This window comes from Lytechinus pictus, chromosome 18, assembly GCF_037042905.1.
Source record: "Lytechinus pictus isolate F3 Inbred chromosome 18, Lp3.0, whole genome shotgun sequence".
Classification (NCBI taxonomy): Eukaryota; Metazoa; Echinodermata; class Echinoidea; order Temnopleuroida; family Toxopneustidae; genus Lytechinus; species Lytechinus pictus.
Window position 1 is genome coordinate 5,841,084 of NC_087262.1, and position 144,179 is coordinate 5,985,262.

Genomic DNA, 144,179 nt, shown 5'->3' on the forward strand with positions numbered 1-144,179 from the left:
GTACCAACTACATATAGGTGGTTTGAATTAAAATTGATAAAACGGCTATTTTCGACTCGCCGTAGAGCAAATGTGACCAAGGTATAAGTGATCAAGACTCATTCAACAGTAAAAAATGGTTTGTCGACAAAGCAAAATTAAACGAACCGGGCAATTGACTAAGTATAAAAATTAGACTTAATGGTTATTGGACCAAGTGCAGAGTAGACCAATGGCAGTTGGACCAAGTTGATAGTAGACCAAATCGCCCATGTGGTATAAGACCATCTGGGGAGAAGACCAAACTGCTTGTTAACCAAGCATAGACCACCCAATATGGCCACTGATCCGGTTACACTTTGTAATTCCGAAGGTTCTTTATTCCGAAGGTTCGTTATTCCGAACACGTAAATTGCCTATACCTCGATAATCGTTAATCCGAAAACATAAAAGGGTTTCTTAATCCGAACATTTGTGGCGTTATTCCGAAGGTTCGATAATCCGAAAACGAAATAAGGTTCGATGTTCCGAAGGTTCGTTAAATCCAAAAACGAAATAAAGTTAGTTAATCATTTAGTTTTCGGACTAACGAACCTTTGGAATTACGAACCTCATTTCTTTTTTCGAACTAACGAACCTTCGGAATTACGAACCTTCGGAATAACAAAGCTTCGGAATTACGAATGTATGCGCACTGATCCTACCCCTCCAACCAGCAACCTCTGATGATGACCCGCCATTCTGAACATCACAAATTTTTTCAAACCACTTCTTGCACAGGTATTGACCTTCATTAAGTGTTACAACTCTGGTAATTTTGCTATTTATGACAATTGCCATGGTAACAGGGCTCAGCAGCCAATCACCATCAAGGTCACCATGGTAGTTACCAAAAAATGGCAAATTAAAGTTTTGAAATTGGCCTTTGTTCTATTTTGCAATGATATAAAAAGATGGATGAAATGTGGTGGGTGTTTGATAAAGCAGTTACGAGCAACTTAACGAGCGACTGGTTATCCTTTCTTAGGAGCTAAATAACAAACTAATGAAAATTTGGTGTGCATAATTTACCATGAAAAAGGATCACCAGTCATTCATAAAGTCGCCCACAACTTGTGAACAACTGTATGAAATGCTTACCACCTTGGTACATACAGTAGGTTGCATGAAGTATAAAAGCGGGTTTAAAAGATGGTGGTTTCCTGGCGTGGTTTATCAAAAAGCTCTTATGCATGCTCTGTTCTCATGTGTATAATTAGATAATTCTCAAACTGGATAATCATAAAATCTTGCAAAATAAAAGTTTTAAACACATATAATATCCATTTACAAAGATTGGATTTAACTTTAATTGATTTGAAATTGAAGGATGAGAATCTGATTTAGCACCAAAGAATAAGTCCCTCTCAAGCGTATAAAGTCGTGCATAACTTATGAACAGCTTTACCAAACACCTGGGGGTGTTTCACAAAGATTTAAGTATGACTGAAAGTCACACTTAAATGCCTAGTTACGTGCGTTACCGTAAAAGGCATGACCGCGTTGGTCAGATCATGCCAAGAGGATGCACACTACTGCATATTGATCAATAAGATTGCGCGTTGCATATCATGTACGCGTCAGCATTTAAGTGCGACTTAAGTCATACTTAAATCTTTGTGAAACACCCCCCCTCGGCCAACTTGACTAATATATTTTTACTTTCTTGCATTGCTTGTTCAAACTTGGTATTTAGATTCAAACTCACGTACAGTCCCTTCAAATTTCATCATGCAGAAGCTGTGGAATGTATTTGAAAGGGGGGTCTCACTTTCAAATTTATATAGTTACTGAAAAAAAAAATGTTGGGGGCTGATCTTTCCCAGCCCCCCCCCCCCCGGTTCTGAAGCCCCTGTTATTATAATGATGTTTATATTAGATATTCAAATGAGACCGTGGGGGGGGGGGCTGGAATGCCCCCATATAAAAGGGGGGGGGGGGAATCATGAATGAATAGGAAGAAAGGCATTGGTAGTGTACCTTATAGGAAGAGGAGCCGTGGGTTGCTTGATCCCCCACCCCCCCAAAGAAAAAGAGATAAATACAAATATCCTAACAGCACGCCTAAGGAAAATTGAATAATGAAAGACCTTTTTGGAGATTTGAATTATTTTAATAAATGAGCCGGGAATTTCTGATCATATCTTGGCAGAAAATCTCTGAAGTTTCATTCAAAGAATTATGTGTCAATTTTCCATCATATTTTATTAGTAATTAATTAAATCAAATCAATGATATATCATTGAAAAAGGGTGAATTTTTCATTTATTTTACAAATTTGTGAGATAAGACACCCGCTAGTTGTGTGAACAGACCCGTGCGTTCCTGGTTAGGAAAAGGATCTAGGACGAAAAAAAAGAAACACGCTTAGGTTGTAATATGGTCTGAATTTCAAGACTAAGTACTAAGTACAAGCTGTGATTCAGAATCGACTGCTCCACATGCCTGAGATCGGCGAGAGGAATCAGCATGAAAACATCGTGAATAGTGGTTTTTCGCCGAATTCATAAGATCTGAAGACCTATGAGAAGGAAGTAAAGATGGTGAAAGAGCAATTTCGGGAAACAGATGTGGCTCGAAAGATGTAAGTAAACGTAAAAATACGAAAATATTTTCTTGGGAAATTTGATAAAACACGGTTTTGAACGTATGGGACCGAAGCTAAACTGGCTGATGAAATATGTATGAAATTGAAACATTTTTCAGCCTAAGTTCAGGAGATGAATGGGGAGGAAGGGGGGGGGGGGGGCTTTCGATCTGCATTTGAGTTTCATTTGATATTTGAATTGATTCTGCAGCTGTCATGACGGGCAAATCCAGGATTTTCAAAATGAGGAGGGGGGGGGGGGGCACAGGGCACATTTTCCTGCGGAAAATTTAACAAGCAAAAAAAAAAGGTCCTCACTTCTGTAGACTGTATTTGGACGGCATATTCACATTAAAAATATTTGGTATGACTTTCAAAATGGGGGCACACGCACATCGAAATGTTGCCCATTCATTACTGACACAAACAGCCAAGCTCCGCACAGCTCGCGGCGGCGATTCAGAGACTGCTGATTGGTTCATCGCGCTGATCACATAATCACGTAGTCACAGAAATAATTCAGCTGAAAAGTATGCAAAAGTATCGATAGCGATAACGATATCCAGCCACGTTTTCCACATTTGAAAAAGTCTTGGCTCATGATTGGATCACTCAAGTTTCAATAAAAATTATCAAGATTCAGCAATTTCGTGCGTATTCATGCAGCGCCCCGAAACCCTGCACTCCACTGACTTTGTACACATTGCGATAGATTCTTTAAACTCTGATGAACACAATGTGACACTGGCGCTATTCTGTATGATTTTGACGGAAAATTGAGAAGTACTCAAAATATGCTTACCTGTGCGATAGTTGTAAGAAAATAGATCGTCCGAAAATGTCTGTCATTATTCAAATAAAATACAAAAGTGAAATTCTATGTCGATTTTGGTACAAGGTGATAGCGACTTACACACTTGTTTGGATGCCATGTTTCGCCAGGCACTGGGAGGCTTGCAATGCGCTAGCCTCTTGTCGAGGCCCTGGTGGCTGCTTCCCGAGCGAAGCAGAGCGCGAGCCAGGGCCTCTTGACATCAGAGCTGACTTTCTTTTGTTTTTTTATTGTTTTTACCAATATTCCGACCAAAAACTGGACGGTGAAAATCATCCAATGAGAGCGCGGGCTGCTATGACGTCATATTGAATATTCATGAGCTCATCTTGAATGGCGACCCGTGGATTCTTGGCGAAGAGTGATTACGAAATATCAAAGAGCATTGAATATGCCTCTAAAATGCTGAATATTGACCGATTTAATGATTTGCAAAACGATGAAATTAAATCTGCACTGAAAGGACGAGATGTTTATGTAATCTACCCACAGGATATGGAAAAAATGTAATGTTTCCCCAATCTTTCATGCGATTCCACTTGCGTCGATTATTGATCTCCGCGGTGCAGTGAGGTAATGCTGGAGTCGAGTTGTTCAGTTGGTGCTTCCACTTGACTCGAGTCTGACCAGGCCGATCTCCCGGGAAGTTTTGGGGCGTTGATGGGTCTGTTACGGCTAGTACTCAAATGCTAGTACTATAGTAGTAGTACCACTACTTGTAGCATTTTGCTGGTTATATCCCCTGTAGTGTCCCGCAATTAAATGAATCCCCTGCAGAATAGCTAGTGGACTCGAGTGGACTACTAGTATTTCGAACCCTGGACGAAACAGCTCCGACATTTCATTAGTTTACTAGATGACCGGTAATATTCATGACTCATGTATATTCATTAGGAAGACGTTCCTCATGAATATATAATTCAGCTCAGATGTCAAGAGGCCCTGGCTCGCTGCGCTTGCCAGGCCTAATTCGCTTTGCGAATTAGGAAACCCCTCGCTTCGCTCGGGAAGCAGCCACCAGGGCCTCGACAAGAGGCTAGCAATGCGCATGTCATGTAATAAGCAATGTGAATGCCGACCGCTGCGTTATGTTATTCGTGTATACTATATTTTGTTGTGAGGCTCATGACACCAGACACCAGTGCATTTCATTTCACTGCTCTATGTCGGTGCAGTGCTGGGTAAGACTGAGTTCCACAAGTCATGCTCCTTCCACTAAAATTGAAAATGAAAATATGGAGATTTAAAATGATATAATCTAGCCCTAATCTATAAACATGTATGATATACCTTACCTGACCGCAAATACTATTCTACTATTCTATCTACTTAAAGCTTCCTTCATGCGTCAGTTTGTTTAAGGAGGCAGTGGGGCAAGAAGGTGATAATTGACTTCTTAATGGGAATCATATTTGAAGGCTTCTACTGTGGGAGCTTCAACTACCTCAGCTGGGAGAGAGTTCCAGTCATTGACTACTCGGTGACTAAAAGCTTGGTCTATCATATTCGTTCAACATCTTCTTGGCTTTACAAGCTTGAACTTATGACTTGCCCAGCACTGCACCGACAAACAGCAGTGAAATGAGTTGCACTGGTGTCATGTAGATACTGAGTGGCAAATAAGTTTTGTATAACTATATGCTTACAACATGTACTTCCAAGGTATGATTTCCAAGGTATATATGAAGATAGTGATGTAGTGGTGAGATCACAGGAAATTTTAAGTGGTTAATAATAAGAAGCATGCAATACTTTGGCCCGTATTCTGAACTCGGGTTTAAATTAAACCCTGGTTTAAAGTTGTGGTTTATCTATGGAGAGCCGATTGGGGCTCAATTCCCTAACAGTACACATTCAGTTTATTACCTCATATGACACCCGAATTGTTCATCATTGTCTGGGAATGATAACAGAAGTATTTTTCTTCATGAAAGCAAACGGAAACAAAAAAGTAAACATAAGAAATATACAATATAAACATAATTTTTGAATTTTTGGCTCCCCATAATTTTAGCACAGAGTTAGACCGTGGTCTAAGTTAAACCTTACTTCAGAATACGGGCCTTTGAGTTCAAAATGAACACCTACTCTTCTTTTTATCCTGTTGAACATTTGCAGAAGCCATGTTTGCTTTGGCCTGATGTCGCCAGAGCAGATGCGGCAGCAAGCAACCATCCACGTTGTAAGCAACAAGCTGTATCAACCCGATACCCGCAACCCCATCCCGTATGGCGTCTTGGACCATCATATGGTGAGTCAGGAATTTATAGTGGAACATGATGATTCAAAATACATTTATTTATAGAAGGGAGTATGAAATTATGTATCTGATGATATATTAAACGTACAAATAAATCACTTTCAATTTATTTCAGAAAATGGCATTTTAGGGAATTTATATCACATGTTATAAGGAGGAGCTGCTCGTTTGCAAAGTCATAAGATCAAAATAAAAAAATAAATTATAACTCTGTTGTTTTGGGGCTGATTTTTATTAAACCTTCACAAATATATTTCTCTGATTTTTTGCTTTTGTTAAAGCAGAGAAGCATTTTATCGTCAGGGTGAGTTTCCCCCTTAAAGCTGAAGAGTGATAATGATGAGTGAATTTGTTTTCTCCACAGGGCACAAGCGAGAAGGAAAACCCGTGTCAAACCTGTAAGAAGACCTTAGCTGACTGCGTGGGGCACTATGGCTTTGTGGATCTCGAGCTGCCTGTGTTTCACATTGGTTTCTTCAAGCTAGTCATGAACATCTTGCAAGCAATATGCAAGGTAAGATCATCTACATACCATGGCCCCATATCTTGAAGTTTAACTTAATCATGGACTTACAATGTATGCTTTGCTGAAATTAGGTGAAGCTGAAAATGTCAAAAAATTATTTTATTGTAGATTCTTATGTTTACTGTGTTCTTTCCATATGATTTTGTGGTAGAGAAAACGATTTTAGTTATTATTCCCAGACAATTACGGTATTAACACAGGATTCCCACAGTCATGGAAAATCCTGGAAAAATTTGTGGTCATGGAAAGTCAGGGAAAAGTCAGGGAATTTGGAAAATTTGTGAAAAGTCATGGAATTATGTTCAAGATAATTTTTAATTTTGGATGTTGGTGAAATGAAAATGATACCCTGGTCAGAAACAGCCCATATACTAATGATAATAGATGTACATGTCATGAGTAAGATAGTGGGTGGAACGGATGGCTGTGAGGGGAGGTGGAGGCCATCATAACAAGTCTGATTTTGGAAACCATGCCAGAAAGGAAGTCATGGAAAGCAGCAATTTAATCATGGAATTCTGTTTTCAAATTTCTGTGCGAACCCTGTAACAGAGCTGCCAAGAAGTACAGATTTTCCGTATTTAGTACTGAAAAATGAGAAGAATACTGATGGTTTCATGCAAAATATTGATTTCTGAAGTTCCAGTTTTATGTGTTGTCCTATGGTATTTCTCTGAAAATACTGATTTCCTCGCCAAAATACTGATTTTCAGATTTAAGAATACTGAAATGTTCTTGTTCAGGTTGTCAGTTCTATTTCAAATATGTTGTAATGAGCTAATAGTTTGAACCTGTGCTGTAATAGATTTGTGTTAAAGTCAGCTATCCATAGTTAAACAACAACTTTAGACCAGGGGCCCGTTTCATAAAGGACTTGCAACTGTTGTAACTTTGCCATTATGGCAACTACATGTACCGTGGAAACCTTGATTCTGATTGGCTGCTGAGCCCTGTTACCATGGTACATGTAGTTGCCATTATTTTGGGAAAGTTACAACAGTTACAAGTCCTTTATGAGACGGGCCCCAGAGCTTGAATTAAACCCGAGTGCAGAATACGGGCCATGATGTTTACGATTGCCAATAGGGTGGATTTGGTCTTCAAAGCAACGCAACTACTTTCTTTGAACAGATCTTGACTAGCCTTTAACTCATCTTTAACTTGCAGACCTGCGGACATATTCTCCTAAACGACGAAACCCATCAGAACTTTGTGGATGCCTTGCGACGTCCCAATCTCACCTACCTTCAGAAGAGGGGACTACGAAAGAAGATTCACGAAAAGGCGCGCAAGAACCAGATCTGCTTCCAGTGCAATTCTTATAATGGTATCTGATGCAATATTTTTTTTTTTGGGGGGGGGGGCCGGTGTGGGGGTCTGACTACGAAAAATGGTTTAGACAATCCGAAGGGGCTTTGTAGTGAAAGTGCATACATTGTATTTTGCTTTCAGAATTCATTAATTCTTTTTGTTTTTTATTTATGTTTGCTTTGATTTTGGATGACTGTACTTGAAATTGCAAGTCATCGATTATGACTGTTACAAAGTGTGATTCTCTTCTAGGGGTGGATAATGAATCACAAGAGCGCAGTGAAGGGGCCCGTTTTCAGAAGTGTTACAACTGTTGTAACCTTGACATTTATGGCAACTACCATGGTAACACAGATGAATAGCCAATCACAATCAAGGTTTCCATGGTAGTTACAATAATATCAAAGCTACAATAGTTGTAAGTCATTATGATGCATGCCCACGCTCTCTGGACAATTACACAGTCTCTGTGCAATGAAAAGACTGGACACTTTGCCAACTTCGCGTAAGTTCAACTTTCAGGACCTGTCAAGAAGTGTGGCCCTCTTAAGATCGTCCACAAAAGATGGAAGGTGAATTGTAACAACCCAGAGAAGGTCCTGAAGCAGTTGCAGAGTTCCCTAGATATAGCCTTATTACACAATGATGCCTTCTTAATTAGTTTTCATTTCACTTGATCTCTTCTTTCAGGACCTGTTAAGAAGTGTGGTCCTCTTTAGATCATCCATGAAAGATGGAAGGTGAATTGTAAGAACCCAGAGAAGGTCCAGAAACAGTTCCAGAGTTTCCTAGATATAGCCTTAGTACACAACGATGCCTTCTTAATTAGTTTTCATTTCAATTGATCTCTTCTTTCAGGGCCTGTCAAGAAGTGTGGTCCTCTTAAGATCATCCACGAAAGATGGAAGGTGAATTGTAAGAACCCAGAGAAGGTCCAGAAACAGTTCCAGAGTTTCCTAGATATAGCCTTAGTACACAACGATGCCTTCTTAATTAGTTTTCATTTCAATTGATCTCTTCTCTCAGGACCTGTCAAGAAGTGTGGTCCTCTTAAGATCATCCATGAAAGATGGAAGGTGAATCGGAAGAACCCAGAGAAGGTCCTGAAGCAGTTTCAGAGTTCCCTCGATACAGCCATGGAACATAACAAGGACATTGAGCCATTACTTCCAAAGGCACAGGTTAGTTCTAAAAAGCAGCACCATGATAAGATTTTCTAGATATGATAGGTCAAGCCAGGGGCAGACCCAGGATTTTACAAAGGGGTGGAGGGGGGGGGGGGCGCACAAGAAAAAAAAAGGGAAAAAAAAGTTGTCACTAAAAAAGGCCATTTTGTCCACGTATAATCTGACAAGCAATAAAAAAAGGTCCTCACTTGTGTATAAACGACATATTCCCTTTAAAAATATGGACTATGACTCTCAAAGGGGGGGGGGGGCACTGGCCGGAAATCCCCCCCCCCTTGGATCCGCCAAACGATATATCTGTATAGAGAGATCCTTTGAAGAATTTGCAGGATGTTCTTAATAAATTTCCTTATTGTATGCTCTTCCTTTCCAGGAGAATATGAACCCATTGATGGTATTGGAATTGATGAAAAGGATACCAAACGAGGTGAGTAAAGTCCACCGTACACCTTAAGATTGGTCTGCAAACTGATTTTGGAAATAAAAATGATAAAATTTGATACGAACATTGAGAAATGGAACATCTTACCATGTAAAGTTCTTAATCATCCTACAAATATTTATGATCAAATATGTGACTATGATACTATCCTTATTAGCATAAAGGCAGTTGAATATCTAGTCGTAATGACGTCATAGCAATCGTACGATTGGCTACGATTTGAAACCAATTTGGCCTTTATTCCAAAATAAGGCTTGTTATCATCCAAAATTGTTATATTAGTACTCTTTCAGTTAATTTGAACCTAAAATAAAACGGTACTTTTCATTAACGTTTTCAGAAAAAAAGGCAAAATGCGATTTGTTCCAAAATGAGATCATGAGCAAGTCGTAAGGTGTGTTGTGGCCTCGGACGGTGGTAGAGTACAGAATAAGTCCATTTAGAACACACCTGCAGATGGAGATAGCATTGGAGTGAAAAAAAGTTTTGGTTATAACATAGAGATCTATTATATTGACGTTTAAGCAATCGCTATATATTGATTCGCCTGCATTGTGGTTGCGGGAATAGAAACGAAAATCCCTTGTGCCCGGATTACAACAGTATGCTCTGTTGGATTAAGACGGTACAATGTATATTAATTTCCTAATCCTTTTCCTCCATTTGAACCAAGTTTGGATAAAATTCAACCATCTATTACTAGAATAAGGGCAGGTAAAATACGACAACTTTGCTGACATTTTTATCTCTCAAATTTTTGATAGGTTGAGTACCAAAATTTTCTTTATTTGTTTGTTTGTTATATTGTAAATATTTCTTTACAGGGCCCCCTGGAAACAGAACAAGACTACTGATGGGGCTACCCTGTATAAATCAAATGAATTAAATAAATAAAATTAGAGATTTATGTTGAAAATTGCTTTTCGTAGTTTTGAACGTCCATATGACTGTTCAGTGTAATTGTTTCCAATTTCAAATTTCTCATCAGGCAAGAAATACATTCTCTATTTTTCTTTGTGATGTAGGATATTCCACTGTTGTGTATGGACACAGAGAACAGCCGTCCTCAAGACCTCCTCTTAACACGGCTCCTAGTCCCTCCTCTGTGTATTCGACCATCCGTCGTATCGGACCTCAAAGCGGGAACGTAAGAACACGTTTCTTCATTTGCATTCTGGCCTACGGATCATTTGAAGCTTTTTTAAATCAGCTTTCATTCTTCGAATAGGCAATGTCATTATTATCATTATTGCTGCATTTTGAATTTGAAAGTTTACTTATCATGTTACATCGAGATTAATGACAGATGTCTTAAGTAGTTGATAAATTGCCAATTTGCATAAAAATAGTGAATTGCTTTGCTATCACATTGCCAATTTCAGGATTTTAGTGCTTATTTCCTTGAAACAGTTTCAGCATTGATGCAGTTATAAGAATGATCAATTAGGTGCAAATTTATTTCTTTACTCTTTAGACCCTGTGCACCAAATGATCTTGGGTTATTGGTTTCTTCTATCGCATACTTTTCAATGTATATGTATTTCTTATTTTGTTAATAAACCTGTAGGAACGAAGATGACTTGACGGTGAAGCTCACGGAGATCATCCTGATCAACGATGTCATCCAAAAGAGAAGAAGAGCAGGAGCAAAGATGTCGATGATCATGGTTGGTAGTCTTAGAGATATCCACTTTTCATTTTATTATGATGATGATAGACAACATTTATATGTTCTTCTTATTAATACCAAGTTTCTAAGTGCTGCATACTTTTACCCTGGATTTAGCTTGGCTACCCTGATCAGGCTTACTTGAATTCTTTTCAATCTCCTGCCCCACATCTTTGGAACAAACTCCCTCCATTCTTAAAAACATTAGCTTACTTGAGCTATTGAAATAGCATCTGAATAATTACGTGTATAATGAATCTTGACTTGCTTTACGCCTAAACAGTGCTTTGCATATCCTAAAAAAGATGCTACATGTATATAAATCCAGTTATTATTATCAATCATAATATGATAGACTACCATGTCGTGCTGTGCAAATCTTTAATGTAAAAAACCAAGAGAAGAAGTAAAAAAAGTACTTTGAGTAGAATGCATATTGAAAGAAACTAGATTATTGGGATTAACCATTTCTGATTAGATCAAAAGAAACATTGAACTGAATGCGTATTGACCAAGTGATAATATTCCCTTTCAAATATGTTTCTCTCTCAACTTGACTGTAACAGGAAGACTGGGATTTCTTGCAGCTGGCCTGTGCTCTGTATATCAACAGCGAAACATCTGGACTACCCCTCAACATGCAGGTATGTGTAGAACAAACGGTCACTTTCATCAGGATTAATGATTGCGTGTAATTCCACCCCCTTCCCCCCCCCCCCCTCAGAAAAAGAAAAAGAAAATAGTAATAGAGTACCAAAGTGTGACGTCCTCAATTTTCACTTTTTGCATTTCAGCGTTTTTGATACCATATTTTGGAAGAGCATGATGAAAAACCCCCACTTCCAAAATTTTGTGAGAATCGGTCCATGGGGGCCTGAGATATGACCTCATGAATACATAATTAGCCCCATTGAAGTCAATGTATTATTACCCTGGTTCCTAACTTTTAGAAATAACAAAGTTCTGTTTATTTGAAGTATGGCTTGAATTTCAATAATTCTATAAAATGAAGAGGTTTTACAGGCTTGCTTTCAGACATTTCGACACTATGTTTTGTCGACGATCAGCCATGCATAAAGTCTTATGTTAACCATGCGATAGCATTGGTGGGAAAGTGGTGAAAACACATTTGTTTAATGAAATGATGGCAATACAAGCATAGTTTCGAAGGAACAGAAGTTTTTTGTTTTTTTTACCATTTTCGGTGATTGAGGCATCAAAAGAAAGAGCAGATATTGAACTTTTTAAGCATGTGGTTTTCTTTTTGAAATTCAGATATCCCCCGTCAAACGATTTTTTGGTATCCTTTCTTGAAATTGTTTCTACTCAATCATGCGTGAATGAAAAATATTTTATGTTATCCCAGATCAAAGAGGAGACTAAGCTTCACATTGGTAGGTCATTTGTCTATTTTATTTGTGATTAAGTTATGATAAGTCATTGCTAAATCCCGGTTTCGGTTTTTGTGGGACACACTATACAAAACCACTTATTCTACCTGTTCAATCCGCTTTCAGCCCAAGAAGCCAACCAGAGGATTCTGCCAGCGTCTGAAGGGCAAACAAGGTCGTTTCCGTGGTAACTTGTCCGGCAAGCGAGTAGACTATTCCAGCAGGACCGTCATCTCTCCTGATCCAAACTTGAGAATTGATGAGGTAGGATTTTTTTTCTTTTTTAGGTGGTCTGTCTATGACAGATCACCTATTGATTTCGCCAGAATTTTCTTTCTTTATTTATTTATTTCTTTATTTATTTTTATTTCTTCCGTACACTTTTTTGTACACACGTTCACTCGAAATCGACATGGTCAATTTCCTTCAAATTTCTCTCAGTCATCAAGCCCTATGATTTCAAGTTAAATCAACTTTTTCAAGGTCATCAGGTCATCGTGACGTCATCCAGGCGCCATTTTGTAAAAATCAGGTCATTATCATACATGTATCTCGATAACGAGTCATAAAAAATCAACTATATTTGGTATACATCAACTTCAGGTCAACGGTCAACTAAAAATTTCATCAAATTCCGCGCGCGCACCTCGACGCGCACGTACGCGCGCATTAAAATTTTAAAATGCTCAAATTCGTTTAAAATTAATTTTCCATACGTTTCAGGCCATTTTAAGCATTTTGCAAAAAAACGCGCGCACGCACATGCGCGCGCGTTTTCGCGCGTAATTGCATCTTCAAACATAGAATCGCCAAATTTTTTTATATCAATGCACCAATAATATAATTCTGAACAATTTGATACCTTGATCAACCTTCTATGACAAGTAATAACGAAATTATCACCCGTTAAACTTTGCAGCACGTGTGCGCGCGAGCTCTCACTACAGGCCATATATGGGCGAAAACATGTCTATTGAAAATTCACTGTAGCTCTTTAAATAGTCCGTTGACCCCAATTTTTTTTTTCATATATCGATAGAGTATGAGTTGTAGATTTGATTTCATGTCACCATTGTCCCTCAATTTGATCATGACGTCATCAAAATTGCGCCTAAACTGAAAATTTCATTTTTTCAAAAATGACGTCATCAAATTTATGCAAATTTGATCATAACTCCGTGAATATTGATCATTTTTCGCCCAGATTTCGATATGTTGTAGTTTAGAATGTACTCTTTCTCGTCAGTAACCATGAATTTTCATTTTGAAAAACGCATCATGGTGTAAAATTGCGATGAAAAGAGGCATGTCATTTTTCCTCATTTTACGCGTAATCTCTATGGGACTTTTTCTCAAAACTAGATTCTACATTCCTCTATTTCGTGAGCTATATCTCCATTTTTGTCTCACCTGCATAGCAGAGTGAGACTATAGGCGCCGCTTTTCCGACGGCGACGGCGGCGGCGACGGCGACGGCGGCGGCGACGGCGGCGGCGGCGTCAACACCAAATCTTAACCTGAGGTTAAGTTTTTGAAATGACAGCATAACTTAGAAAGTATATGGACCTAGTTCATGAAACTTGGCCATAAGGTTAATCAAGTATTACTGAACATCCTGCCTGAGTTTCATGTCACATGACCAAGGTCAAAGGTCATTTAGGGTCAATGAACTTAGACCATGTTGGGGGAATCAACATCAAAATCTTAACCTAAGGTTAAGTTTTTGAAATGTCATCATAACTTAGAAAATATATGGACCTAGTTCATGAAACTTATACATAAGGTTAATCAAGTATCACTGAACATCCTGCATGAGTTTCACATCACATGACCAAGGTCAAAGGTCATTTAGGGTCAATGAACTTTGGCCGAATTGGGGGTATCTGTTGAATTACCATCATAACTTTGAAAGTTTATGTATCTGATTCATGAAACTTGGACATAATAGTAATCAAGTATTACTGAACATCCTGTGCAAGTTTCAGGTCACATGATCAAGGTCAAAGGTCATTTAGGGTCAATGAACTTTGGCCAAATTGGGGTATTTGTTGAATTACAGCCATAAATTTGAAAGTGTGTTGGTCTAGTTCATAAAACTTGGACATAATAGTAATCAAGTATCACTGAACATCCTGTGCGAGTTTCAGGTCACATGATCAAGGTCAAAGGTCATGTAAGGTCAAAGAACTTTGGCCACGTTGGGGGTATTTGTTGAATTGCCATCATATCTCTATAAGTGTATTGGTCTAGTTCATAAAACGTGGAAATAAGAGTAACCAAGTATCACTGAACATCTTGTGCGAGTTATAGTAGTTTTCAAAATCAGCACTGCTGCTATATTGAATCGCGTGATGCAGGTGAGACGGCCAGAGGCATTCCACTTGTTTCTTGTTAGTTATCCCTGAGCTTTTGGTATGATGTAGCTGAGATTCTAAGCTTTCGGAAGTGTGCCCTCCATTTTTCGATCAGATGCCAGGATCATGCCCGTTTTTCGCTTGCAAAAGTGGATTTGTAATTCTCAAATTTGCTTACGTGTAATCTCTATGGGAACGTGTAATCTCTATGGGGAATATCGTGGCTCAATGGATAACGCATTGACTTGAGTTCTCGGGGGCGCAGGTTCGAGTCCTGGGGGTGAACAAGATGATTTTTTTTTTTCATTTTTTTTTTCTTTTTACCACCTCGTACATGATCCTTTATGATAATTAAAAGGTATGAAAGTTAAAATTTAGCAAGATTAAACAGATTATAATTACTTTTTTCATATCACATGTATTTTCATATATCAAAGAGACCCTTTTCACAGTGCTTTATCATCTCCCGTCTTTCACAAGTATTCCATCCATAATGAACATTCCGTTGTCATCATGAAGATCATATTGATCTGCTTGAACATGGTTATAGAGATCATGATGGCGAGAATAAGGACAGACCACCTAATTCGTCCGCATGACGAATTAAAATCTAGTTTAAATTTAAATTTGTGAATTCACCCAGTTCACATATGTCAATTTGCAGTTTTCAGTAATGTAGTAATGTAATCGGGATACTCCAGTAAGCGTTTTCCAAATTCTATTCAAATAATGATTAAAAATACTGCAATATTGCAGTATTTTGATACAGGTATTCATGTACAGATGTGAACTTGGGTGGGTGGGTGGTTCAGGTTATTAGTTATAGAGTATCGTATAAATATGTAATATATCATTATCGTTGATAGAAGTTTTATCCATTTAGTATTCCAAATAACTGTATTATGTTTTCTATCATTTACTGATTCATATATTTTCTGGGTGACCCAACCCTACAAGCATACTGCTTCCATGGGCATCCAATTTTCCTAATATGTATGTATGTATATAATGTCTCATATTTTTACTTTGTAATGTTTGTATATTCTTGATTTTGCATGTTTTTTTAATGGAAAATAAATTAATTCAAATTCAATTCAATTAAACTTGAATGCTGCAATAATACGGCCAATGCAGGTTTCTACAAAAAAGCCGAGCATATTCCTCCCTCTCTATATTTATCAAAACTTATTTATGTATTTTTCATATATTGTGCAATTAAATATACAAATATTCAAAAGAACAGTAGAAAGTCCATTACAATATACACTGTACGTGATTATTATTATTACTATTTTGTTTGGCGTCACCTGTGCCTGGGAGGCGAAAAGTGAACTGAATCACTAAGACCCGCAGGTCTCTCCTCCCGATAACTGATTGGGGGGAGTGCAGGGTTTCCCCCTACTCTTATACGAATAGTGCAGTGGGTTCTTAACGTGCAAAGGTGGTGACTCTCCTCTACACGGGGCCTCCATTTAACGTCCTATCCGAGGGACGGAGTGTTTTCCACTGTAACATAGCCTGCATCTATGAAACATGGGAGAGACGTTTACACACAACGCACTGGCTTCAGTCATCCGCCTGGGGTGGACTCGAACCCACGATCTTTGGTTCGATGGGCTGACGCGTTACCGACTGAGCCAACAACGCTCTCTCAGGATGAAAATAAGGAAAGGATCCTTACTTCGCAATCTGGTAAAAATCTGGTAAAAAGAAGAAATTCTGGTAAAAAAACCATCACCATGATGCCTTGATTATCTCTCATTTTATCAGGTGGCTGTCCCGGAGCATGTTGCCAAGCTGTTAACCTACCCCGAGAAGGTCACCAAGTCCAACATGTCCCTGATGAGGAAACTCGTCATGAACGGGTGTGACGTTCATCCGGGAGCCAACTTCATCCATCAGAGGCACACGCAGAATAAAATGTAAGCTCGAGGAATACAGGCTTATGACCAGGAAATAGGTCCTTTTGAATATGACACCCAAATGAATTCAATGTATCAAGGATACTATTCAAGATTAAATGTAAACTTGAGGGATGCTGACATATAACCAGAAAACAGGTCCTCTTGACACTTTTTGAATTGATTCAAGTTTAATCAGATGCATACAGAATATAATGAAAACTTGAGGAATACTGACATATCACCAGAAAATCCATTTGGTAATGTCAACAGAATTAATTCAAATTAAATCAGAGTCACAACTTAAAATGTAAGCTTGAGGAATACTGTCCTATCACCAGAAAATATGTCCTTTAGGTAATGTCGTCAGAACTTTAAATGCACATTGCACTTCTATGCTCTTCCCAAGGAACGTTTGAATTTGAAGCGGTCTTACACCCAACTAGCTTCTTTTTTTTAAAACTTTATCTGCATAACCTTTTTTTCTAACCTATATTTATCATATTTTGTTGTAGCTCCTGTTATTATATAATTTCATGTTTACTTTTGGTAAACAAAGTTATTATTCAAATCTGAATAACCTGAATAATTTTTCTCATGTCTGATACCATAGACTTATCTGCTCATATTTTGATAATTTGTCTCCTTTTCAGGTTTTTGAAGTACGGCAATAGACAGAAAATGGCTCAAGAACTCAAGGTTCGACATCTTAACCACTGTCTACAATAACCGCCCCCCCCACGAAAAAAGTGTCATTATGAGGTTCTTAAAGACAAAACAGTAATACAACCCTTGACACGATATTTCAATCAGCTTTGAGTATTTTTGGCATGATATTTTAAAATGATTCACAAAAAAAAAAAACTTCATGAATTGCTCTTTCCTAAAATATGTCATGTCAGTTGACCTATAGTTAACTTAAAATATGCAGTGATATTGGCCATTGTATAATTTTACAGAGATTTCACCAACCTCGCATCCCAATTCTGGAAATCTCTACCTCCCCAACTACGTGTAGCAACCTCAATTGCCAATTTCAAGAAATCTATCAAGACCTGTATCTATTCTCACTGTTGTAGTTGTCATTGTTGTAATTGATGTAGTTTAATTTAATATGAAACCTTTTAATGATATGTCATGTAATGTATATCTAATGTTAGCATAATAATGTAGACTATAAAATCATTGTAATTTAATCATTCTTCTAATTAGTAATGTCAAGCGCTTAGAGATCTTGATATTAAGCGCTGTATAAATCCAATATCATTATTTTTATTATTATTATTATGATTATTAGTATTGTTATTATTATTATAATTAGTATTATTATAATCATCATCATTATTATTGTTATTATTATTATTATTATCATTATTATTATTTATAGACTGAAAAGAGGTAGACCAACCACATCTTTTATGAGAATTTTGATAGCTCCTTTCAAACGTGATGTGACTGCATTTGATATATATAATTCTTATCTAATTAATTAGAATCATAATGATAAAATTATCATAAATGAATAATGAAAATTTACATTTCCTTTGACTCACAGTATGGTGACACCGTTGAGAGGCATCTGATAGATGGGGACATTGTTCTCTTCAATCGTCAACCATCTCTCCATAAACTCAGCATCATGGCACACAGGGTAAAAATCTTTGTCTTTTATTGTTTATCTACATTTGCCTCTCTTTACCCAGGTGTAGTAAATGGGCATCGGGTAGAAAGGAATTTCCTGGAATGCTTGGGTACCTGATCAGGATAGCTGTGCTAAAGATACAATCAGAAACCTTTCAATTAAGGCTATTAATTCACAGCAGCTCAGTTTGCAACTGATGTATTTTGTTTTCCAAAAGTTCTATAAAATTTTGTACTGTTGCATCAATTATTCAATAATTCATTCTTACTAGTATGTCATGACTAGATTATAATGAAATATAACATTATTATTATTATTACTAATATGATTGTTGACAAAGACAAGGGTGGAGCTGTATCGTACCTTTCGTTTCAATGCCTGTGTCTGTACCCGTACAATGCTATTATTATGATCCATGTTGCAGGCGAGGGTGAAGCCGTTCCGTACCTTTCGTTTCAATGCCTGTGTGTGCACCCCCTACAATGCAGATTTTGACGGTGATGAGATGAATCTGCATTTACCTCAGACGGAAGAAGCAAAAGCAGAAGCACTTACACTCATGGGGGTCAGTATTCCTGATTTTTTTTTCTTATGGAAAACTTAAATCTGATGTTGCATTTAATTTGTTACAAAATCTCACTGTCAAATACATTGACATGAAACAGTACATCACATATGAACAAAAAACATGTAGTAATTGGTGCTAAGATAATAGCAAAACGCTAATCGAGGTTAGCCCCAATATATTTACTAGACTTATTGTTGGCTTTAATTGGCTGACCACAGAAATTCTCAATAAATCTGGTATTTAATAGAATGACAGGTCTGTATATTTGAACAAAATATGAAACAGGTACTTTACAGAAATGTAAGGGGAGCATTAACTTCATCTACATTTTTTTCTGACAAGCAATCAGATCTGACAACTTTCCGTGAAAACTATTTTCATCATATCATCATCTTCATCATCGTCGTCGTCATCATCACCATCATCATAATAATAATCATCATAATCGTCATCACCTCTTTTCATCATCATCATCGTCATCATCATCATCACCATCATCACCACCATCATCACCATCTTTATCATCATCATTCTCAGATTTAATGGTACAAATAAATCTTGAAGATTGTATTTGGAAAAAAAAATTAAGATAATCTTTGAACTTTCTTTCTCAATTTTTGGTAGGTGAAATCCAATCTTGTTACACCAAGGAACGGGGAACCACTGATTGCTGCGATTCAAGACTTCATTACAGGTAAATACACTGAAACCTGTCTCTAGTTCCCAACCTGTGCCTTGTGGCCAACAGGGATGAATATTTTAAAATTGCAGTGTATGTTACAAATTCAAGCCATTATCGAACCCATTATGCTCTCACGTTACCTGTATTTTTAATTTGTGATGCAATATTAATATATGTACTTATTTTAATTCTAGCTGACTAAGCCGTATCTGACATGGATAAACATTTACACAATTGTAGTGTATTTTATTTTCTTATTCTAGCCATTCTGAACAAATTTTGTTCAAATATTACCTGTGTTTGTAATATACAATCTAACACTGATAAAGAGAGTAACTGTCATAATAGTTAAACTGTTTATCAAAATTAGATTAAGTAATATTTATCAAGATAAACTTGATTTCCAAATGAACATAAAACATTCAATAAAAAACAATCACAAATCAATATTAATAGGTTAAGAAACAAAAATGCAATTGAAGTCAAAAGAAATGGAAAATGGTGTATGCGAAAAGACAAAGTGTTGATAGTAAAAAATACACCAAAGAGATGAAAATTTTGAAGAATGGAAGTATAGTTACAGGAAAAAACTTAAGTTAAATATACAAAGCATCACCTCTGCCTCTATTGAATTATTCATTTAACCAAGTATACATGTGAGCACAGGTCCCTGTACCACGAAGATTAATGATTGATCATAAGGCCGACTTTCACACTTGATGACATTGACCATTGTATGCAATCAAGCATGCAAATCAAGAATAAGAACAATGGCCAAGTTTTGTGTAACTGCACCCCTGTCTTGTCATTGATCAGGTGCCTATCTGCTGACCTCCAAGGAAGTGTTCTTTGATCGATCCAGAGCCTGTCAGCTAATCTCGGCGATGCTGTCCAGCCGAGAAACCAACATGAGGATCACGCTTCCTCCTCCTGCTATTCAGAAGGTACGGGAAATATTCATGTATTTCTAATGGCTGTTGACCCAAAGATTTCATAAGGTCAGGTTTAATTTGTTTTGCCCCTCAAATTGGCAACACTTTTTTTTATTTTAGTAATAATAATAATAAGAGGCATTTATATTGGGCCATTTATCTAGAAATAATCTATTCCGAGGCGCATTATTATTACTTTTACCCCAGCTTTAGCTCAAGCAGCCTTTCAGTGCCTGGTGCATTCAAGGAATTAATCCTGCTGGGTACCCATTCACCTCACCTGGGTTGAGTGCAGCACAATGTGGGTATTTTTCTTGTTGAAGGAAAACACGCCATGGCTGGGATTCAAACCCATGTCCCTCTGATTGAGAGATGAGAGTTTTAACCACTAGACCACAGCGCCCCCATTCAATTATTTTTCAATTTTTTCATACTCTAATTGATGACAGCAAAATCTCACTGAAACATTGCTAATATTTCATATTTTCATATTTTGATTATGATAGCAAAATCTGAATTAAAAATTGCCAATATTTTATTTTTAAGCAGTGCTTTTATATTTTTTCATGGTATTGTCAATTAAGGGTTTGAAATGATTAGCTTGAGTTGAATGGCGCAACATACTGTAGTGGAAATGGCTACAATTTTTAAAATTGATTGCATTACATGTGTTGTTAAAGATGATAAATTTAAGTTTTAGGAAAGATAGATATAGTGATGTAAGCTATGAAATTCTTCACTGTTAAGAATTGCTCTTCAAATGGTTTTACATTGAAAATATTACAAATAATGGCTTAAACAGTTGGGCTGACAATTGGAGTGAAGTCCCATACATGCTGATATGTGTACAGTGAGTGTGTACTCCATTATTCACATTTACAATCAGAATTAATGTTGTCTTTTAGCAATATGCATGTAGGTACATGTATTTTAATGTTTAGTGATGTTGGGTATTTGTGTTACACTTTGATTTTACATTATAAAAGTATAGTATAGGCATTTGCAATGTCTGAAATCAAATTTATATAAAATTACTTTTCTGGGCAGTAACGAGCTGAAACTAAATATAAAACCCAAATAGAATTAAATCTCTGCCCTTCCATTTCAGCCTGTTAGATTGTGGACTGGCAAGCAGGTGTTTAGTCTTATTCTCAGACCCAACTCAAACAGTGATGTAAAGGCTAACCTCCGAAGCAAGGGAAAGAACTATTCCTCTGGAGAGGATCTGTGTGTCAACGATTCCTGTAAGTCTCTCCTTTATTTTCGAAATGTTTGGACCCAATTTATTCAAAAAAGATTTCCATGAACTATGTCATGGATTTGTTTGCACAACTTTGGAAAAGTTGATGCAAGTGCATTTATTAAAGGTAAAAGACAATTCTTTCATGAGAAAATCTTTTAAACAAGGTTAATTGTCAAAATACTATCATACATCTAAATCTGGTACATTAATGTGTACTTATCTTTGTAAAATCATGAAATCTTAGCTCAAAATCAATAATTCTGATGACCACTAATACAGAAAAGCATATGTGGGACAGTGTATTAATATTGGTTTTCGAAAAAATATCCAGCATTTGATGGGATTCAGTACTTATTTTGCTCATTTCTCAGCAATTACGCAGTTTGTTCCAGAGCTATTTGGCACATATTTTTAATTTATACATACAAACACTTTGGTGGTAATTTAATTGGATTCTAGTCGAACTCATTTCGATATCGTTACCACAACTGGTATTTATCTTTAACACAAGTCACAAGTGGGGTGGGTAGTCTCCCCATGTCTAAAACTGAAATTGTTTCAGATTCAAGAAAATTGATGCTCACCTCTGTATTCCATTTATGAAGAAGGCTAAAAATAAAAAGAAGAATGAAGAATAAATTGTCAATTTCTGTTTTTTTACAGTTTCTTAACCAGGTGTTTCTACCACTAGAATGAAACTGTTTAACTTTTAAAAGAAAAGCTCTGGAAAATTTTACATTTGATCAACCGTGAAACTTTGCTGAATATTCTCCCTTCCAGACATAGTTGTCCATAACAGCCAGTTGATGTGCGGAGCCATGGATAAGAGCACACTGGGGTCTGGATCCAAGAATAATATTTTCTACATCTTGCTAAGGGACTACGGTGAAGAATACGCAGCCGATGCCATGAGTCGAATGGCTAAACTCTGTCCTGCCTACCTCAGTAAGTCTTTCTTGGGGATCGATGAGGATGATGGTGATGAGGATGATGGTGACGATGGTGATGGTGATGATGATGATGGTGATGATGATGATGGTGATGATGATGATGATGGTGATGATGATGATGATGGTGATGATGGTGATGATGATGATGATTATGATGATGATGATGATGGTGATGATGATGATGGTGATAATGATGATGATGATGGTGATGATGGTGATGATGATGATGATTATGATGATGATGATGATGATGGTGATGATGATGATGGTGATAATGAGCTGATGACAGAGATGATGATAATGATGATGGTGATGGTGATGATGGTGATGATGATAGTGATGGTGATAATGATGATGTTGATGATGATGATGATGATAATGATGATAATGCTGATGATGATAATGGTGAAGATGATGACAATGATGAAGATGATAATGGTAAGATGATAATGATGGTGATGATGGTGATGACAATGATGATGGTGAGGATGGTGGAGGTGGTGGTGATGATGATTATGATATTTTTTTGAATTGTGATGGTGGTGGCGATGATTATGCTGTTGGTGGTATCCGTAATGATATTGATGGTGATAACGATGATGAGGATGGTGAAGAAGAAGAAGATGATGATGATGATGGTGTATATGATGAGAATGATGAAGATAATAATGGTGAAGATGATGATGATAGTGATGGTGATAATGATGATGATGATAATGCTGATGACAGAGATTACGACGATGATGATGATGATAATGCTGATGACAGAGATTATGGTGAATTTGATGATGATAATGATGATGATGAATGACGATGATGTTGACGATAATGGTAATAATGATGTTGATTAAGGATAATGATGATAATGATGACTGAGGATATTTATGATCATCTCAGTAATGGTAATAGTTTTTGAAAGTGTGTAAAACCATTCTTCCTTATGGAAGGTCATTCATAAACACTTGCTCTTTCTGTTAAAGCACCCTCTTGAAATAAATATTTTAAACCCAGTTAAAGTGATTGGTTGACATTGGTTTGACTTTTAAAAAATCTGAGCTAGAAGGTCACACTTGTCACCTGTGTCTGTGATATGTTACAAAAATGAAGCCCAGAAAAAAATTGCGTTCGAAAATAATTATTTAATGTTTCAAAAATTGAAATATAAAGTGACCGAAAACACCATCTTAATTTCATCCCATACACTAATGTGTACTATTTAAGTGTCTATAAGACGCCTATTTACAAAATCGGGGTTTGCCTTGTAGTTTTAGCTTTTCATTCTCAATAATGGTTGTTTTCAGGGTTTATTAGTTCTAATACATGCACTTGTACACATGTTTCATCTTGGTTTGAGAATTTTTTTAATCGGCTGCTCACAAAGTTAAACAATACCTTTAAATAAAAGTCCTATGTATGTAGATGAGCTTTAGATCAACATTCTAGTTGTATTTCTTTAAATCAACTATTTGTTGTTGTGTTGCTAGGTAACCGGGGTTTCTCCATTGGTATTGGTGACGTCACTCCCGGCACAGGTCTACTCCAGGCTCAGAAGCAGCTTCTGCATGCAGGGTGAGAATACAAACCACTAAAACATAAATACTGAATGTAATTGTGGTAGCAATCTCAAAATGAGTTCAAACAGAATCCCATGAAATGACCAAACAATCGTTGGTACGTTTCGAATAAAAATCATGTGTCCAGTGACTGGTATAAAATATGTAAATGCTGAGAAATTAGGAAAATAGGCATGATATTCCAGCAAGATGTCAGAAAATTTATACAGAAAAGTATACTTGCCTAGAATTATGATTTAAAATGCTGGTTTTCCTTATGCAGTATCCGGATTAAATAAAGCAAGACTTTAACCCTTAACATGCCATGTGGACACATTTTCATACAATTGCACACAGTTATTAATCAATACAATTGTAATACTTTATTTTCTCTTCACTTTCGTCAGTGCAAGTTTTGTTAAACTACAATACTCCTGTGGATTGATTTCAGGTCATTCACAACAAGAAAGTTTTTTTGTATTATCTTAAGGATTAAAAGAGGAAATTTGCCATTTTTACGTGCAAATAAATGTGGCATCTTAGTAGTTAACCTGCATTTATCCACTCTCTGGGTCATTCCATCTGGATTCACCCAGTGGTTGCACCCGACCCTCTCAGTTTTTGTTGTAAATTGGTACACATAAAATTCCCCTTGGCGCAGGCACAAAACAATAAAAATTAGTCCAGTCGACACATTACGGCGCAATGGCCATTGAAAGTTGAAGGTCACGCCCATTTTTGTCAAAACAAGGAGAAAAGGGCAGGCCGTAGCGCGAGAACCGATGGACCGATTGGACTAATTTTTTTTGTTTTGTGCTTGGGCCATGGGAAGTTTTATGTGTACCAAATTACAACAATTTCTGAGAGGGTTGGGTGCAAAATTGCACATTCATTGTGTGAATAGGAATGGAATGACCCCTCTATAAATTTCATGAAAATCATCTTTTTAATTGTACTTGTACATGTAGGTACTCTAAGTGTGATGAATACATCAAGCAGCTGGAAGTTGGCAAGCTCCAAACTCAAGCAGGATGTACGGCTGAGGAGACATTGGAGGTAAGAAATGGTTGAAATGATCATCGAGCATGGCATTGAATTTGAAAAGAACCCCGCATGAGACCTTTCACAAGTATCTATTTTTTGTTTTGATTCATAGTCAATGATCCTTCATTTGAAGGTCAAGTCCACCCCAGAAAAATGTTGATTTTAATAAATAGAGAAAAATCAAACAAGCATTATGCTGAAAATTTCATCAAAATCGGATGTAAAATAAGATAGTTATGACGTTTTAAAGTTTCGCTTATTTTTTACAAAACAGTGATATGCACAACTCAGTGACATGCAAATGAGACAGTTGATGATGTCACTCACTATTTCCTCTTTTTTTTAATTGTTTGAATTATATAATATTTAATTTTTTACAGATTTGACAAAAAGGACCAACTTGATCGAACCATATAGTATTAAACAATGCTAATTGCACATGTTCAGGGAGGAATTAATCGTTGTTTCACACAACAACAGGGAGAAAATTGGAATATTTCACATTTCACATAATAAAATACAAAATAAATAGTAAGTGATGTCAACAGTCTCCTCATTTGCATCCTGACAAGGATGTGAATATAACTGTTTTGTGAAATTAAGCGAAACTTTAAAATGTCATAACTTTCTTATTTTACATCCGATTTTGATGAAATTTTTCAGTGTTATGCTTGTTGGACTCTTCTCTTTTTATTTGAATCATCTTTTTGTTGGGGTGGACTTGTCCTTTGAAGAATTGTTCTTAATCACAGACCACGCTGGTAAGGCTTGTCTGAGAGAGCTTCACAAGAGTCCTTTCATCATGATCATCAATCCAAAGATTTAAGTCTGATTTTGTCCTTGTGAATGGGGGTGGCCAGATTCACCTCACACTTGCACTCGCAGCAACCATCCTTACCCCCCTCCCTCCAGCACCTCTGTTTGATTCCGTGCATCCTCCACCCAACCCTCCTGCTCTCCTCCTCCAATTGCTTCCATTGTCTTCCCTCCATGGTCACCAACAGTTTATCAAGCACTGATCATGAAGGTCTTGAATAAAATTAAGAAGTTGTTAACTCCACTGTCTGACCAAAAGTTTCAATATCCACTTCCAACATAATCATCATTATCATCGATCCAAAGTTTGAAAACCAGTTTTGTCCTCGTGAACTGGGGTGACCGGCTTCACCTCACACTCGCAGCAACCACCCTTACCCCCTCCCTCCAGCACCACTTTGCTTGATTCCGTACATCCTCCATCCTCAACCTTACCCTCCAACTCTCCTCCTCCACTTGCTTCTTCCACGTCTTCTCTGGCCGTCCCCTCCTCATCGAAACACCCACCTCGAACTCAAAAGCCCTTCTTAAAACATGCCCATCATCCCTCCTCAGCCTTCGCCAACCAGTCCACTGCTTCACATTATTTGCGTTTCTTATTTCATTTATAGTCGATGATCCTTAAAGAGTTGTCAGTAATCCGAGACCACGCTGGTAAGGCTTGTCTGAGAGAATTACACAAGAGCAACAGCCCTCTCACTATGGCTGTTTGTGGGTCCAAAGGTGAGTGATGTAAGGGTGCATTTGTAATTCCTAGGCTAGAATCACAAAACCAAGAGTCACAAATCAAAACACAAACATAAAAATTTGTCATTTCAGAAGAATGCTCACTCTCGCTGATTTTCCCCCTTTAATAATAATAACGTCATATTTTACCCAGGGAAACCACTTCAGTTCTGAAAATGGTTCTACCAGCGGGCCCTGCTTAACATGATAATTATATTACTACCCCGGCTTTATTAAGACCACCCGCCACATATCACTGATCAGTGTGAGCTTGACCCAGGAAAAGAGTGTCAACCTTTGTATGTATGCAGTGCATTTCCAAAATGAAAGGATGCCTCTTGTAGCATCTTGACTAACAGTTCAGCGTTTCATGTTTGTAAATTGTTTTACAGCTGTTGAAAATCATGAAATGCAACTCTCTGCTAACATCACCTAAAACCTCTTTGACAACGTTATTTCTGTAGAAAAGAGTGTTGATGAAATGTACCCTTGAATGTTCTTTCTTCGTGTAGGATCATTCATCAACATCTCACAGATGATAGCATGTGTCGGACAGCAGGCCATTAGTGGCAAGAGAATCCCCAACGGCTTTGAAGACCGGGCGCTTTTCCACTTTAACAGACATTGTAAGTTTAGTGGTAACCCATTTTCTTTCGTTTATAGATTTTTTTAATTGTAAACTTTCCCTCCATTTATCAATTTTCAGATCACATTTTATAGAAATTATGGTATATTTTTACTTCACATGGAAATGAATTCAAACTTTGAAAATAAATAACCTGAATCTACCAAATTCTAACTCAGACTTGCTCTCTCATAGGGCAATGCAATCAAGCCTAAGTCCCAAAATAAAGTGCAAAAACTTGTTTATATGTAAATTCTTAGTTGATTTGTGCTCGTTTGCATCTCGTCTTTCAAGCAACTCTCCATTATGTTTGAATTTGGGACTTATGATTGATTTGCAATTGAGTGTAATTTTCCTGTTAGATAATATAATCTTTTGATCCTGGAGCCCTTCCTTATTTCATGAAATGAAGATTAATTTACACCTTGAGAAGGAATGATATGTATATTTAACAAAACTTAGGATAGGCCCGGGACCTGTTTTACAAATACTTATTATAACAAATGCACAAAATTCTACAAGGTTGCTATCAGCCAAATAAATTCAAGAATTTCAGTAGCTTACGATCGTAAAGATTACGATTGTATTGTACGTATCTTGACAATCGTAATAATCATTTTTCTCTTTAATGATGGTAGCACAGGCTTTGAAAAGCAACAATGCTTCTTGTAATGTGTCTGCCGATTAATTTCCAGTCATCAATATCAAGCATGAATTTCCTATATTTTTCCTAAAGATTAAAAAGAAATTCTCTGATTTTTAATACAAAATATAATGTGGCATGTTAAGAGTTGACTTTTATTTGAAGTATGTTATTACAAGTTTTGTGAAATGGGCCCCTGGTTATTATTATTATTATTATTATTATTATTTTTATTCGGCATAATCAAATACATAAACAACATATACAAACAATAGGAATAGGAGAGTCACATGGATGCGGGGAAAGGAAAAAGATTAACTTAATAACTATAACCCGAAGGTCTTCCTTTCCAATCCATGTGACTTTACAAAGATAACATACATGTAATACAAAATAGTAAAATACAACTATATAGTTGTTGAAGATGACAACAAATTAAATTAGAATCAAATAAAGAATCAAAAAGAAGAAGTGTCAACCTGGGTAGAAGTAGAGCTCACAAGAAAAAAATGTATTATTTCGAATAATAATTAAATGTGAGCACGTGCCCAGATTGACACAATCTGAATGAAGAGGGCGCTGTTTAACTTAATTTAGTTGGAGGCATCATTGTGTTGTATTGATTCAGTGTTTGTATTGTTTTGTGTACAGCTCGTATCCCGGCGGCCAAGGGGTTCGTGAAGAATAGTTTCTACTCGGGATTGACCCCATCAGAGTTCTTTTTCCATACCATGGCAGGGAGAGAAGGTATAGGCCTGTGATGATAATGGTGAAAATGTTGGTGATCGATGGTGATGGTGGTGGTGATGGTTGTGGTGATGTTGGTGGTAGTGATGATGATATGGATAATGATGATGATGATGAAGAAGATGATGTTGATGATGATGATAATGGTGGTGGTGGTGACGATGGTAGTGATGGTACATGTAGTGATGATGTTTGTGATGATGGTTGTGGTGATGATGATGATGATGATGACAGTGGTTATGATTATGATGATGATGATAATGATGATGATGTTGATGATGATGATGACGATGATGATGACGGTGATTATGATTATGATGATGATAATGTTGATGATGATGTTGATAATGATGGTGGTGATGATGGCAGTGATTGTAGTGGTGATGATCGGGGTGATGGTTGTGATGATGATGATGATGATGATGACGGTGATTATGATTATGATGATGATAATGATGATGTTGATTGTGATGATGATAGTGATGGTGATGATGATGGTGATGATGATTGCATGTATGATGATGCTGAGGGTTCGTGAAGAACAGTTTCTACTCGGGATTGACCCCATCGGAGTTCTTCTTCCATACCATGGCAGGGAGAGAAGGTATAGGCATCCATCTTCTATCAATCATGACAGATAGTGAAAATGATTGATGATGGTAATGGTGATTGTAATTGTGACAACAACTGTTATTACTGATGATGATGATGATGACAACGATGATGAGGGTGATTGTGATGAGGATAGTGATGATGACGATGATGAGGGTGATTTGTTGATGATGATGATGGTGATGGTGGGGGTGATGATGATTATGATGATGATACTGATGATGATGATGATTATAAAGAAGATGATGACTAATGTTGATGATGTTGATGACGATGATGATGATGACGATCAGAGTTCTTTTTCCATACCATGGCAGGGAGAGAAGGTATAGGCATCCATCTTCTATCAATCATGACAGATAGTGAAAATGGTTGATGATGGAAATGGTGATTGTAATTGTAACCACAACTGTTATTACTGATGATGAGGATAGTGATGATGATGAGTGTGATTTGATGATGATGATGATGGTGGTGGTGGTAATGATGATGGTGATGATGATGATGATGATGGTGATTGTCAGGATCAAACCTGGGTTTTTGTTTACCTAAAGATTTGGTCACCAATCACCCCCCAAATCACATAAACAACCTCACATACCCCAAGCATCCTTTTTTAAAGTGAAGAGAGCTATGATGTAGTCAAAGTACACATATGTAATTGCACTGCACAATAATTATTCCGGTTTAAAGTTGTTTATTACAACTATAACATTTCGCTCCAAATGCGATTCATTTCCATGGAAATTTCAACAATGAATATAACATAGGTTCACATATAAATGATATTGACTTTCAAAAGATAACAAAATAAATTAAGTTTGATTCTATCAATTTAGAATTTCAAATTTGGAATAAAATAAAATATATCAGTATTGGATGGGAGAAATAAAAATTTGTCCGGACAATATTAAAGGTTTATTAAACTAAAGGACTTCCCTGATTAATCATGGATGCAGTCCATATGATGTCGATAACAAAAATGACACGTTGACCGAAGTAGCGGTTATCCGATGACCTTGAAAACCGATGACGTAGAATGACGTATGTCGAAGGTTATCAGAGATCCACGAAGTCTGTCGAAGAATGGCGTCACCGAAGTCTAGGCGCTTTCGACCTGTCGCATGACGTCGAGAAGAAACTAAGCTGAACTCAGGGTTGAATACTCAGATGACATCTTAGTTCAGGGCTGACGAAATCTGAAGGCTTCTAAGGATGTAGCCCCAGAATAAAATGGCTGTCCATGGGTAACAGCTCCCTGACCAAAGGACCCACCATTGTGGGTAGGAAAACTCCAAAATAAATTAAAAACTGAGGGTCATTTCTTCCTTGCTCCTCAGAACACAACCTCTCTCAAAGAGTAACAAAATGAAAGTGATCCTACTCTCTGTGCACAGCAATTAGGTGCACTGTACAATCAATGGACCTTGGGCGGGTCTTGGAATGTGTTTATTCCACCTGTTACTAGAACCTGGAACCTACAACAAAAGAACCTGCAAGAGCTGAATACATTATAGCCCTTCCTATTTAAAGTAATTAAATACATAGGTTTTTTTTATACAACTCAATCAATAATACTGCCATCACAAGGCCAAAATGAGTAATTTATCAATACCTTTTAAATCTAGATTATTTTCTTCATTTTAATGCAACTTTCAAAATTACACCATTAATCAATTTTTCCTATTAACATTTTCTCTGTTAAATAAACAAATTTTAGAATTTGGCTTGAGTGCAAAAATAGAAAAGAATTGCTTGTGACAGTGATGATGATGACGAAGAAGAAGATGACTGATGTTGATGGTATTGATGTTGATGATGATGATGATGAAGATGAAGATGAAGACTGATGATGATTGATTGTAATGATGATGGCAGCTGTGATGGTGGTCATGATAATACTATCTTTCTATCACTTCAGAGAGAAAAATATATTCCCCCGTCCAATGCTGTTTGTCTTCTTATAGGTTTGGTTGATACTGCTGTAAAGACTGCCGAGACAGGTTACATGCAGAGGAGACTTGTTAAGGTAAGGGGATGGCATAATGACGGGTGAATTCGGACCAGGGTTCGTAACACAAAGGTTAGCGATTGATTATACATGTAGTCAATGGAATCAATCATAGAAAAATGTTCTACGATCATTGCTAAGCTTTGTGTTACGGGCCCCTGGTCTTTTCCAACTTCCTCTTATTCTTACAGTTGTGTTCAAAAGTTAGTGAACCCCACTCACCGCAAGATGCACTTTCATGCCGAGTGTTGAATGTAGACAACAACTGTAATATGTTTCGCGAGCCCAGAGAAACAAACTTTATTGAAAGTAATATTCTATCACCTGACTTCACAATCAATTATCTCAAACATGGCTGAACTTTATCTCTTTACATTTTGTTCATTTTCTGGTGGGGTCCACTAAGTTTTGAGCACCATTGTATATGATCTTCTCCCATGTGGATCCAGGCGATGTTTCTCAAGGCTGTTATGCAAAACTGTACACACAAGTGATGACCTTTTCCTCCCTGTTTTGAAATAATGGGAGTGCATATCTTCAAGGGTTTACAATAATAAAAGTTTTGACAAATATGGTATCGTATATTCAGGTGCTCGTTGACAATTAAAATCTTCATCGGCATGGATACATGGCGTCATGGTATTTAAGTGCTGTCTTACAAGGACCTGTGTTCACAATATGATTTTAAAAAACCCACATAAACATTATGGGAGATATTCAATATGCACTCATTTGCCTTGATTGTATGAACGTGCCCTATCTTTCTCAACCAACAGTCATTGGAGCACCTATGTTCACTTTAAAGATAAAAACACATAAACCTTTATAAGAGATAATATTTCATATGAACTCTTTGTTTGAACACACCTTATCTTTCCCATTCAACCCGCAGTCATTGGAGGACCTGTGTTCACACTACGACCAGACAGTACGTAATTCGATGGGAGACATCATACAGTTCAAGTACGGAGATGACGGTTTGGACCCGGCAGCCATGGAAGGGAAGGACAAGCAGGTCGACTTACCCAGAGTCTTGCAACATGTTCAGGTGTGCTAAGAAAACGTGTGAGATAAAAGAACGTGAACATGTGCGTGTTTCACAGTACGTGTGCCACCACTGTCATGGGAGGCCTCGTCTTTCTCTTGGGTCGAGAACTATTTACTAGATGGCACACGCCGCAAGGGAGAAGTGACATGTTAGAGAGATATTTAACTGAAAGATGAATCCCATGCACAGGGAAGCATAGGGATTAATCATTAGACCTTCCTGAAAGTATATATAGTCTCTGTGAGTTCTTATGGAATCGTGTGATGCTCTTAAACGAACATGACATGGGCTGTTCACCAAGTGAAGTAAGAGTGAGAAAAATTAGGGCTGGACATCCAAAAAGTTGATTATTTTATAGAATTGCTCGTTTTATAATGTTGAAGTTGAAACTTTATTGCAAAAAAATATATATACAAAGACAATAATAATAATAATATAAGCAATTTGTTAGGCGCCATATCCATCTCGTAAGAGATGCTCAAGGCGCACACGTGATGGGGGGAGGGGCAAACAAAATTACAAGTAACAGAAAATCATTGATAAAATGAGTTAAAGAGTTTTTAGCTTAATCTTAAATATTTTGACACTCTTGCTATCTCGGATCTCTCGTGGTAGGGAATTCCATAGTGAGGGCCCTGCATGGATGAATGCCCTTCCCCCCACTTTGTTATTGATGTACAAACAAGAAAATAATATCTTTGGTAATAGGGGACCACAAAATAGCAAGAGCTGCTAATCGGGTGTGGCACCCTTTACACATTACTGTAACTCATCAAAATAAATGGATACAAATGTATTATCTAAGGACTACATTCTGACATCATTTATCCTATTTTGTTTTCTTAGAACAAGTACCCATGCAAGAAGGAGTATTCCATGGGAAGCATTGACATCCGGAGAACGGCCAGTCAGATCATAGAGAGTAAAGAGTTTGCCGAGTGTAGTCAGGAATTCAGGACCGCGCTAAGGTGAGGAGATGACTGTTTCGGGGACTTGTTGACTCATGGCTAAGAAGAAGAACAACTTTGATGATGATGATGATGATGGTGATGATGATGATGATGGTGATGATGATGATGGTGATGGTGATGATGATGATGATGGTGATGATGGTGATGAGGATGATGATGATTTTGATGGTGATGATTTTGATGATGATGATGATGATGATTGTGATGGTGGTGGTGATGATGATGATGATGATAATGATGGTGATGGTGATGATGATGATGGTGATGATAGTGATGATGATGATGATGGTGGTGATTATGATTATGTTGATGAAGATTCATGGTTTTTCAGTCCGCAATTATTTCTTCCATTAAATTTATACACAGGGTGTCCACAAGATTCAATATTTCATTTTCAGTTTCAATAAAAATGAACACAATCAATTGATAGCACAGTCAAGCCTGCTTGAGGAACACCTGTTCTCAATGTGATGTATTTTCAGTCTAGCAAAGTGTATATGCTTTTGAGTTTTGTCTTATTCCCTCTGTAGGGACTTCGTAGATGAATGCTGTACTGCTCTTCAGAAGAGTCGACGTGCCTACAAGATTGATGAAGCCCAGACGGAACCTGATGGTAAGTACTGCTCTATGATTTATCTCCGGGAAGCGCCGTGGTGTAGCGGTTCTGACTCTCGCCTTGTAATCAGAGGGTCGTGTGTTCGAATCCCACCATGGCCTAGCGTCCTTTGGCAAGGCGTCAATCCACAATTTACCACTCTCCACCCAGGTGTTAAATGGGTACCCGGTAGGATGCGAAAGCCTATGTAGTATGCCTAGCAATTGAGTCTTGGAACTCTTGTTAGAATGTAGGGACAGTGATTTTCCGCGATCGCGGAAAACGGACGGAATTCACGGAAAGGGCCTTTTGAAACGGAAAATGGCATTTCATACGGAAAATCACGGAAAACGCATTTTCCCTCAAAAAACACAGAATAGCAACAGAAATTACTCCAAAATCACAACAAAATGAGAATATTAAATGGCCCAAAAAACCCAGAAAACGTGATCTCACTTCGCTACTATCATGACAATTCACACATCGTGACTGCACTCGACATCAGCACACTCGATTGTACCCCGCACCGTACCCGTACCCGGCCGGCCGGGAAGGGCTTCACATGCACACATGTATCGTTCAACTACATGTACACAGTTGTGTGTTGCTGCCCTCTACGTTTGAAGATGTAACAGCACGATATCGTGGTCTTAAAATCCAAGATGGCGGATTGGGAAAAGACGTTGACTGATGATACCGACGTCCAAAAACCCCCAAAATTATCGATGAAATATCATTTCACCGTGAAATAATGCTAATAATATGAAAGGTGAGGATGTATGCATGCAAAATGGGTGTGTTAAAATATTTTATTCACCCGCATAGATCCGATTAGAACGGATTTTATTGTGTTGTTGGTACAGTAGCAGATACAAATTTTGACCAGTGCGAGTGTGCATGTAAATGTGTAAACGGAATTGTCACTTTTCCGTGTGTACAAAGTCTATGGGGAAACGGAATTTCCGTTTTCTGACATGCTGAAACGGAATTTGAGATTTTCTGAAACGGAAAAGGCAATTTTTTGAAACGGAAAATCACTGTCCCTAAGAATGCTCCCCAGGGAGTGGAGAAGGTGCATACATTGCATGCGGGCATGCAAGGATCCGATGACCGGGTAATAATATATCTGTAAAGCGCTTAGAGACGTCGTTCCGATGTGTTAAGCGCTATATAAATGCGGAATATTATTATTATTTCAAGTTCAGTGTTGATGGCAGTCGTTCACGTTTATAATTTCGTGGAGCTCAGTAAATCGCTCTCCTTATTTTTTCGAGGACCTCAATTGGGCTCCTCAGAATCGCTCTCCTGAGACTCCGGAGGAGCTCAATTAAATACAACAAGCTAAATTGTAGATTTTTATTCAAATCGTAAATGCAGTACTGTTGTCTGTGCACCTATTAATTAATCTGTGAAACACAAATAAATGAACACCATTGACAATTCAAAATGTTTTTCAATCTTGTATTTGTTTTATTTCAGTGTGATTTTTCTTTGTCTTCATCATGACCCACAGTCAATTGCAACTTTAAGGCTCTGAAATTTAATAGGGCCCTTCATTGGTACCCATAGTAGTGCTTCTACATTTGAATCTACGAATGAATTAACGTGGACAAGTTTTCAGACATTTCCGAGTTTGTGGAATGGCATGCTGCAGTGATATGCACCAAAACAGAAACCTCATATGCAAGTCAAGCATTGTAGGCCTAAAACAGTCTGCTTACAAATTAGTTTTGAGCGAGTCCAGCTGTCTTTCATTTAAAGGTTAGATAACAGAGATCACGTTACTCTCAGTTCTTCACGTTCGATGGTAACAAAGAATTTCAATTCAGGACATTCATTTTGGCAATTGGCATCCATGGCACATGAACCTCAATCATGAAAAGTTTTAATATTCAGTAAAAACACGTTTTGGGCATTTGCAAAAATCAATAATTTATTCGAGGCTGATTAACAGTTCAGATGAATCAGATCACATTGTGAATGTGAGTCAATACAATATTTTAGTACTTAGTCAACAGAAGCAATTGCATCTTGTTCTCCGGGATCATTAGCTTTGAGTTTCCTTCTTTTCTCCATATACACTGCCAATGCTGCAGACTGTATATCCTTCTTCTGGGCCTTTGACCACAAGGAATCATTGGCCTTGGTCACTAGTAGGTCTTCCATTGTGTCGTGATGGAGGGAAAGTCGGCGATCAGATAGCATAGCTGTGAGAATGGAAAATCCTCACACAACGGTGCTATTGCTCACACCTATTGCCATGATCAGTTTCACAAGGCAACAGAGATTGGGATACTCTTTCTTCCTATACTCTAGAACTTTTTCCCACATCTTCATTGCTGACAACCCTTGGTAGAAGGCTTTGTGGACGATTTGGAAATTCTTCCACTCTTCCTTCACTTTCCTAGCATCATATTGGCCACAAGCAGGCAATGTCTGAGCAAAGTGATCTTGTATGTGTTGTATTGCCGCAAGCTCATTCCCCACTTCTTGCCAATTGGCTGGATCCATCCAAAACATCTTCTGGAAGAGGTCACCGTCATCATCTGTGAAAGCTTGGCATCGATCTGTAAGGCAATCAATGAGCTTGGGAACGACAGTTTGGGTGCTGCTCCTGCATCTTGACCATCAGCCACGTTTCCTGCATCCCTAAGTCTAGGTTGAGCTGGAGCACCAAAACTCATCGTGGTCATCTTGTACTCCCTATTTGCCAAGTTACGTCTCAAGTGACCTGGTTTTGGAAGGTTGCAGCTGATCTCAGTTGTAGATCTTTTTGCTCTGATGTTTTTCTTGCCTGAGATCCGTCTGAGAGGATTGAGAAAGCTGGGCTGGAACAGAGTATGTCTGAGATCTTTGGTCTGATCACATTGGCTATTATGTGAACAAACTCTTTGGCCTTATTGCTGCTATCACATCCTGTAAATTGCAATAGGGAAAAACAATATAAGGTTAAAGTGAAAAAAAATTGAATTATTATTGCATTTCATTTATATGACAGATCTTCATTCTATATTAAAGAAAAAAATAACCCTGCATTTAAACAAAGACGTTTTGGGATACCATTGTCATTAAAATTGAGTTAAATATGAGTGACGTGAGTTAGTAGGCCGTACCTTAAAATCATTCTACTGTACCTTCAATCAATCGCACTCCATTCAGCTTCTGCACATTTACCAGCGCCGTCAAAAAATTTCGACAGTGGCATGCCATCTACCGCCATGGCATAAGCTGTCACGATGAGCTTCGAGTAAGCTTCCGAGGCCTGGTCTTTTATAGCATCCGCTATGCATGGTTGGGTGCCACTGCCGCTTCCCGTGCGTGGTCGTTTGGGTGCTGATTCACCATCGAGGAGACTAACATAGTCCAGGCCAATAGCATGACCCAAGAAAAGATAATAAATAAAGATAATTATTGCCAACAAATTCACTAGTTTAATTAGTATTTTCAGAAGTTAAGTGTTTTGTTATAAATAAAGATTTTTTTTTGTTTTTTATAGGGTCACGACCCAGCTTGCCCCCCCCCCCTTGAGGAATAAAAAGTAACGTGGAAATGTCGTGCATATGCACAAGTCCATTTTTTTTTCTCGTCAAATTAAAAAAAAACAAATGTGCCCCCCCCCCCTTGGAACCCTTGGATCCGCCCCTGTGATAAAGTTTAATACGTCATGACTCATGCCTAGTAGAAGATCTCCATCTTTCTTTTTTTTTTTTTAGCAAAGACATTGACAGTTTAATTAATTTGCTTAATGATTCGGTGTGCCGTGCGTGCGTCGAGCTGATGCCCTTGTTAGGTAAGATGTAACGCTCGTAAATATTCTGGAAAATCTCCTTAATTTTTTTAAAGGTCAAGTCCACCCCAGAAAAATGATGATTTGAATAAAAAGAGAAAAATCTAACAAGCACAACACTGAAAACTTCATCAAAATCGGATGTAAAATAAGAAAGTTCTGACATTTTAAAGTTTCGCATATTTTTCTCAAAACAGTTATATGCACAATTCAGTGATATGCAAATGCGAGAGTCTATGATGTCCATCACTCACTATTTCTTTTGTTTTTTATTGTTTGAATTATACAATATTTCAATTTATACAGAATTGACAATAATGTAAAACTTGACTGAACTACATAATGTTAAACAATGTCAATTCCACAAGTTCAGGGAGGAATAAAGCTCGATTTCAAATGACATGGGTGAGAAAATCAGAATATTTCATATTTCAGATAATAAAATACAAAAGAAATAGTGAGTGCGTGATGTCATCAGTCCCCTCATTTGCATACTGGCCAGGATGTGCACATAACTGTTGTGTGAAATTAAGCGAAACTTTAAAATGTCATAACTTTCTTATTTTACATCCGATTTTGATAAAATTTTCAGTGTTATGATTGTTGGATTTTTCTCTTTTTATTCAAATCAACTTTTTGTCGGGGTGGACTTGTCCTTTAAGGAGCGCGGTAGGAGCGCCAGCGCGATCGTGCTCCTCAATGGTGTTGGTGTTGTGTTATTAGCCTCGGCACCATATTTGAAATGAGGCTGGTGCTTCAACCGGTGAGTGTTTTGTGAAAGGACTTCAATGGTGGTGGTGATTTTTTACCTGATTGCTAAGAAAGCATGAACGCTTGTAAGCAAGCAACCAAAGGACCGATGGCCTAAGGTCCTCTCCGAAGGACCTGATAATGAGGACGAATGGCTTCCCAATGTCACTGAATGATTTCAGGTTTGGTGTTGACATGTGGTGTTGGTGTTACATCAGCCACAGCACCAAACTTGAAAATGGGCTAGTGCAGTGACTGATGTCACTGGGGGATTTCATGTGGGGTGTTGACATCTGGTGTTGGTGTTAGTGTTACTACACCAGCCCCAGCACCCAACTTGAAATGAGGCTTGTGCTATGTTTCCTTGTTGGTTGATGTCAAGTTTGGTGTCGACAACTGGTGTTGGTGTTGGTGTAACACTGGCTGATGTCTCTCTATGTTGAGCTAGCTATGATGTCTTTATTATCATTTTGGTAAACCAACATTAATGAATTAATGATAGTACCGGTAGTTACATTTAGATAGCGCTTTTCTGTATCTGCTTTACATTCAGGGTTTGAGCTAGATAGATAAGGGCAGCCTGATTCACACTCTATACTAACGTTAACACAGACATAAAATCTGAAATCACCTGGTGTAATTTCATCATGAAGTGCATTATCTGGTTACGGTGTACTGTATGGGGAGAATTCTGATTAAGAAAGTTCTTTGAAGTTTTTCTGGAGATAAAATGAAAAAGACATTTAATTTTTTAAACGGTTGGACTTGTAAATTTAATGGGTAAAAATTGGGGTCATATTACATTGCAGGCTATCGAGCACGTAGCAACCAATTGAAATCAAACAGGATGTTACAAATGATTTATTATCAAACCAACACAAACAACGAACTGCTCTCTTTCCTCTGTAGTCTTGTATCAGCTTCATCGAATCACGTCAACGCAGCTTCGTCGCTTCTTGACCATGTGCAGGTCCAAGCATCAGAGGGCCTGTATTGAACCTGGGACGACGGTCGGTGCCCTGGGAGCTCAGAGCATCGGGGAACCGGGAACTCAGATGACCCTCAAGACTTTCCATTTTGCTGGAGTCGCTTCCATGAATATCCTTGATAAAACGTGAGGAGATAAAAATGGTGTTGGTGCTGGTGACATGAGGGCTTTTGATGGTGGTGGTGGTAGTAGTGGCAAGATGACATGATTTATGTATTTATTTATGTGTTTTTGGGGGGAGGGGGCAACATTTTAAATAAATGGGTATATGGATAATATACAGGACAATTTCATGGACATGACCTTGATAGATCTATCTGGTATGGTGGCTCAGTGGTAGAGCACCCGCCTCATGAACCTCATCATCATCGGGGGTTAGATCCCTGGCTGAGTCATACCAAAGACTTTAGAAAAGGGGAGCTTCTGCCTTCTTGCTAGTCCATCAGCATTTAGATTGGAGAAGGGTAATAATAACATATTGTGTTATGCAGGGCCCACTGGTAGAGCAGTTTCCAAACTGAAGTGGCTACGCAGGTAAATAAAATATTATTATTATTATTATTCCTTTTTTCTTTCTGTAATTTTAGATCTCCCCCCTTTTTTTTTACTAAATGAAGAACCATGGGGGGGGGGAACAGACCTGCCAACCAGTACGTTTTAGCCATATTTAGTACGTTTTTGCAACCAAAATACGGCAGTACGTTTTTTCTTTGAAAAAAACGATTTTTGTAAAAAAAAAAAAAAAAAATTACTAAATCGTAATTTATTGAGAAAAATAATCTCTATATGTCTCTATTTCATAAAACGTCACAAATATGCTTATTAGATCAATGTTATATCAGGTAACTTGTTTTTTTTTCAATCATTTTGTTAAAACCAGGGTGAAGATATGCACATGTTTTAATATTTTTTTTTTCCATCTGCAAGAGCAGTGCGCATTTTAGCTTGCATGCAGCTTGAGCACCGCGATGAGCGAGTGCGCCAAGTATTTTATTATGAAATACACTTTTTTTTTGAAAATACAGTTTTTTTTATCACAGAATACAGTTTTTCATTCCCAGAGGTTGGCAGGTCTGGGGGAGTCAACTGTCGAAGAGTTTGCCTATCATTTGCTGCGGTATTTAAAGAATGGCCTTGCTTGCTCATCAGCTGGAGGCAGTGAGCAAGCAAGCCCAGTGTAGAGAGCCACATATAACAGAACATGTGACTAGTCATGTTATGATGATGTCATTACATGATGATGTCACCACATCAAACATAACAATAAACATGCACAACCTAAGACTCAACAACATACCATAACCTTTATGCTGGCCTTGTTTCTAATCTATTTATGTCGGCCTTTTTTTTGACTGGCATGAATAGGTGATAGTATGCTAGTGGGCTGCGTTTTCAGGTCATGGACCTATTTCATTATACTTGTTCATAAGGGTTATCAAGTGTCACTGATTATCAGGAGTCACAGGTTACATGATCAAGGTCAAGGGTCAGTTAAGATTTCATGTTTTTTTCCGCTCTTTTATAAAATTATTCATCGTAGTTGTTTTCAAAGTCAGCACTGCTCCTATATTGAATTGTGTAGTGCAGGCGAGACTGCCAGAGCCGTTCCTCTTGTGATGATGATGATGATGGTCGTAATGACAATTATGTTGGTGGTAATGACAGAGCTGCCAAGTTGTATTTTGCATTTTCAGTATTCTTATCCCCCAAAATCAGTATTTTGACAAAAAAATCAGAATTTTTACTGTGTGAGATAAATATTTTGTATTTTTCCCCAAAAAAGTGTATTTCATAATAAAATGCTTGGCGCACTCGCCCATCACGGAGCTCAAGCTGCATTCAAGCTTAAATGTGCACTGCTCTTGCAGATGAAAAAAAAAAACATTGACACTTGTGTATATCTCACCCTGGTTTTTACAAAATGATTGATAAAAAAAACAAGTTACCTGAAATTACATTGATCTAATAACCATATTTGTGTACGTTTTATGAAATTAAAAAAAAAAAAAAATACAAAAAATTTATTTTTTAAAGAAGAAACGTACTGCCGTATCTTGGTTGCAAAAACGTACTAAATACGGAAAAATCGTACTACTTGGCAGCTCTGTAATGATGATGGTGATAATGATGGCAATATGCAGTGCGTATGAAAAAAAGGTTTCACTTTGAAAAAACCGTGTAAAATGAAATATCTGCAATATCCTGACAATTTTTTCCACATTTGTATATCGGTACCAGTCTCATTAAGCTAATGACAATGGGTGATTTCAAGTCCGGTTTTGGCCTTGGTGTTGGTGTTGAAATTTTGTTTGCTTCCCCTAGCTCCAAAACTAATTCAGATTTTGGAAAACTTATCCAGATCACATGATTGACATCTCAACAACTAGTGAGTGACTTTTCGGGACCATCTTCATGTTATTTTTGGTGTTATAATCGTGTAAAAATTGACCTAACACCAACACCAAAAGGTCAACACTGAACTTGAAATCACCCAGTATGAGTGTTGCTTGAGTGAACAGTACTTACTTTAAACAGTTGATAAGGAAGGGTTAACAGTAGAAATAAATGATAAAGAGCTCATGCACTTTGTTTGGGTGAGGAGATTATAGATTCAAAGGTATGTGATTTTTATTTGTTTCCCTCTGTTTTCCTTCAAGCCCCAGACAATTTAAATATAAGAAATATCATGCTTGTAATCGTAGAGTTAGTTGATCTTTGACCTTGACCTTTGAACTGCACATATCACCTTGGGTGTGCCTCGGATCAAGGAGATCATCAACGCCAGCAAGAACATCAGCACCCCCATCATCACCGCCCAGCTCGACGTCGTGGACGACGCCGACTTCGCCCGCCTGGTCAAAGGTCGCATCGAGAAGACGTTGCTGGGCGAGGTCAGCGAGTACATCGAGGAGGTCTTCCTCCCCGATAACTGCTTCGTGCTCATCAAGTTGGACCTAGACAGGATCAGGCTGCTCAAGGTTAGTTGGAGATGTCATGATCTTGTTGATGTGGTCTCCTAGTGCACATTAAGAGTGTGTTGCAATATACTTGTAATAGATTGCTCATCAGTTTTATGGTTCGTTAATTAATCACAAGTGTTGTATTGAATTTTGCAAAAGATTTTGCTGCAAAATGACATTAACAAACCTGAAACTAGACAAAAAAACTAATAAAGAAAAAGGAAAGAAAAATGGTATTTGTTGATTAATGAATATAGATCTCTTTAACTATAAAAAACAATACTTGATCATTCATATTGAATGTTTTTATTTCTTTGTGAAAACCATTGTAATTATTGTTTTCTCCTGTTCTTTTGGATAGCTTGAAGTGTCCGCAGAAAGCATCTGTATGTCAATCTGTGCTTCAAAACTCAAGGTTAAACCCGGTGTAAGTATGCATGATTTACTGGTGTGGGTTATTCCAGTTTTGAACCTTGAATGCTTCTCATTTTCTCACATATTTTGCATTAATTTAATTTTATTTTACCACCTGGTTGGTGCCTAATTCTTCACTATTTATCTTGCTTCTCCTCCCTCCTTGCTTGAATTTGTCAAAGATATTTTCAGGCACTATCAATTAAGTTAAGATCCACTACAGACTGGATGGTGAGATTTGCGGTTACACCATGTAAGTTTGTCCTGAAAAGGACTGTTGGTTTATCTTTCTGCTAATAGCTCTTAAAGGAACTGTTATTCTCGATGTTTCGAGCACCATATGCTTTGCTTTTCGTCAGGAGTAAAAGGACTAACTTACAGGGTGTAACCGCAAATCTCACCATCCAGTCTTACCACCGTGCAAACCTTCAAAGCTCCTACCACAGACTGTTGTATTGGTATTAAGTGTTAATGTTATAGCATTAGATGCTTTTAAATTCTTGAAATTCTGTCTTAACCTGCATGTACAGTGGTGCTCAAAAGTTAGTGACCCCCCCAGAAAATGAACAGATTTAAAGTTCTCAAGTTCTGCCATGTTTTAGATATTTAATTGTGAAGTCTGGTGATAAAATATTATGTTCAATAAAGTTTGTTTCTCTTGGCTCACCGAACATTGTATTATCGTTGTCTACATTTAACACTCGGCATGAAGGAGTGCATTTTGTGGTGGGGTTCACTAACTTTTGAGCACAACTTTATATAGACCCCACTATCAGCAGATTAGTGATTGTTCATGTTTCCACTTGAAACACTACCATGCCAACAGAATAATAAATGTTTGCTTACAGTATTTATGATTTCTTATTTCGCTGCTCCCTGTTCTTCATCACAGCAACTGCAAGCTGTAGCCGAAGACCTGATAACCGTGGAACCAGCAGAGAGTAGTAAGAGCTCCATGTACTACAATCTTCAGTTCCTGAAGCAGAGCCTGACTGATATAGTCATACAGGTAGGATTGTATTAATCAGGGTGGGATATTTCACGCTACTTGAAATTCCCATTTGTGTGTGGTATGAAATGCATCAGAGACACTGGCCCGAATTCACAGAGGTGGTTTTTAAAACCATCGGTTGAACCCATGGTTTATGCAGATTTTCTGTATAAATTACGCTTATTTAGCGCATATACTAAAAATGTCCATTGCTGATGCACGCTTTTGTCACAGTGCGCCAAATTGATGCCTGTTGCCGTGGTTATGTACGCTGCTTTATTCCTGAGTCCACTGTTTGAAGAGTGGACTCATTAATTCAAAACAGTGGACTTATGAATAAAATAGCGTGGATAACCACGGCAACAGGTGCCATTTGGCACACTGTGACAAAGGCGCCCTTCTGCATTGGACATTTTTGTCTCGCCCACCAGAGGTGAAGGCGAGACTTCGGGATCCAAATGTCGTCCGTCCGTCCGTCACAAACCTTATGACACATAACTCCACAACCGTAAGTCACTTTTCAACCAAACTTGGATGGTAGATGGACTTGGGGGACCTGCATGTCAGGCTGCAGTCGGAGGTCACATGGTAAGGTCAAAGGTCGTTTTCAGGTCAACGTTAAAGTTTACATGCAAGACTCTCTTATGACACCTAACTCCGCAACCGTAAGTCACTTTTCAACCAAACTTCGATGGTAGATGTACTTAGGCGACCTGCATGTTAGGCTGCAGTCGAAGGTCACATGGTAAGGTCAGAGGTCATTTTCAGGTCAACGTTAAAGTTTACATGCAAGACTCTCTTATGACACCTAACTCCGCAACCGTAAGTCACTTTTCAACCAAACTTCGATGGTAGATGTACTTAGGCGACCTGCATGTTAGGCTGCAGTCGAAGGTCACATGGTAACGTCAAAGGTCATTTTCAGGTCAACAATAAAGTTTATGTGCAAGGCTCAATCATTTCACAATGAAGTTTCGATACAATTATGTTGCGTGCCCTCGAAAATCACGATATTTCTGGTTATTTTCCTAAGTGGGTGAGACCCAAAATTGCTTTTACCTTGTTTAATATACACAATGAATTAAGCGTAATTTATGCAGGAGATCTGTATAAACCATGGGCTCAACCGGTGGTTTTGAAAACCACTTTAGTGAATTCGGGCCTTTGCGTTGCCGTTCAGCCTCAATCAATCAGAGCATTGGTTAGAACAAATACGTGGGACGTGCTCCACCTTGTATTAATTAATGAGATTATGCGTTAAAAAATATTGTTTGGATTAATAATGTTTCATAAATAAACCAGTCGGTGTGCCCACTTATGTTCACAAACGGTCAATGTCTTACTACGTTTTCTTAATGAAGGGTTACGGAGTCATAGTGGAATTTTTTTTTTAATCAATCACAGTTATATTCTTACTTAAAGGTAAAAGAAAGTAATTGCAGCAAACAATTCTTTCATGGGAAAGCCTTTAAATCAAGGTTAATTTTTACCATTCCTAATTTTTTTTCATCAGGGATCTCCTAACGTGAACCGTGCTGTCATCCACATTGATGAGAAAGGAGGCAAACAGAAACTCAAGTTATTGGTAGAAGGAGATAACCTACAAGGAGTTATTGCAACAAGGGGTATGATACTCTGTTTCATTAACCCCCCCCCTCTTATATTCTATTTGCCTTAATACTGATAATTATTAATGATAATAAAACTAATGATAGGCATTATATAGTGCTATCTACCTCGAAATAATCGAATCCAAGGTGCACTATTATTATAACCCCAACTTTAGCTCAAGCTGCCTTGATATTGTAATTCTATTCTTACTATCCGATTTCTTTTCTCTCTCCTTGTATTTCTCTTTCTTTTTCCCTTTCTCTTTCTTCATCTCTATAGTTTTATTGTTTTTCTCTCGCTTTCCCCTACTCTGTCCTTTTCTTTGTATGTCTGATTATTGTTTGTTTATTTCTTTCTTTCTCTCTTGCTGTTTTTTCTATTTTCTTTCTCTTTCTCTTCCTGTTTCTCTCTCTCTCTCTATCGCTGTTTATTTTTGTCTCACCTGCATAGCAGAGCGAGACTATAGGCACCGCTTTTCCGACGGCGGTGTCTTCAACATTGAAATCTTAACCAAGGTTAAGTTTTTGAAATGTCATCATAACTTGAAAGTATATGGACCTTGTTCATGAATTTTGGACATAAGGGTGGTCAAGTATTACTAAACATCCTGCCTGAGTTTCCGGTCACATGACCAAGGTCAAAGGTCATTTAGGGTCAATGAACTTAGACCATGTTGGGGGAATCAATATCGAAATCTTAACCAAGGTTAAGTTTTTGCAATGTTGTCATAAATTTGAAAGTATATGGACCTAGTTCATAAAACTGCGACATAAGGGCAATAGTGTATCACTGAAGATCCTGCCTGAGTTTTAGGTCACATGATTAAGGTCAAAGGTCACCTAGGGTCAACAAACTTTGGCCATGTTGGGTTTTTTTGAGGAATTGTCATCATAACTTAAAAAATTTATGGATCTAGTTCATGAAACTTGGACATACAAAGAGCAACCATGTATCCCTCAATATCATGTGCGAGTTTCAGGTCACATGACCGAGATCAAAAGTCACTTAGGGTCAACAAACTCTTGTAATGTTGGGGGTATTTGTGGAATTGTCATCATAACTTTAAAAGTTTATGGATCTAGTTCATGAAACTTGGACATAAGAGCAGCAATGTATCCCTGAATACCCTGTGCGCATTTCAGGAACATGGCCAAGATCAAAGGGCATTGAAAGGTTAATGACCTCTGGCAGTGTTAAGAGTATGTGTTGAATTGGCATCATAACTTAAACAATTTATGGATTTAGCTCATGAAACATTGACATAAGGGCAATCAAGTATGAATGATTGTTTTGCACATGTTTTAGGTCACATGATCACGGTCAAAGGTCATTTTGGGTGAATGGACATAATATTTTATTGTCATATTAGTGTTTTCTTCTGTGAATAATTATTCATTAGCTGTTTTTAAAGGCAGCACAGCTGCTATATCGAATTGTGTAATGCAGGCGAGACTGCCAGAGGCGTTCCACTTGTTATCTTTTTAGTCTATCTTTTTCTTTGTATTTCTTTTTTTTTCTCTCTCTTTCTGTATTTTCTTCTTTCTTTCTCTTCCTTTTTCTCTTCTCCATCTCTTTGTATTTCTTTTTTTTTTCGTTGTTTCTTTCTCTCTTTCTGTTTGTTTTTCTCTTTTCTTTCTCTTTCTCTTTCTCTCCCTCTTTCTCCTTCTCTTTGTCTTTTTTGTTTATCTTGTCCAGATATCTCTTTATATTACTCTAGTGGTTTTGATAGAGAGTTGGCCTTTCTATACAAGTGCTTGCTTCAGTAGGTTTTGCTCTTATCTGTAAAGTGCTTAAGAGAAAAATCGCTGTATTCAAGCAGAATAATACAATTATATTTTGTGCGTTGATAATATTAATCATGATTATATTTTCACAGGAGTGAAGGGAACACATGCCACATCAAATAACACTTATGAGATGGAGAAGACATTGGGCATTGAAGCAGCGAGGTAACTATCGTTTCAGATTTCTTTAAGTTCCTCTAAGAGCAATTGTCCACCATAAAGGGTTTTATTCAAATGCATCATAAAGTCTATTTTGAAAATCTGTTCCATAGTGTTCTTTGATTGTATACTGTGTAATTCAATTAAATATATTTCACACAATTTTGAAGTATGATTTTTTTTCTCCTATAAATGCACTTATCTGTATGATATTCATGCACAAGTGGAATTGTTTTGATATAAAAATGGACCCAACTCTAGTGTTTTGATAGGTTTATTCGTTGAATTTACTATAAAAATGGGCTCAACTTAACTGTTTTTCATAGGTTTATTAAATTCTTATATGAACATGGGCTCATTTTAAGTATTTTTGATAAGTTGATTTCATTAACCCAACTGTTTGATCAACTCTTTATATTTCTGCCGTCAGACGCTGTATCATGAGTGAGATTGAATACACGATGGTGAGCCACGGAATGAGCATCGACCATCGTCATGTCATGCTACTGGGTGATCTTATGACGTACAAGGTTAGTCTTTGCGAAGTTCCACAATATAATCAACCTTTTTGTATGTTTGATCCTTGAGAATAGATCAAATGTTTGAAAACAGGTGTTACAAGGGAGTAACATTATCAAGTTTTTCAACAAAGGTGTTATTGTATGTGAATTTTGCAAAGAAGGATCTGCTGCACATATATTATTTGCATTTTTGTCAAAATTTGTGATAAAAACGGAAGTTTCTCTCCCCCAACTGCATGTAGTCCTGACTACCCCACCTTGCTAAGTATGAATCAGCTGATTTCCTATGTAATGTTGTACATGTTTTTTAAAAGATTAAATGTTTGGTACGGCAAGATCGAAAAATAGCATTAAAAACGACATACTGAAGCTTTTCGAATGCACTCAGTGGAGTAAAATCGCATGAATGAACAAAACGCTAGAACCAAACAATACATCATAGAACTGAAAATTGATGCAATTTCACTTCTATGAGTGCATGCCAATAAGCTACAGAATGTCCGTTTTTACTGCCATTTTCTGATTTAAAAAATGTGAATAGCTTATTAATTTCTTTTTGTTCCCATGTTATTTTTTTCCTTTCAAGGGTGAAGTTCTTGGTATCACTCGCTTCGGTCTTGCCAAGATGAAGGAGAGCGTGCTCATGTTAGCATCTGTAAGTTTACATATTACATATTTATTTACATATAGATCTCTCCATTCATAACAACAGCCCCCCCCCCTCCATAAAAAAAGAAAATGACATTCATAGAGATATTGGTAAATATGTTTTTTTTAATCTATACACCTATACACATCCACAATATAAATGTAACTAAATCAAAACCGTTATAATTAACAAAAAAAAGTATAATATGAAGTGGTGAAATAAGTTTGACAACGTAAACCATCGAGTCATAAATCGTAGTATTGCAAATTTCATTTTTAAACATAAATGTATCCGAAAAACCATACCGTAAAGCAAGTACGCCCAAAATTGTTATACGACTAGATCAAATTTAAAGAAAATTGAACCGTACAACTTGAAGGGATTTCAATATGCAGTTGTTCTTCTAGTAGAAATTTTGATATGATATGTATTTTTGTTCCCGATGGAAGTGCCTATAGATATGTCAACAGATTTAGGAAAAAAAGTGGGAGGGATTATTTCGTAAATTCATATATCACAAATTTTCTGTCAGCCAGATTGTAACTTGTTTGTAACTTACATAGTTTATAAAATAGCCTAAATGTAGGTGGCATATGTGAAGAAAAAAAAATTATTTCAGATTAATTTATGCAGGATATAATCTAAAATATGTTTGGACATTTTTTTTTTACTCTCCAGTTTGAACGGACCTCTGATCATCTCTTTGATGCTGCCTATTTTGGACAAAAAGACGCCATCTGTGGTAAGAAATGTAGCAGTTAATCATTTCGGTGATATCCTTGTTTTTATGTTTTTGTATTCTACTTTTTGTCTTGCGTGCATAACATAGAGCGGGACTATAGGCTATTTGGGCTCAATGGGTTAATGGCTAATCTATAAACTCCTTCACTAAGCCTGGTATCAACATCAGCCTGACCTAGCAACAGCCATGCCTCCATCTTTGTCTCAACGGCATGCATGTCATGATGAATTATCTAGCTAACAGGTCATTGTCTGACCTAGCAACAGTCATGAAACATGCATTCATTGAGGTTTAGTGTCCCACCGTTATAAGACAAAATTTTTGAAGGTGATGCACATATTATACCTAAGTCACATTTGCTCTACGGCGGCAGTACGGTGAGTAAAAAACAGCCGATTTATTCATTTTTTTTTTTCAAACCACCTATATGTAGCTGGTACAAAAAATGTTAAAATGGCCGTTTTTGACTCGCTGTATGGCCACCCCACAGTAAATGTGACCGAGGTATAACTAGCAGACATGTATGGAGGATTTACTAACCATTGAAATTCAAAGAACCAGAGGGGGGGGGGTGCTTACATTTTATCCACTGACAGCTTGAATACCTTTTGTGGACTGTTCATTATGAAAAGTCTATTGTCAAACATTATGTTTATGCATGATATTTGGGGAATTTGCCTATAATTTGCTGGGGTTATTAAGAAATATCGAATCATGTGAAACGTGTATGAGATGGTTATTTTTTCCCTCTTTTTCTCTCTTGATTATTCATCACCAGAAAAGGTTTTCCACTTGTTTTATACATACTCTTTGCCCTCATGTTGATTTTTTTGTAATTGTAAAATGTTTTTCTTCAACATTTTTTTCCGTCCAAAAGCTTAACAATTTTACCAGGGCTGAGTCAGACTGATAAAATAAAGAAAGAAAACTCAGAGTCAAATTATCTCTTGGCAATAAACCAGTTCAATAACTAAATTTTCCTATAAGTCTCATATGATATTATCAACCGGGTGGGACTATGGAAATGAAAATACCATGAAGGACTTCTCAAATTACATTGGCCCAAAATGTTACAATTTGTTGCATTTGCACTGCCATGTACTTTGATTCTACACTTCTCATCCTGAGATGGTGCTATAATTCCAGCGCTCAGGCCATCCATGTTATTATCAAACTAACAATAGATATGGCCGCACCCATACACAATACTATACTGCCATACGTTGGCAAAAGGAAGCAAGTTACAAAAGTATCATTTGTTGTAAATGAGCAGTGTGTTTGTCATTTACAGAGGTTCGAGGTTCGAGCCCTGGTCACGTCTTTCGGATGGTGACGTTAAAGGTCGGTCCCAGACGTAAATAATCATATCTGATTGATACACGTCTGACAAAACTCAGATACACACACATATTTACATAGGCATCAATGTAATTTAGCAGCATATTTTCTTCAATATCTTTCCATAGAATGATCATTTCTTCCCCAAATTTTGCGTGAACATGCAACATACATTGTACAAAGAACAAAGGGTATTTCAGAAACAACAATAACTCAAATTTGACTAATTTGTCACTTGCTTCCTTTTTCCAAAGTTGGGCAGTATAATATTATCACGCTGCGGGTTGATTAATTCAATCGAGCAAATTGAGAAATCCTGCTCCAAAATCTAATTTACATGGTTTTGCGTAGTTTTACATTGTTGATAAAATGTTTCAAGGTCTGACACTCAATATCATGGGAAAAGTAGTTATCAAACTGGTGATTTTCTCTCTCTTTCGTGAAATTGAACATATTTCTTTATTTCACCCTCCTTCCGGTGTGTTGGCTCAGTTGGTAGAGCATCCGTCTCACAACCGGGAGGTCGGGGGTTCGAACCCCGGCCGCGTCAGACCAAAAGACGTTAAAAGATGGGAGTTGCTGCTACCCTGTTTGGCGTTCAACGATTAAAGGGATAGAGCCTCATCGATCTGGCGCTGCACAGCGGCTGCCGGGCCCACGATCAATTGGGAGAGCAACATTTCGGATTAGTTCATTTCATGTCTATTTCGAACAATAAAATATTGGTTTTCGTTGTCCCTGCCGAAAAATCACCAGTAGACATGGGTAAAATAAACTCATGCCTAATTTTTAATAAAATGTTTTTTTTTTTCTAATAGGTGTGAGTGAATGCATCATAATGGGCATTCCTATGAACGTTGGAACGGGAATCTTCAAGCTTCTTCACAAATATCCTTTTCATTACAGACGAACACTGGTTGTAGTAATGATCAGAAATATAATCACCAAGTGTTTGTAGAAATGAAATTATATAGCAAATGAGCTACAAAGAAAATATATGTAATCAATCACGCATTTAATTAACATCGTCTTATAAAAACAGAAAAGAACCAAATAGTATACAAATAATGATGATGTCCTCCAGGTCAGTAAAATTTACATCTACAAACGTTATTGGAACAATTCTAATGTGTCCAAGTCGTAGCCAAGTGCACTTGGACTGCTTCAAAGGTAACAATACAAGTATGAGAAATTATTCTTACGTCTGAGCAAAAAGAGGTGTATTATATGTTTTGTAAGACAGTGAGGTGGATCTTTGTTATTTGGTAAACCATCATCATCTCAAAACCTGTGCATTATTTGTTTTTATAAGACAGTGAGGTGGATCTTTGTTTTTTGGTAAACCATCATCATCTCAAACCTGTGCATTATTTGTTTTTAAAAGACAGTGAGGTGGATCTTTGTTATTTGGTAAACCATCATCATCTCAAAAGCTGTGCATTATTTGTTTTATAAGATAATGATGTGGAAATTTGTTATTTGATAAACCATCCTCATCTCACAACCATGACCGGTCACGATATATTTCAGTCAATTTTTCAATTATGATCCGTATAACCATTTTATAGGATGTAACAACAGAATAACAAAGTTGCTTATATGAAATAGAATCGAGTCAAGACGAAATTAATTTTCCTTAACTGTATGTCTCCCATCACGTCAGATAAACCAGTCAGACCCCCTCAGAGGCATCTTCTCTTTGATAATCCAGAGTTACACCTTCCAGGCACCGACTTATGACACCAAACGCTGAATGCAAGGAGACATCTACACAACACCTTACAATAGACACTGAAGTGTAAAGAACACTAAATGCCAACTTATGGAAGGAGGTGGGCATAAAAGGATCCACACCTTGGCAGAGTTATTTAATTGATGCAGACGTTGAGCCCCTGATCACTTCCGTTAAAGCCCCAGAAGCATGCACAAGTTTTGTTTTAGGTGTTAACATTGCACCAAAGCTCTCGACACAAGAAGATAAGTGGACAAGTGGAATAATGGATCATTTATTTTTGGCGTTCACTTCTGACATCTAACACCAACTCAAGAGAGAGTAATAGATTTTAACTTGGTTTAACAGGTGGCGTCACACCAGGTTCTTGTTCAACAATCAAAGTAAATATAGTTGCATGTACTCTTAACGAAAGGGCCCAGTCCATGGGCTGGTTTCATAAAGGACTTATGTAACTTTGCCATAATGGCAACTACCATGGTAACAGGGCTCAGCAGCCAATCAGAATCAATGTTTCCATGGTAGTTGCCATAATGGCAAAGTTACAACAGTTGCAAGTCCTTTATGAAACGGACCCCATGTCTTTTGGAAATTATTGTTTATACATGACCCCATCGTGAAATGTATGAAAATCATTTATACACTATCCATCAAAATTGAGTACCCACTTCATTGATGTTATTATGATGGATTGATGAGCATTAATTAGTATGCAGCTTCTTTACTTTGAGTTAAAAAAGAATTTAGGATAAAGGTTGAAGTCATATATAACGGTGCATCCCACAATAATTATCGTTTATCATAACTTAATCACAAATACAAATATCATGGTAAACCTTTGTACCTCTTTCATCTGCTGTAAGTCCTCATTAAGGCATGAGAGAGTTACTTTGTGGATGGTATTTGAATTTCAAAAAGAAAATCAAACATGTTGAATTTGATACTGCATTCACAGGAAATGGTCTAGATTTAACATGATGCTTGAATTCCAATAATTTCATATTAGGAGTTTAATGAAGATGATTAACCTTGCAATTACTATGGCAGGACATCCTTGGAACATGAATTGAGCATTATGAAACAGATCATCATTATCATTTTCAGTGACTGAGGTATCAAATAAGCCAGTTCGTAGTTCCATTCTGCGCATGATCAGAAGATTCTGCGCATGATCAGAGAAAGGTCATTTGTACTAAAGTGGCATGGTGGTTTAAAATTTAATGAGATAAGCACCAACTTTGGTGTCTTGATTATTCATATATTCTTTTCAATTGTGTTATTCATTTGCATCCACAAAGAACAAAAATGCGTCCACGACTGGTATTTCACCTCAATTTGCCAAGTACATTGTACAACACGCTATAATATTCATTCAAAGTAGAAATGCAACAAATACCTTCATGGAGTCTTCAATGGTGTGCTATTCTAGACACCTGGTATAATTCAATTTCTTCATCCTGCTATGTAAGGCATGCATATGTTATATCCTGCTTTGAAATCTGCCTATCATAATGAAATAAATGAAAGGTCATTTGACCAAAATTGTCCCTGATGTAACTACGAACTGGTCTATTAAAGAGCAGATTTGAAACTTGTTTCACTCATGCATAAACAAGGAATTAGAGGTGATAAATGAATGATAATTATTGAGTATCACTAGTAGCAATGTAATTAAGTTACCAACATAAAGCGGGTCACATGTGCCGCTGAAAATAAAATTTGTCCACCAAATATGAACTAATTTAATACAGACATTGCTGCAACCTATTTTGTTACAAGGGAGACATACATGTATCATACACATGTGAGAAAAAAAATACACACATGACACATGTATGAAAAATTAAAAAATATCAAATAATCCAGGAAATTGGGGGACATGACATCATCAGCCCATCTTGGTGAAATTTATTATAAGATTTAGATTATCTGGGATAAGGGGTATTTAGATAGTGCATACACTAAGCACAAGATGTGTTGAATTTACCCCACTGCCCAAGTTCCTCAAGACACCAGGGGCCCGTCTTACAAAGAGTTACGATTAATCCAAGCAGTCGTAACTATGGAAATCCATCAGTGTCATAATTTTTTCTACAGAAAATTTGCATAATGTCCTTTGTAAACAAAGAGAAGCACAGTGAATTTTGAAGAAAACAATTCATGCATGAATATACGTCAAAGCTAGAGAATATTTTGAACAAGCATGCATAATACATGTTGACGTTCCTGGCCGTCCATAGTTGCGATCGATCGGATAAATCGCAACTCTTTGTAAGACGGGGCCCTGGTATATTGCCAGAGGCATTCTACTCAAATTGTTGAAATATGTTAATATACAGGGACAGAGCGGCTTATATGGTGACTTAGTGTCGGAAGCACAAAGTTGAAAATTGGCTTCCTAAGTTTCATGCTTTGCTGATCTAAAATCTGCCACGCATTATCCAACTTTGAGGGCTCATATTGCTTTATATTTCGCAGTGTATGGAAGAGCAATCCCTCACATTTTTCATGGATAACTTAATCATATCAGGGCATTCATTGATTTAAATTCGTAGTGGTGCCACCCTTGTATTTACTTATATTTGTTTGGGGAAGGAGCCCAACCTTCCCTACTCATGCTTTAAATGAGCTTCTCTAAAGAATACATCTACAAATAAAACTGGTTTATTTACTTTACATGAGAAATATTTTGCATTGTTGTGATGGTCATGTGAATATGCATTGTATACTTCCGACCCAAAGTGAAAGCCAATTTTGATATTGAGCCTCTCTTATTTTTAACTTTGTTTTTTGTTAAATGGAATGGCAACTACTGTACAGAGGCTATCAAAATCCAATTCTCTGTTTGATCAAAGCTATTCTGATGAAAATTAATTATGGGGGGGGGGGGGTGAGGGAATTGGGCCTTCAAACCCGACTAGTACACTACTGGTTACCATATAGTGGCAGTGGATGGTGTTATGATAACCATGGTTTAGCTAAACCTGGCTTGACTTAGACCACACGTTTATGGAGTGCCAGTTGTTGACTCATTTCACTGATTAATTTTGTATTCTTCTTATTCCGCTGCAGAAATTTGCAATTTTTTGAGTAGGGAAATAGGAAGAATAGGGAAAAATAAAAATAATTTAAATTTTTGATGAATACTTTATAATTGTTATGAATAGGGAATAAAATGACGCCCAGCATTCCATAGAACTGTGGTTTAATAATCAGAAAACCACTCAATATTGCCACGTTAGTATTGTTAGGGTGTGTTCAACCTCGGTTTCCAAATTTGAATGGCAACATGAATCATGATTGAAAACGTGATTACAAAACACGATATAAAGAGAAACAAATGGTGTGTTCAATGTCCTCCATTCCCAGTCGTGAAAGTGAAACATCTTTCAATTCGTGATTCGGAGGAAAATTTAAACATCGATAATGATGCGTTTGTAAATGTGATCAGCTCAGATTTTACAACCTTCAGCAACGCGAATGCAACATTGAACACCACTAAGCTGTGAAATGTCTTCTAGCAGTGGAAGCCTACACAAGCGCAGGATGCCAGAATTGACCTTTCTTGTGATGGGTCAAGCTGCGCTAATGAAAGCGGGAAATTTAAAGACGATCAACAAATAATCAGCTTCATATTTTTAACACCGAACAGTGTACCACTGATTGTGTTCTGTGTTTTGTAATTGAGTTTTCAATCATGATTCATGTTGCTGCTTAAATTTGAAAATCGACATTGAACACACCCAAAATGCAACAGAGCCCTTGGCCCTGTCTTACAAAGAGTTGTGATTAATCCGATAAATCACAACTCTTTGTAAAACAGGCCCCTGATACACCTTATAACGGTTGATGGAAACTCCATAATCTCTCATGGCGCTCCATGGCCTGCTCGATACACTAGTGCTGGCATGATCTGGAGTTATGGTGATGGTCATCACCAAAGATCTCGGGCTCGAGGGAGTCACTATGACATCATGTAGCTTCAATGGCTTGGTCAACTTGGATGATCTACATCTACAGGCATATACCTTTTTTACAGCTGACATTAAGAATAAAATGATAATTAAGAAATATAAATTCATTAAAAAAAATGGATGGGGAGATTACACAAATTTAACGTTCTCCTATTACATCACCTCACAAATTGGCTTTCAGACTCTTCATATTTTAAAGGAGAGTCCACATCTTAAAATTGCTGTGCTGCCTGGCATGTATGTGGTATTCCTGCTAATTGTTGCTTTTTCAGTGTCATTTAAGTGATTAAATATAATGAGAACATGGTTTTAGAATGCCAACAAGAACAAACTAGTGATTATCATATAATCTCAAATGAAATACTGGGTAGATGCATCCAATGATCCGATATCATGGATATATTTTAGAGGATTTCACAGGCCTTTTTTAAGAGACTTCTAAAGGGGATTTCAAGTTAAAAAAAGCTATTTGCTACAGATTATGGTACTGTATAGTGCAAATTGGTGGCTGATTTTTTTTTAACATCTTGTTATATCCACACCATACACACCATATCTTGGTGTCAATTGTAATCTTTTGTTATCCAAGATGCACCTGCGTGGTCATCATGTTTATCCAGTGTATCTTGGGCATATAAGCCTGGCACAACACAAGTATACACATATAACCCTCAAATATGAAGAGTGGGTTAGATATAAGCCTATCATTATACAAATATACTGACATAAAAATAATAGGATATTTCAAGCACCGTTTAGATTCATGAGCCTATCACTAAACAAATAATGTGAGCTCGAAGCGAACTATTTTTTTATATTTCTACTCTGACCCGAAAAGTGGGTATTTCAAGCACCGTTTGAATTCATGAAGAAGTTCTGTGTTAGCTATCATCTCTAAACAGATAATGCAAGTGTAAAGAAAAGGAAAAGCGAAAGGAAAGAGGGTAAGAAAAGAAGTATGTGTGAGAAAAAAACCAGAATACTAAGAAATTAGGGAGAGAGGTCGGCAACATGGAACAGGAAAAGGAAAGAAATGGGCACCCCCCCCCCAAGGTGGAATGAAATGAGCGAAAATGGCAAAGGAAAACAAAAATGATTAGGACAAGTTCACCCAAAGTTGAATTGAATAAGGGGGGGGGGGGGAATCAAACAAGCATAACACTGAAAATTTGACAATACAGTAATATGCACATCCTGGTCAGTATTCAAATGAGGTGACTAATGATGTCATCATCCTCTTATTATTTTTGTATTTCATATGAAATTTTCTCCTCTGTCAAACAAAAATGTATTCTTATCTGAATAAGGTGTGGAATTACCAAGGTTTTCAAATTTTGTGGTATTGTCATACTGAAATATACAATAAAAAAATAATGAGTGAGGGACATCATTGACTGTCATTTGAATAAAATCGTTTTATGAAAAATAACATTAATATTTTTTTTCCCGATTTGATGAAATTTCATCGTATGCTTGTTTGAATTTCTCCATTGATTCAAATCAGTATTTTTCTTGGATTGACTTGACCTTAAAGAATACGACCGGGCTGCCAAGGATTAAAAAAATAAAGGATTGGAAAAAAAATGGCACGGCGGGTGGAATGAAGAAAAAGCAAAGGTAGCTCTGTACTAATTGAAGAAGGCAGAAAATTGAAAATGAATTAACATGTCACTAGGGATTGAAAGAAAATAAAAGTGGAAGAGATGGGAGAATAATGGAAAAAGAAAGGAAAATCAAGGTGTGTGGGGGGCGGCAGTGAGCAATGTACTCCGGGACTTCTCCCCGGACCCCACCGGGCGCAGGGCGCCATTAAAGGAGACCCCTCCCGCTTGTACGCGGCTTCACGAAGGGCGGCTTTTCAATTACGGAAGCTTATAATAAATGCCAATCAGATGCGATGTATAAGAAGAAATGACTAGTTGTTGGAACTCGATTTTTGCCTGTCGCCGATCTAATGATATAAATTTCATACAGCGACATCAGTTTTTTTAATTCCGAAACGAGATAACATTGTTTTGACGCTGAAGTACAAAATTACGTTACATCTAAAATCGTTATCATAGCACTACAAAACTTTGTCGGTTCCATTTGTCGGCGATCGAGCGCAACTGTCCGATGGAATATCTGTATGTTAAGCTAAACATAAAACCTAACCTCCAAAACGAACAAACCAAAATAATGATTTTTGCATTATTCTTCATCCAAAACTCTATAACAATATCTCCAACCCCCGGGCTCCAACCCTATGCCCTCTGAGATATTGAGAACGGAGCAAATGTCGCAGGAGCATAATCCGGGGGGGGGGGGGGCACTTCCATTGACGAGTGGATACCATGTGCGCGACCATGGGGTTCTCGAAATGCACCTTAAACAAGTATTTTCCATATTCTGAAGATGCACCCCAAAACAAGTATTGGCGTGTGAAACCCTACCCTTTACAAGTATGTTGACTGTTGGGGCAAAAAGTAGGCCTACATCCTTTATGTTTTTATAGTCTTTTTACCCTCACAAATTTGACCCTAAACACGTAGCTTTCCTAGCGTAATAGATACCCTTTTTTCATTATTTTAGTGTTTTTGACACCCTTATTACGTTACGTACGAAACGTGCCCTATCTTAAAAAAGACATCCTTTTTAGGTTTTTTTTTTGGTCGCGCATGGTATCCACTCGTCAATGTAAGTGGCCACCAGGGAAAATTTCATAGCTAGACTAGGGGTTCCATATATGACATTTGCTCCGGCGACAATTATTGTGCTCCACTGTAAATTCCGCACACTAAACGAAATAACCAACTTTACTGTACCTTATCCTAAACCTATTGCAACCCTAACCCTTCATCTTAAACGCAATAAAGCCCGGGGCAAATGGAGAGAACCCTCCCTGAAACTGAAACTTTATTCTGTCGACCCCTTTCGTAGTATGATAATTTACACAGTTATACATACATCATACATTCATACATAGTATGCATACGTACATAAATACATACATAACAAAACATGAATAAATATAAAAAGCTATCTCCTCGGTTTAGTCATCAACTGGTGAAATTCCCAATAGTAAACATAAGCGACCCGATCCAGGGGGCCTTGCTATCCCACGTGGAAAGCCCCGATTCTAAATATAGAAACATGCATCATTCTAGTTGTCTGTATTTGCAGACCCATTTTCAATAGACTGTGCTCTGTCGCGTAACAACAAGGAAATGAACTTGAAGAGAACACTAAATGCTCTTAATTATCAATGCGATATTTTCTTTTAAAAAAAGCTGTGGTCATAAATAGAGAGTCACGTTTTTGGAATGATGAGATATACCGAATAGTGATATTTGAAAACTAACCCATCGACTCACTGAATGAACTTCCCGCCTACATGAAATCGAAAGTGAACCTAAATATTTCTGGTTACTGTCCATCAAATTACCAATTATGCTATATAGTTTGCAAGTTAATTTACTTAATTTTCCCATACTGGATATAGGCCTATATTTGGGGCATTTTTATAGTTAATCCTTAGAATACAACACTGTACACATAATTGATGATTTTTATTTTCTCAAATGCATGTTATACAGTATATCATTTGTCTATTGAGTTTCTTCATTTATGCATATTTAATATTAATTTCTCTGTCCACTTATAGAATTTGTTTGAGTCTGGAATATGATAACTCGTCTACACAGTGAGATGGACTGAAGACGAGAGTGTTCACAGGAAGCATCCAAAGGGCTTAAAGGTTTTTGATTACCAAAATATTAAAGGAAGTGATTCCTGTATCCAATTTTAAATTATTGAGAACTGTAATTTATGAAAAACAGAGATTTATTTCCTACGAGATTATAGTTTATTTATTTCCGGTATGATGAAAATTGACTGTGCAAATAAACGATGTAACTTTCAAACATCGAACCACATCATTAGAAAAATATTATTCATCGGAGCTTGAGAAAGAATTGACTGTCTTATGCCTGTGAAATAGGTCTGTAGCACAAGACTATGTAGCCCTCGTCATCTCAAGATCAACGCAGTGGCACAATAATGTACACGTATCTATTGGATTATCGTTTACTACGTACACGACTTCATTCAGTTTACAGACGTTCGGTAGTTCGGTAGCGAGTATCTTTAGCAGGCGGACACATATACAACCCCGATATATCCTGGTGTTTTTGTTTTTGATACAGGACCTGGAAAGAAATAATTTTACAATCAGACTGAGCTTGATCCAAGAAATAGGCAGGAACAGGCAGGGGTAAGCACATTTAGCTGTGAGCATGGTGAGAGAATATAGCCATATAGCTATAGCTGTAGCCTACAGTGTAGGCCTAATTTTGTTTCCCCTGGAGCTAAATAACTTCGTTAGACATTTGTACATCTCAAATTCTCAGTATGAGGAAAAGTTAGATAAAGAAATGAAAAATAGCGACTGAGAAAACCACAAAAAACGACACACGTGAACATCAAATAGCTAAAAAGCAGCTTATATAGTCCCACCACAAATCCAGTTCTCTCTGTGTTGCAAATAGCATGTAATTCGATAATTTCTTATGCGTGTATGCGTGGGCATATAATTGCCATGGCGATATGCGACATTAATTCAATTGTAATAGTTACTTGTTGATTGTTGATATATTGGCAGCTGTTTTTATTTGTCGTACTTAGTTTCATTAATTCTCTTTGAAAACTGGATAGTCGAGCTCTTATATATATTCACCAGTATAAAAAACACGACTTGAGAACGAACGACAGGTCTGCGGTATACACATGGGCAGTGTTGCACCTCTCCGCGTTGATCGCTCGATAGTGAGATTTAATTAGGTCGTTTGTATCTAGTTCATCACTGTCAACATAATTAAGACCTACTCACATAGTCCTATATAATTAGTTTGGTTAATAAACAACCTCCAAAACCGGAACTTTCATATCCCCATTCAATATAAGCAACAATTAATAACCCAAAATTTGTTGTAGTTGTATTTAGAAATAAATGCTCACGTACATGTACCCACTTGCTATTATTTTTGTATTGATTTCTTGTTGCGGCGTTTTATTGTGAACGATTCCATGGACCTACTACAAATGATCAAAACATATAAGGGAGGTGGATAGACTACTACCCACTTTCTAAAATCCTGAACCAATAGGCAATGAGTCCTTTACTCATGGGCGGAAATCTGTCCCCAATGGTAGGGGGGACCAGGGGCTGGAAACTTGGACAAGCAAATTAATAAAAAAATAAAAATAAAGTTTTCACCCAAAATGTAAGGTCATTATCCCAAAATACATGTATTATTTCGATTGGAAATGATGTATTTTTCTCCATCATGAAATACCAAATATAGTAGGAGGGACATTTGATATTGTGTCCCCCAACTATTTTGGTAGGGAGACGCGTCCCCCCTGGGATTTCCGCCCATGCCTTTACATGTCGTAGATTGTTTAAATGGGATAATAGGGCAAGCATGCAGACGCAGAACCTGAAGGGGTTCGAATTGTCTGCAAAATTTGTCGAGCCCCCAAAAAAGTCATCTCACCTATTTTCCGGGATGCGCTGGTACCTTCCGCCCCCAGCCCCCGGATTTGTGTCTGGCAAGCATGGCAAGTGAAGGTATAGCGTTGTATATATAGGCCTAACACACATCTTTGAATGTCGATCTCTATGGTTAGGCTACTAGAAAATATAGTCACGAACGTACAGGCTTATTATAGGAAAATAGTAGATTAGTTGCCATTCAGCATTAATTATTGTTTCATTTCTGTTATTAATGTGCTTTGTGAAGAAACAAAGAAATGTGGGAAAATATTCTTCCTTAAAATCTTATCAAGAGAGAGGGGTATATGGGGCTGTTCCTACATAGAAAAATAGAAGAAAAACTAAGATAAAAATTTAGTGTAGTAGGTTTCACGGTACACCATGTATATCTTTCTTGGGCAAGTGTTGCCCAAGAAAGAACCATGGTGTACCGTGAAACCTACTACACTATTCTTCTTCGCCATGGAAACCTTCAGAAGTTACAAAATATGAGAAGCAATTAATAATAAAAAGACAAAATGAGGGAAAATGGGATCTGAGGAAGAGGGGCTGGATCCGCCCCGCCCTGCCTAATGTTTATTGAATAAATGTTATATATTGACTGGGGGAATGGTTGATCTCTTCGTCAAAGCATGCATAAATATTGACTTAATTGGCTCTTTCAATGTTTAAATGGTTGGAGTTGAACAAAGGAGTCGGCCTATACAATATAGGTGTTGACAGAAGATAAAAGGTTATTTTCAGTTTTATTTATAAATGTATGTACATGGTACCTGTAGCCAAGTTGACAATACTCCGTATACACGGCATTGAGAGCTTTATATGAAAAATCGAGAAAATATAGAATAGAAATATGTAGAAAATCCAGTGACGAAACGGGGAAAAAAATAAAAGTTCCAGGCCAGAAAATAGAAGGAATAAGTTCTGAGATCGGAACCTCATTCCTTGAATCCATGTCTGCGGACTTCCTCAAGAATTTTTTCAATATTTTTAAATTTCTTGCCATTTCCTGTGGAGTAATAGCTCCATGGATAAAGCTTAATCTCTCAGTCTCAAATGCCTTTTGACATTACAATTTCTTTTCGATAATGTCAATCACGGATATAACACTCTCTAAAAACAGTTTACCCAACATTGGGTAAAATGGGAACATAATGCATGCTTGCTGGGTAAACTGATACCAAATACTTTGTAAATATTACGCAATGTTGCGTTGCATTTACCCTTTGAACTTGCATTTTGCCCAATGTGGGGGGGGGGGGGGGGTTACACAGCAAACATGCTTGTTCCCTTTCTACCCAACATTGGGTAAATTTTTACTCAATCTTAGAGTACATTCATATACCAGTAAGCCGTCAGAGTGTATACAGTGGTGCTACAAAGTTAGTGAACCCCCACCCAAAATGAACATATTAAAAAAAAAAAACGTTCAAGTTCTGTCATGTTATAGATATTTAATTGTTACATTCTATTAAGTTTGTATCTCTGGGCTCACCCGACATTGCAGTAGCGTTCTTGTCTACATTTCAAAACTCATCATGAATGGGTGCATTTTCTGGTCGTATAGGGTTCACTAACTTTCTGGCACCACTGTATTCTTGTGACGTCACTTTTCGGCCCTACGATACAGCATGGGTTTACTTCAAATTCGTCTAATGCCAATTCGTCCAATTGCCAACTCGCCTACTACTATCATTCGGTCTACCGGCATCAGTTCGTCCACCATCCACTTGGTCTAATGGCCAATTCGTCCACTCACCATTTCGTCTAATAACCAGTTGGTGCAATAGCCATTTAGTCCATATACCATTTGGTCTAATTGGACTAAGTGTTGATTGTGCAAATGAATGAAGACTAAATGGTGATTAGACGAAGTGATGATTGGACCAAATGGTTATTGGACCTAATGGTTGTTAGACGAAATGTTGATGGATAGAATGTCATGAGACTAAAAATTAATGAAAGTAGACCATGTGATGAGTGGACGAGTTGGTAGTTGACGAATTGGCAATTTACCACCCATGTGTGGCTCACCTAGCTATAATCCTTTAATCTCATTCAGTGAAATCATGTAGTAAGCATAACGTTCAACGGAAAATATTGTATATGTACTTGTATACTTTCTGTCAGGCCATACTTTCTGTTCAAAAAGCGGCAATAATCCCGTCTAATCTTCCCTAATCCCCCTCTGTTTACATTGCCTGGTTTACATACATGTCAAATAATGTTTGTTATATGTGTTGTTATTGAATTTGAATTACATGTAATTGTATATACAGGAATGTGCAATACTTTCTCCATGGTTTTGTTGTGAGGGCTCGCATGCCTCTGGGCAATAGTACTGAAATTTACTTTTGCGAGCCCTGGCCCATGGGGAAAAAACACATTTTCTTACACTCTTCATCTTTTCTTTCATTTCTACCTATCTATATTGAATTATTCAATTTCAAATTGTATTTTTGTCTTTACATTGTACCATTTTTGTATGTTTTTATGGCCAAATAGATGCTAAAAATAATTATAAAAATGATAAGGTTTTAACGCGCTATAACTTCACTTTATTGTGTACTGGGTTTTGCAAATGTTTATATTTTGTACTTCTAGGGTTAAATCTTCAGCACCATGCCATTAATCACATTATCATCAACACAAATGTCAGCATCATCATAATAATGACCATCCTCATCATCATTATTATCATCTCAATCATTATTACCATAATCTTCCTCCTCCTCATCATCATCATCGCCACCACCACTACCAGTTAAAACATCATTCATCATCAACATCATCAGGAGCACATGCAACATCGTCATCCTCCTCCTCCTCAATCATCACCAGAAACAACATTGTCGCCTATTCATTAATATCGTCGTCGTCATTGTAACCATCGATGCTATGCCAGTCAATTCATCAATGGATCAAGCAATCGATCAGCCGACTGATAAATTAATCCAGAAGCAATCAACGTTATCTTATAAAAAAATCTTTCTGGATTTAAACTCATCGATATTCCATTTTGCCATAACTGAGATAAAAAGATACAGTCCGATCTTTATATGATTATGGTTGTAGTGCGAGCTACATAGGCATATTTTGTAAAAATCGAATAGATTAGATCATTAGAAGCCATAACCATTGAAGAGTATCGTATTTATCCGAATGTGGTTTAGCTGGAGGGTCGTATTACAAATAAAACTGATACTCGCGGCAAAGAACAACCATGTCCTTCTTTAGACAAGACCTACAACAAAAACTGAAAACGTGTAAAGAGAAATAGAAGTAGGATTAACGTTTCCTGCAATATTATCATTGATCTATACATGCACTATTAATACATGTAGAAGGTTGTACGTGAATGAGCAAGCTTCATTGGAGATATAATTATGTTTTACTTTTAAATACAAATGTTATCTGAGGTAACTTTATTTATATGTTATATATATATATATATATATATATATATATATATTATCTTATGTCTCGTAGTATTTTCGACCTTATGATATGTTTATCATATTATCTACAATTGTGAAACGGAAATCAATAAATCAAATCAAATCAAATCAAATGTTATGTTTCAGACATGTAAAGAAAGATTTAATTTTCAAAGAAATATTGATAAAGATCCATCACATACAGATAAAAAATGAATGTCTATATTATCTATATAGGACTAAATAACACCACATGTATCATTTATTATTTATTTTCGAAGTCTCCATCCCAAACAGGGGGGGGGGGGGAGTTAAGCAGTGTTTCCACATTTTATTCAATTTATCATTTATCAAATTTACACACTTTACAAATATGATTTGTTTTGAAAATTGTAACTACAATAGTACAAATCTTTTTTTTGGTGGGGGGCTGCACATAAACAACGTTTCAAAACTGAATTTGCATGCCTATATTATCAAGGAAGATTGCAATGTTTCTGATGATACTGCTTTCATTTCAGGAATAATCTATACCCCCCCCCAAAAAAAAAAAACTAAATCAAAATAGGAGGGGGGGGGGGAATGGGGGTTGCCGAATATGAGAAAATGAAAGAGCATTGAAAATACAAGTTATTCTACAAAAATACGCTACCCTTGCGAATGAGAACAGATTCTTTGGTAACAGGTTGATTTGTTTTTCTTTATTCAGTTGTCTTGGGAAGTCCCTTTTGATGATCATGATGATGCAAGATTCAATAACGTGTCAATGTGTCACTACAAAATGAAACTGTGCTACCTCAAATAAACACATTTATTTAGATTGTTTGTCTTTTGATATCAAAGCTTGGCACTGTTTTCCTTTAATGAAGCATACATTATAATCATTCACGACTTTATTTTCAATTGTGATATTTTGATTTACGAATCTTCCCATCGAATGTCAAGGTCAACTTGAAAACGGGGTAAACATAGTGGCACTAATTCCTTGTATTGAAATTCATCAACATAGTCAATGTTTGCTGAATCGGGTCACTATATACTATATGACTCCAGTCACAGAGTCTGCTATTCAGTGCGCAGACAATGACTGAATATAATTCTACTCACAAGAGGATGGGATTCAGCAACTGAATTCATACCCAGTAGTTACTATTTAGTATTCAGTAATTGGCAAGTATTGTTTCCTTTTTTTTAATGTTGTTTTTATTTTTTCCTTGTTTTTATATAGTTTTTCATATATTTATGTTTTATCGATTTTTCAATAATACGAGTTGCGTTTCTTATGACATGACGTGCCATTTTGGCACTTTTGTCAAAATATATACTCTCGACTACATCATTCACGGTCAATTCGTGTAAGTAATATTTACACTCCATGAGGTCTTTTTCATATGTTCCTCAAAAAGAAATTGAATTTCTATAAAATTTTCAATTTTGAACTTTTATTTAGTTATTAATTAATTAATTTATTTGTTTATTTATATATCTATTTATATATTTATTTATATATTTATTTATATATTTATTTATTTATATATATTTATTTATTTATTTATTTATTTATATATATATTTATATATTTATTTATTTATCTATCTATCTATCTATCTATCTATCTATCTATCTATCTATCTATCTATCTATCTATTCATTCATTCATTCATTCATTCATTCATTTATTCATTTATTTATTGATTTTTTTTTGGAGGGGGTGGTATCTTCATAAAGCTGCACCACAAAGACAACATTTGCAATTACAGCGAGTCTCTATATCCCGACCACTGGGGTAAATCCTTGCGCCACACCAATTGTTCAGGGGCCCTGATCTATTGTTCCACCCCCCCCCCCGCTTGAATAGCATGACGTCACGGATTAAAGCGGTCCCGATTGATCTATAGCAGGTATAGTAACGAGATCAAAGATTTCTTTGAAAAAAACATAATGATCACATGCCGATATTATCATGTTTGTCCTGCCAAGTTGATAGCATAATTAATGACCCTGTAATTGGTGCTGCGTACTTTGGATTTGTCAACAATCATTTAGACTCAGTCGCATAAATCTAATAACCTTTATGAAATTAATACATCGTATATAATGTGTGAAATTCAAAATCCCTTCCACATGGTGTAAATAGGGAATAGGCCCAAAAGAGGCCCAGTGGTTATCACCCGAATGGTAGAGCGGTGACTTAGTGCTTTTGCTAAAAGCAGGTTCCGGGATCGAAGTTTGGTAGGCCAGTAATTGTTGACTGTCTAATGGATTTGTAATCTATTTTACCCTGGTCTCTATAATACACGTATTTTTAAAGGAAAAAAATGATTGTGTCCTCTAATCCCATTTTGAAATGACTTTGATTTATCAATAGAATTTGTGCACTCAGTTGATAACTGCACACACAACACCCAGTCTGATCTTCAAAGCCTTTTCACTCTAAAAAAAACTTACATGTAGTTGAACTGGAGGTACAAACCATGTAGCTATTGTGTTAATAGCGCCATGGTGCATACCATGCAAGCTAACATTACAGGTGAGAATCTTTCTGGTGTTGCGGTGTATTTATAGGTGCAACATTGCACCTTGCATACCAGAATGGGGCAAAGAATTGAGCTCTAAATGGGTGTTATTAGTGGCATCACTATACGTGTTTACATAGTGACTCGGCTCGGGGGTTCGACACGCGAGCCTTGCTCAACACGGCAATTTTATGCTGTGTAAACGCGATCAGTGTGATCCGCGAGAACACGGCTTTTTTGATCCGCCAAATCGTAGGTTTCAACCCGCGAGCGGAGTCAGACTCGCCTATTTTTCGTGTGTAAACAGAAAACCGTGTCGAACCCGCATGACATAGGTCAAACACGGCATATTATTTGTGACGTCTATTCTACTTCCGTTCGTGATCTGCGGGCCGTGTCGAACTCGCCTATTTTGTTTCAGTATAAACGCGATCATAGTTGCCCTCTTCGCAGCGTTCGACCCTGTCACACTCCTTGAGGATTCAACACTCAAGTCGTGTGTAAACAGGGTAAATAAGTGCCATGTTCCTTAGAGTAACATCCTTCCTTCCTATGATCACTTATAAATATAGATCGTACTGACCACCCTTCTTTTAGACTTCCGGTGCCATTTCCGGGATGCTTTATTACTTGTACCATGGACCTACTAGTAGGTCCATGCTTGTACCGGACGTACTGAAAAATTGCATACAGGCCCACCATAGTTTATAGAACTATACCCCATTGACTGGCTCATTGAAGTTTAACTTTCGATTGAATGATTAACATATAAAGATTATTCTTTCCAACAAATTTGTAATCCGTCCCACCCCACAGAATAAGCAATGCTTCATCACCACATATCCATAATGGTAATTGAATGATACATATAAAGCTTAGTACATCCTCTTTAATTTTACGAAACTTCTGCTCTGGATATGGGGAATGTAAAACAATGAAAGAAAGAGAGAATATATGCGAAGAAGTATCATTTATTTATTTATTCATTCATTCATTTTTGATGGAAAATGTAAGTCAGGGAAGGGAGGTGTGACCCGCTATAACTAACATTTTTCGTCCTTTTATTCCTTTTTTACTCTTCGTATTTTCTCTCAGGCAGGGGCAGAAGGGGGGGGGGCTTGATACTTTTTGTAGGACATCATTTTAGGACACCATTGAGCTGTGGAGAGGGTTTCATCAACATGTCAGATCTGACATCTTTCTTAGATTTTGATTGGCTGAGAGGCACTGTTACTATTGTAACTTTCGACAAGTCCTTCATGCAACGCTCCCCAGCTCTCCCGATCTCAATCACATCGTCGGTATCCTCTCGCTGTTCTGTGTACGTCTAGATCTGATGTCGGACACCGTTTGTAACCCGGATGCTTTTATACTGAAAACATAAATCCACGGAACTGTCATAATAGTTAAAACGAAAGCACTTTGCGAATTGCTGGTAGGGTAGTACTCACGCGCGTGCAGGTAGACCTGTCATTCTATGAAGTTTGATTCGTTTTGCACTCCGTTAGTCATCACCATTTCAGAAAATTCCACGTCATGGGTTTCCCAGAATGCCGCCACGAGCCGAAATTTTCGCGACTGCAGAACAGAATAGATCTTGGATCAGGTGGACTTTCGGAACTGCAGGCGAATCTGTCGGACGTGGAATATCCTGACTCAAAGAGAATAAAGATAAATCTAGGGCTACAAACAAGAAAAGTAAATAATAAATGACAAACAAAGATGGAGGCCTATACTGTGTACATCGGGCTGTCATCTGAAATTAGAGCAAACATAATTATAGATAGGGTCTATGCCATCTAACAGTGACGCACTTATCTTATCTCCGGCTGGTGGTTGTAATTCTGCATTTTCATTTTATAAATCTGACTTCCTTTTCATTCTCAGATTGGATCAAAGCGATGATGAGCAGATGATCGCCAGACTACACACAGCTAGTGGATAGCATCGAAATTATGACGCCATCGACCTCGTGACATCACTGAGCCTCTGATCTTCTTATTCTATGGCAGTGGGCGGCACTGGTAAGCCATTCTTAATTTATGTTTTTAATCGTCACAATTTTATGATGTGATGGAAAACAATAAGACAACTGGTGGTGGTGGTGGTGGGGGGGGGGGGGGTGTTCCATTCCTAAAGCGTGGGAGGAGTGTTTTAGTGGACTTTCATTGTCTTGTTACCATCTTGCAAGTTTCCGTCATAAATCATACGCTTCCCAATGATATCATACATGCGGTTGGAGACGGATAAGCGGATAACCTTTCGAGATTGGTTGTAAAGCAACCAATAGGACTTACAGCTACCCGCTTCGAAATGTCTCTTTTCCCCCATCTTTAGCACTGACGTCCCCACCCCCACCCCTTCCTCCTGACACTGACGTACGTGTTGATTTTGCGAGGGCTGCAGCAACCCTCAAAGGAATTGATTTTCTTCATTTTCTAAAAATATTTATTGTAATTTATGATGCTATTAGCGGTTTGACAATGCATATACAAGTACTCTGTTTTCGAATCATATGTACGCCGAACGAAAGCTCTTGATCGTCTTTTGGAGAAAGCGGTGTGTCCGGTTCACGTACAGTATGTTAGAGATGTGAGCAGAATAAAAATATCAATAGACACGTTTGTAATATCATCTGCTGAAGGTTCAGTCTACTACCCGGCTTTTTGAGAAATAGAATGCTAGTGAAGTCACACCCATAAACACAGAGGTGGATCCAGGATTTCCAAAGGAGGGGGGGGGGGGCACATTTTCCGATTGAAAATTTGACATGAAAAAAAAAGAGGTTTTCATCTAAAATTTAAGGTCATTTCGTCCGCAAAAGAAATAGACAAGCAAAAAAAAAAAAGTCCTCGCTTTCAAAGGGGAGGGGGGCACACTTGGGTAAGAATGGCATATTTACTTTAACAAAATTGATTATGGCTCTCAAGGGGGGGGGGGGGGGGGGCATGAGCCGTATGTGCCCCCCTGGATCCGCCATGCAGTGCATTAAAATTCAAACCATTAGCTTTGCTCTCTGATATCTTGCCGCGAAATGCTGATCACAATTAAAATATTATGAAGTTACTAGCGCACAATGCTTGGGTTCTTGCATGGGCTTTCTTAAATTATCTAGGAACAGAATTTCCAATCGATTGACTATTCATATTTGCTACAATATGATTCAAAGAGTTATAAATATTATTGGAGAAACATTTTTGAAGAATACAGCTGCTTTTCATATGAAATTTTATTTGAATGTGCTATAGTATGATAAAATCAGAGTAAATTTGATTGAAAATATGATTTCATACAACTATGAGGATAACGGTTAACCGAAACATTTCTTTCGAATAAGACAGCTGCTATTTATTAACAAAAATGAAAAACATTTAATACTTATAAATCTGAGTGTAATAATAAAATAAAAAATTCTTATCACATCAGAAGTTTTAGACAAGCAATTCTATGGCGAGTTCTTTCCATATTTTGCGTCATTTATCAACATTCGTATAACATGAGAACCTGCTCGTAAAATTTGCAATGTCATTCCAAAACTACCGTCGAATTTCTCTAAATGCGCATTTTCATTGATTTAAATGAAGTTAAAATCTTTAAACGTACCTTTATTATACCTGTTTATTGTTCTGGGAAAACAGGTGAGGTTACGATGGGAGTGGATCAGGAGCAGTTACCGTTGGTCAACGTCCTCTTGGACCTATCCTCTGAGCTAGGTCACCGCTGGAAGGACATCGGGCGTAGGCTTGGCTTGCTGGAAGCAGAGCTGGAAAATATAGAATCAGACTATTTAAAGCAGAAGGAGAGAGGGTACCAGATGCTGCTTCAATGGCGACAGATGACACGGAACAAAGATCTAGTGAGGACATTGATACAGGCGCTCAAGAGCGGGCAACGCTTGGACTTGGCAGAAAAATATGGTCCTCGGTTTGAAGGTAAGATGTAGTTTGAGCTATTCAAATTGATTGTTTTTAAGGAATAGTGGCGAAATGTAATCCTGAACTCATTTCAGCATAAACTGTTGTGGCAAGTACATGTTGTTTGAAAAGCAGAATAGGCATGTATTGAATTCTATAAGAGATATCAGTAGGCCTATGAGCTATCGTAATTACCAATGTAATTGAATTAATGTCCAGAAAATAAAACGAAATAAATATAATCAAAGAAATGAATATAATAAATGGAAACAAATTTACAACCCTCCATAAAACTAAACAAGCAACGTGTCATTGCATAATGATGCGAGAAAGTTGGCTACAATAAAGCAAAATGCCATTGGGGACGCAAAAAACACGAAAACAACATAACCTTTAAAATAGTGATATTACATCTAATCGTATACTTAAAAAAATGATTATAAAGAAGAGATTAGATAATTTTGTATTTCATATAAAACGTAGTATTTGCAATAATGTGTTCTGCTTGTCGCATTTCTATCACTCATAATTAATTTGATAATGAAATAAGCTAGAATAGTCAATCATCATATGTGTATTCTCTTCTTTTAACTTAACAAACAGAACTATTCCCTACTCAAATTGAGGAAGACGTCGCTCCACGAAATGTCCTAGATGCCAAAGAAAAGCAAATGGTGGACATCCTCAGATATCACTACAAGAAACGAAACCGAGTCCCCATGGTGCCCTGGGCTGGCAAGAATGGAAAGATCGTAACGGTAGATCTGGGTAGGGTCTACACCAACCTAGAGCTACTTGTCGACATCGACAGTCCGGACCTTCCCATTCACTTCCGCCTCGGTTTGAAAGACTTGTTCAATGATGTGAAAGCATTGGATGGAAATGAGAATGAAATTGATGGGTGTGAAGAGACACTGGCAACGTCGTCTACTCGAGTTGTAGCGAGAGGAAGGACAGGCAGTGGAAAGACCACTTTCCTGTTGAAGTTGTCGAGCGACTGGGCGGAAGGTAGGACAAGTCCTGTGAAAGACGCGGATGCGGTTTTCCTTCTGCAGCTGAAGAGGTTGGACCACACAAGCAACTTTGGAGATGCCGTTGTCGACCAGCTCTTGCCTCGGGCAGATTTCTCGCCAGAGTTCATTGAAGAGTTTGCTGAAAAGAATCAGAAACGAGTAGCTGTTCTGCTAGACGGCTACGACGAGTTCAAAGGCAAAGGGTTGGATCAAGAGAATTGTGGAAACGTCGTGAAAATGTTGAGGAAAGAATACTTACCTTTCGTCAAGATTTTGATCACAACTCGCCCTGGGAGAGTTGGAGATTTCATGACACTGGGTGACTACATCACGGACGAATACCGACATTTGCAGATCACAGGGTTTTCATCACAAGACATTGATGCATACGTCAAGAAGATTTTCAAACGACGGCCAGAACTTGGAGATAAACTCCTTTCCTACCTTGAAGAGAACCATCTAAAAACAGAACTTGCTTCCCTGCCTTTGATGTGTTGCGCTTTCTGTCAATTGACAAAATTGACCGATGGAAAGGACTTCAAAGATATGAATACAATCAGCTCACTCTTCAACAAGCTCATTAAGTGTCTCTTGAAGTATCACCCAAGATCCAAGGAACAAAGGTCAAGACTTCGAAGTTGGGATTCTACTGAAAAAGACTCAACAGAGGAGAACGATGTAAAAAACAGCGACTTAACCAGCGATACTGCAGATGAAACCGATGGAGTTTTTCAGCCAAGTATTGATGAAGACGACCTGATTCTAGAGCTTGGAAATGTTGCGTTACTGGGCTTTATCAGATCAGCTGAAGAAGAACTGATCTTCAGAATGAAAGACTTTGAAGTTTGTAAGTCTGGTGCAAAGGAAGTTGTCGCCATGGGTTGCAAGGTTGGTATCTTGGTTCGAGATGAAGAAGCGGAGTACAGACCCATAATTTATGAAGATTTTGAGATTAATAACGAAGGTGGGGTAGTTGACTCGTGCAACATTACGTTTGTCCTCAAAATAATTCAAGAGAAACTTGCTGGAACATACCTTGCTCACCTATCTACCGGAAATGAGGAGGAGAAGGACTCCTTCAAGAAGTGTGTTGCGGATATCAAAACTCTCCAACGTGCCACAGATCTTGGAAATGTCCTCATGTTTGCATGCGGTGCAAATGTGGAAGCAGCTCGAATCATCATTAACCATGTTGTGAGTCTAATGAAATCGGAAGAGGAAAACATCAAGCTCTTTCTGACAGGGAAGTTGCACTATACAGAATGCAACCGTATCCAGAAGCTCATTGAGTTCTGTCTACAACTTAACTTTGAAAGCCAGAGCAAGGGTAAGCTAAACGATGTACTGATGCCTCTCATGTATGGCTGTAGTCGTCTCCGACTTGTTGGGATCTCTAGCTACGTCACCAAGTCTCTGGGGTATCTTCTCCAGTACAGCAAGGGGTTTTCTATCAAATCGCTTGAGCTGATTCGTCTGCACTTGAATTCCAGTTCAGAATTCCGGGAATTTCTCAACACATTTCCAGGCTTGGAACAGGATGTGTCACAGACAATGACGAAGAAGAGGCGAAAGAGGAAAAAGCAGAATGAAGAACCACTAACAGAAGAAAAGAGAAGAGAAAAGATAAGAGAAGGGGTAACTAAGGGAAGACAAATACCAAAGTACTTGTTACAGCGTCCTGATGATACGTTCCTTGCGGTGCTGCCCTTATGGGAACAGGTCAACCAAATGCAGATGAGCGAATGGAATTTCGGACCCGTCATTGATGGCTTGGAGCACTGTCCTGTTGAAGAGCTCATTCTCAATGGCGTCAAGGCCGAACCAGAAGACTGGGAAAAACTGTTCAGGATATTTGGAAGTCCATCATTTACATCCCTAAAGAAACTGACTCTCGGTATGAATGGCATAGAAGACGAGTGTCTTGCCAAGATTGTACCAGGGCTTTCCTGTCAATCTCACCTGACTCATCTGAAGCTATCTGGTAATGAAGTTGGACCTGATTTTCTAGACGCCCTGGAAGAATGTCCTATGATGAACAATCTCGAGGTGCTTGTTCTAGAGAAGACTGATATGGATTCGGAAAGCATTGAACAACTTGGAGACCTTCTCAAACACTTCCCTTCACTGTCCTCACTCGATATTCGGCGCAACGAATGTTCTGATGACACTTCCATAATCAGCATTCTGGATGGATTACAGCACTGTCCAAAACTAGAAAGACTTTTCATTTCTCTCCACAAGGTTTCTGAAAAGGCCCTCGAGAATCTGCAGATGAAGGAAGGTACCCTTGCCAACTTGAAGGAACTCCACCTCGTCCATACACCGGTCCCAGAGAAGGTCATTGAATGTGCTGCAGGAATTCTTCCAGTCATGCCCAATCTAGAAGACTTACGGATATCAGGTACACCTCCAGATAAGACAAAGGAACACAAAGAGGAACGAGGAAGGATTTCACATGAAGTTTCCGATCTCTTCTCAAAGGCTATCCTCGTGCCACCTTCCTTAAGATTTCTAAGCATCCTCTACACCACCTTTGAACCAGACGATTTTGTCAATCTGCTAGAGAAGAGTTCAGAAGCAACTAAAGCAGGACTAAAAACGTTAAGGTGAGTACGTACAGAATATTGCAAAAAAAAAGTGGAAATATTGTGAAACCTAACCATTATATATTTGTAATGTCTATACTGAAATTAACTGCGCCATTGTATGATTAGCTTTTATGACGATTCCGACTAAAACCTTGAGGACCATGGGCAAAGCCTAAAATGGGTTACGTAATTCTGGAGTGAACTGATTAAGCATACTCAGTCTTAAACTTATTTTTGACTGAAAGTGGTAAGAGCATCACATTAACTTTTTATTGCTGTTCGTCATACACCGAACTATGTTTGATATTTCTGTTTCTTCGCCCCTCCCTTTATTAATCACCTTCCAGGTTTTCCAAGGCATGCATTCCTGAAGAGGAAGAAGTCCGTCGACATATAAGGAACGCCGAGAAGACGTTTCTTCGTATCTGGGTCTGAAATGTCTCTCACAGAGTTTACCACGATTTGCGCTAACTCACCAATCTGGTTGCTGATTCTTCGGACCCTGCTTCGTTGGGCATACCACTTTTTGAATTTCCTTCTCACTTTCACGGCAAACAATGGTGCATGCACTGCTCGTAGAAGAATTTACTTTAAAGGCAGTGGCCCGTATTCTGAAGTCGGGTTTAACTTAAACTCAGGTTAAAAGTTGTGGTTTAAGTATGGGAAGCCAAAAGTAATTTTTTTTTTATTAAGTTGTATGTTTCTTATGTTTACTGTGCTCTTCCCTGATTCATCGATGGTGAAGACAATCATCTATTTATACTTCCTAGACAATTATCAATGATTCGAGAGCCGAATGAGCTGAAGTATGATATCTCTACTATTAGTGATTATGTAACAATTGGCTGTCCATACTTAAACCACAACTTTAAACATGAGTTTAAGTTAAACCCGACTTCAGAATACGGGCCTATGACAGTAGTCTCTTCCTAAAGGATGACTGTTGCTGCAGTCCAATAATCTCTAAGATTGACCAGGGGATGTTTCACGAAGAGTCGAGTGTGATTCAGAGTCGCATTTAAATTTGTGGTTGCGTGCGGTGCAAAACGCATCACCGCCGTGCTAAAGCCATCACCGCCGTGCTAAAGCCGGGGTAATAGTATGGAGCGCTTATAAACATTTGTATTAAGCGCTGTATAAATGTTGCATATTATCATTATTATTATTATTATTATCATCATTATTATTATTATTAATGGTCAAATCTTTCCAAGAGGACGCATGCTACTGTGTACCTATCAATAAGATTGTGCGCTATATACTATCATTTAGGCATGACTAAGTGTAATATAAGACATGTCTACCAAACTCTTATGACGAGTACTCTGTTCTTCTGCTTAGGATGGCAGTTTTCCCCAGTTCTTGGTACATTTTCGTGGAAGTTTTCATCGACAATCAGACACTCACTGACAAAGTCAACAAGCTCCTTACTGGCTCTGAAACAGTGAGGCTAATGCCATAAAACGAGTCCTTTGACCAAAGCAGTGAAAAAGTAATCCTTCTACAATCTCTACAGAGGTCACTGAGTATCTGTACACAGATGAACCACCCCGTCGATCCTTATAGAAACAAGTTCGTGTTCAAGATCAAATTGCAATATTTTATTGTTTAATTGCTTAATAGCAATTCGTATAAGGAAAATCATCTAAATTTGAACACTGACCGAGAACCTGATGGTACTTGATTGATTTCCTCCAAAATATTCCTAGATGGGATTTAGCTGGGGGTGTCTTATGCAGGAACACAATGTCTGAGCAATTAAAAACGGGTCGAAAGCGAACTGGGAGGTTGTGCATTTTAAAGCATGAACACACGACTGGCATACACATTCGCTTTCGACCCGTTTCTAATGCAGCGCTTCTGGCGCGAAACTATGAAGACGCGATGACAGAGGTGGACAATGGCGCTATGCAAGTCTTTACCGTCATGAAAGCAATTATCATAAATGTGTTAATCGCGAGATTTCTTTTTTTTTTAAGTTAACCAAAATGTATCTTGCTTTAAGAGTTGAGATTTTAAAATATTTTGCTTTTATCATGAAGACTTGATTTGCATTTCATGTGCTTTTGTTTCCCTTTTTATACCTTCCCAAATCTGACTTATTTAAAATGATATATTAACTTCTATGCAAAACCGTGACACACTATCGCTCAATATGAATCGTTGGCTTCTTACGTTGTAAATAGTATTGTTCATATTTTTGTCACCACTGAAATATATATATATAGTTTACTGTATATAACATGAAATATTGCTTTCACTGGGTTAAATTTTGGATTCTATCTCATTGGCCATTTCATCATTTAATCAGTTAATCAATCAATTACAAATGAACGTTGTCTACACAGTCATTTTTTATTAGTTTACGATTGGTGCATAGAAGACATGGTCGTTTGTATGTGCATGCAAGTGTTTTAAACTCATAAAATGGAAATTTCAAGGGTGGCTGAACGGGCACGGTTTCATCGAAACTCGAGATTCATGCTTTCGCAATAACTGTTGGAAATCCCCGGTCTACCAGGGTTGCATTTGTTAAAATAGAAACCAATGTATTACATTAGCATGATTCTGCCGCAAGATGGCAGTATTAAAGTGCGATGTTTGTGATTGTTAATAAGCAGAGGGTATGTTTACATCCGCTTCTTAAACTAATTATCCAGTGGACACTGTATTAGCCGAAGCTTATTTGGCGTTAGGTTATCGTATATATTCATAAAATATATCTTATATACGCTAAGAACGATATATGCCATTTTTGAAATTATTTATTTGGCCTAACACACATTTACCAACGCAATTTTACCAACACAGATTTTACCTACATATTGGTAATAGTCCCGGTAATAGTATTTGGAACAATTCTTTTTGAGATATTAAGGGTGTATTTATATAATTTGCAGTATTACGCTACGTAAAGTACTAAGCTATTTTGGATTTTGCGGTATTCAAAATGAAAATATTTGGAACACAGACTAAGCAGTATTATGATGATCGTTTGTCAAAAAAAAACTTTTTGCAACAATATTCCTCCGAAAAAAATCTTATGGCTAATGATAACCTTGAAACCCTTAGTATAATTGGTGTGAAAACAATATTCTTGTATAATCTATTATTTTCATGTTGTTATGCAATGTAACTAGCATACGCTATATACATATACCTACCCAATAAATTACAACACATTCAATTGAATATAGTGTTCAAAATTCAAGATATTCCACATTTTAAGGGATTTTTTTTTTACACAATATGATTTGGAGAAAATGAAAATATTTCGTTCATGTTGTATATTTCAAAGTTATTCGTATCAGCTTTATCATGTTTATGAATCACAAACCAGGTGCCAAAAAAAACGCAGATTAATGTTAACATTGTGTGTGTGGGGTGGGTGTGTGTGTACAAAGTAAGTTACGGATACTCTCTGCTCAAATTCATTCCATTTTTAAGTTTGTATGATATTAAAATATCTCATTAACTATTACTATACCATATATGTGTGTATTTCGTTGCATACCGATTTTGTTGGTGGCGTAGTGAGAAATATCGATGTGGAAAAATATGGTGTTTGGGTAAAATATCTGAATCGTCGTGAGCGAGCAAAAAATATATACATGTATATACAGTGCGTCCCAGAAAAAAGGAAAACGGGATTCCCATGTCTTGTTTTCTTCAAAGGAAAATGATTTATGATATTCCATTTACGTCATCATACAATTCAATTATTTCGCTATATCGTGATACCTAATATGAGACGAACACTTCACGCGCTAATGAGCAAGACTATTTTGAAATTTTAATGTCAAAATCAGGTTGCGCAGAAAAGTTGAACAAGGTTGGTTCATGCTACGACGACGGTGCTTTATTCGACGATTGGCTCATTAGCATTTATTTTAAATTCTTTGTTAAGTTTCTCTCACTGATCCCTGAAATGAGATTGGATTCAGATAAACAAGTTAGTTTCTGCGCAAATCACTTCTGACATGCCTCAATATTTATTGCTTGTAATCTGCCATCCGCGAACGATTTGCTAAGATATTGGTGTCATATCAAAGATGACATTCCACTCTTACAATAAATATCAAATTTATAGTAAAACATATTCAATAATTGTGAAATCTATCTCTGAAACGGGTTTCCTTTTTATGGGACGCACTGTATATTGTGACGGAAGTTTACATAATATCCCGAAATTTCCTATTTTGCCATTTCCCGTTTATTTATCTTATTCCTTCTCTTTCTCATTATTTTCCTTCTTTTCTTTCGGTTTTTTTTTTCGCTGTCATGGAAGCACATCCTACGTACCCAAGTGAGTTTTGATTAGAAGGAAATGCCAGACAAAGGATATGGGACTTTGTTTTCCATAGTGTTTTTAATAAGCTGCTTATAAATTTCCTCATAATGATTCTGAAAATAATGAGAAAAAAAAATTATGTAGTCCCAAAATGTGACCTCCAGTTTTTTTCAAGAGATATGAACTACACTGTAAAAAATATTGGGTAAAATGTTAACCAGCACGAGGGTAATTGTGTGTCCAACCAATTTGCGGGAGTATTTTACCCAATGCGGAAGCGTATTGTCCAGTAAGGTTAAAAAATAGGCAGTAATTTCTTTAGAATAGGCAAAATTTTCTTCACACTGGATGAATAAAAATGCCCAAAAGAAATGCCCAATGTTGGTTGCACACATAATTACCCTCATGGAGCACTTTCACTCAATGTTTTTTTAGAGTGTATCGTATTACATACAATTTATTCATATTTAGGCAACATTGTACTTAGACCTACTTTTTTTGGGGGGGGGGTTGAGTAAAAATCTAAAGCAATGTAAGCATATTTCAAATTCAGATCATGCGGTTTAGACAATGAATGCTTGATAATATTTTGTTTAGCAATTTTTTTTTACAAGTAAAAAAATGAAATATCACTTAAAAAGAGGCATTCATTTCTAAAGGGTCGCATTGCTATCCTCGGGCGGATCCAGGATTTGCCAAGGGGGGGGGGGGGCAAAGGTCTGCAATTTCATAAGAGGGGGCACACCTCTGTTTTAATGGCATTTTTACATAACAAATTTTTAATTTTGCTTCTCAAAGGGGGCAGCACGTGCCCCCTTTGCCCCCCCCCCCCTTGGATCCGCGCCTGACTATCTTCCCTTCCTTATAGAGGTTGCAACTATGTAAGCGGGCACCACTCATATTGGGCATGTCGGGGTACTGGTTTGGACCGGGGGTCAGAAAGAGAGGTATAGGGAGAAGAAAAGAGAGAGGAGAGGGAGGGAGGGGGAGAGAAAGAGAGACACGACCTGTCACTACTAACAATAAAACGTATTACTCTTGACAACTATTACTAAAGAGAGATCCAAATACAAACAAATAAAATAAAGGATAAGAGAAATTAAGGCACACTGACAAAACATTGCTTAAAACACTAGGGTAACTGGCTGTACATAAACAAAATTAGAAAATGATAATAATAATTAACAGTTCTTGTTTAGTGCATATCACATTATGATTATAACCTCTCTATACGCCTCGAAAGCACTTGGATGATATACAAAATTGTCACTACGAAGTCAACAATATTTGGTTCATCTTGATCTCTTCCGTTGAAAATGGCAGCCCCCAAACAGCAACAAACTGAAGCCGATTTATACAGATGGAAAAAATGTATACACACCCGCAGACTTGTTTTGACACAAATAATATTGTGACCGTTATAATCATGACACATTGCGTTAATCATTAACCACGCAAGGTATAACTTCGGATTGTGAACTTTAAAGAGTTGTATTACTTCATTTCCTTGTGACAGTTGTCATGTTTGTCCCGATTTATCATTGCTGATATCGTCTCCTTTCTTTCCATTTTATCACGCAAGATTCTACGAAAGGATTTGATATTTCGCCCGGAGAGGCCGAACTCAGATGTGGTTAGTGGGGGGGGGGGGGGTCGCTAGAGCAGCTTGGACACTGGACATCACCGGGTGTTGTGATGGTAGGGGGCTGCAGCAGCACCATCACCCTATAAAGTAGCGACCAATGGGCTCCTTACCCCAAAATTGTTGCGAGTTCCATGAAAAAAATTCGGGCGGTTTATTAACAGTTAACATTTTTTTGGTGGAAAGTGTGTGTGTGGGGGGGGGGGTGCTCGTCAGAAAATTCTTGAGAATATTTCGTTCTCTTTCTTTGTGATAATTTGTTTTTCTTTGTCTGAAAGTTATGTGGAAAAATAGTATTCTTGTTTCTAAAACAGCAATTACATGCTCCATCAGACCCCCCCCCCCAAAAAAAAAAATAATAATCCTAAGCTGGGGCCTAGTCCAGTATCGATGCTACCCTTTTATATACATACCCGGTAAAGGTTGATTCCCATTTATGCCATTTGCATTAACCACAAAATATGCTTTAACGATGTAACGAACATCGATATAACCACTTAAATGCAAAATTTTCACAGGTTTAGTTCAGGTTTTGTTTTTCGTTTGCTTCCATAAAACTTTGGTAGCCGAGAATCCCCAAACCTCATCAACTGATTAAGTTGATGTGTAAACTTTAATAACTAAAATAGAATAATCTTTTGGGCGATTCTTAACATGAATCGGCATATTAGTTATAAAAGAAAAAAATGGACATTGAGTAGGCCCAAAACGTGGTTTTATTTTCACAATTCAATTTAGGCATATATAATTATTGTAGGTGAATAGGCAGTGTTTTCGCGATATGTTTGGCCCATCGAGGGGGAGGGGGGCGAGACAGCCTTCTCACATAGGCTACTGTATAAACATTGACAATCGAGGAGGGGGGCAGGTAAAGTCCTATGGGATTGCGGTCAAAATTTAGGAGCTGGAGGGAATCTGATAATCTAATTCATATCAATTCAATTTTCTTATCCGAGGGACGGAAAGAACGAAAAATATAGAGATAATGAATAAGATTTAAAATTCCATTTGAAAAGTAACCTGGCGAAAATGTGCGACTACACATATACATCCACGTCACCTGCTTAAAATTTTCGTATACAGGACTTAAAAAAAAAAAAGAAATGTATTAATCACGCCATTTTGTTATCTATTTGCATACACTATCATATCTTACTTTACTGTCGCTATAAAGGCCAACAATCATATGGACCCATTAGCATTATTACATCCACACGAACTGAGAACAAAAGTTGGTTGACCTTACGTCTAACCCCGAACTTTCATAATCAGGTTTTAAGAGGTTCGTTGTTGGGTAATTATCAATTCAGGGTATGTGCTCTAAGATGAGCTTCCTTCCCCACCTGTCAACCGATATATCAACTTGCTGATGTCAGTATAGCTTCCAAAGATTGAAATAAATTCCGTAAAAACTGGTGTAAAATATGACATATTTCATATACTGACGCGGGGAAAATAGACGCTAAAAATATCGATAATAGCTGGTATTTCATATCGTCATCGTCAACAGCAGCAGCAGAGGCAGTAGCCAGGGGCAGACGACAGCCCATTCTTTTATTCTATCGATAGCTGGGATCGATATCATCAGTGAAGGAATCCATTGTTCAGTTTTAATTTGATTCAACGTATATCGGGACATTATGGGAGGGGAGGATTCAAAAAATTATTCCAGTTTTACTCAAGGATTGAGGAATCGGCTGGCTGTAGCTGTCGGGAGTTTTATGACTGCGATTCTTGCCACCGGTATCAGAGGTAAGTACAAAACTAAAGAACTTTTAAAGAAACATTTAAAAAATGGAAGGGGAAAATCTTTACTTTCCCTTCAAGAACTTCATAATACTAAACTTATCAAACACTTTTTCTGAAATTTTTTCCTCACTTGTAATGTTTTTTTCCCCATACCGCTTTTGTCTTTGTGTTAATTTATCATTTTCCACGTTATGCTCATTTCATTTATGATTTTCTTTCTATGAAAACTGAATGTGTCATGTTTATATATAATTATGTACATTTGGCAGGGCTCCCTTGAAAAGTAGGCTAACTGGCTTAAACAGGACAACCCTGTCTTTTTAAAGAAAACGTGAAAAAAAAAATAATTGAATAAATTAATAATACTAAAAGTCCTTGTTTTTTGTAGTTCGGACGCAAAATCGCGAATCCAAAGTTATAAAAGGGCAAATATTTAATATAGGCCTACACGTAAAATTAAAATTCACTTGTTATTTTGAACTTTTCAAAATTTACGACACATTTGGGTTGATTTCCAGTTTAATTAATTTACGTAGCATTCTGATCAAATTCTACAAAAACTCCAAACAAAGAATGTAATAAAATCAATGACAATAAGTGAAGCTCAAGAAAACACGCATTGTGTCGGAAATTAACACTTGGTATAATTAGTTTTCGTAAATCAAAATATGAGTTCAATAGACCCTCTCAAAGTTAGAAGTTCAATCGTTTATTTCATTATTTCATTCAAGCAAGGGGCAAGATCAGGGGCCGAATAAATATTTCTTAAAAAAAAGATGGGGGATAGTAATCTCTGGAAAGAATTGATTAGGTTTAAAAAAAATTACTCAATAAAATATGGTCATCTTTAAAAAATAGTTTTCTGGTAGGGGAGCAAGCACAAAATGGGAACAAAAAAGAAGTTATATACTTTAAAAAATCGGACACTATGTGAAATATGAATTGGGCGTGACAGATATAATTAATGAATCCATTTCGAATGAAAAGATATGGCATTATACAATAACGATTATGTAAAGGCGCTCGATCCGGTAATTTCGAGTCTAAAACGCGCACATTTGTCTACAATAGTTGAAAGAAAAAACAAATGAGGCATCAATAATTGGTTTAAAGAAGAAAAGGGAGTAATATGATTATTTTCCGGAGATAAGGTTTTATTTTCAAGGGTTAATATAGTTTTATATGGTCATAACGGCGTCTTTTTTTTAATTAACCAATTATTGTTATAAGCAATTATGTTCTTCTAAGATTGCTACTGATTGCGAACTTTCATCGGGTTCAGTGATCTTTTCATTAAGAGTTCGATGAACCTAAAATGCAAGAAACAACCTTTCTTACGAATCTGTATATAGACATTTGGATACTACAGAACGTCCTCTTATTTGCACAGAGCAAACAATAAACATGATAACGGAACCAGATGAACTTTTCTCATGACACCGCAGGCACACCAACGAACACGAGGTCATTCACACCGATCCTCTCAATCTTTATCACGCGATCGTTTAAGCTAGGGAGGTGCCGTGGCCGAGTGGTCTAAGGCACCTGGCTATACATGGAAAGTCCGGGTTCGATCCCTGGCCGCGGCATCTATGCCCGTGAGCAAGAAGGCATTTAATCTACAATGCTCCTTTATCCTGCTTTCAAATAAATGGAAATGCTGCATTATTGGTAACTTGGTGTGCACTTGTTTTAAAAAAAAAAAAGTTACACCGGAATCAAATCAGCTGTAAATCTATCCTAATACACGTATCTGGTTGTTTCCGGGAGTTTTCTGTTCTCCCTCTGCGAATGCGAAAAAAAATCGGGACAATTCCGAATACACAGAAACAATCCGAATCAGGGCGTTAATTCGGGCAGAATCAGTCCGAATTTATTCGGGATAATTCGGTTTTGGTGTAAGGCTGTCTTTAGTTAGGACATAGGGTGGCCTCATACGCATGTAATTATTATTGACTATTTGTTTTGGTTGTTTTCTTCCCTTTAATTATGTTTTCAGCACATTTTAAAGACTTTTGGCATCTACCATCACACTACTCATTTTGGGGGGTACAAAATTGACATGATTCTAGCGTAATTTTCAAAGTGTTTTTCATTTTCGACAAATTTCGCAGTTTTGGGGGTGAAGAAAAAATACCTGAAAATGATAAGAACCACCTTTTTTGTTGTATTGTCAGTAAATTTTTGGGTAAAACATACTCTTTTGTTCTTTATGATTTCCAGCGTTTTAGTACAAGTAAAAAAATTCGGGTAACTTTTTCCTGATTACAAACATATCTGGTTTCCCCCACTGGTCGTATGGGTAGCTACGTCGTAAATGAGCATATGGATAATACGATAATTTACCAGGTTGTCTTTGCATTTAAACCTGAACCACATACACCACTCTTCTTATATTTGCAAAAAATAATATTTTCTTTGTTCGGCTTCATGCGTCAGACCAAAATATCAGGAAATTATTTGCATTTTTTTCTCGTCGGCTCCGAATCTTAAGGACAATCATTTTCGACAAAACTTTTCATTGTGATATGACGGGAGTTTGCAATGCATTTATTATGTTCTAGAATCCGTCCCAGACGCGATGGCGAAAACTCGATATTCGAAGGTACTTGGTTTGAAGACAGACATTTTTCTTTTTCCTTATTTATAATGTACCAGTCCTTTTCTTGTACTTCCCTAAGTTATCTTTAGTTTTATTCTAATCGCCTTGAGCATTAAATCAAAATGGAAAAGACGCTATATAAATCCCATGTACTATTATTATTAGTCTGTACGGGAATATCACCACGATCAGAATGTCATCTCGAATAGTTTATTATTTTGTTATGTTAGGAATCAGGCATGCTGTTGATTGCCAATTTTTATTTCCATAAATTCCATAAATTATTGTTAATATGAGGCTACCCAAAGAAGGGTGTATGTTTCTACATTAAAAACAATATATATACATATGGCCTACGGGGTATTGCAGCTTGCATGCAAGTAACGCCGCAAAAGTTAATAATAATAATAATAATAATAATAATAATAATAATAATAATAATCGGGTTTTATATAGCGCTTAATACATCGTAACGGGCGTTTAAAAGTTACCTTCTAATCTTGAAATTGTATTTTTGCTCCTCCATACAGGTGACTGGTTGCTTTTTTACATTCAGATTCAGAAGTTGTGGTATGGGGAATCTCTTATCCCAGGGGCGACTTTACCGGGTCTCGACCGGGGAAGGGAGAATGGAAGCACCGTACAGCCCGAAAATCTTCTGGAGCGATATCATATGCAGGTCTGGCAAAGATAAAAATACAAATTATTATGTACATAATCTTTAAAATTCCTGGTTAGGGGAGAGTTTCATGAAAGGACTTGGACGTTTTATCCTATCATAGTCTGCTTTACTCGACAGCTATTATAAATGCTTCTCAACCAATTAAAATAAAGGAAAATTTTCAGACTGACAACTTATCAGACAACCTCAGAATTTGACAATTTTTAAATCAACATTGTACATGTTTCCTCACACTTCCTCACAGTGCAGTGGCGTACCATGGGTCACGGCATTGGGGGGGGGGGGGCACCAGCAAAAATTTTGAGTCACTTAGTGATTCGCGCGCTCAGTTGCCAGGTATACTGACCTAATAGAGACACTGATTATATGGACAATACCATTGAAGGGATAAATGTATTTCACTGGCCAAATAATGCGAGCGCGAAGCGCGAGCTGAAAATTTTTCATATTCAGACCTAATAAGGGACATTATAATCAAATTTTAGTAATCATAATACGTATATCTGTCTCGCTAAACAATGCGAGCGCTTTGCGCGAGCTGAAAATTTTGTATATATTGACCCTAAACAGGGAGATTTTAAGGACTATATTTTAGGAATCCATCGAGTACACATATCTCACCATAGTCATCTAATGCGAGTGCCAAGCGCTTGCTGAAGTTTGTTAGAATAACATCTAAACACATAAAGCACTTTTTTTGTAGTCATTGTAATCATGATTATCATACGCATCTCACTAATCAAATATTGGGAGCGCGAAGCGCGAGCTGAAAATTTAGATAATTCAGACCAGAAGTGGGGGCATTCTAATGCTTGCTTGTACTGTAGGAATTGAGACCATACGTATTTCACTAACCAATTGAAGCGCGAGCCGAAAATTGTTGATATTCAGATGAGAAAAAGGGACATTTTAAGGACTGATTTTAGGAATTCATGGAGGGCAGACATATCTCACCAATCCACTAATGCGAACGTAATCACGGACAGGAAATGTTTTTTTATTAAGACCTTAACATGGGGCAATCACTTTAAGTAGTCATGAAAAAGAAGCATATGTCACTACATAAAACAATAACTCGAAGTGCGAGGAAATATATTTGGTGTATATTGACTTGAAAACGGGAGGTTTTAGTACAACATGATTATAATGTATATCTCGTTAAGCAGACAATGCGAGCACCAGGAACAATGAAGACATAGGCCCTGAGCAAATTATGTTTCATAAAGTTATGATGAAAATGTCTGTTATGTAATGTAACATAACATAATTATAATAAAATATAACATTATAATGAATGATAATGTATTCTTTCCTACTACGTTTCTCTTCTTTTCCCCCTCTTTTTCTCCTTTTCCCCGTTTTTTTTTTTTGGGGGGGGTCAGCCGATTGGGGGGGGGGGGCACGTGCCCCCCCATGCCCCCCGTAGTTACGCCACTGCTTCCTCATACAAAACTTACATTCAGTCATTACAGACTGCTTTTTAGAAAGTCCATGAACATTACAAAACAGGTAAAATGAGACAATAGGAAAATATTTAAAAGTAACACATAAAATCAAACATAATGAAACACAATGATAAGTAGTAGAAATTACATAAAACCACAGTGCGAAGAGAAATTATATAAATTCTCTACCCCCGGCAGATGAGTAAGAAGTCGATGGAATTAACTGATCTCATAATTAAAGAAAACTGATCCGGGTATTACTTGGTAAAGAATTAAACAATTGAATACCTGCATAGAGACCGCCGTCCCTTATATATTTTTTCTGTTTGTTTTTCAAGACTAATCATTACTTTTCTTGATACTTATTTTGGAACACAAGAAAGATGAAAGTTGTCCATGAAATAATTTAAATATAAAGGAAACTGTCTGTTTTTTCCATCGCAATGCTAACTTTTCAATGTTCAGAGTAGAACCATAGCTCCATGGTAGAACACAACAGGTTGGTACTTTACTGAAGAAACGTCGAAACGTAATGGGAAAGAATACATTATTTTATATCATGTTATATTATACATGTTAAAACAAATTCTTAACTTTATGAAACATTATTTGCTATTTAGGCAATTAGCGTATTTCGGAATTACGAACCTTCGGAATAATGAACCTTTGGAATTACAGACTGTAACCGGTTTTAACACCCCAATCATGCCAGTAATATTCATTCATTCATTTAATGGTTTATTCAATAGACATGTATCGCATTAAAAACTGAATTACACATGCTTTACAGGGTATCAATTAAAAATACATGGTAAAAAATACGGAGACAATTAAAATTATTCACATACATTTGCACAGTAAGCTATTGATAAAGATGAATGAATAAGGAGAATGCATATCATAGATTGATAAAATCATTCATAATAAAACTTTTAAAAACATTATAAGTCAATGGTTATTAAAAGCAATTCACAATTTCTAAGCATGTATATATATCAAACGTTTAAAGAATTGTCAAATTATTTCAGTTATGATTTGTAATATTTGTTAAGCACACGTAAAAGATAAGGGAGGGCACTGCTTTTAAATGACTCCTTCTTGTCATACAGGGCATTGGTTTCTACATCCTCCAATCTCTGCTTGGAGGGTTCGTGATTCTCTATGGTGTCGGAGGGTGGCTGAAGTGGTACTTCTACATCCAACGCAGAGACCGGGCAGCCGAGTGGAAGTGCCAACCCGACCGCTTTCTGACGCCGGAAGACGACCGACTCGAGTTCAGACTTGGGTCGATGAATATGGCCATAGGATCGGTGCTTTCTGGTTAGTTGATTGCTTTAATTTGTGTCCGAGAGTAGCCACCACTCAACATCATGGTCATCACTTGCGTACAGATGGAAGGGGCCATACCCCCCTCAAAAAGGTTTCATGAACAAGAAAAAAATAGAAAAAAAAAAAGAAAAGAAAAAGATAATTTTCTAAATATTATGTCAAAACAATTAGATTTTTGTATAAAAAAAATGTCATCTCATATTCCCAGTATCAACGATCAATTTCACTACGAGTTTATAACACGCGCCAGGCTGTGCTTATTGGAAATTGTCACAACACAATTATTAATCAGTCATTTCGTTTCCTTCTGTCTCTTAAATTTCAAAGGCATCCTCGTAACGTACATTAACAACGGAGGGGAAACCAAACTATACTACAACATATCGGACTATGGTTGGATCTACTTCCTCCTCTCAATACCAGTGAATTACGTTTACAATGAAGCCGCCGCCTATTACTCCCACAAGGCTATGCATTATCCCCCGTGGTACAAGCGGTACCATAAACTCCACCACCGGTTCAAGTGCCCCACCCCCTTTGGGGCGGTGGCCATGCACCCCTACGAGTTCCTCACGCTCCAGTTTCTCATCGAGCTCCCGCTCTTCTTTGTACCAATGCATGCAGGTAAGGGCGTGGCATCGGATATTTTGTAAGTCCTATCGTTTAACTTTTCCTATTCTTTTTTTCATACATGTTTTCTCTCTTTTAATCATTTTTCTCTGTCTCTGTCTTTATCTACAAATTTACTTTTCAACTTTTGATTTACTTTTACTCCCATTCTGCATGATTCATTGTAATGAATATAGCGTAATGTTTGTACAGTGCGTCCCACAAAAAACGAAACCGAAATTTATCGATGATTTATCATAACTTAATCACAAATACAGTAGACAAATGACCTACCGTTGTAAAGCTGAGAATCTCTTCTTCCATCTGAAATTACTTAGATTATTTCTCATTCACGCACGAGTGAGCAAAAACAATTTGAAGAGGGGATACCAAAAAGTCATTTGGCCTGCTGTATCTGGGTTTCAAAAAGAAAGCCACATTTTAAAAAGTTCAATATCTGCTCTTTAATTTGATACCTCAATTTAAAAAAATAACAAAGTTCTGGTTATTAGAAATAAGGCTTGAATTTCAATAATTTCATAAAATGAAGAGGTTTTACAGGCTAGCGTTAAAACTCACTCGACACTCCGTTTTGTTGACGATCGGCCTTGTCTTTTGTTAACCATGCGACAGGTTCTGTGGGAAACCGGTGAAAACACATTTATTTAATGAAATTATGGAAATACAAGCATTGTTTCGAGGGAACATAACTTTTTACTTTTTGACAATTTTTTGTGATTAAGGTATCAAATAAAAGAGCAGATATTGAACTTTTTAGGCATGTGATTTTCTTTTTGAAATTTAGATAACCCCGCCAAATGAGTTTTTGGTATCCTTTCTTCAAATTGTTTTTGCTCACTCATGCGTGAATGAAGAATAATCTAAGTAATATCAGATGAAAGAGGAGATTCTAAGCTTTACATTGGTAGGTAATTTGTCTATTGTATTTGTGAATAAGTTATGATAAATCGTCGTTTAATCTCGGTTTCGTTTTTTCTGGGACGCACTGTATATTAGAAAAAGACCGCAACAAGATCATTCAAAGGCCTATAATATCAAGGGTTGACAGGCAGAATGACGTAACACACTATTGAGTCATTTTAGAGATTTTTTGCCAAAATAATCAGCATCACCTACAAAGCATGGAAACCATTAGAGCATGAACTCCATTCAACTCCCTACTGACTCAAACATGTCCAAAGAATACTATACCACATCTCAATAGATTTACATTGTTGATCTACCTTCATTACAAATAAAGTATATTAGAAGAAAACACAATATCATCCAACTGAATGAAGTTATCTATATATTAGCTGGCTCTCACTCCTTGCCCCTTCCTAAAAAACTGACACATTTCAACCACCTTTTTTAATCTCTTTATACTTAAAGGTGTTTTTATATTTTGGTTGATCTACGGCTACTACTACAGCATCTTAGACCACTCGGGAATTCATTTAGATCCACTCTGGCCGTGGCAACCTGCCGTTATCTTCCATGATAACCATCATAAGTAAGTACACACTGTAAAATAATAGTGTTATTAATGACTCCGGTTTGGTGTTCAGGGAGGACTATATCCCGATCAGGTGTTAAAATTGCACCCTGGAGATACACTGTAATGTTAAAATAACACCACTTGGGTGATGAACCTACGACATATTAATTTAACCTAAGTGTAAAATGTTAGAAGCGGTCCTAACTAAAACATCGGTGGTCCATTTGTGTCGTTTTAACTATATAGTTTTTTTATGTACATTCCTCTATAAACATTGTTTAAAAAAATGTATTTTACACAATCATTTGAACTTTGGAAGAGCTAATCATGATATTAATTTAACATTAGTGTAAAATGTTAGAAGCGGTCCGATCTACATCGGTGGTCCATTTGTGTAGTTTCAACTATATATTTTTTTCTATTAATTTTTCTAAACATTGTTTAAAAAAAATGTATTTTACACAATCATTTGAACTTTGGAAGAGCTAATCATGATAGAAATTTAGATCCCACTCACAATGAGTGAGAAAAGAAATGAATAACTGAATATAATAATCAAATAAATGAATGAAATAATATATATATTTATGAATAAAGAAATGAATAATTTAAATAAACAAGAGATTAAATAAGTTCATAAATGGGTAAACGAATAATCTGAAGAAGTGAAGAAAATTATGAACTGGCAGACATCTAGATAAAAACATACTGTATGCTGATAGCTTCGTAATAATCAGTATTCTTGATCATTATTCATCATCTCATTTTCACTACAATTATTCAATTAATCATTCAACAGGTTTTTCCACTGTAACTTCGGATTCAACACCGAGTTATTCGACAAACTTCATGGCACTCTGATGAGAAACGACCGGTACTACTCAGAAACTGTCTTCGGTGGACAGGGTGCTCCTAAAACACCGACGCCCTCGAATAAAAAGGGCAAATGAAGAACAGATACCAACGTAAATGTCAAGGCAATCAACTTAAGACTGACCCCATTGGACAACGGCTCGCGTTGCCACAAACCGTGAAAAGTGTGCACTGTGACGCCATGTATTCAAAGTGACAAAAATAAATAAATATGTAAACGGATTCAGTTCGTGCCTTTCTGAGGATGATGTTTAAAGATCGATCTCAGACGTAAATAATCTTAATTTGATTGATGACAGTCTGAGAGAAATTAATCACAAGCATCGTCTCGATTGACAGTGCATGGCCAAAATTAATTGGAACTCCTATAACCATTCATAAGGAGAGATGGTAGTCTTGGACGTTTAAAAAAATGAGTTATTCAGCCATAATAGAAATCATTTATAAGTTGTAGTAAAATATATTTGTTGTGCAAATATTTGTTTTGATATCGATGAATATGTCATATTCCTATGGAATACTTTTTAAATGCAAGATGCATCATATTGCTCCTTGAGAGATTCTAACTTTTAGTGTGTGAGCATCTGATTTTAAAAAAAATTAAGTATGCACTTATTGACTTATATTGTGTATACATGTGCATAATCTGCACATATTCAAATATGCCAGGGATCGAACGTCATTTTATACCAAACGACCTATAAACTTGTCAGATTTGTAATGATGTATGATCTGTTGGTTTCCATTTCACGGAACTTGCTTTAGTAACAAAAATAGGATTGAATTTAATGCTAAAATCAATAAAAGTCATGGAATTTAAATGGCTGATAACGATTTTATCATATTTCAAATTTTGTTATATTTTATTTCTTCAGATGTAACCTTGATCCATGAAGTGACATTGCAATCGAAAAAAAGAACTTGACAAAAAAATTGAAACAAACAGAAGAAATATACGTGTTTTTATTAATAGGTTTTTAAAAAATCTATTGATGTTTTTCAGTGTGTATCTTTTTTTTATTCTCTCGAAAAATGGTGATCCGGTGATTGGCCATCATGATCCCGTTTCATAAAACTTAATTTCAACTTTGTTATTACTTTGATGTGAAGGGGTTTTAGTGACCTTTCTTAGTATTCTGGCAACTTTTCACAATTCTGTCACTAAATTGAGGACATATTTATAGAGGGAACAGCGGTGCCAACATTGAATAACTAGTTGAGAGTAAGATGAAAAAAAAAACAATTTTAGAGTGAGAAAGGATCAAATTGAGTGAGTCTCACTCTCAATGAGGAACAGGGGAAAGAGAGAGAGAAAGAAAGAGAGAGGGGGGGGGGGGTGGAGGGCAGGGGAGAGAAAACGAGAAAAAACAGAGACATAAAATAGTCCAGGCTAGAACAGGCATAACCTTGTTTTTTCATATATGCAATATTTGTTATGGTTTCTTGTCAATTCGAGGGTGCTGATTACGAATCTGAATGATGCCACTCGTGTAACCTTGGGTTTTTCCATGTTTTCCGCACATTGGCAAAATCCAATATTTGGCCGCCAAAATATGCAAATTACCCATTATCATAAAATTGCCCGCGCATTGGCTATAAAATGTATGTAATTGTGTTGCATGAGCATTTTCATTTTCTTGATATTCAAAATAGCCGCTATGGACCCCTGTATACTCTATTAATATGAATGGGGAAAACTATTTTTTTAATACAAAAGTGAGCACTAAAATGCAAGTAATTGTGATATTTGAGTGATGTAATGAATGAAAACATGATTGCTATAAAAGAAATGTATCATTTTGTTATGTCATGTATATGTGATAAATGATGTATTTTGATATTCAAAATGCCACCAAACCCCCTAGCAGTATTATGTACAATGTTAATAGGTACAAAAAATCACAAGAGTGAGTACTAAAATGCATATTATTAAGATAAACGAGTGGAATACTGACTAAAAACATAATTTTAAAGAAATATAATATTCAATATGCATTGTATGTGATAAATTCTGCATTTTGAAATTCAAAATGGCCGCCATAGGCCCTATAATTATTATGTACAATGGAAATGGAGAAACTAATTTTCACAAGAGTAAGAACCATAAAATGCATGTAATTGTGATCTACGAGTAAAATATTGTCTGAAAACATATTTTCCAGCGAAACATATTTATTTCGTCATGCATGAGATAAATGCTGTGTTGTGAAATTCAAAAGGCTCAGTCTAATAGTATTATCTACAATGTAAATGGGGACATATAATATTTTAAGAATTGGATTTGCTTGACTATGAAATCCACATAATCCTGTTGTATGAGTAAAATTTTATTTTGAAAACATGATTTTTATGAAATATAGCATTTCTTCTGCCATGTAGGTGATAGCTCCAAGCCCTAACCATGCTAACTAGATTAGGTAACATGCGTATAGGGAAATATTATTTTCAAATGAATGAGAATCATAAAACGCACGTCACTGTGATGTATGAGTAATAATATTGTCATTAACAAGAGTTCGAACTAAATACATCACATGTTGGTCATGGAGGTAATAAATGCTGTATTTTAAAATTCAAAATGGCCGGCACAGACCCTAAAAGTATTATGTATGCCTACATTGTAACTCGGGACATGTAATTTTGACAGAATTTGGCTTTGCTTGACTAGAAATATTTCATATAATTGTGATGTAGGAGTGAAATATTGTCTAAAACCATGGTTTCTTGATCATGTTGATAGATATATGGATATCATATCTTGCGTAATTAAGGTGATAATGCTGCATTTGAAATTGAAAACGGCCGCCATAGTTCGTTATCGTAGGCCTGTTATGTACAATTTGAATGGGGACATATAGTTTTCACAAAAGGGCATATGGCGCCCATTTTGAATTTTGAAATAAAGCATTTATCACCTAAATACATAAAATATATATCTTGTTATAAATCATGTTTTCAGACATTTCACTCATACAACACTATTTAGTCAAGCAAAGCCAAAATGTATTAAAATCATTTAGTGTCCCCATTCACATTGTACATAATACCATTAGGACATGTAGCGGCCATTTTGACTAAAAATACAGTATTTATCACATACCTGGCAGAAAAATGACATATATATCTTTTTATAAATTATGCTTTCAGAAAATATTTTACTCATAGATCACAATTACGTGCATTTATGGTGCTCACTCCTGTAAAAATTGGTTTCCCAGTCCCGTATTGTCTTATGCCTACATAAGACAGTCAATGTCTATGGCAGCCATTTTGAAAGTCAAAATACAGTATATAACACAAACCTGAAACCTGACTGATATATTTCGTTAAAAATTGTGTTTTTAAGACACTATCCCATTTATTTATCACGAATACATGCATTTTAGTGCTCACTCGCTTGATTTCTTTGGTCCCTTTTCTCATTATACATAATACTTTTAGGGTCTTTGACGGCTATTTTGAATATCGAAACACAGCATTTATCACATACACGCCATACTAAATAGGCTAATATATTTCGTTAAAATTAAGTTTTTAGTCAGTATTCTACTCGTTTATCTTCACAATATGCATATTAGTGCCCACTTGTGATTCTTTTGGCCTCCATTGCCATTGTACATAATACTGTTTGGGTCAGTGGCGGCTTTTCTGAATATCAAAATACAGCAATTTTCCCATATGACATAATAAATGATATAGGCCTATCTCGTTAGTAACGATGATTTTCATACATTTCTTCATTCATAGATCAATTACTTGCAGTTTAGGGCTCGTTTTTGTGAAAATTAGTTTTTCCTATTCATATTGTACATAATAGAGTATACAGGGTCTATGGCGGTCATTTTGAATATTAAGAGAGAAAATGAATTTGTCAAAAATCATTTTTCAGAGAGTATTTCACTCCTGCCACACAATTTTATGCATTCTATAGCCAATGTGCGGGCAATTCAATGATTTTCATGGGTAATTTGCATATTTTGGCGGCCATATTGTATTTGGCCAATTTGCGGAAAATGCTCAAGGTTACACGAGTGGCATCATTCAGATTCGTAATCAGCACCCTCGAATTGACAAGAAACCATGCAAAATATTGTATATTATATATAAAAAAAAACAAGGTTATGCCTGTTCTAGCCGAGACTAATACTGAAATGATATTGGAATATGGAGTAGGAATAGCCATGGACTTTCTAAACAGGTGAGGGATGGGGGTGTTTGGGGTAAGTGTGTGTGTGTGCGCGCGCGTTTAATGCGTGTGTGTGTGTGTGTGTGTGTATAGCCCCCCTACACACACACACGCAAGAATTAAAAAGAATAGTGAAGAAATCGCTCTGAATAATGGTTGACCTCTCCCAATGGGTCTTTAAACATTCTTTTGATGAGATTTTATGTACTCTAAAAAGGTTACGATCGAGAATAATACCCATATTGAAAAAATATGTCACAATTCATAAAAATCATGACTGAGCCATTAAAGAATGACCAAAAATAATAAGCAGCACAGCTATCCGTGGCAGGCTATTCTCCGGTATGAAATCAGATATTTGGGTATAGTGCCATTCAAAATGTAACCTTAGAAATCAACTCACCGATTTCATGCAGGTGAATGGTTTTTCATAAAAGACCTAGGCCTATACCGAAATAATATTCACTAGCAATCCATACAAAAGGCCATCAAGTTTGATAATAATTTGTTTACATATTATGCACCCGTGTTCCGAACAAAAGTCCGTCAGGCAACTCTGAGTGGCAACTCTGAGTAACACCTTGGTAACACAAAGTTTGCCATCAGTAGTGGACCTTGCTTCAAAGAAAGGATTATGCGATGATTATCTCTTGGTGAGGACTACAGTAATTGTGCATGACCAGCTTCGATCCCAGAGTTTGCCTATACAGTGGATTTTATAAGTATGTGAACAATCTTATGGCCTTATCCTGAAATAAGTCACTGCTCTTCTCTTCTCGTGAGTGTCAGTGTGTGTGCGCTCGTTGTGTACAAAGTCAGTGGGAGATGAAGGAAGTCACCGCCGCTGACGAAATGAACGGCAGTGAACAATGGAGTGGTGACTTAATTAAGCCAGGATAATGCCAATCTGATCATGTACTGTTTTTTTATTGAAGAGGTAGAGTGCATGGTATACCGTTTCAATAACATAAACATATGGTATACGCTTATTATTACCGCAAGATGTGTTTTAATAATACCATATTATCTTTCAAAAGGCCATATCTTTCCCCATTTTATTCTGGTTTGAGTTTTGAGAAGTGTTATGGCTATTCTCTCCAATATTGCCTTCCTACTGGCCAAAGTCAGAACAGTTATTGTTGTGGTACTTGGTGCTCTGTTAATAGGAGTACTTGCTTCTGGATTGCGAGATAGGCTTCACTTTTCTCATGACGAAAAGAATAATATCATACGTACTGGTAATGGTAAATTCGTATGTAATGGTAATCGTAACTTCTTAAGCAATAGTAATGGTAAAATAGTTAAGTAATGGTAATAGAAAATTCACAAGTTATGGGAATGGGAAATAAATAGGTAATGGCAATGGAAAATTATTTTGTAGGAAAGGGCAATGGAAAATTCGTAAGTCGTAATGTACAATTCTTAAGTCATGAATGGAAAATTCGTAAGTAATGGTGATGGAATGCTTGTAATTGTGATGGACAATTCGTAAAGGTGATCACCCAGTAAATTGTAGAAGACGATATATTTTTTTTTAATTCCAAGATAGAGGTCAATGTAATTCCCTGACAGAATAAAGAATAAAGCAGTTTTACCCATTATAGTGTAGAAGGCTTCAATGTACACCATGTATCTTTCTCGGGTCTGTTGGTCCTGAAAAGGACCACCTAAACTCGACGTTTTGACAAGTGTGTTCTTGTCGTCTTCAGGAGAAGTTTGTAACAGCAGGTCTTATGAGTTGTGTCTATGATAGATGGCCTTTAATTGCAGTTTGTAGTGTGAGTAAATACAAAGTTAATTAAATATAATGTGTGTTATTTTTACACAGAATGGCAAGATATTGCAGCATTAATATGAGATGTCAGAGAAAAACATGGAAAAGAAGAGTCATTAAGTGAGGGGCAGCCAACACTCCCACTGGGGCTCTTCCTTGGCTCACAGTCAGACTGCAGGTCCCAAGAAAGTGGCTTCTTTCATCCAAGTGATATTCATGACTTGAGATGTTTTGCATATTTAATGAGCTTGATGCGGACCAAAATACCTCTTTTCATTCGGTCATTGATGCTCTAATTGTGCATCGAATTTCATAAATTTGGTACCATTGTAAAGAAGAAGAATCATTTTTTCAGGTCATGTGTTTGGATTTTTTCAAAGATTTTGTAATATAGGTTAAAATTTTGATCTAAAATATGCTACAAAACTATTATTTTCACCTGACAAAAGCTGCTATTTTCACAGTTTATTTTTGTTTGAGCCCAAATGATTTTTATATCATGATAAAGCTGAATATGTATGCTTTAAAATGATATAGGTTTCAAAATAAGAATTGGTTTAATCGGGTCAAGATCACACTTTTCATTTGCCAAGTACATAAAGCAGTTTGAAAACAAGAATACTGCACTCTGATTGGTCAAAGAGACCACACAATGGCAAATTCCAACGGTCCCAGTGCCTGGGTTCGTGGGAAAGTCACACTTCCCATGTGGTAATCTCCTCAAATACCCCGCGCCTGTTGTTCTGTGAACCTTATCCAGCCAATCAGAACTCTGGATTTCATGCAAGTACAAAATTTCAGAAATCTCGTCTTGTACCTTGGTGGGAAAAGTGTGATCTTGACCCGATTAAAAGGTGCCGCATATCAAGAGTGGCATTGTGAGAAAGTACAGAAGTTCAGCTTTATGGTGATATAGATATCATTGAGGCTCAAAATAAAAAGTTTTGCACAATTTGCAAAAGAAAACAGAGGAAGAAAATTCAGTTTTGAGGCACATTTTCAGGCCAGAAATTCACTTATTTATCAAACTATTGTATCCAAAATAAATGGCCAATATGAAAGAGTAACTTTTACTCTATCTGATGGTGCAATAATATTTCATTTAACTTGAGGTTAAAACAGGTAAATTCTTAGAGAAAGAAAATCTCACGAATCACGAGATTTTGCAAGGAGGAGGATTCAGCCACGAGATGATTTGGATGAATCTGGCCTTTTTGCTCATTAGCATAGGGACCTGCGGTCTGACTGCTCAGTTGTATAAATTATCACAAAAGAATACACGATAGCAAGTTTTGAGAACTCTCTGCTGAAAACTTTGAGAGAGACTTGCCTTTTGCAAAATGACAACACTTAATAGCCTTGCACAGTTGTCGTTTCAAAAACAAAGCCACGCGAACCAATTTTAGCTGAAGAAAAAACAACTTTGACATGTTCTCTTTCGAATTCGATGTCCTTGACCATTGGTGCATATGTGTTACTTTGTAGCCGTGTGCTTTGTCGGTATTCGTTTCAAACGGAACAGGCAATTCGAAAATTAGCATTTGATACAAAGATCGGGAATTAGTTCGGTTTGTGTGAACTCAACAGGAACGCTTGATCGGCCACCGTATTGTGTTCAGAGCCAAGATCACAATGAATATTATGCGACCTTGTTCTGAACAATCGACCGTCCCGACAGCGAATTATAGTAAGTCTGGACAGGAAACTCTAAAGTAATACCTCGGTCGCATTTGCTCTACGGCGGCCGTACGGCGAGTCGAAAACAGCCGTTTTATTCATCTTTATTCAAACCACCTATAAGTAGCTGGTACAAAAAGTGTTAAAACGGCTGTTTTCGACTCGCCGTACGGTCGCCGTAGAGCAAATGTGACCGAGGTATTACACAAAGTTTGTCATCAATACTGGACCTTGATGGTTCAAACATGGACCTACTACTCTGACATGGTTCAAAGGATTGTGCCACTCATTCAATGAACAAGGTAATGATATAACCTTGTTCTCAGTTACATCTCCATGTGTGGCAAAATAAGGATGGCAATGTTTGGCTTATATTCTCTTTTTCTTTGGGACAAATCCTTGATTTTTTTACACTGACAGTTTCCATTACACCTATTCATCATACGACTTGGCCCTTAAGTAAATTTGATTCTTTAGATTATTTTTTTCTTAATAAAAAATAGAGATAAAAAATGAAAATTTTCTTGCCATATTATTTTCCACCAATAGAGGGCGTACACAAAAATATGCCAAAAATTCAAGTTTTTGAGCGCTCTAGTGAATACAAAAATTATTCCCAATTTACTAATGAAAAATAAATTGCAACTGTATGGAAATTAGTAATTTTGATCACAAAAGTGATATTTTAATCATTTTTTAAAGTGTGTGCTATAACAGCATTGCCATGCCATAGTCCAACCTGTAGATTCCCCACAGGCAGGATGGTTGCAGTGAACAAGTGGATTGTGCGGTGAATATGTCCTGATGAGGACTACTACGATTACTGTAACATCCGAGAAGGAAAGACATACGTAAACCAATCGATATATACTGAAAATCTGTGGAGATCGCTGTGGATATAATAAAGAAAGAGGAAAAGGAGAATTCGAGCAGTTTCGGATCTGTTGAGCCATTGTGCATGACCAGCTTCAAGACAAGAGTTTGCCAATAGGAGAGTTTAATGTTCCAAATAGCCTGCGGTGGATTTTATACGTATGTGAACAATGCATTTTATCATGATTATAATAGGCCTATCTATTCACTTTATAATATATTTTCGTTTTTATTGAAGAGCTAGGGTGCATGATATGCCGTTTCAATAACCTAGAAAAAAATATGGATAATAAATATGATTTACGCTTATTATTACTGCAGGATGTGTTTTAATAAATGTCTTTCTCCATTTTATTCTCTTTTGAGTTTCGAGAAGTGTTATGGCCATTCTCTCCACTCTTGCCTCCCTACTGGCCAGAGTCAAAACAGCTGTTGTCGTGGGACTTGGTGCTCTGTTAACAGCAGTACTTGCCACTGGTTTTCGAGGTAGGCTTCACTTTTCTCATGACAAAAATAATTATATCGTACGTGCTGGTAATGGAAAATTCGTATGAAATGGAAATCGGAACTTCTTAAGCAATAGTAATGGCAAAATTCGTAAGTCGTGGTAATGGACAATTCGTAAGTTATGGTAATGGAAAATTAGTAAGTAAAGGTGATAGAAATACGCTTGTAATTGTAATAGAAATTCGTAAAGGTGATCACCCAGTAAATTGTAGAAGACTATAGATTTTTTTTCTTCTAAATTTTAAGACGGAGGCCGATGTAGTTCCCTGGCGGAATAAGAACTAAGTAGTTTTACCCACATACTATCCAGACCTGGTCCCACTGGCCGACGGACACAAAACGTTCTCCTAAAGGATACAGCGGACAGGCAAAATTTAGGGGTGGCTCCATCCGTTTTCATCCGCTCGCATCCGTAAGTGCAGTCATGGCAGTGGGACCAATTAAGCCCTAAAATATCATATAATCAACTAATTTAGAAAAAGACAATTTAATCCCTGGATCCATGAATGTATAGGAAAATAGAGGGGAACATGGATATAAAGATAGATCACCCTCTTTTAATATCATCATACTTTCAACAGGGGACTGGTTACTTATTTACGTCCAAGTCAAGGGACTTTGGCAGGGTGATACGACATGGAGAACGACCTCCTCTCAACACACGTCCTTCGACATCGACAACTCAACCGATCATGATTTCGGAAGCCATGGGAAATACCTAAAGGTTCGTGGTCTTGAAATGGAAATGTGATAATTTTTCTCACATATAAATTTTAGAACTGTAATTCCTTACCTGTATAGAAATAACATCAGGAAGTATTTCCTGAAACAAAAAGTTTGTGATTTGCGCTGACGGTATTACTCTGAGCCAATCAAATACAAGAATTTCAGTAGCTTGTAACAATAAGATTGGGGAGCATTTCATGAAAAGTGATTTTTATTATTTTGTTACAAGCTGCGGAAATGAATACTCTGCAAAAGTTTCATATTGACATCTTTCCTTATGGGGAAAGAACTTAAGAATTACACATTGATTACTTTGTTAGAGCTTTCTCCTAATGTCGCTCCATAACCAAAGCCAATAAATTATACGTTATGACTGATTTTGTCAACTCTTAAGGGCATCAACTGACCCCCTTCAAACACGATAGCTACCAACACAATTCTTTTTTGGGGAACTGAACATTTCAAACAATTATCACTCGTATTTGGATTGTGAGGTGTCTTTCATCTGTTTTTTTTTCTTAGGGCTTAGGATTTTACGTTCTTCAATCTTTAACCGGGGCTTTCCTCATCTTCTATGGAGTTGGTGGATACTTGAAATGGTACTACTACATACAACGCCGTGAGAGGGCAGCAGACTGGAAATGCCAGCCGGATCGGTTTTTAAAACCGGAAGAAGACCGGTTGGAGTTTTGGTTGGGATCTCTGAACATGGTAATTGGGTCTTTTATATCAGGTAAGCAAGTTTCAAGGTAATTCTGAGTTTTCTTTGGGCAATTTCCGCTATCCATTATCCTTTCCTTAAATCGGCAAAAAAATCAAGAAAAAGAATTAGGACCCCTCAACTTATTAACTGAAGAAATTTGATTGCAGATTGCCACTGACATTAATGCAAAAGCTATGAAATTGACCTTTGGTAAAGCATTCACTGATTTTAAGTAATATTCAATTTCAATTGAAGTTTATGATTTCCGTAGCCTAGAGGACTCCGTGATGATACTTTTATCATATCTGTCTTTACCTTTTCTCCGTGATGATACTTTATCATATCTGTCTTTGTCTTTTCATTGATCACGGAGCCTAGACACGGGCCCTAGAACCGAATGTGGTAAACAATGATGGATTTACCACATTAATTTTTGAAGAAAAAAAAAGGAATTTATCCTGTTTTGAAGCCTTCGTACTCGTAATGCGTATGAAGGCTTCAAAAATATTAACAAAAAAGGTTAAAATTCGAAGGTTTCTTACCAGACAGATCACTTTCTTGCAACGACAAAAGATTTCCACGATAAATAATAATTTGTGTATATAATTGTGTTACAAACGGCGCCTCATAGGAAGTACACACTGATCTGTACATATCAGTAAAGGTACGTCATCGCAAAACAAAATGTCATTGTGTTATACCACTGATCTGAATCAGTGGTGTAGCTAGGATTTCCTTTTTTTTACGTTATAACATGAAATCATAATTGTTTCATTTTTTCAAAAATGTGTAAATGATATGTCTCCATTATGATGAAATAAGTTGCAGCAAGAAATAACTACTCACTTAATCAGTTGTTAATCGAATTATTTTAGTTCTTGATAGATTTTTAATAAACCTAATTTCATATAATAAAATACAAAAGAACAAGTGGGGATATGGCATCATCAGCCCACCTAATAAATAGGCATGAAGACATGCCTAGAACTGTTTCACCGGAATAATGCAAATTTTTAAAATTCAGTAACTTCGTTGTTATTCGATTTTGATCAAATTTTCAGCATTTTGCTTTGTGAACTTTACTCTATTTATTGAGATATAAATATCGTCATCCCGGAGCATCTTTAAGCTCCATATCAGCCTATTGAGCAAGATATGAATCTCATCGAACAGGCAATGCGAGCGCGAGCGAAAATTTTATATAGTGACATGAAAGTTTTTTTTTTTGCAAGTCTTCCCCTCACATTATTTCCTTCTGTCTTTCCCGTTCTTTTTTTTCTTTTCCCCCTATTTTTCTTTATTTTTGCTCCGCCAATAAGGGGGCCGGGCCCCTGAGCCCCCTGGATTTGCCTATGTGTAAAAGCATATAGGCATAGTCATTGCTATGATTTTCCCGTTTCAAATCTGTGCTCTCATTGTCAGAGATATATTTATAAGAAATGTAAATGATGCTGTAACTTGGGTCCTACCGTTTTTGAGTTGTTCTACTCTCAACAAGTTGTAAATAATTACGTATTAATAATGAAAATTATGACATCTTATAATAGTCATAATAGCCAAAGGTCATGTCATTGTGTGATACAGCGTGGGAATACTTTGTCGTTACAAGCAAGTGATCTGTTTGGTAAGAAACTTCGAATTTCACCTTTTTATTAACATTTTTGAAGCCTTTATACGCATCAAAAGTATAAAATAAGGCTTAAAAAACAGGATAAATTTCCCATTGTTTTCCCAAAATTAATGTGGTAAATGTGGATTTTCGAGAGGAATCCATCACTGTTTACCACATTCGACACGCAGGTCTATAGGGCCCGTGCCTAGGCTCCTTGATGAAAAGACAAAGACAAATATAAACAAATATCATCAAGGAGTACTAGCGGCTATATGACTTCCGTAGATTTTGAGATTCGTCAGTGAAAAGCAGCTTGTATGAACATGCCTTCCGAAATAATCACATGAAATTGCTATATTGTTTTTCTTTTCATCCCGCAAAGGTACCCTCGTGACGTACATTATGAACGGAGGGGAAACAAAGCTCTATTACGGCATCAACGACTACGGGTGGGGCTACTTCATCGCCTCCATCCCACTTACTTACCTGTACAACGAAGCAGCTATGTACTATCCTCATCGTTTGCTGCACTTCCCACTCTTTTACCGTCGATTTCACAAGCTTCATCATCGATTCAAAGCTCCAACTCCCTGGTCAACCGCTGCCATGCATCCTTGTGAATTCATCTACTTCCAGTTTTTCCTCGAGATTCCGATTTTCCTGTTTCCATTACACGCAGGTAAAATAAAATCAACGGAACATGCTGAATGCGATCATGTTGTTCACGCATTAGCCAATCAGAGAACGCCATAATGCGATCAAGAATTTATTCCTTGCTCTGATTGTCCTCTGTGGTCCAATTACAAATAGGTATACCTGACAGAAATATCATTCAATAAGTATAGCTTTTACTCATGTGCACCTTGCGAATACGAACCCCGAAAATATAGAAAATGTATCGCCAAAAGAGTACCGAAGTGTGACGTCACTGTCATTCGCAGCCAATGGTCGTCTATAATTGCCCTATCATTCTGAGGTTGCAAGCGATGAAATTCCTTTAGTAGCCATTTTCTCCTATGAAAAACACACTCCTGGTTCATTTGTTTAGAACCAGGCCGCCGTGACACCATGGCAACTGACGTCATTGCTCAGGTACTCTATAATCAGACACCATGACTATGCCAGATAGATTACAGTTGTCATGAATGTATTGTCCCAAACTCACACAGCAATTACAACATTTCCATGGATAGATGCCCAGACGGGTAAAGTGGCTATTCCCGCGTAAAGCTTCGACGAATTCCGTAGAAACGCGCAATTATTTATTTGAACCCTGGACGTAGTATGAATTCACAAACATGTGACTGTCATTGTCATCTGAATAACATTCTCTCCATATTCATCCCATCATGGTCGCCGTCAATAAGGCCCTGAGTTAAAAGAAGCGTTCCGTGATTAGATATAAATATTACACAAATTGTACGCGCAGAAGGTAATAAATCACTAAAATCCTGGAAGATTAATGTGCAGTTCTGTTTGACAAATGCTAATCTTAGTTCCATGGGTTTTATTTGGAAAACTGTATCCTTATTTCAAGATATAGGCTAAAATAATATTGATTGTTTATAACTGATAATCACAATATTGGAGATTTCCTCGTAATATTTCAGAGAATCATGGCATATAGCTTGTAGGGGACGTGTCTGCCTCAGTTTATCAAAGTCATTACGAGTGTGCAGAAGAGTGCAAATAGTAATAACAAATTTTGTATCACAAAAATTGTCTGCTTCTCAATTTTGCTCTTCCAAATCTGAAGCAGGTTGGTTGAAAGCTATATTTTAATGCAGGGCATCAGCTAGAAAACGCCAAGACTAGGACAAAGATTCATTTGTGAAAGATACGCCTTGGTAGCCACTATTAGTGGGTTTTCGCCCAGCGTCGTACGACGTAGAACGTACGTGTGCAAAAATCGCCAACTTTCATGGAAACAGAGGCCCGAGCGTTCTTGAGCTCAAATCACGGACGGTTCTTCCGCAAATTAGCGGGCGTCCGCATTAGAACGTAGGATTTGTCAACAGCCGTCAACAGCCAATCAGATCGCTTGTAGAGCGAGCAAGCTGAGCCGATCGATGTAAACACATTCGCCCATCGCGTGCATGCACATGTTGTACTCTACTCTGACTACACTGATAGCTGAAAGCTTCAAAACATGGACTCGAATGCGAGTTTTTCGGTGAGTACCATTTCAATTATACTAAAATCAAGCTAAGTATAATTTCAAAATGTTACAGTAGAAGTTTAAACGAGTATGATTATTGAAATATGATTGAAAAGCCGTTGCATGGCTCGGTCGACGACGCGACTGCAAGACACATGGCACTGCCAGTTGTGTGCACATAGTAGGAACATATACAATGCACATGTTGGCGTGTCAACATTACATGCCAACCATGCCAGCCGGTCGATCCGGCCGCGTTCAGCGATTTGCGAAACTGCTTACAAGCGAGAGTTGAGCGCGACGGACGCACGAACAAAGAGATCGTTCTACGTCGTAGATAGCGTCGTACGACGCTGGGCGAAAACCCACTATTGTCAAAACACCTGTATGTTATCATTAATATGCACATAATCGGGATACGGCGGCTATGATTGCATCAAAAGAATGCTCTAATTTATCGTCCATTTCTTATATAGGTCCATGTTTGAAAATAAACTATTAGTCCAGTATTAGCCCTAGCCTAGCATGTTGTCTTGACATTAATGGCAATCTGAAGTGTTTGAGAATTGGATGTAGATATAGATCTAAGCCTAAGGCCTATGTAAGGGTACCAGTAATTTGAGGGTGCTGATTATTTACAAATTGAAGATTCCCTGACAAAGCAAGTTTCACAATTTCTTGTTTAAACCCCCATTCTACAGAGAGAAAGACCTCTCAAAGACAGCTATAAGATCGTGACACTTGCTTGCTTTTCAAAGGTCTTTCAATGAACTTTGAAAGATCTCCCGAGGGCTTTCACAATTCCTGATTGATCTTTCAGTGACCTTCGTGGTCTCCATGATCTCCAAATCGTTTTGAAACGGTTCAAAACAGTCTTTCAGCGGTCTTTCAGGAAAATAATTTTTTTGATGATCTTTCAGAAGTCTTTCAGCGGTCTATTGATGAACTTAGTTCTTATTAGTCTTTCCATGATTTTTTAACATTCTCTCCAGATTTTTTGCGGAGATCACTGAAAGGCTAACGAGAGATCATTTAAAGATCATTGAAAGATCATTGAAAGACCAGGAAAAGTTAATTGAAAGAAACAAATATCCTTTGTAATGTTTATTTTTTCAAAGGGGTTTTTCTGTTCTGGCTGATCTACGGATACTACTACGGCATCATATCTCACTCTGGAATCGATCTACATTCTAAACTGCCATGGCAACCAAGCACAATGTTCCACGACGATCACCATAAGTAATTCAGATTTTTCTCTCAAATACCATTTGCATGTTTTCCATTTTCAATACAGGCCAATGATATGTCTGGTCTGTACAATGACCTCCATCTTTTAGTTAAAACCTTTACTTTGTTCTGTTGAAAATGAAATAAAACAAATTGAAATAAACTTGAATTACAAAATAGCAGAGTTGTTTTAGAATAAGGCCTAAGTGACGAAAAGCTATAATGAAGGATGGGGGTAGTACCATAGGGTATTTATACGCGGGAGGGGGGCGCCCCAACGATTATTAATTAAAAAAAAGAGAGAGCAAAAGAAAGAGAGGATAGAAATGAAGAAGATTATTAAAGGAGAATGAAACCCTTGAAACCAGCTGAATCTATATCAAAGAGAAAAATCAAAGAAACATATTGTTGAAAGTTTGAGGAAGATTGAATGAATAATAACAAAGTTATGAGCATTTGAATATTGAGATCACTAATGCCATGTAGATCCTCCCATTGGCAATGCGACCAAGATCTGTGATGTCACACACGTACAACTCCCTCATTACTTTAGTACTTATTTCACTTATATTCTCATTTTTATAGACTCTATTACAAGGTGAGGTGTTCTCTTTATGAGAGGACAAGTACAGAGGTTTCACAACATTATATCATTGATGAATCGTTTGTCATATGATTAGAATGAGCAAAAAGAGATGTTTTGGGGTATATTTTCAGTGTCCAAAAGGGGAGAGTTGTTCATCTGTGACATCATAGATCTTGGTCGCATTGCCAATGGGAGGATCTCCATAGCATTAGTGATCTCGACATTCAAATGCTCATAACTCTTCTATTGCTAGTCCTATTTTACTCAAACTTTTGTTGATCTTATTCTTTGATTTTTCTGCTTTCACAAAACCTAACTTGCTCCAAGAGTTTCATTCTCATTTAAAGAGAGACGTCTAGGTCACGAACACCTCGGAAACGTTCTCATTCAAAGGCAACAAATGACGTTACCAATCATGCAAATGGGTATTCCGAAACCCCCTTCCGGCCGTTATAGAAGGTATACTGCGCGTACTGCAGTATTGCCGCAGTAAATGTGCCATTTTATCGCACAGTTTCTGTGGTAATATCGCGTTACTCGCTATACCCATGATGCGTGATGTCAGACGGAAGCTTTACAAAATATAATATTAAAGAAGCTAATGGAAAAAAGCAAACCTATTACTTTCCTGATACGAATTCATTTCTAAAATCAACTTTCAAAGATTGTAAAAAATCTTTTGTAAAAATAACTTTTTAAAATTCCTCCCAATCAATGAACAATTTTCACACATCGATCAATAATTTTGATTAGCATGAAGGCATGGCCCTGGGAAGCGGGGTGCTGCCTAAAATTTTCTTGGGGGAGCTGCGTGTATTATATTTCATAGGCAGCACCCCCTAGGTGTTCTGGAAGATGTTTAAAAATTGAAAAGAAAAATGTAACCAAAATTACCTTAATTTTGTATTGAAACCTGGATTTTGGAGGGCTTTTTAAATTCTTCAAGACCAATTTGACCTCCATTTTTTAGTTAAAACCTTTTTATTTTGCTCTTCAAATTTCCATCAGCACCTCAGTACAAAAACCGTTCCCAGTGCCATGCATGTAGACCAGTTATTCAGGGAAGGCTACTCTGATTTGAGTGCTCCCATGAGATCTTGAATAATTTTATTTTTCATATTTATGCATATAGGATTGTATTGTGTATTATTTGTTTTATTTCGTTATATATGACAGGTACTTCCATTGCAATTTTGGCGTGAATACGATGCTTTTCGATAAGCTTCATGGGACCATCAGGAAAGAGGACAGACTTTACTCAGAAACGATCTTTGGAGGGAAGGGCGCCTCCATCAGACGAACTCCAGATGCAAAATTCAAGGATTTGAATAAAGACAAGTAGCTACACATCGACAGACATCACTAATGTGGGATATTAAAAGCGATATTCAGCTTCTTTTTTTTAGCAAGTCCGTTATCTTTGCTTTTCAGCAAGTCCGTTATCTTTGCGAATACCAGCATTTCGTGCAATGCGTACACTGCAAACACTCTGGAGGTGTTGATTTAACACCATCCCGGAATCTTAATATGCCCACACCAGATAGAGAAGTGTTAAACAACACAAGTTTCGTTTTGGTCTAACACCAGATAGGTGTTTATACAACACCAATAAGTATTAAAACAGCATCGGTTTGATTCCAGACTGGTGTTGTTTCAATACTTCTCTGGTGTGGACATATAATATATTCCGGTGATGAATACACTGCAAAACCTCCGGTGTTGATTTAACACCAGCCCGGAATCAACACCGGAGTTGTTGCAGTGTATTCATCACCGGTATATGATGACAAAAGGATTCTAAATTCCTGCGATTATCATCTATAGTTGATAATTATGTTCTCGTTTGCTTTTATTACTGCCTTTAAAATAACTTACAATATCAAATACGACATAATTACATGCAATATACAAAATAATCCATAACATAAAAAATATAATCATGATACATAATGAATACAAAATGGCGATGTGAGCATAAACTTATTATTTCAATAATAAAGATAATAATAATGAAAATATCGGAACGCAGGAGACCGCCATCGTAAGCGGTTAAGCTTGAGATTTTCTCATTATCTTATGTACATGTATATAAATTTTAATTGTCTAAGTATTTTTGCGTATACACATATTTCTCATGTCAGTTTTTACAAAGGTTACTGCTTTTTAATGTTTGAAATATGAAATGAGTCTTTTAATTGTTTTTACTTTGTATACATGACCAATTCGGCCATTTGGCTGCGACTCACGTTTTTAATAAACCTTGAATTGAATTGAATTGATGGCGGCCTCATAAAAAGGTTCGTGACCGAGGTTGATATTTACTGATCAAGTGGGTGCAATGCAGGTGCAGGTGCTGTAGATATCAGTAGAGTAGAATAAGAAATTTTAATTAGTGAATGTTGATATTTGTGTGGTTATGTTAATTTTTATTATGGGATGAATAAAATTGAATGATATTTCTTTTAAGAGTGGCTTTAAGGAGTATAAGGTGGAACAAGATTTAATATTGTCTGCAAGATTTTTCCAAATGTTTGGTCCATGATGTCGAATTGATTTAGAGGTAATCAATAGCCTGTGGTTTGTGAGATGAACGTTTCCAGATAAACGAGTTGGTTAGGTATGGACAGAACTATTGAACTTAAACGTGTCTTCAAAGACGAAGGGAGTAGATTATTTTAATATACTTAAACTAATGATAGCCACTTGAAGAGTATACAAGTCGGCAATTTTTAGTGCTTTAAAAAAAAAAATAAAGGATCGGTGTGGGACAAGTTATGAGACCCTGGACAATATTAATGAGAACAACTCTATTTTGTAATTTAAAAATAGAATTCAGCTTTGTAGAACCACATTTAGCCCCCAAACCGTTACAGTAGGTTATACAAAAGAGTACTAAGGAATTATACAATAGAAATAAAGTTTTATGACGTAGAATAATTTTTAACTTGAAAATTAATCCAATACTTTTCGAAATACACATTAGGATGTGATGCAGATGCTCATTCCAAGATAAAGCTTGATCTATGATAACGCCTAAAAATCTAGAGCGAGTTTTCGGTTCTAATGGCGTGCCGTCAATCTGTAAGTGAATTTGAGTAAATGAGAATGATATTTAAAATGTATGTAATGAGTCTTTTTTGTGTTAAAAATAGTTTGTTATCTTTAAATCACTGTGATACTTTATTTATTTCATGATTTAATATATTGTTTAAGGAAGTGAGATATTTAAGAGGAAAAAAAAACATTTGTGTCGTCAGCGAATAATACAAGAGATAAAATGGATGACGTATCTATAATGTCATTGACAGAAGAAATAACAGTGGGGCTAAAATAGAGCCTTGAGGGACACCACATTGAATTCAAAGTGAATCAGAGTCATAGCCATTAAATGTTACGTATTGTTTTCGAGTTCTTGAATAATTTTTTAACCAAAGGAGGGACTGACCTCGCACACTATAATAATCAAGTTTTAAAAGTAAAATATCGTGATTAAGTCTATCGAATGCCTTACTAACGTCACAAAATGTACCAATTACATGTTCTTTATATTAAGGAAGTGCGTTTTTAATTTTATAATAAATTTGGATAAAAGCCAAGTTTGATGAAGAATTTTTTTTTCTGTTTTGTGAAAATAAGTGCAACATGAAAATGTCATAACTTTCTTTTTTACATTCGATTTTGATAAAAGTTTCAGCATTATGCTTGTCTGATTTTTCTTTATGATTCAAATCAACAATTTTCTTGTTTGTTTCCATGTGCAGTTATAAAATCCAGTCAATATGAAATGTTTATGCATTTAAATAAACAATGTTAAGCTATTATGAGATGGTAAAGCCTAATCAGAAAAGCATATAATTATCATTATTGACTACATTCATAAATTATATTGTTGAAAACACTTAGATGACTTGAAATATTATGATAGACAATTACATGTGTTATGAAATCAAAATTAGAATATAAGCTTGTATATAATGTTGTCAAAACAAATGCAAACCTGTCAAAATACAGTGTTTGTCCTTAGATACAGACCCTATTCTCAATGCAAATATTTAATTGCTGTTTGAAAGAAAAAAATATAACTATTTTCTTAAGGTTCAAATATTAAAATACAAAACCATTGCATACATTGTGTGAACTTAAATGCTACCATCTATAAGATAATACACAATAGTCGATCGTGACAACAATGAACATGCTACAAAGTGACCAAAAAAAGAGCAAAAATATAGTATCAAAATAATTGTAAGATACATGTATACAATATTCAGAGAGAGATTGAGAGGTGGGGAGGGAGAGAGAAGAAGAAGAAGTAGAAGAAGAAGAAGAGGAAGAAAAAGAAGAAGAAGAAGAAGGAGAGGAACAAAGAGATTAGAGAACTGGGGTAGAATGAAATGAAAGAGAGGCAATTAAGAGACGAAGCATCCTATTCAATAATAAAAGTGCTTGAAATTTCCAGTTTTCAGGCCTTATTATCAACAAATTTTGTGCAATCATTAGGCTTATTAGATTAATAAATAAGATAATAACATTTTCATAAATCATTCCTAATAACTGACTTGTCCCCTTTTTCAGAATGGAATATCGACAAGCATCATTTCGCACTAAGGAACAGGAATAGGAAGATAGTCATCGTTTTCATGATGAATGTCCCGGTCTGGGTCAAAATAATAATACAAAAATATCATCTCGCGCCTCGCGCTCACATCATTTATTAAGTGTGATCCACATCCACTTTACAATTTTCCTACACAGTGCTTTTCAGAGCGGAATGTCAAATATTTTCAGCTCGCGCTCCGCGCTCGCATTATTGATTTTCATGATTTGAAAAATGTATTCAGAATGCCCAGATTCTAGGTCTAAATCTATTACCTGCACGCATGTTTATTGAGATACGCAGCTTCTTCTTTATTTAAAACGTACTTTGATTATACACTGTACAGTTTCAGATGAGAATATAAAAAAATTACTGCTCGCGCTCCGCACTCACATTTTTAATGTAGGAAGATACAAAAATTACCCATCCTTTTCATGATTCACAAAACATTAATTTAGTCTACCGTTTTAAGGTATGAAAGCTCATTATCGTTTAGTTATATAACTTCCCGTTCATGATTACAAAAAGTGCTTATAATGGCATTTTTTTTAGGTCGGAATGTGAAAACTTTTGCGCTCGCGCCTCGCGCTTGCATTATTTAATTGTTGAAAGATCGCCTTCATATCCAACTGCAAACAGTCCTTAATAGGCCCCTTTAAGAGCAAGCCAGAATATAATAAAAGTTTCTGCTCGCAGTAATTATCTAGTTACATACGCGTCTTGTTCAGGATCACAAACATCGCCCTGAATGTTCAATTTTCAGGACAAAATACATGAAATTTCAACAACAACAAAAATTAGCACACGATCGCACTATCTAGAATGGGCTTATATGAGATTGTTGCATTTTTGTGATGTTTTATAAAAATTAAGCTAAAAAGTGACTGTAGGACTACCCCCTTCAAAGAAAGAAACAAATATCAACTTTGAGCGGCCAATCGGAGAAAATATGGGTGAAAAATTTTCTCGCCCCCCCCCCCTTTATTGGCGAAGGCTGGATCCGCCCCTGCCGGTTCACCAGCTTTCGACAAAAGCCTCTCAGCTCTCCATTGTGATTTGACTTGCATTCTCAAAGAAAATGGTGCGTTGTTGAGAGTTTCCTCCTAAGAAATGCTAAAGGTCCGGAATGTTAGACGCTTGAAAACCAAACGATATTTTGAATATCTGTGGCGAACACTTTGGATAAAAAAGTGAGAATTCGAGCAGCTTCTGTTGAGTCATTACAGTGTGGGTGGGGGGGGGGGGGTAGCTTTGAACAGTAGTTCAACAGTATGTTACGTACTGTCAACTGTATGTTTATGTACATTGAAGCAGTGTACATTTTATGTTTTAAGTATATTTTATGTTAAGTTATGTTCATTAATGGGAAATTTACTTTATAGGAAATCGAAAATATGTCACCCATTTTTTTAGGGTGGGGGAGGTATGGTGTTAGGTGGGGGGGGGGGTAGCTTTGAACAGTAATTTAAGTAGCAGACGACACTCGTGTCGTCACATGCTATGTCACATGACATCCACCAGTGGGAAGCTTGTTGACACCATAGAGATATACATCTCTATGGTTGACACTAGTCTGAAGGCACAGACCCTGATTGGAACTTTGATCAATAAGTGTGCCTCCACGCAAAGACTAGCACATACAAAACTTGCTGTTCCAATGTTCATGAGCGAGAGAGCCTTCAGTACACAAGGCATGAGTAGGCTGCACATTCAGACCCTTAACTCGAGTGAAGGGTTTGCCCAGCAGACTAGGTTGACACCGACATACGCAACGCCCGGATAACCTGACCCAAGCAACACTCACGCACTTTACCCTCGTTGGGGACAGACGTGTGAATGCGTGTGCAAGATAACAGCTTCGAGACAAGTGTTTGTCTATTGGAGACCTTGGTGTTCAACAGATCCTGCAGTGGATTTTATACGTATGTGAGCAATACATTTTATCATGTTTATCTATATCTATTCTGTTTATAAGATATTTCCGTTTTTATTGAACAGCTAGAGTGCATGGTATACCGTTTCAATAACTTAGACAAATATATGAGTGAAAATATACGATATATGTTTATTACCGCAAGATCTGTTTCAATAATACCATTCCCCATTTTCTTATCTTTCTATTTTCGAGTGTTATGGCTGTTCTCTCCAATATTGTCTTCCTGTTGGTCAAACTCAGAACAGTTATTATCGCGGGACTTGGCGCTCTGTTAACAGCAGTACTTGCCACTGGATTACGAGGTAGGTTTCACTTTTCTCATGACAAACACGATAATATCGTCCGCATTGATAATGGTGAATTCGTCTGTAATGGTAATCGTAACTTCTTATGCAATAGGAATGGCAAAATAGTTAAGTAATGGTAATAGAGAATTCATAAGTTATGGAACATTTTTCGGAAGAAAGGGCAATGGAAAACACGAAAGTAATACGGTGGGAAATTCGTGAGGTATACTATGGAAAATGTTAAGTCATGGTATTGGAAAATTCGTAAGTAATGGTGATGGAAAGCTCAATTGTGATGGAAACTTCGTAAAGGTAATCACCCAGTAATTGTTTAAAGACTATAAAACTATTTTAGTTAAAGATAGTGGCCGGGGTAGTTCCCTGGCGGAATAAGAATAAAGTTGTTTTACCCACATACTAAAATATCTTAAATTATAGAAGAGAAAAAAGATGGAAACAAATCATCAGGGACCCAAGAATATATTATGATAGAGTAGAGGGGAACATGGATATGTAGATAGATCACCATCTTTTAATATCATCGTACTTTCGACAGGGGACTGGTTACTTCTTTACGTCCAAATCAAGGGACTTTGGCAGGGGGATTCGACATGGAGACCGATCTCCACTCAACACACGTCCTTCGACGTCGACAACTCAACTGATCATGATTTCGGAAGCCATGGGAAATACCTAAAGGTTCGTGGTCTTTTATTGGAAATGTGACAATTTTTCTCACCATATAAATTAATGCTTCCTGATGTCATTTCTATATTATATAGAAATTACAAAAAAATAGTGAATTTCGCTGAGAATATTACTCTGAACCAAACAGATAAAAGGATTTTAGTAGCTATAACAGGGGCCGCGGAACGGTTTTCAAAGTGGGGGGGGGGGGGGGGCTGACCATGCTAAAAATCACAATAATATGGTCATTTTTACGTTTTTGTACACGGTTTTGGAAAAAAGTGGGGGGGCTGACCATGCTAAAAATCACAATCATATGGTCATTTTTACGTTTTTGTACACGCTTTTGGAAAAAAGTGGGGGGGGGGGGGGGGCTGAAGCCCCCCAGCCCCCCCCCCCCGGTTCCGCGGCCCCTGTAAAAGATTGGCGAGCATTTCATAAAACGAATATTGAGTAATTTTTCATTATTTTGTTACAAGCTACGGAATCCTTGCATCTGATTGGCTGAGAGCTAAATCGTCAGCGAATTTCATTGACTATTTTCTTTCATGAAATGCTCCCCCGGTGGACTAATGAAATGCTGTCCATTATGGTACTTTTTAAAGTGCGTTTCAGAAAACAAGGTAATTCAAACGTAGGGGCCGATATTAAAAAAACCCATTCAATTCTCATTTATTCTGCTTGGATTCTGCTTGGATATGTCCTTCCACGCTGCCGGCATTTTGTGCAAAGCCAAAGGAGAGGATATGTGGAAGGTGTTGGTGAATGAGACTTTTACCTTTCAGTCATCATTTCAGAGGAATGCCTTCCTGGATAACTATTCATTCCAAAAATTACTTTGAAAAGCATTTTATTCTGTCAAGCGCACATTTTGCCCACTTTACCACGCTGGAAAAGTAGTATCTGCTGCACCCCTGCTGTCTTCAATATCGGTTAATTCAGTCATGCGTGACACAAAATAATGGTACAAATAGGGTATCAATCGAAAGCTGAGGAGTTCCTGTCTCATATCCATGCAGAGTAATTTCACAAAATCAAATATGATTCCAATATCAGCCCCTCTAGGTTTGGATTACTTTTTTTTCTGAAACGCACTGTATAGTGCGAATATAGTAAGTTTCCTCAGTTGCTTTGAAATTAAATTAATTCTCTACAGACGTTTCAAAATGACACCTTTTCTTATAGGGAAAGAACTTAATAATTACACATTGATTACTTTGTCAGAGCTTTCTCCTGAAGTCGTTCAATAACCAAAGCCAAGAAATTATACGTTATGATTCATCTTGTCAACTCCTATACATGTATAAGGGCATCAACCGACCCCTCAGCCACAATAGCTACCAACACGTTTCTTTTTTTGTGAACTGAAAATTTAAAACCATGATCACTCGTATTTGGATTGTAAGGTGTCTTTACATTTGTTTTTCCTAGGGCTTAGGATTTTACCTCCTTCAATCTTTTACTGGGGCTTTCCTCATCTTTTATGGAGTTGGTGGATACTTGAAATGGTACTACTACATACAACGCCGTGAGAGGGCAGCAGACTGGAAATGCCAACCGGATCGGTTTTTAAAACCGGAAGATGACCGGTTGGAATTTTGGTTAGGATCTCTGAACATGGCAATCGGGTCTCTTTTATCGGGTAAGCAAGTTTCAAGGTAATCCTGTGTTTCCTTTTGGCGAATTTCCTTCAATCGACTAAACAGCAGGAAAAGAGGGTCAAGAGGTTTGCCTACAGATTGCCACTGACATTTATGCCAATGCTTTGAAATAGGCCTTTAGTAATTTCAATCAAAAATCAATTTTAATTAAAAATAAATCCGCGCCAATCAGAAGCAATGATTTTCGTAGATTTTGAGAGTCGTCAGTGAAAAGCAGCTTGTATTAATATGACTTCCGAAACAATCAATGACCTTGCTATTACCGGCTATTTTGTTTCTATTTTCATCCCTCAAAGGCATCCTAGTGACGTACATTATGAATGGAGGGGAAACAAAACTCTATTACAGCATCAAAGACTACGGGTGGGGCTACTTCATTGCCTCCATCCCAATCACCTACCTCTACAACGAAGCATCTTTTTACTATTCTCATCGTTTGATGCATTTCCCAGTCTTTTACCGTCGATATCACAAGCTTCATCATCGTTTCAAGGCTCCAACCCCCTGGTCAGCCGCTGCCATGCATCCATATGAATTCATCATCTTCCAAGTTTTCCTCGAGATACCGATCGTACTGGTTCCATTACATGCAGGTAGGCTACATCCATTCGATTACGCTATTATGTCGTTCATGCATTAGCCAATCAGAGAACGCCATAATGCGATCAAGAATTGATGCCTTGATCTGATTGGCAAATTGTTTCCAGTTAACTCTACGTTCTCTGTGGTCCTATTGCAAATATGTATACCTCACAAAAATATCCGTCAGTAAGTCTATTTTTCCACCTTGCGAACCGCGAACAGTAATTATAGAAATTGTCGCGAACCATCAGACATTATGACTATGCCAGATAGATTACTGATGTCATAAATATATTGTCCAAAAACTCACAACAATTACAACTTTTCAGGGATAGATGCCAAGTCGGGTAAAGTCGCTGCTCCCGTGCAAAGCTTCGAGGAATCACGTAGATTAAAAATAGAATTATCTTCCAAACAAGAATATTGCTGCTGAAATAAGTTCTTGCGAAGCCTGGCCTAAAGTTTGAAAGAGCAGAATGAACAGAAATTCACCGTGGGTATTTTCAGACGGATTCTTGACTCGCCCACGGTTTCCAAATATTAAGCCTTAAAGCCCCCTCACACCTAACCGAATTGCCTGAAATATCCCTTGCAATGGCTGGTGAAAGGCACTTTTAAAAAATCGTTTTCAATGGTAACTGATAGTAAATCATATTTACCCTTCGTGTTTGGGTTCGTAAACCTTTTGAACTAACTCTGCAATTATTCAAATTCGCGCGGAAATTTTGAACATGTTTAAATTTTCCCGACGAATTGAAAAATCGTTGGTCATCTGTTTGAATTCGCATCTCGTATTTAGTCTGCGGTAATCGTTCGTTTATCGTTCGTGTGTTATTGTCGCGCATAGTCCCTCATCGTGCTTTTGCCAAAGTGGACCGATCTCGAAAGAACCCTGTTCTTAAGGCCCCCATCTCACTAGGAAGGCGATCGTGGCGACCATGGCGATCTGTGTAAATCCCGCAAATCGTAGCAGAATCTTCCTCGAATTCTATTTTTAGCCTGCGAGACGATTGCACTGCAACTTCTATGCGACCGACCTGCGCTGAAGGCGATGGTAATACGCTGAAAGTACGACGATGCCACTTTCTTGCGACGATTCGAGGCAGATGTGATGCGCTGCTTCTGCGATCAAAGCGATCGTACAACGAGGCTCATACGCTAATTAGGACCTCGGTACGGTGGTGCTACGAATGAAGCGATTATGTTACGTTCATGATGGGCTCTTGAAACGATTTCAAGCAATCGGCATACTAATCGCGGCACATGACACATTTTTCAGTCGATTGCCAACCTCCGACCAACATGGATGTCCAGAATTTGGTTGGACTTATACATCTTGGCATTCTAAAAACACATCAGTTAAAAGTTGAATGCGAGGACAGGAGAAGGAGGAGGCCAAAAAGATACAGGGTCCGATCCTGGCTGTCACCTAAGTCATAATATACAATATTTTTATAATTTCATTCAAAAGATGTCGATGCTGAGCCTAATAATTAATATGAGGGATGCATCCAGAATTTCATAAAAGAGCATAAAAATCTTTGATATTCTGTTTATTTTTTTCCACAAAGTTTGTCACTCAAAAATATTTGTTAAATTCCTTTCAAATTTGCTGACAAGAAGTAGTCTACTGATGTGAGAGCACTCATAAAAAGGGAGGGGGAGGGGGGCACAATGCCAGAATCTCCCTAAAGATTGCCTTTCCCAATCAATACATTAGTGATCGAATCATTAACAAAATTTGATGTTGTCTTCTGTTACTGTGGTTAGAATTCAATTTATTTTCAAAACATAATCAATTTATTTATTTCTGCAGAGGTAACCCATTTCGTCATCAAGACATGTGAGCGTCTTTTTTCTCTTTCCAGCTGGCTCAGCAGTAAGATTTTCATCCTCCTCCTGTACCCCCTCCTCTTCCTCCTCTACCTCCTCCTCCTCTACCACCACCATAACCCCTTTTGTTCTTCCCCTTCGACCGCCGGCCTAAGAGGGGTAGCTTGGGCAGCTTTCCCTTTTCTGGTCCTTTTTCTGGGAGGTATGTTTGAAAACGCCGTGGTATCGCCTCGTAATCTGTTGCAAATATGATAATCCGCCACCATCGGCACGGCGTTTTATAGCAGCGCGGACGGTTGTTGCGCAATCGCTGCCCAGTCATCAGCGGCGCAGCAAAAGCGCAACGCGAACGCCTGTAGCGGGCTGAGAACGTGTGCCACATGGGCCACATGTCACCCAAAGAAGGAAGCGTCGTGGTGGAAGCTGTGTGAAGCGTGTCGAGCGCAAGGCAGTCGCCTTGTAAACGGAAGCAGCGTAGCAGAATTGTCTTGGAAACGGGCCTGAAAACCACGGGCGATCGGTGCCGCTTTTAATGCGCTTATACTACGCTTTATGCGTTGGGGCTCCGTTACAGCTACGAATATGTCGTTTGTAATACGCTCATGACTCGATTGTGATGCGCTTTAGCACCTCCGCGATCTCGCTACGTAAGTTTTGAACATGTTCAAAATTTTGTGGCGACCATAAAGATGGTGGCGATCCTTGCCGCTTCAGAAAAGATCAAGGTACGACGGAGAAGATTGAAAAGATCAAGGCACGATCAAGCTACGTTATACCACGCTTTGTCGATTTTTGACGATCGCAGTGGAATCGCCATCTAGTGAGATGGGGGTATTACGAAGCAGCACGATGACACAAACGTACAAGAACGCCCGATCTATTCCCTCGTCTTCGTTTCTAATCGCATGCCATATCAAACCGTTGCTCACTGATTGTTTGTATTATTTGAGTTATATCAACCCTTCGCTCGCCTTCGGCTGCAATTTACTCAAAGAGGTGAACCGAAAAATCGATATCCTTCGCATGTCATATTTATTCTTCGCTTACCGTTCGTTGATAAAATTTGACAATACAATAGTAGTTACTGATCGCATGATTTGACGGAAATTTTATTTGAATTCCTTGAATTCGCGTGCATTTCGTGCATTTTTCCCATTCGTCTCCCTTCGTCCGCCTACATTCGGTCAGGTGTGAGGGGGCTTTAAAGTAAAAATAAGAAAATCCTTGCTGAGGATGAAAAGTTTGCGAATGCAGAAATGGGGGTCCGTTTCACAAAGACTTACAACAATTTGAAACAAATTGAAACTTTCATGGAAACCTTGATTGTGATTGGCTGCTGAGGCATGTTACCATCGTTGTTACTCTTCATGAAACGGGCTTTTATTCTGCATGTAGCTGAAATGTGCAAGCATGAATATGATAACTTTCTCGGAGAGGTGGGGGATCGCCAATCAGGGCCCACTTATTTTAATTGTTTTTTCTCTCTAATAATCCCTCTTACCGATAACAAAATTCAGAGAAAATAAAATTTGGTGCAACGGCGAATGCCCTGGCCTGTACTGGTTCATGGGTGATGGGAAGAATAATGAAATACAAGTTCCCGCAACAATTTTTGCAAAACAGCATCCAATTTATAAATTTCACAATTTCTTGGTTACACCATCAAGCTAAAATTCATTTAGTTATTGCTGATTGTGCATTACTTGAGCACATTTCTTGTAATAAATAATAGAATTATGTCACAGGACTTCAGTGTAAAATAGCTTCTGCGCTGATTTTTTTTTTTGGTTTTGTATATGGTGTATAAATATCCTTTTGAATGTTTTTTGTATTTTCCAAAGGAGTTTTTCTGTTCTGGTTGATCTACGGATATTACTACGGCATCCTATCACACTCTGGGATTGATCTGCATTCAATGCTACCATGGCAACCAAGCACAATGTTCCACGACGATCACCATAAGTAATTCAGATTTTTTCCCTAAAATACCATTTGCATGTTCTCCGTTTTCGACTCAGAATTACAAGCCTATCATAAGACTAGTCTGTCCAGCTGCAAACATTTTCTTTAAGACGATGAGCTATGACAAAGGACCGGGATGGTATAATGTAGGGCACTGAGACTCGGGGACGAACCTATAATTTTTCAACAACCGAAACATGAGTGCACAAAGTGGGGGCAAATGGAGGGTATATATATATATATATATATATATATATATATATATATATATATAAAATATTGTAGAGGGACACCTAGGTCATGAACCCTCAGCGAAAACGTTATCATTCAAAGGTGAAAAATGATGACACCACTGGGTAATCCGCAACCCCACAAGCAGACGCGGATACGGGTTAGACACAACAGTTTTGGGAGGCCGGGTATTGTTCAAAAAACAATATTGACCCGGAAATGGTATAATCCCGTTCACGGTTCGCTCATGATCATATTTCTTAAATGTCCTTTGCGATTATGATGAGCAATAACATTATCAAAGGAAGATGTTGCGTTAGCTATGCCGGCAAAGCATTCCAATTCTAAGAACGAAAGGTAACCAGAATAGTACGTCAGTGGTACAGTTTGGAAATCTGTTTTTTATTGTCTGCTTTTGGCACATTTTGACTATTGTTTGGGCATTTGTCAAATATCAGTGATTATGAAGATTTTGTTACTCTTCAGCTTGGATGTGATGAATGAATATTTTAAAAAGGAATACATGAATGATCATCAAATCACAATGACTATGTCAGTGAATTTGCAAACCACGTCCATGGTTAGCTCACCTTTACTGCTCGTGCGTAGTTTACAACTGTGAAGAGGCTTATTATGTCAAATCCGGCTGGATCCGCTTCAGCCTACAAGGCCCTATGCTATGAGAAGGCAGGCCTACTGCGCGTACTGCAGTATTACCGCAGTAATGTGCACTTCTACCGCGGTAATACGTGCACATTTACTGCGGTAATATGTACACATTTACTGCGGGAATAGTGCAGTACTCGCCATACCCATGATGAGTGATATGGGATGGAAGCTTTGCAAAGTATACCACGTATACCAATGGAGATGATGGAAATCAAGTAAACTTATTATTTTCCTGATACAAAGTCATTTCTTTATCAATTTCAAAGATGTCCAAATGCATTAGGATTTGTAAAAAAATAACAATTTCAAATCCCTCCCAATTAATGCACAATTTTCACATTGATCAATAATATTGATAAACATGTAGGCCAGTTATTCAGGGCGGCCACTCTAATTTGAGTGCTCTAAGGAGTCATTGAATAATATTATTTTTAATATTTATGTACATATAGGATTGTATCATGCATTATTTGTTTTATTTCTTTAATTATTACAGGTACTTCCATTGTAATTTTGGCGTGAATACGATGCTCTTCGATAAGCTTCATGGGACGATCAGGAAAGACGACAGATTTTACTCAGAAACAACCTTCGGAGGGAAGGGCGCCCCCATCAAACGAACTCCAGTTACAGGATTCAAGGATCTAAATAAAGACAAGTAGCTACACAGTGACGGACATCACTAGCGAAAACCACGTGGGATAGAGCACACACATCCCCGTAACACTTTTGTCACTGTTACGATACTGCAACAAATAACAATGAAAATTTAGTTTTAAATTTGATTTCCTTTTTTGTTTATTACAGGAAATACATGTTAATCAATCAACAAAGTTAAAACAAAATATCTTACATCTCTTGAAGTGCTGATTATAATCCAAAGTTATGATCCAGATAAAATCCAAGTTGGCTGGCGAAAATTGCTTAAAGTTCACAATGATGGCGATGATGAAACTGATGTTGAAGTACAATACAAGAGTCACTGTAACGAGTTGAAATGTCCGTGAAGACGATGTTGATGATGATTAACAGTCAATTTCAGCAATCCATAGGTTGAAAAGCGTTCATTAAAACAGGTTGTTGATCTCGATGAGAACTGAGAATTCCTCTCAAAATAACTGTAAACAGTCAGCTTATATACAAATTATTCACTATTCTGGAAGCTTCTAGTATTGTCTACAAAAAGAACATTCTCCTTCTTTCTGGAGCAATCAAATTCTAGAAGACTCTTGAATGACCTCAGTGAAATTAACAATTGTAAACATAGCTAATCCTATTGTTCATTTCCTCTACCACTGGGAATCTTATTGTGTAGCAATCTCTATTCAGAAATAACAGAGTACTAAAAGATTACTCATGTCTAACAAAGCTTTACTGAGACATTCTGGAATATTCTTAATCATTCCATGCTATGAATATCCTGAAAGAGGAAATAACTAAATAAATGAATGTAATTGCTCTTACACTTCTTCTTATATATATAACATCAACATTAAGGCAACTATTAAAAACACAACCTTTTTTATATAAAAATATTTTTTTTACAACATGAATGATCGTCAAATAGAGAAAGAGAGAGGGAGAGAGAGAGGGGGGGGGGGGCGGGGGGGGGGGAGCTAAAGAAAGAATAAGGAACACCCTTGCACAATTTTCTCGGTGAACCGCACCGGCAGTAAAGTAATCACTGATCTTAATAGTGTCTGATCGTGTACAGATTAGTGCTTGAAATATTAGTATAAACTATTTGCAAATATCTTTTAAAGGTAAAGTCCAACACGTTGATTTTAATTCAATAGAGAAACATCAAAATGATCAGAACATTTAAAATGCCATCAATTTAGAATTTGAAAAATGATTATTATGATGGTAATGATTCTCATTAATTAATAAATATTGCTTTATATGTTTTAGAGTACAGAAGAAGGATTGGTATGTTCAGGAAATGTGGGTATCAAATCCAAATTGAAATTTTCAAACGAAAAATAATAAACGAAAATGAGAGAGCAGGGAGACATACATTTTTTTAAACTTCACATTTATTGATCGAAATTTAATAATTCAACGCAATATACATTTTAATATATTATAAGATCTGATTATAAAAGAAATTCATTATAATTCTTTGACATCACTGTCACACCAAAGGAATTAATCCCAGTATCGATCCTCAACAATCGCGTTATTTCGACTGACGGAGAATCGGTCGGTGTGAAATCGGCTTAGTTGATGTGACTGCGAAATAAAGATATATTCAACTTGACACGTTTTAGATACATACAACACAGAAGATTGTGGATACAAAATATAGTTTCATAGAAGTGAGCGTGTATCACAAAAATCGAACAAATTTAAGTGAAATTATTTCATTATCGTGCAAGAAATGTTGATACATGAATAGGGACAAATATGTGGACAGGGTAAATGGTATTGTTCCCGCGACCAGTGTGATCGGGTCCAACAAGATAGGCGGTTCCACTTTGAAGTGTGATGTACTGTTTATATCACGAAATTCAAACCAAAGAGTCGTGGGGAAATAAACTTTTAAAAGCATTTCATTAATGATTGTATATTTCTATATTCGTAGATTTTTGTATCTAGACATGCTAAAGGAACTGTTTCTAGGCTACCGCCATGAGCGTCTTCAGACGGTGTGAGCTTTTAACACCATTATTCTTCCTCTTCTTGATATTATTATAAATTAGTGCTTTCGCAATGTGTTACAATACTCTTCCAAACCAATAGTCAATTACGTGAAATTATCAACGACGGTAGAACGATATGTAGAAGTGAAAACAATAATGAGATTTGTCATATCCTACGTGAATTACATTAACTGTAATCAAGTGAGAACGCACTTCTTTTTTACTCGTGACCAAAACAAGTAAATGCATATCAGAGTCGTGAATATACTGCTTCAATATACACTCTTAAAATAGTTGGGCAAAAAAAAATGCCCAACTCTTAACAAACCCTGGGCAGCATACTTTCCACCCAACTATTGGTTAAAATCTGACCAAATTGGGTAATAAAAACTAACAAGTGGAGCGCCTCTGGAGGTCTCACCTGCATCACGTGATTCAATATAGCAGCAGTGTTGACTTTGAAAACTATAATAATTGCCCAGAATATATATTTTTACCAACATACATTACCCAAGACAGTGGACAGTATGTTGCCCAACATTTTAAGTGTGTACTAGTAGCTCAGCGAATAAGGTATATACCATAATTACAATATAAGGCGTCACTAATGTTGAATCATTTCAATTCTAATGCCGTTTCAGTAACTCAAGATTTTTTGGTCAGCAAAATGCCCGCAGTAAAATAGTCCGCACCACACAATAAAAATGCTTTTAGTGACTATAGCAGAGCCGTTCTACTTTTGCGATCACTCATTCAAAAACTCGGGCACATAAGGGAAAACGTTCGTGTTTACTGAACACGCCATAGAAAGAGCTGATAAGGGCAACACCTAAATAATCGGGCCCGGAGTGGGCTATTTTAGCCCTCGCCATTCATTCAAAATTTTACAGCTTAGCGAGTGAGTTAGTGAGTTTTTGAAATCAAGTTGATATAAAATAAGGTCAATTATCGGTTGAATATTACCCAAAGTCTTTCCTACTTTTAATAAATAATCACAAGAAGTGTCGGAGGCGGATCCAGGATATTTTGAAATAAGGGGACTGAGATTTCTTTAAAACTACCTGAAAAAAAGATTCCTTAATAAATAACGGTGTTGATCCTCCAAAACCTAAAAGAAAAGTAGTTTAATCATTTACCAAAATGGAGTAACTTTTAATATCAACGGGAGGAACGATGTCATTTTTCGGCCGGAGGAAGGAGGGGGGCACTTGAATCTTCCCCTGAGACTTGCCAGTCTCTATTAAAAAAATATTAAATATTCATTAATGAGTTATAGATATAAAAATGGAGACGTTTTATATGCCATCTGTTCCAGATTTAAGTAAGAATGTAAAATATTTTTTTTGTTTTCATACAGACTGAATGTTATTGATCTATGACTGCATGGGTATAGACATGAAGAAATTGATTCGCCATTTGGGTTCATCACATTTTGCCAAAACCAGTTTGTTTTAATGACAATAATGTTAATGGCAAGTTCCAATTAACCATTATTGAATTACCTAATAAGTTTGATTCAACAAACTCCGGCAAATCTCGATAGATGAACGGATAATTACGAAAGCTTTTTATATGCCATTGACCTGACGAGATATTTCATCTTGCCAAGTCAATTTTTCAAAACGTAGTATTTCAACATGGCAAGATACGCTATCTCACCAAGTCGATATATAATAATTTGTATATCAACATGTCGAGATACGTGGTGGACGTATCTTTCCGTGTCAACTATATAATTAATTGTTAGTAGTTCCACTTGGCAATTAAAGTGATTGGTTAACATTGGTTTGACTTTTAAAAAATCTGAGCTAGAAGGTCACACTTGTCACCTGTGTCTGTGATATGTTACAAAAATGAAGCCCAGAAAAAATTGCGTTCGAAAATAATTATTTAGTGCTTCAAAAATTGAAATATAAAGTGACCGAAAACACCATCTTAATTTCATCCCATACACTTATGTGTACTATTTAGGCGTCTATAAGACACCTATTTACAAAATCGGGTTTTGCCTTGTAGTTTTAGCTTTTCATTCTCAATAATGGTTGTTTTCAGGGTTTATTAGTTCTAATACATGCACTTGTACACATGTTTCATCTTGGTTTGATAATTTTTTAAATCGGCTGCTCACAAAGTTAAACAATACCTTTAAGCTAAGTATCACCTGATCACGCCAAGTTGGTATACAACTGATTCGGGCCGATTTGACAAAATAACCTCTCTTGCCTTCTCGTCACCTCGTCACGTCGTTAAGCTTCCTTGAATAATGGCCCACATCATCAATTAAAAAAATATGGAAAACAGGGTAGACCAAATTTCCGTTAGACCAATAATTGATCGCTATTTAAAGAAATAAGTGGGGATAATTAGACAGGGTTATGAATGATAAAAAACAAATGGCGATGAGACAAAATCGATTTAGTAACCAAAGTAACCAGAAAGTCTAATCGGCAATTTCTCCACCTTTTCTCTCGATTCGTCTAATGACCATTTGGCCTACCACGTCAGATAGATGGACATAGCATTCCAATGCAGTCAATGTGGAATGCAGTGGTAAAGGAGCATAGATAGCTGAATAAGCTTCAGGGTTTAAGGCCAATTTCAAAACGCCATGAAACGTGGATCGACGCGGTTTTACCACGGGACGTAACGGTCTTACCGACGCTACCGCGGAAAGACGCGGCAGTACCGCTACCCACATCCATTCTTTACCCCCAAACCGACTGTAGTACCGCCATGTCACTTCTTAATCCCGTTAATGTGATAACTCCTTTTTACATCAAACCGCCTTTGTGATTGCTACGCGATTTTTAGGGGTCGAGCAGGGCCCAGGAAATAACAGTCTTTGGCGGAGTACGGTTGAATCACCGAGTTATTGGACTACCTCTTTAGATTCATGTGGTTTAAGCTTCTGCTTCTGCAATAAGTCGACATCATTGTCATTCTCTTCTGTTCCTAGTATGAGTTGTAGACCATCTTGATCGACTGGTACTCGCACACGCTTGTGCCAAGCCCTTTATGGTGATGAACATGAGGTTTCAATGACACGTTAACATCCGAACGAACACGGAACATGCGACGAAGTCGGTCTCGAGGCTGCGTTGGCGCCCAAGAGAATGGCAGGATGGGGCGGCGCCATCTTGTATGACGTCATCAGACCAGCAGCTTCCGCCATGGCGTTGGAGTACTCCTTGGCGCGCATGCGCAGAGCAGCTAGACTGAGTGTGCGTTTTTCGTGCTCTCTCAAGATGGCTGATGATGAGTCGAGGGGGCCTCTGAGAGAGGGAACGTTGAATCCTCCGTAGCTTCCTCCTGATGTGGGCACCGGCTCTGACAGAACAACATCGGAGAAGTTATTAAGTTTTCTCTAAAACACACACAAAAACAAACAATTTCTCGAAATATACGGCTCTAACAAACAAAAATTGGATTTGAATATATTATGCTGATTTTACCATTGATTCGGTATAAGTTTTGTCATAAAAGAATAGTAATGTATATGCTGAAAATGTGAATGCATTACCTTTGAATTCCCTAGTTTAGATAAAACTTTATGACGTTCTTTGTGAAATAAGATTCTTATCAATCTAAATTCATTTCTTAAAGGACAAGTACACCCCAACAAAGAGTTGATTTAAAATTCAACAGGTATAACACGGAAAATGTCATCAAAATCGGATGTAGCATAAGAAAGTTATGACATTGTTAATTTTCACTTATATTTCACGCAACAGTTATATGCACAACCTGGTCAGTATGTAAATGAGGGGATTGATGACATCACCCACTCAATATTTATTTTGTATTATAAATATTATATAGAATATGAAATATTCTTGTCTTCCCCTCATTGTCATGTGAAACAAATTCCTCCCTGAAAATGAACAAATACCATTGTTTTAACATATTACGTTTAAGTCAAATTGTTCCTTATTGTCAGAACTGTAAAAATTGAAATATTGTATAATTCAAACAATAAAAATAATGTGAGGGGTCCCATCAACTCTTTCATTTGCATGTGAATGAGTTGTCCAAATTACCGTTTTATGAAAATTTTATAGCGAACATTTGAAATGTCATAACTTTTATTATTTTAAATCCAATTTTGATGCAAATATATCCAACGTTGTGCATGTTTGATTTTTCCTTATTGATTCAAATTATTATTTACCGTGGGGTGGACTTGACCTTTAAAGGACAAGTCCACCCCAAGAGAAAGTTGATTGGAATAAAAAGAGACAAATCCAACAAGCATAACACTGAAAATTTCATCAAAATAGGATGTAAAAAAAGAGAGGAAAACTAGATGACGAACGGAATGTAAGCATTGTTGTGTTGATTAGATTGATAGTGATATAATTTCGATGGTGATGATGATTATGATGATGATGACTGTGGATGGCAATAATCATGATGATAGTTTATTATGATTAAGATTTGCGATTTGAGATACATGTATATACATATATTCATGTTATTGACGAAAATAACGATATGGTCCTATTGGTGATGAAAACTTTGGAAGGATAATAATTTTGTTCAACGTCATCAGATGATAGTAGTTGTTTGGGGTTGATGACGATACTAATAATAAATAATGTTAATATTCAAACTTTCAATCTTTCTATTGATGTGGAAATTTCTTTTTTTATCGTCTCGTTATGTCTACTTTAATGTGATAATACATATCTGCTGTAATAAGACGTCGATGATGATGATGATGATGACGGTGATGATGTTGATGATGATGCTGTTGACGATGATAATAGCGACGAGGGCAATAAGATGTTGTCGATGATATGAATGAGAATTATAAAGCTACAGTGATTTAAAAATAAAATTAACAAAAATATTTAACATATTCTGGTACCTTTTCTGGCTGAGGCGAATGACATGAGTTGCGAGGCGTATGAGGGCGAGATAAGAGACGGGAACCGTGCCGAAGAGCCGTGTCCTCTCAGGCTGTTAAAAATACATAAAAAAGGTCGAAATTATTTCTGGATTGTGCATATTTTGAATTCAATTCATACAATATCCAAAAGATATCAAAGGTTTCGTCTGCGAGTACACCCAGGTGCAAGAGCGACGCAATCTACAGGAGAATTGCTTTGATCGAAGAGACATGAAAGGGGGGGGGGGTGATAAATTGAGCCCCAACATCATTAAAAGCTTGGTGTGAACAAGTCCTCTTCGAAAAGGGAAAATTTACCCAATTATCAATTATGAAAGAGGGAGAAGGTGCAATGTATGCCCCCATCTCTTTTGTGGGATTATCTAATTAAAAAAAGGGAAACATCCGTTGTCTCTGTTCAAGAGGGGAAGTTCAGCTGACAATAAGTCGGTTACAATACAAGCAGAAAAATAAAATAGTGGAGTTATAAATTTGGTAAGGTGTTGATATTGTGACGTCACACGAGCAGCTCCTTCAAATACCCTGTGTTATATATAAAAAAAAAGTGATTTTATAAAAAGAAACTGAATTGATATTATTTGTAGTGGTGGATGCATCATTTGCAACATTATTTCTCTTAAGAAGGCATATGAATCCATTTTCCATAAAAAAAAGATGAAATTTATGGAATTTGTATTGAATGATAATATGGGAGAGCTACTCGCAAAATCATGACGTAACAAATTCAAAATTTTAAACAATCATAACTTTCTTATTCTTTGAAAGATTTTCATCAAACCTTCAATACTTTTCCTCTATTTTCTGGATTTGAAAAACCATCAGGGTGATTTTCGCTATCCTTATTTCACGGAATCATGGAATATCCAGTCAGAACTCACCCTTCGTATGGTTGTGAAGCAAGTAGCAAGCGAGCAGCACCTCCCGGATGATAAAACGGGTTCAACATTGTGCTTGCGGATGGGTTTGCAAAAGTAGGAGGCATCAAACGACCACTCGATGGCGCTCTATCCAAGCTGTGCAACGGGGGTCCATCATCGTTTTGTGAATCTGACTTCTCTCCCTATCCGGAAAAAAATAAGATAAACGCATTAAAACCAAAAATACCGTATCTAGTGAAACAAACAATTGACTTTATTAAAAATGATTTGATACAATTAATAGAAATTACGATAAGAATAACTCATTATCTCCAATAATATCATTGAACATTTTCTATTTAGGTAAAAACGACTGACTGACAAGTATGTTAAAAACTACTAGCAATCAAGATATTATTTGAAACAATAATGACCATCGTTACAAATATTTCGATTTCTGTAGCAATTCAGCTGCATAATTCATTTTTGTAATACCTTGCTCTTATTAATGAGGATGGTGCTTTCAAAATAAGAAAAGAAGGAAAACATTTTATCTGAAACACAGTCTACCGCATAAATTTTATGTGGAGCTATCCTAGTTGAGTCATAATGTACGCAAATAAGTGTATGAGCAGGTAGTTTTAAAAGGGTAAACAACTATAAACTACGTTATCTTACTAAGTAACCATCTAACAAGCAAACTTGATAACTAATCTACACTAACTGATTAAATGGCAAAAATCTTTCACTTACATCAACTGTCATTTTATCTCTTCGTGTTTCTTCAGAGGGTACCCCAGGGCTCATGTTTAGTTCCTCTCTTGATTGTCCAACAGCGCCCTCACTCGACGATAATCTGTCTTCGTTTTCTGGGCTTGACGTTGACGATGGTCCTCTTTCTTGTTTAGTCCTCTCTGCTTTTCGCCATTTCGCTCGTCTGTTCTGAAACCATACCTTTAATGATAAGAAAAAAAAAAACCAAGATAAACCATTGAAAAACAGTAAACGTAGACACGTTGGTCAATCTGAACAAAATATGTTTTCTTTTCTTCGGTTCTTCTTATATTTTTTTTGAAAAATTGAGTATCTGTAGTAGTCAATCCTTGAAATGTATCACTATGTATATCCCTCAAAATGACCACTATTTAAACCCTAGATTGAGGAGACTCACCTCCCCCCTGCAGAATAGTCTATGTGTATGATAGACAGGCTTAGGGCCTTTTCACACGTGAATCTTGAATCATCATTGTAATAATGATTGCTATTGTAATCGTGGCTGTGATTAGCGTTCGTGATTCTAATCATTTTCTTGTTTGGTTTCACACGTGCTAAATATTCGTCATTAGCCTTATTTTTTACTGGAATCATTTAAATTACGATTTTTTTATCGTGTGAAAGGTCGGTAAGTTATTAAAGGTCAAGTCCACCCCAGGAAAATGCTGACTTGAATAGATAGAGAAAAATCAAACCAGCATAGTGCTGAAAATTTCATCAAAATCGGATGTAAAATAAGAAAGTTATGACATTTCAAAGTTTCGCTTATTTTTCACAAAAAAGTGATATGCACAACCAGGTTAGTCAGTCGATGATGTCCATCACTCACTATTTCTTTTGTTTTTATTGTTTGAATTGTACAATATTTCATTTTTCATAGATTTGACAATAAGGACCAACTTGACTGAACCATATAGTATTAAACAATGCTAATTTCACATGTTCAGGCAGGAATTAATTGTTGTATCACTTGAAAATGAGGAGAAAATTAGAATGTTTCATATTTCATATGATAAAATACAAAAGAAATAGTCATAATTTCCTCATTTGCATACCAGCCAGGGTGTGCATATAACTGTTTTGTGAAATTAAGGGAAACTTTAAAATGTCATAACTTTCTTGTTTTACATCCGATTTTGATGAAATATTCAGCGTTATGCTTGCTGGATTATTTTTCTTTTTATTCGATTCAAGTTTTTGTTGGGGTGGACTTGTCCTTTAAGAACAAAGAGGTTTATCTCGGTCCGACCACCACTGGATTACCATGTTCTTTTCAGTGATAAAACTTCAAGGTCTCGGAATTAAAAACAAAAAATTGTGAAAAGGTTAGCTTTTGGTCTTATATACCATGTATATGTTTCAAATAAAACGGAAGCCCCGTTTTTTAGTAATCTGTGGTATATTTAATGTCTTCTCTTGGATCTTCTCTTCCCAAATGCTGTTAAAATCTGTAACTTCTCGACAGCTTTCCGCCGCAATTATTCCGTGTGCCTTAACACGCAGACCGTTAATCTTCGGGCGGTGATCCCGGGGGATAACATCTTGACACGTTGCTGTGGCGAGTGTTTATGCCACTAGATACCACTCAAACCCGTATCATTGCGGTCCCAGCGGGCCCTGCGCAAATCTGTCGGCGGACCCTCTCCGGCAGATCATCCTCGTTATCTCGCACGGTTAGCTCCGTGCTTCTAATAGCTTTCCCTAAACAAGTGCGCGGTGTTCGGGACAAGTGTCATGACTCATTGTTAAATATTCATAAGCGAAAATTGTTGACTCTATGATGTACTCGAACCAGATGGAGAGTTAGATCATTGGCCTATCGATTGCCTTGATTTGCAAAATGTTATTACGCCACAATATTTGTTGGAAGACATTAGAAAAAAAAGAAGCACGGAGCTAACCGTGCGAGATAACGAGGATGATCTGCCGGAGAGCGCACCGACAGATTTGCGCAGGGCCCCCTGGGACCGCAATGACGAACAATGTGTGCGCGTTACGTTTGTAAATGTGTCCGTGCGTGTGTGCATGTGCGTATATTCGTGTGTGTTCCAAGACATTTGCTCCGACGACAATTTGCTCCGCTGTAAATTCCACAAACAAATGGAATGGCCAACTTCAACCTGGAGTTAACACTATACCCTATTCCTATTCTAAACCAAAGCCCGGAGCAATTGTCGCCGGAGCAAATGTCCTGTCACCATTACGGATTCTTTCGTGAGGGTGGATGCATGCGTGTGTGTATATTCGTGGGTGTTAATCGAACTGTCCTTATTTGAAAAAAAAAAAGCAATTCGTTTATATATTTGAATGACAGCTCTCGATCTTCTGTATAGGAGTTTGCAATGTTGTTGGCTATGATAGAAAAACCGTGTGCATTACAATAATTATGCATCGCTTAACAGAGAAGAAAACACAGACCTATGTATTTCCGATCATTATCAAAGAGTTTTAAGTTTTTGTGTGACATCGGCAAACATAAGAAGACCGGTACCCTAAGCAAACCTAATTTGGAATTTGCCTTTCAAACTTAATTTTATTAAAACATTTATTAAATTTGATATCCAAGATCTTATGAAAAGTTTTGGCGAAATAAAACGGATCTTTGTCTCAATTTTATGTATTCATAGTGAGATTATATTTTTAGTGGGATCTTTGTGCAGTTTTACCAGAGCGGAATAATACTCACTGGCTTCCATAAAATTGGTTTTATTTAGCCGACAACCTGGGGAGTGTTTCATCAACATTTTTGTCTGACAAGTTGTTGCATTTGACAAATTTCCTTGATTTGGATTGGCTGAGAAGCACTGTTACTATGGTAACTGTCGGATGAAATAAGACTTGTCGGATTAAATGCTCCCCTGGTTTTAAAACCTATGATCGTGATCAAGTTTACATTTGATGAGATATGCACAACTGCCATTAAACAAAATTGATAGCTATATGATTCGATTGTTTCTCTCTAAATGAAAAAAATGGTATGATTTACTTTTCTATATAATAATTAATAGTTGTGATGTCTTATTGAGCGCACACACCGTCCGGAGACGCTCATGACGCTAGCCCAGCAACAGTTCCTTTAGATATAAATATAAATATATATATATACAAACAACAAATATAAATGTAAGCCAAGTCAACAAAGAGATCTTAACAAATACAACCTGGTACATAATTTTAAAAAGAACAGTTTTGCATCACCCACCGGAATTCCTAGCTACATCCTGGGGGGCTGGTGCCCTCCTACTTGCTGCCGCTCCGTTCACCGACAATTTAAGGGGCAATATAATAATGTATAATATATTCTATATGTAATATATAAATACCGAAATTAATAACTTCAAAACGGTATATAAAAAGAGCAATTTATTATGTAAATGTCGTGTGCTTATAAATTGACTTATCAAAACTAATTCGCTCGAATTATGAATTGCCCACCCTCCTGCTGTATACAGAGCTAAATTGAGGCTTTATCCACAATTTGGTTTTACATATATTAGAACCCATAACGAAAAAGACTGTGAAATCAATCAGCTTCATTATCGTTGCTATTAAAATGAAAATAACCAGTGGCCTAATGAGCCAGGAATTTGGGGGGGGGGGGGGCACAGAATGGCGTATGTGGGTGAAATTTCTAATAATAATTAATACTAATAATAATAACATGCAACATTTATATAGCGCTTAATACAAATGTTTCTAAGCGCTGCATACTATTACCCCGGCTTTAGCACGGCTACCCTGATCGGGCGCAACGAGCATTCAAGGAATTCTTTCCTACCAGGTACCCATTTAATACACCTGGGTCGAGAGTGGCAAATGTAGATAAACGCCTTGCCAAAGGACCCTAGTGCTGTGGTGGGATTTGAACCCCGGAACTTGTGGTTCACAGTTCGGAGACTTATCCACTGAGCCACAACAACTCTTAAAACGTGTGAGCAACAAATCTAGCAAGCAACAATTTTTTAGCAATATTTTTTTTAAATATAAACATACGGGAAGTTAACAATTATCCACCGACTAATACTAGTGGTCGTGTGGTCCAGTGGTTAGAGCATTGGACTCATAATCGCAAGGTTGTGAGTTCGAATCCCAACTCTGCCATTGTCTCCACTTTGATAAAAAGGCCCAAGAGTGATATCTGTCGTCTATAACGTCAGCCACTATGACTGATAAACCTAGACGTAAAATGTTTCATAGGTAATTGGTTACAAACCAGCTTGGCGTTTACAGCAAAAATGCTGTCCTGCCGAGTTCCTACGGGAGTTACCACAAACAGAAACAGAATTTAAGGTTTGCGTAGATTCATTGTTTTCTCATTATAATTTCTTTGTAAAGTCCACGATAAGTGTAGTGCTGATTTTTTTCAAATGTTCTTTTTAATTGAGGATACAAACTTCCCCGACTTTATTTTGTTGTCTCCATCAATATTATATATACACGTACATTTACATGAGGTATAAATATTTGATTTTTACGCGGAGACATGATGACATAGGACTGTTTGTATGAAAGGTGAAAAAAGGCAAACGATTTTTAAATTGAATTGAATAAGAATTCAATAATACAAAACTTGTACAAAATAAAACTTATTTTAGAAATAACATGGGTCGAAAATGGTTAAAATGCATGCAGTTACAATTAGATTGCATGCACCTTTAGAACACAATTTCAGTTTTCTATCAAATACGTTGTGTTAACGATGATAACATATTTTGATTATTGAAATTTCATTGAAAGGACTATTTCAATGAGCTCCGTAGACATCTTCATTGAGAGATAAAAACAAAATTGAGAAAACTATATTTCGACTTCCGCGCCTTAAACTGATTACGTACCTCACATAACCTAATCAGTATAACCTGGATATAAATTGGACCTTTGGTTTTGCTATAAAAATTTAATTTACATTTATACTGAGATAAGGCAGGCAGACAAATTCAATTAGATGCGACCAATGCCGACACACATATTGTTGAAAAGTGGGGCAATATTGATCGAATCTTTTTTTTGCAACATGTATCGAACATGTCTTTATTGAAATTGACTCTGTTCATTTTATTGGAACGGTAAACGTCTCTCAAATAAATTCATGTATGTGTTTAATTTTACCTTGTCTGGATGAAGGAAAAAAATGTACCAAACTATTACCGGAGAAAAGAAGATGACAGTGGCACCAAGATTGGACAAATAATGTTAAAGATATCATTGTGAAGTTCAGCTGATTGCAAATTGTGAAAAATCGATTAAATCGTTGAGTAAAACACAAAATGTAAGATATAACGTTTACTGCAAAAGTTTAGAGTCCTTGCTTCCTGAACTATCTTAACAACTTATAATAGGCCTCGACTCTTATTTTTTTCCTATATACTATTATATTATTCAGTCTTAAATTCTGGAATTTGCAAATTTGATGTCGCTGAAAATAATAATGGAATGTTTATTCCGAAGTGAGTGATCTGATCAACGTACCGAGTCCAGGTCGAACGAAATTTACCATGCAAGTTGCAGGCGCCTGAATACCTTACGTTCACGTGACTCAAAGTGACTCCTAATCAAATCTGCGCCTTTCGGAAAAGCACCTTACAAAATGTGTCCAATTTGCATGGGCGAGTGACAAATCTAGCCCGCTTCCATGACAAATTAGGTGGGTGCGATAATTCGAGTGACATTTAGAAGAGCCGGGAAACGAGATCAAATATGTATCCTGCCAAATTCTTTGGTCCTTAACAATCACAGGTGGACACATTACGGGACAGGTGCGAACTTTTTTCTTTAGATTGTAGTAAAAATACAATTGAAAGCACACACCGTATGTCAAAACATACTGAACAGAAATACAGTTCTATGGTGGTGGTAAAGAAAACCCTAAAAAAGGAAAATCCTTGCGATAATACATATTGAGCCGTTATCGAATTCGAAATTGGAATTCGTGATCGTAATCTAATTCCAAAGAGAAATGGAACACCGTTCCGATGTCGACTGGTTTCATCGCTTCTCATTGCCGATACAAAATGGGTTCAATCCATAGCTAAACATTACCCTAGTATTTTTACTCCTTTAAAATTTTACTCTTTTCTGCTTTAATTCACACGACTGGGTTGGGATGTTGCGAAAAAGAGATAAATATACATGTAGATATTTTTCTTAAAAAGCACGCAATTTATGAAAGCCGTTTATGGCGCCTTTGTAATCCATTTTTTTCCTTCAAAACTGAACAGGCCCACGCTCCACTATAAACTGAATAAAATATAATAAATGAATAATAATGAAATAAATGATTTCCAGAGTAAGTTTTCCCCAGCTGCAAAGAAAGAAGAAAGTTGGCTCCATGGCATGTACGGTTTCATTTTCCGACCTACACTTCCTTTCAAAATGGCGTTCAAACCGGAAGATTTTTCGTAAAGTGCTTTGTAGTAGCGGGTTATTGTTATTGTACGAATGACCGTTAGTGGGAAAATAAGATTTCTAATGAATATCAACTTGAACAATTTGATTTTGTTTGGTTTATTTATAATATAAAAATAACAACAAAACATATTGTAACAATATTGAAAAATAAATATATAAACAATTAAAAAACAAGGATGGATTACCCCATTCAAAGCCATTGATATAATTGCTCTGTTCTTTCTAGAGGTCAAAGGGACAGTGTCCCTTAACATTTTACTCTGAACTGCCTGTTAAAAAATATGGCTAAAATTTTTAAAATTGAATCCCCCCCTACAACCCATAGTTTAGGTTCAATGAATATGTGATGAACGTAACCTTATCTATTTGGTATATTTAAGAAAGGAATTAGGGGTGAATGTGTACTATATTTCAAAGGATTCAAATCATTGTACATTTTAACCCCCCCCCCCCACAGTGGAGATGAAAATGATGAGTGAGTGTGTGTGTTTGTATATGGGTGTGTGATTGTGTAAAGTGGATGTGCGGGTGAGGGCGTGTGAGTGCAGGTGCGTATTTGCATTTTGACAGTGGTGTAGCAATTCAAACTGCTATCATCGAGCACATTATCTTCACACGCCACACAGTGACCACTCCTTTCGTCCGGCATTCTTTGTTTTCGCACGGCGGACTCGATGACGACTCACTGTTCGCAGCTGCACGCGTTCTAATAGAATAATTTGGTTTGGTTGCCCCTAACGTGATAACGCGTTCGAGTCAATTGAATTAGGCGTTCCGAGGGCAAAGAAAAATACACATCCTATATCGTCTGGTATCCCTGCTAGGTCGGCAGAACCTTGAGCAGTTTGGACTTTGGACGACGATGGGCTTTTATCAAGACCAAGCATTTTAAAGTTATAGCGGTCATTATCTTCTGCTGCAATCGTCAACTCTGCAATCTATGTCTTACGCTATTATCACACAAGTGAAACCGACCCCAAACCGACCGATGATATGCTATTTGAAATAGGACTATAAGCTTTGATCTGTTTACGAAAGGTTTCATAGGTGTGTCTGTAGCATAGGATGAAACCTTACCTGAACACAAATACAACTGTCCACGTCACCCAATTACTACATTGCCAATTTAACCCTTTGCAGTAGAAAGAGATGTACTTCTACATTATTTTTTAGGAGAAAACAAATCGCATTTTGAGTGTTTTGTTTTGTTGTTTTTAACATAAACACCTCGTCCTTGTTAGGCTTCTTCATCCAAGGCTTCTACTTTGTAAGTTTTCATTAAAAAAGTGAAACCCAACAACATCACTATTCGTCACGGAACAGAAAGATCTAGAAAACGCAAAATATTTGTAGGTATTCTCAGATCTCATCGGTAAAGATCGGCAATCATCGAAAATAAAAAAAATTGCATTAGAAAAAAAATTGTTCTCGAAGATGGTTATAATCATTACGAAAACGAGAAACTATTCTCAGATCATTAACTTCTGTAATCAACAAATATTATTCAATTACAAATGGGTGATGATAGTAGGACAAACAATTTGTATGTATTGTTTATGAAGCATAGTCCATTTAACATGCGACTGATGTGTAACGGTTGCCTTTATTATTACCCAGAGACCAATCTTTTATGAATAATTCAATTTTCAATCTTTTCCCATCACAAGCACTGATTTCCATTATTCTGTGACAGAAAAGGTGGCTAGACCATGGCAATGAAATTATTATTAATATCCGGATGTAGTTGAAAATACAAATTAAAAAAAAAGACATTGTTTAGGAAGTGTTAGCTTGTAGATAGATTTGAAGACAGGAGACTTCAATGGGAAAGATCACCATTTTCGAGGGGAAGGTAGGGTGAAAGGAATGCCATGATACTCGTAAGAATTCAGCCAGGCGTGCAATATTCCAGAATTCTATTTTGTGAACATTAGCGAAGGGAAGACAAAGAATAAAACCTCAGACGCGGTGATATTAGAAATAAATTATTAATCAGTGAAATATTACTGGATCATTTCATGGTGACTGCGAGGAATAACGTACAGTTTAGTGGATAACGACGACGAAACAGCCATGTTATTATGTTTTTCCACCACGGTTCGACCAATAATGATCTGAGATATTCGCTGTTATAATTAACCATTATAATTAGTCAGTTAGCACAGGAAACCAGAAATGCATGTACCAATGAACAGACTATAAGGGAGGCAGCACTCGGCCTTTCTGTCTGAAATTCGTTTCCTATTATGTCCATTAGATGGAAAAGAGAAAGGCCGATTAAACGATTTCGAAGAAGACGATAATTGTCAATGCGATCACCACGAAGGGAAGTCATGCGCGGCTAATGCAGATAATTTTTCAAAGTGTTTATGGAACTCAACGCCACTGAAAGAAAAATCTATTTGGGAAGCATGAGATGCGCTGAATCTTCTATCACTCCCTCTGCCTCCGTATCCCCCTCTCTTCCCCTCTCTCTCTTTCACAGAAGATGCATTGCCCCTTTGGGACGTGCCTATCTCTATCTAAACCGGTTGCAACGCACAAAGCCAATTAGCCCGCCGCGCGCTTGAGTACCGCCAAAAACGCATTTTCGCATCCATCGCCTGCTAGTATTTCAAACTATTTTGCGATTGAATATCGCTTCCCCACCCATCAAACGACTTCTCCTCCACTCGTCTTTCATTTCTCCACCTTTTCCCCCAACCTAGCAGTTGAGAGGATCTAATCTGGTTTGTAAGAAAACAATCAATGTGTATTTACTAGATCGTAAAATGCAATTATTTCGAGCGCCGGGGAATTGGCCCACACGTGGTGGTGGCGTTTCCGTGACACGGCCGCTCCGTCTCCCGTTCGCGGGCGCGGGCTTGATTTACTGGTTTCGTCGTCAGATTCGGCACGGAGGCCTTCGCGGCATTAACCGTGAACTTAACGACTTTGGAAGACCAATGCATTAACTCATCATCGCAATTACCAGCCATATGATGTGATTACGCCAGGGATAACCAGGAAAAAATACATCATTCCCCATTATCAAATTGAGAGGCTGGCCCGTGATTGCTAATGGTAAATGTGGGAAATTGGTTAATCTACTTGCCATTATTATCTAACAGAAAGTTTTTAGGCTCGGTAAACTAATTGCAGTCTATTTGCATAACGACAATTATTAGTGTCAATTCATAAAATCATGGAGCTCGAATAAGTGTGTAAACCGTTTATGCACTTTTTTTCATTTACCTCATGTACATATATACATTTTTGAGAGCTATGCTCCTTTCAAAATCTACTATTTTATTTCCACGGCATTGACTAAACCTTTTGTGATTACTTTATATATATATATATATATATATATATATATATATATATATATATATATATATATATATATATATATATATGTGTGTGTGGGTGTGTGTGTGTGTGGGGGGGGGGGGGGGTTGTGAGAGAGAGGAGGTGTGTATACACAGTAATTTTTTTCATCACCATGTCAATCATGAAAATCATCTTGTAATAGGTATGTATTTCATATTTTTACATAAATCGTAGGATTTGATTTAATGCCAGATTTTTAAATGGTATCATTACATTTATCTATTTTCACAGATATTTGCATTAAATCTATCTAATATTGTGGCTATAAAAAATAGTTTTTGTCAAAAAATTAAAATAGGAATTTTTTTCATCACCATGTCAATCATGAAAAATCATCTTGTAATAGGCATGTATATCATATTTTTACATAAGTCGTAGGATTTTATTGAATGCCAGATTTGTAAATGGTATCATTACATTTATCTATTTTCACAGATATTTGCATTAAATCTATCTAATATTGTGCCTATAAAAAATAGTTTTTGTCAAAAAATTAAAATAGGAATTTTTTTCATCACCATGTCAATCATGAAAAATCATCTTGTAATAGGCATGTATATCATATTTTTACATAAGTCGTAGGATTTTATTGAATGCCAGATTTGTAAATGGTATCATTACATTTATCTATTTTCACAGATATTTGCATTAAATCTATCTAATATTGTGCCTATAAAAAATAGTTTTTGTCAAAAAATTAAAATAGGAATTTTTTCATCACCATGTCAATCATGAAAAATCATCTTGTAATAGGCATGTATATCATATTTTTACATAAGTCGTAGGATTTTATTGAATGCCAGATTTGTAAATGGTATCATTACATTTATCTATTTTCACAGATATTTGCATTAAATCTATCTAATATTGTGCCTATAAAAAACAGTTTTTGTCAAAAAATTAAAACAGTAATTTTTTTTATCACCATGTCAATCATGAAAATCATCTTGTAATAGGCATGTATATCATATTTTTACATAAGTCGTAGGATTTTTAATGTCAGGTTTTTAAATGGTATCATTACATTTATCTATTTTCACAGATTTTTGCATTAAATCTATCTAATATTGTGCCTATAAAAAATAGTTTTTGTCAAAAAATTAAAATAGGAATTTTTTCATCACCATGTCAATCATGAAAATCATCTTGTAATAGGCATGTATATCATATTTTTACATAAGTCGTAGGATTTTATTGAATGCCAGGTTTTTTAATGGTATCATTACATTTATCTATTTTCACAGATTTTTGCATTAAATCGATCTAATATTGTGCCTATAAAAAATAGTTTTTGTCAAAAATTAAAATAGTTATTTATTTTCTTATTGTTTGGCTATCTGTTAATCAATTTTGCTATTAAATGTAAGCTATGTAATCAGTTTGTATCATTTTTCTGTGGAAATGAATAACAAAATATATTCAAATTTGAATGTGAATTTTATCATTTTAGATTTAGATTTAGATTTATTTATTTCCGTTCAAAAAAATGATATAATCGAAGTAACAGTGTAAATACATGTTCAAAATAATACATACAGTTCAATGACATTTCACGACAAATATTGAAGATAAATTAACTGAACTTGCCAAGAAAAGCAGAGCTTGTAGAAAAGGCAAGTCCCTAAACTTAGTTCCAATACTAATTAACATAACCTACATACAAGAGACGGACGGAAAACGAACTTGAAATACGTAATCTACAAAATACCAAAATAGAGCGAATAAGCGACAACAAAAAATTGAAAGTAATTTAGATAATAATTGTAATGATAACGATAATGATAAATTTTAAGTGGAAATTATATGAGTTTATTAAAATACAATTATAATTCATAAATGACACATAGACCTATTTGTGATTAACATCTTCTTCTTCGTTTGAAGAATATCATAATTTACATACTTCATCCATGAAAAAGTAAAGATAATCTGAAGATATGGCACCAAAAACTAATTTTACCGGTCGTATCCCGGTTTTGAAAGGAGGGGACAAACCAATCTGAAGGTACACTTTCTGGCTTTCATATAATAACAACCAATAATCAATCAAGAATAATAAGAAAGGAATGATACATAATTCTATTGTTTCAAGTAATAATGCTTGTAATTGCATAATACAAAAATATAAATTGTTATATTTTAGAACATTTTCCCAACAATTTCGTGTAGTGATTTTTTAAACAAATAAAATAAATGGTAGTGATTTTATACCTGATTGCTAAGAAACATTAATGCTTGCAAGCAACCGACCAGAGGACCGACGGGTTAAGGTCGTCTACGTGGTTATGACGATTTAAATGCCTAACCAAAGAATGACTGATAAATTTCTTCAAAACTGACACAAATTGATTACAAATTAAACAAATCTATTGAGAAATAGATTAATTATACATGGTTAATCTTGACACGAACAAGTAATCTCAAATTTGTCAGAGGAATGTCACGATTCAAAGGTAAAAAAAAAAACGTTTCGAAGTGTAAACGAAAGAAGACCATTTTTCTCAAGTTCTTTACTAAAAAAAACACGTGGGAAAATATGAGAGACCAACATAAACTGAATAGAAAGGCTTTTCTGGTGTTAAAATTTCACTTTGATTAGCGCTTCCAGTGTTTTAAACCCAAGGCACTTTCCAATTCATTTTTATATTTCCAGAGAGTTGAACGTTCATGAATACTTCTATGAATATATGAATAAGTCAAAATTTATTATATTCTGACACGAAGCGCTATTATCAG

At 36.9% G+C, this 144,179-nt stretch overlaps 6 protein-coding genes across 13 annotated transcripts; 5 read left to right on the forward strand and 1 right to left on the reverse strand.

Annotated features, from left to right (window-relative positions):
• Window positions 1–2,371: 2,371 nt before the first annotated feature.
• LOC129281813 (DNA-directed RNA polymerase III subunit RPC1-like) lies at window positions 2,372–54,997 on the forward strand. Of its 2 annotated transcripts, XR_010296549.1 has the most exons (39): window positions 2,372–2,602; window positions 5,556–5,688; window positions 6,062–6,211; window positions 7,391–7,550; window positions 8,561–8,715; window positions 9,095–9,148; window positions 10,189–10,310; window positions 10,731–10,830; window positions 11,399–11,476; window positions 12,350–12,487; window positions 16,348–16,499; window positions 17,132–17,177; window positions 18,034–18,129; window positions 18,545–18,685; window positions 19,313–19,382; window positions 20,187–20,314; window positions 21,411–21,546; window positions 22,326–22,490; window positions 23,980–24,064; window positions 25,017–25,104; window positions 26,520–26,631; window positions 27,147–27,260; window positions 28,554–28,649; window positions 31,229–31,290; window positions 32,165–32,320; window positions 33,167–33,288; window positions 33,822–33,904; window positions 39,333–39,521; window positions 42,151–42,389; window positions 42,733–42,798; window positions 43,678–43,794; window positions 45,290–45,401; window positions 47,264–47,336; window positions 47,761–47,860; window positions 48,438–48,506; window positions 49,179–49,242; window positions 51,399–51,468; window positions 52,239–52,771; window positions 52,838–54,997. XR_010296549.1 is itself a non-coding variant. In XM_064113598.1 (38 exons), the coding sequence occupies exons 1-38, from the start codon at window positions 2,559–2,561 to the stop codon at window positions 52,318–52,320; spliced, it is 4,167 nt and encodes a 1,388-aa protein (XP_063969668.1). In that variant the 5' UTR covers window positions 2,372–2,558; the 3' UTR covers window positions 52,321–54,997. The 2 variants fall into 2 exon arrangements, 1 of the variants encoding a protein (XP_063969668.1); XM_064113598.1 differs by having other exon boundaries at window positions 52,239–54,997.
• A 5,356-nt stretch (window positions 54,998–60,353) lies between these two features.
• On the forward strand, window positions 60,354–75,964 carry LOC129282110 (uncharacterized). 2 transcript variants are annotated; one of them, XM_064113007.1, is made up of 5 exons: window positions 60,354–60,538; window positions 69,660–69,796; window positions 71,411–71,704; window positions 72,290–75,305; window positions 75,635–75,964. In XM_064113007.1, the coding sequence occupies exons 2-5, from the start codon at window positions 69,778–69,780 to the stop codon at window positions 75,720–75,722; spliced, it is 3,417 nt and encodes a 1,138-aa protein (XP_063969077.1). In that variant the 5' UTR covers window positions 60,354–60,538; window positions 69,660–69,777; the 3' UTR covers window positions 75,723–75,964. The 2 variants fall into 2 exon arrangements, with proteins under 2 accessions (XP_063969077.1, XP_063969078.1); XM_064113008.1 differs by having other exon boundaries at window positions 60,361–60,563.
• A 5,191-nt stretch (window positions 75,965–81,155) lies between these two features.
• LOC129281357 (uncharacterized) lies at window positions 81,156–93,788 on the forward strand. 2 transcript variants are annotated; one of them, XM_064113274.1, is made up of 7 exons: window positions 81,156–81,211; window positions 82,790–82,972; window positions 86,102–86,250; window positions 88,808–89,018; window positions 89,355–89,651; window positions 91,029–91,149; window positions 91,934–93,788. In XM_064113274.1, exons 2-7 carry the CDS (start codon window positions 82,861–82,863, stop codon window positions 92,082–92,084), a joined length of 1,041 nt encoding a protein of 346 aa, XP_063969344.1. In that variant the 5' UTR covers window positions 81,156–81,211; window positions 82,790–82,860; the 3' UTR covers window positions 92,085–93,788. The 2 variants fall into 2 exon arrangements, with proteins under 2 accessions (XP_063969344.1, XP_063969343.1); XM_064113273.1 differs by lacking the exon at window positions 81,156–81,211 and having other exon boundaries at window positions 82,418–82,972.
• A 2,927-nt stretch (window positions 93,789–96,715) lies between these two features.
• On the forward strand, window positions 96,716–111,632 carry LOC129281160 (uncharacterized). Of its 4 annotated transcripts, none has more exons than XM_064113276.1 (7): window positions 96,716–96,915; window positions 100,884–101,003; window positions 101,606–101,748; window positions 102,273–102,483; window positions 104,448–104,744; window positions 107,342–107,462; window positions 109,213–111,632. In XM_064113276.1, the coding sequence occupies exons 2-7, from the start codon at window positions 100,898–100,900 to the stop codon at window positions 109,376–109,378; spliced, it is 1,044 nt and encodes a 347-aa protein (XP_063969346.1). In that variant the 5' UTR covers window positions 96,716–96,915; window positions 100,884–100,897; the 3' UTR covers window positions 109,379–111,632. The 4 variants fall into 4 exon arrangements, with proteins under 4 accessions (XP_063969346.1, XP_063969348.1, XP_063969345.1 ...); XM_064113278.1 differs by having other exon boundaries at window positions 96,716–96,846; XM_064113275.1 differs by lacking the exon at window positions 96,716–96,915 and adding an exon at window positions 99,235–99,654.
• A 2,539-nt stretch (window positions 111,633–114,171) lies between these two features.
• Window positions 114,172–123,930, forward strand: LOC129281195 (uncharacterized). Of its 2 annotated transcripts, XM_064113167.1 has the most exons (8): window positions 114,172–114,194; window positions 114,386–114,555; window positions 114,762–114,871; window positions 115,413–115,555; window positions 116,975–117,185; window positions 117,501–117,797; window positions 121,461–121,581; window positions 122,978–123,930. In XM_064113167.1, exons 2-8 carry the CDS (start codon window positions 114,470–114,472, stop codon window positions 123,141–123,143), a joined length of 1,134 nt encoding a protein of 377 aa, XP_063969237.1. In that variant the 5' UTR covers window positions 114,172–114,194; window positions 114,386–114,469; the 3' UTR covers window positions 123,144–123,930. The 2 variants fall into 2 exon arrangements, with proteins under 2 accessions (XP_063969237.1, XP_054773112.2); XM_054917137.2 differs by lacking the exon at window positions 114,172–114,194 and having other exon boundaries at window positions 114,477–114,559.
• A 576-nt stretch (window positions 123,931–124,506) lies between these two features.
• On the reverse strand, window positions 124,507–137,447 carry LOC129281629 (uncharacterized). Its single transcript, XM_064113168.1, has 5 exons — window positions 137,133–137,447; window positions 131,643–131,843; window positions 130,911–131,092; window positions 129,991–130,082; window positions 124,507–128,450 (listed from the first exon to the last, which is right to left on the reverse strand). The coding sequence occupies exons 2-5, from the start codon at window positions 131,694–131,696 to the stop codon at window positions 128,170–128,172; spliced, it is 609 nt and encodes a 202-aa protein (XP_063969238.1). The 5' UTR covers window positions 131,697–131,843; window positions 137,133–137,447; the 3' UTR covers window positions 124,507–128,169.
• Window positions 137,448–144,179: the final 6,732 nt, after the last annotated feature.

What these genes read in the sequence shown, in the direction of transcription:
- LOC129281195 (XM_064113167.1), top strand. Translation starts at nt 114,470, where the DNA reads ATGCGTGTGCAAGATAACAGCTTCGAGACAAGTGTTTGTCTATTGGAG. An exon ending in TCCTGCAGTGGATTTTATAC is followed by an intron (nt 114,556 to 114,761) that starts GTATGTGAGCAA and finishes TCTATTTTCGAG; the next exon opens with TGTTATGGCTGTTCTCTCCA. An exon ending in TTCCACGACGATCACCATAA is followed by an intron (nt 121,582 to 122,977) that starts GTAATTCAGATT and finishes TAATTATTACAG; the next exon opens with GTACTTCCATTGTAATTTTG.
- LOC129281629 (XM_064113168.1), bottom strand. Translation starts at nt 131,696, where the DNA reads ATGAGCCCTGGGGTACCCTCTGAAGAAACACGAAGAGATAAAATGACA. An exon ending in GAGATAAAATGACAGTTGAT is followed by an intron (nt 131,093 to 131,642) that starts GTAAGTGAAAGA and finishes TTTTCCGGATAG; the next exon opens with GGAGAGAAGTCAGATTCACA. An exon ending in GCTTCACAACCATACGAAGG is followed by an intron (nt 130,083 to 130,910) that starts GTGAGTTCTGAC and finishes TATTTTTAACAG; the next exon opens with CCTGAGAGGACACGGCTCTT.
- LOC129281160 (XM_064113275.1), top strand. Translation starts at nt 99,600, where the DNA reads ATGAATATTATGCGACCTTGTTCTGAACAATCGACCGTCCCGACAGCG. An exon ending in GCCATGGGAAATACCTAAAG is followed by an intron (nt 101,749 to 102,272) that starts GTTCGTGGTCTT and finishes TTTTTTTCTTAG; the next exon opens with GGCTTAGGATTTTACGTTCT. An exon ending in TTCCACGACGATCACCATAA is followed by an intron (nt 107,463 to 109,212) that starts GTAATTCAGATT and finishes TATATATGACAG; the next exon opens with GTACTTCCATTGCAATTTTG.
- LOC129281357 (XM_064113274.1), top strand. Translation starts at nt 82,861, where the DNA reads ATGGGAGGGGAGGATTCAAAAAATTATTCCAGTTTTACTCAAGGATTG. An exon ending in CTTTGTACCAATGCATGCAG is followed by an intron (nt 89,652 to 91,028) that starts GTAAGGGCGTGG and finishes TTATACTTAAAG; the next exon opens with GTGTTTTTATATTTTGGTTG. An exon ending in TTCCATGATAACCATCATAA is followed by an intron (nt 91,150 to 91,933) that starts GTAAGTACACAC and finishes ATCATTCAACAG; the next exon opens with GTTTTTCCACTGTAACTTCG.
- LOC129281813 (XM_064113598.1), top strand. Translation starts at nt 2,559, where the DNA reads ATGGTGAAAGAGCAATTTCGGGAAACAGATGTGGCTCGAAAGAT. An exon ending in TCTTGCAAGCAATATGCAAG is followed by an intron (nt 6,212 to 7,390) that starts GTAAGATCATCT and finishes TTTAACTTGCAG; the next exon opens with ACCTGCGGACATATTCTCCT. An exon ending in GAATTCAGGACCGCGCTAAG is followed by an intron (nt 33,289 to 33,821) that starts GTGAGGAGATGA and finishes TTCCCTCTGTAG; the next exon opens with GGACTTCGTAGATGAATGCT.
- LOC129282110 (XM_064113007.1), top strand. An exon ending in ATATGGTCCTCGGTTTGAAG is followed by an intron (nt 71,705 to 72,289) that starts GTAAGATGTAGT and finishes CTTAACAAACAG; the next exon opens with AACTATTCCCTACTCAAATT. An exon ending in GCAGGACTAAAAACGTTAAG is followed by an intron (nt 75,306 to 75,634) that starts GTGAGTACGTAC and finishes ATCACCTTCCAG; the next exon opens with GTTTTCCAAGGCATGCATTC.